At 40.9% G+C, this 144,179-nt stretch overlaps 2 protein-coding genes across 2 annotated transcripts in view; both read right to left on the bottom strand.

The window, feature by feature from the left end:
- Positions 1-48,135: 48,135 nt before the first annotated feature.
- On the bottom strand, positions 48,136-104,145 carry TEKT5 (tektin 5). The gene is made up of 7 exons (XM_038419982.2): positions 103,576-104,145; positions 102,411-102,494; positions 99,182-99,252; positions 92,917-93,060; positions 86,410-86,632; positions 58,265-58,419; positions 48,136-48,803 (listed from the first exon to the last, which is right to left on the bottom strand). The coding sequence occupies exons 1-7, from the start codon at positions 104,143-104,145 to the stop codon at positions 48,590-48,592; spliced, it is 1,461 nt and encodes a 486-aa protein (XP_038275910.1). The 3' UTR covers positions 48,136-48,589.
- Positions 104,146-132,539: 28,394 nt separating this feature from the next.
- The window catches only part of TVP23A (trans-golgi network vesicle protein 23 homolog A), a 22,816-nt gene continuing 11,176 nt past the window's right edge, over positions 132,540-144,179 (bottom strand). Inside the window, exons 3-7 of the mRNA XM_038419209.2 lie at positions 143,705-143,794; positions 137,644-137,772; positions 135,066-135,194; positions 133,804-133,866; positions 132,540-132,796 (exon numbers count right to left, since the gene is read on the bottom strand). Of these exons, the coding sequence (XP_038275137.1) occupies positions 133,804-133,866; positions 135,066-135,194; positions 137,644-137,772; positions 143,705-143,794 (411 nt within the window). The 3' untranslated portion in view covers positions 132,540-132,796. The remainder of the gene's footprint in view (positions 132,797-133,803; positions 133,867-135,065; positions 135,195-137,643; positions 137,773-143,704; positions 143,795-144,179) is intronic.

The following is a 144,179-nucleotide window of genomic DNA, read 5'->3' as shown; positions in this document are numbered from 1 at the left end:
AAAGGACTGTGGCATTGGATGGGTTGTGGAAAGAAACCATATGTAGTTTTAGAGTAGGTGAGGGGAAGACACACAAATCCCCCAAAAGCCTTGGACTAAGGAGCCCAGGTAAAAGATTTGTTTTGTGCATAAGCTGATGCCTCTTGTACAGCATTATCTAATTTTCTTACTTTGGAGTAAGCTGTTTCCTTCCCTATGTGTGAAGGAGTGACTTAAAGAAGGATTAATAATTTCTATTAAAGCTAAAAAAAATGCTGAGGTTTCAAAGAGTTTGGAGTCCCTCAGAGTCCTTTGAGCCTCCCTGGTATTGTGTACAGTCCACTTCTGGAAGTCTCAAGTGGTTTCCACTCTATCTTAGGGCTTGTCTACACTGGGAAGTTAGTGCGTGGCAAGCTAGGGTGTGAATTTACAGGTCACTACCAGTGTTCCCTCTAATTTTCCCCACCCATGTGCAGAATGAATTTTATGTGCACCAATATGGAGGTGATGTGTGACAGGGCTGGGGCAGAGGATTGGGGTGCAAGGGTGTGAGGGCTCCGGCTGGGGATGAATGGTTCAGGGCTGAGGCAGAGGGTTAGGGTGAGGGCTCCAGCTGGGGCTGTGGGCTCTTGGGTGGGGCCAGGGATGAGGGGTTTGGGGTGCAGTGGGGCTCCCGGGGGTTATGGTGGGGAGAGAGAGGACCCCCCCCCATGAGCCCTCTCTCGCTGCAGCAGCACCTGGGCTGGTAGGGAGAGGCACCTCTCCCCTGGCCATGGCAGGTCCAGGCCAGGCTGGGTCGGGGCCAGGTCTGAGGCCGGGCTGGGTCAGGGCTGGAGGCCAGACACCTGACCCCTGGCGGCAGCAGGTTTGGGGCTGGGAGAGGGGTGCTGTGGCAGATTTGGAGCTTGGGGGGGGGCATCTCTCCCTGCCACAGCCATGAGCACCTGCATGGCGCTTAATAGGTAGCTGTGCGGCCGTGCAGCTTAGAGGGAATTTCGGTCACTACCTCTCCCAGGGTAACTCCCCATTTGGACACTCTCACTGTGCATTAAAAGTGCCATCTGGCCATTTAGGTTTCTATGCTAAACTGTCTGATGGCACTTGCAGTGCCCAGTAAAAGCGTCTGTGTGGGGAGTTGGTGTGAGGGTAGGTAGTGACCTGTAAGTTCACATCCTAGCTTGGTGCATGCTAACTTCATCGGATGCATCTGATAAAGTGAGCTGTAGCTCACGAAAGCTTATGCTCAAATAAATTTGTTAGTCTCTAAGGTGCCACAAGTACTCCTTTTCTTTTTGAGCACATTCTGTATCTCAAATTCATTTTCCCTACAACTTTAGTTACACATGAGTAGCATCTATTCTTACGTGGCTACTCTGTGTATGCTATGCAGTCCCTGAAATCTACTTATATATGTTATCCATGGTGAATATAGGAACCATGCTACAGATACCTTACACAATGTGCCTGCTTCAAGAGATACTGGATAAGGTGGTAGGAGTTTGCTCTGTTTGCTCAATTTGTATCTCAGCAATAACATGTTGATTAAAGGTTACCACAGGGAGACAGAATGAAAGGTACATGGGCTTCTTTATTTTTGCCAGTGTGACCTTCGAGCGCTCAGCTGTGCAATCTTAACATTCTCTTTGTGTTTTGAGATTTCCTAGTTTCTTTTAAAAGAGAAATGGCAGTCTGCCAGTGTTTGCCTGTCCTATGTATGAAAAACACTTAATGAAGCAGGGCTCCCTGGGGGCTTTGTCTTTTTCTACGTGCAACTTTGACAGTAGCATCAAATGAGTCAGGATTTGGCTCCCGGCTTCCTTTTTGCTGTTATCTCTCACAATGGCAGCCTGTTATAGAGGGTAAGAGTTTTCCTTGGTGTTTGAGGCTTTGTGATGTGGATGGAACCCTTCACTGCTGGGCAAATGGGATTAAAATTCCCCATTTTAGACAACTGAAAAGTCCTATAGTAGTTCACCGTAATTAGGCCTGTCCCAGGATTAGATCTTGATTTTAGGATAGTCTTGATGTCTTATAAATTTGTAAGACTAATGGGCAGCACACAGCTAATTCCCTGAAGGGCAGGATTTGAAACAGAAGGAGTGTGAGTGTGTGGGGGTGAGCATTTTGGGAACAGGAGGAGGCCAGATGGGTGTGAACCTTTAAATTGCTCCAATAGCTGTTGGAAGTTCTCACTTTATTTGAATTCTGTTTTTTGCAAGCTCCTCCCCACTCGCTCACCTGCCGGCCGGTGGACCACAGCCTTGACTTTAGGATTAAGCCTGTTTTGCAGATTCCTTTTGTGACTAGCTGCTGCAGAAAGGGGCTTGGGTCAGGCTCACTCCTCTGCCTTTTGTTTAGTAGGAATTAATGACACTGGAATTATAGTTCTGCCCAACCAGCAGTACAAGGTGTATGCTGTGGATGAAGGAACTGGTTTACACTGAGAAATTATTTAATTGTGCAGTTCCCTCCCTGGATTGAAAACACATGTTCGGTAGACATGCTATTATTACCTGGACTGATTGATTTTGTTTCAGGGGCAGTGCTCTAAAGTCACTTTTCCCCTCCCTAAACCTGTTTGGCAGGTGAGAAACAGGTTTTTCTTTTGGTAGTGTCTGCAGCTCTACCAGGTGCAAGGTGTGGCAGCATGGGAGCTGAACTGCTCTGTGCTCAGTTCTTAATCTTTGCTTGGAAACTTGGATGTACTTGGTTGTGGTTGGGAGAGGAGGCATTGCAGATTAGATTACAAAGCAAGTTGAGACACCCTATAGATGCGGAAGCTCTATCAATTTCCATAGAGTTGCACCTGTTTCTACCAGTAATTTGATCCATTATTTAAGAATCTGAGTTTGTCCTTTTGGAATGCTCTTTTTGTTTCTCTAGTGGTAAATAGCAGAAATCATATGCACCAGAACTATCACCCTTTCAGTAGCAGTACCATCATTTCATGTATTTCCTATATACTAACTGTACCTCTTGGCTGAATATTCAGACTTAATTTAGTGTTTGAGATGTATTGTGTGAGGAGTGCTGCTTGAAGACCGCTCTTCATACATGCAAGAGCAACAGCATAGCATAACACAATGAAGTCAGGATATATAAATCCTACGGTCATGTAAAATCTTACAATAGCACTAATATTGTGTCAGGAATTTGCATGTGCCAATAGTTACTTGTATGCAAACATTCTCTTTCATGCACTACCAGTGTGTGAGTGAGTCTCCAATTTTAGAAAATGTCATGTTATGCTAATGGGGTCCAGAGAACAAACACACCTAAACTTTGCCATTTCTTGTAATTTTTATAACGAGCCTCAGGGCTTCTGGTGTGTTCAGTTCCTGGAGACAAGAGATTACATGAGAATCTCAGTTTTCTTTTCTTTTCTTTTCTTTTCTTTTCTTTTCTTTTCTTTTTTAAGTTTCGGGTTCTTTTGGTCCTGGAGAAAAAAATAGCACTGATGTCTTTCCAAGTCAATCTCATGATCATTAGGGACCTGACTAGTTACTTTTGAATGCTTGGGGGTGGCAATTCTGACTTTCAGGTCCTGATCTTGCAACAGGATCCAGAAGCATGGACCTTTGCACCCAGATGGTGTTGCTGAAGTCAATAGCATGGATCCCATATAGTATCTTCTTATGTTATTTTCCCAGTTAATTAAGGTTATAGCTATGTACATTTTTCTCTTAATCCCCCTAATTGAAATCATGTGGTAGAGGATGTTCAAGATTTAAGTGCTGCCTGATACTTTCTGTGTTCCAAGAGAGATGCAATCTGCTGGAATCATTTTAGACTTGCTAGCAGGAGGACCTGCCAAGTTGCTCCTCTATGGATTTCATCATTTCCATTTTGCAGTTTTCCATAAGAAGTTGGAAAAGCCTGCTTGGATAAAAATAAGTCACACACTTGAGTGGAAACCAAAGTTGAGGAGTATTAAAAGCTGACTGGAGCAGGAATGTCTGCTTTCACTTTGGGTCAAGTTACATGATCTGAACAAGAAGAAACAAACTCAGTCTGCAGATAATAGTAATCCCACAAGATGAGTATTGTACTTTAGCCATGTCTGCTAATAATGCTTTGGAGAAAGTTCTGCCAGTTTGTTTGTGTTTCAGGGCTGTGTAACTTAATTTGGGGGTGAAATATGGCCCCCAAGATCATAGTTTTTGTGTTAAAATGTTCTTCTACTTTTTGCTTGATACAGACACACACAATTCACAGGTATTAGAAGCTTTGTCTGCACTGACACTCCAAAGTGGCTTTTTTTAAAAACTGTCATCAGTCTGAAAACATGTTTTTATCCAACTCTTTAAATATGTGCATTTATATTAATATTTTGGTTAGAACTGAGTGAATAACTTTCTGCACATAACTTAATAAATCTAAAAAAGAAAAGGAGTACTTGTGGCACCTTAGAGACTAACAAATTTATTAGAGCATAAGCTTTCGTGAGCTACAGCTCACTTCATCGGATGCATCCGATGAAGTGAGCTGTAGCTCACGAAAGCTTATGCTCTAATAAATTTGTTAGTCTCTAAGGTGCCACAAGTACTCCTTTTCTTTTTGCGAATACAGACTAACACGGCTGCTACTCTGAAACCTTAATAAATCTAGTTTTTCTTGCTCATACAATCCATCAACAGAACACAGTATCTTCAGATTGCAAAAATATCTGGATTTATTCAAAACACGTTAGGCATTTTTTATACTTTGTGCATTAACCATATGAACAGTTTTCTTATAAGTATTTGATGCTCAATATTCCAAATTTAATCTGTGCTGACAGTGTCACTGTTATAAACATACAGCTAAGAGTAACATAATTTTTTTTCTTTACAGGTAAAGGAGGGATTTTTTGCTACCCTTAGCTGTATGTTTATGACATGCCTCCCAAATTATAAACAGTGCTGGACAGCCTGCTGCACACTGGCTGTGATTTTTTTCTTGAGCTTTAGGAAAAATCAGAATTAATAAGACACATGCACCTTTAGATATACTACTGATTATATAAAAACTAACAATATTTTTTACATTTTAAGGACAATTTTAACCAGTTGATTTTGGGAAACTTTTATGGGAGAGGGCATTAGCTACTTTGTTAGAAACTTTTGAAATGTGCTGTATTTTAAAATTAAAATTTTGGAGAGCTAAACTTCACCAAAGAAGTTTTTTGTTATTGTCCTTGACAGTATGAAGCCACTGTAGCGCAGCATGGTCGGTTTGTAGATGGAAACGCCATCCCTAAATGTATAGGTGTAGCTTTTTGAGTGTATACAATGGCATAACATTTTTTTTGGCTGATTGACCAGTGGCTTTTTCTTTTAGACAGTTTTTTGCTGAGAAACACTTCTGGATGGAATTTTTTATTTGGGTGTTTTTTGGGGGTTTTTTGTTTTTGTTTTTGTTTTGGTTTTTGCATTAAAACTGCCCCCACACCACACTTGGACGCTAATAAATGTTTGTTAAAGTTTGGGGCCATTAGCACAGGGTCAAACATGAGTGCTGCTTTAAGCTAGTTAAAGGCCTTTTGACACATGCTGACAGTGTCACAAATACCATGTTGCTATTTCTGTTCCTTGATTGGATGAGCACACCCCTTATAATCAGGAGGGAGAGCTGAAGAAATCTCTATGGCATGGAAAAGAGGAAAGCAAGATCTGGAAACGCTAGAAAATTTCAGACCTCTTATTTTTCAATCCACACAAACCTTGCCTGAAGGTTCATTCCTAGGAAACGTGGGCTGCTGTTAAATTCACCGAAAGCGTGGAAAGTTAAGTGTAACTTTCTATATTCGCCAAATGCAAATTCATTCAACCGTAATTATATGCTGATAACTTTGTTTGGTTCACTGTAACTTTTTCTGTGCCAGACTTTGGCAAGCGATTCAGGGAACCCCAGAATTTAGAGTGGCAGGTGAGCCTGTCCTTAACTTACTCTATTGCACCTTCACTGAGGGCTAGTCTACGCTAAAAGCACTACAGTGGTGCAGCCACACTGATGAAGATGCTCTGTGCTAACGGGGGAGAGCTCTCCCACTCGCATAATAAAACCACCTCTGCAAGAGGAGGTAGCTCTCCCGCTAACATAGTGCTGTCCACACCGGCGCTTAGGTCGGTGTAACTTATGTTGCTCGTGGGGGGTGGGGTGGCTTATTCACACCCCTGAGTGACATAAATTTTACCAATATAGCTTGTAGTATAGACAAGCCCAAAGTTTTTCAAAATGGTGTGACTTACCAAGATAAACTCACTTTTCAATAAGAAATCAAAGCCTGCTTTAGACCATACATTTAGATAAACCCAAGTTCCCATATTGCTGTAGGACAGGGAGAATGTTACATGTATGCTACTTTTACTTTTAATCCATGAATTTGGTCAGCTACTGGACACACTCATCTGTCATGCATATCATCTACATTGGTCTCATTAACATTTTAAAATATGTTAAAGCCAAATCCTATTCAGCTGCTCACCTCATGGAGCATCTGCCCAGGGGGTCATGATTGGCTGGTTAGTTTGTTTGCTCCAACGTACATATGCTATTTGGTATCATGTATTATGGGGCAGAGGGGCAAGGTGATGGTCTGCTTCCAAGCTCTAACCACAGAAAATGTTTCAGAGTAGCAGCCGTGTTAGTCTGTATTCGCAAAAAGAAAAGGCTGTAGACAATGGATCGAGTGGTATGATCTGGATGAAAGCTAGAGGCATTCAAAAACCAGTTGGAGAACACTTCAATCTCTCTGGTCACTCGATCACAGACCTAAGAGTGGCTATCCTTCAACAAAAAAGCTTCAAAAACAGACTCCAACGAGAGACTGCTGAATTGGAATTAATTTGCAAACTGGATACAATTAACTTAGGCTTGAATAGAGACTGGGAATGGATGAGTCATTACACAAAGTAAAACTATTTCCCCATGGTATTTCTCCCCCCCCACCCCACCCCCCACTGTTCCTCTGATATTCTTGTTAACTGCTGGAATTAGCCTACCTTGCTTGTCACCATGAAAGGTTTTCCTCCTTCCCCCCCCCCCCCCGCTGCTGGTGATGGCTTATCTTAAGTGATCACTCTCCTTACAGTGTGAATGATAAACCCATTGTTTCATGTTCTCTGTGTGTGTGTGTGTGTGTATATAAATCTCTCCTCTGTTTTTTCCACCAAATGCATCAGATGAAGTGAGCTGTAGCTCACGAAAGCTTATGCTCTAATAAATTTGTTAGTCTCTAAGGTGCCACAAGTACTCCTTTTCTTTTCACAGAAAATGTGTCACCCAGGTGAGCTGCAAGAATCAGATACTGCTCACAGCGGATTATGCAGAGGTTCAAAATATGATTATGCACATTTCTGAGCTCCCAAGAGCTCCTTCAGCTTGGCCCCCACCTCAGTGGTGCTCAAATGTGCCCATGGGTTCTGCTGTTCTCCTTGGGTTTGGCTTGTTGATTGTGCGTGTGTGTAGGGGTTGTGTGCGGGGGAGGAAATAAATAGCATCTCTAAATGTCACCTTCTTGTGGCACCAAAATAAGATGTCATGGTACATTATGTAAATCTGTGACTGTCCCTCTCCCTTGAAATCTCTCAGAGTTATTGTTCAAGGCTCTCTGCTGACTCTGACATCTCTGCATCAGTTACACTTGGTTTATATTTTTGAAGTTTTTTGGAACCATCACAGCTAGAAACTGACTTTTTAAAACTGAAAGCTGAGGTTTTGGAGAACATGATGGGAGCATGAGAGGTGGTGGTTCACCATATCATCATATACGAGTGCCCTGTATATTAGAGATGGTTCATGCTGTGTCTTTTCAAAGCAGCAGTAAATTCTACTCCAGAATACCTCCTGTTGGCCTCTAAAGCATCCTGCAGGAATAAGTCAGTGATCCTCCATACAGTTTAGATTAGTCTCTGCTATTCAACTCACTTGTCGGGTCAGAGTGCTCCCCTTAACTTGCACTACAGTTTAGAGTAGGTCCAGCATTCTTAATGGTATTGTACAAGAACAGTAATCTGTGGTCTTACTGGAGGTCCATCTGCTGCAGTATTGTAACACCAATCAATTGAGTGTATTACCAAGGCACATCACTAATACAATTGAGTGTATTACCAAGGCACATCACCTCTGTGAGCTTCCACTGTAACAGCTTTTGAATTGCACACTTTTCTTTTCCTTAATGGTAGTGAGTGGGCGAAGAAAAGGAGACAGTCAAAATGAATATCCATGGTGCCAGGAGTTGTATGTCACTGTCTGTGAGGCAGATGGCTCAGGTAAATTGCAGTGGTTTGGGGTTGTCGATTTTTTTTTCCCATTCCAAAACCAAAATGTTTTCAGAATTGTTGTCTGCAGTTAGCTACTCTAAGGAAGAAAATATAAGTGAAAGTCAAGTCTGCACAGCTCATTGGGTCAGTTTCATATGGCTCTAATTCAGAGAGGATTTCAGTGAATCAGGAATGTCCAGCAAGAAATTAGATTGGAAAAGACAAGTGAAAGAATATGCGTTTAGCTATAAGTATAAACACTTACATTGCATGGTTTGATATTAATTCATAGCCCTTAATAACACCTACAAACCTGGAAGCTGTCTTTTTTGCCAGATATTGTCCTGTTATTCTTTTATTGAAAAGCAGTGTGAATAATCAAAAGACAGACATAGGTATTGTTGGATAGAACTGTAGAATACAAATAAGCTAAATAATAAGAGCCTCTTACTCAGTTAATAGCTGTTTTTCTTGAGTGAGGTTGAGTGAAGATCTCTGAACTGGCCCATTGTTCAGAATACTACAATTTAGAAAGCATCTCTGTCCTTTTCTTTGATTATTGGTAAGCTGGGTATTGTTGCCCCTCTGCTGAATGGTATCAGATGTTGGGGGGAATCTTGCAGGTCAGTTTCCTGTTTGGAGGGGAAATCAATGATGTGGATTCTGGGTATATTCTTGTTTGTTTTTCCACTTTGTGACCAGCTGTGTTCAAGGACAGCTCTAAACAATGTGCATTCAATGCCAACTTTCAGAAATCTCTGTCAAAGCCCCAACCCCCAGTTCTCAGGGAGCAACTCAGCCCCAAGAATTGTCTCGAGGTGGAATGATTAAAGCAAAGAATGAGCTCCCTTGCTGCTTGCCACAGCTCTAAGACAACATATTCACAATGTTAACATAGGCCTTTGTTCAAAAAACTGCACGGTGGTTGTGCCCTAAGAAAAGGAACATAAGACCTGTAACAGCACCATCTGGTGACCCCCACCATAACAGTATTGTGAAATCCTAGGTGGTTGGAAGTATTCACAGATTCCAAGGCCAGAAGGGACCATTGTGATCATCTAGTCTGACATCCTCCGTAACACAGGCCATGGAACATCCCCAAATAATTCCTACAGCAGATCTTTTAGAAAAACATCCAAATGTGATTTTAAAATTGTAGGTGATGGAGAATCCACCATGACTCTTGGTAACTTGTGATTGCCTCATCTGACCTCCTGAATGAAGACATAGCAGGACAGTATTTATTAGTTAAAAAGTAATATATCATTGTTTCTGGAATAGTTTTAGAAGCTTTGAAGTGTGGCCTAACATGCTGTGGGGGAGGGGAGGTTGTGTTTTTGGTTTTTTTTCTCTCCTAGATTTTCTTTTGTGCATGGCTCATTTGAAAATAAATGTTCAGTATCCTTACATCACCAGTGGTTTCCCTTCTGTCTGGCTTTTAAAATACAGATGAGCATACTAAAATGGAACCAGATTCTGACACCCCTTACTTAAGTTGAGTATCACCTATTGAAATCAATAGGACTATTCATGAAATAAAGTACTACTCATTCTGGCTCTCAAAATCTGGCTCGCAGTATTAAGTAAAACTAGACTTTTGGGGTGCGGAGAAGTGTTTGAAGTTGTCCGAAAGGTGAGTGTGTGAGAGGGGGCCAATCTATCATTTTCTGCAGAAATGACATCACATCTCCCTGTCCTTCTGCCCCTTCAACACCACATCCGTTCTGCTCCCACAACCTTACCTCTGCTCCTCCAGCAGCTCCTGGGGTTTTCTGTACCCCTCTCCCAGGCCAAAGTGTGGGCTGCAGCAGGGGCCCCTCTTCCCAGGCCCAGGATTGCAGTGAGGGGAAAGAACAGAAGATGGTCCCACTGTTGACAAGAGGCTGGGGAGGATGGAGGGGTGTCACTGGGCTCTTTCTATTGTGGGCCCCTGGGTGCTTACACTGCAAGAGATGGGGAGTCAGGGAAAGAAGCCAATTTGAGGGGGTTTTCCTCAGACAGGGATGAAAGCATGCCCCTCAGCAACCCAGCTCTAGGTTTAGAAATTTTATTTGCCAGATCTGTGACCTTCTTCGACCAGGCACTCTGTAAAAACTGGTTCCAGGTTTGAGACAATAAATGTTACCATGTCAGCAAGGAAAATCCTGCAAAGATGTTGAGGTTTAATTTATCTGCTATGCCAAAAAAAGAAAAAGTTTAAGGTTACAAATTGCAACAATCTGTTAAGATTAATAAAATAACCTGAGAAAAAACAAAATCACGGTGTGCTTTCCTGCTGAGAGATGGTGGCTTCTAATTGGTTACGAATAGTTACTACAAGATTTGGACTTTGCTATTAAATAAACAAACAAAAACCCACAAGGCAGATGCTGCTCTCAGTAACAGTGGTGTAAACCAGGAGTAGCAGTAGAGAAAATCAGAGGAATTCCTCTGGATTTACACTAGCTTCATAGGCCACTTGAATCTGGCTCCATACCTCTTTATCAAGCAGGAAGTTCACCTCTGCAACTGGAGCCTCTGGGAACTGCATGTTTTTTCTAGATTCTCAAAGGAAACAATGTCAACCAAAGTTAGAAATGGCAGAAGGACAAAGAAAGCAAAACTGCACACTCACTGGGTTTGGCTTTACAGAGAACTCTGTGCTGCACTGTAATTTTAGAGATGCTTATGAAATGTAAGATATGAAAAGACTCTCCTCCAGATGAGACTAGCTTACATGGCTCCAGCGGGTTCCCTCAGGTAGAGGCTCCTTTAGGCCCACGCAGTTAGAGCTGCTGTCTATAATGTGCCAGGGTCTGCATTTGAGTCTTGGATGCAGTGATGTACAGACTATTCACATGTTGAGTCCAGCTACCACTTAGGGAGCTCTACTGATTGCATTTGTGGGATAAACTGATTGACTGTTGTAAATCTGTCATGAGTTGAAATCTTCGCTCAATAGGGGTTTAAGCCATTAAAGTCACAGCTCCATACCAGACTGAGTCTCATTGGCAAATGCTTAAAGATACTTTCAAGATAACACTTGTCTCTGAATCTGTTAAGGGCAAATTAGGTAGCAACTGCTTCAGTGCAGTAATTAAATTCCATCATGGCATAAGCACAGCTTGGAAGTAGAATTAGAGCTGCTTATACCAGAGTTGCACCAGTTTATATGAATTTTACCCATCAACTCCTATGGGAACAGACCATTTTGTTTACCAAGAAAACCCAAATTCCCCAGACATATGTCCATCCTGGATGCTCAATAATCTCGTGACATGCAGAGTGCACAGACTCCACATAAGAACTGAGGGGAAACTAGCATGTTTTCTTTTTACAGAGTGAACCGATACCTCCAGTCTGAATAACACTTGTTTTAGACTTTTAAAAAACCCAATGAGTGAAGAGTCATGGGAGAGCCTAGTAGTTCTACATCTGTCTGTGCTGAACACAAATTGGCTGTCCGCTTTGGCAGAGAGCATAGACCTTGCGGGTGAAAGGGAGAGTAAGCACATTCATTAGTGATATAGCGGTTTATTATACACTGCCCTTTAGTATGTTGTGGGAGGAGCTAAAGCAATTTTGTCCAAAAAAATGCCGTAGAGCAGTTGGAGCAGGGAACACAGCGAAAGCTGTGTGAGAGATCTGTTGAGATTGAAGTGATAGGTTGAGGAGTGCTCCAGGGAACACCTTCTTAAAATTCTGCCACCCAATTGCAGAGAAGGCTGGGATGACTCCACTACTGCTGATGGAGTCACCCCTACTCTCTGAAAATTGCTAAATCATCCATGCCAGCAATTCTTGGGAATATACCAAACAATTAAACTTTTAAAAGGCCCCTGTGGGTACATCTACACAGAGATAAAAGACCCATGGCACGGCTGCGACTGGCCCAGGTCAGCTGACTTGAGCTCATGTGCTTAGGTGCCAAGCTAAAAATTGCTGGGTTTTTGGCAATTTTTCATCCCAGAATCCTACAAGTCCCAGTCAGCTGTCCCAGGCCAGCCATAGGTTCTTTATCACTATGTAGATGTACCCTATTAGCTCTCCACTCCCCATTCATGATATCGCTTTGTCTGAAAGTTTTCTATGAGAATCCATCACCATAGTATCTAAGCACTTCCCATGTAAATTACAACTTCATGTTGAACATTCCATGGAGTCTCCTCTTCTCCCTTTTCTGGCATAGGAGACTGTGCTTGAAATAATACCTGTAATTCCCTACCACCACCTCTGTCAATCTACTTAGGGCAGGAATGTTTTTTCAGAGAGGAGAGTCTATCAGAATGCTCCCAATGTGACCAGTTCCTTTGGGAGTTCGTTTTATAGCCAGACCTCCATGACAAAAAAATGCTTTATCACCAGCTGTGCCACAGTTTCTGCTTATAAGCTGTACCCTCCCAGTGAAGAGCAGCTCTTTTGGAAGGTCAAAGAGAGGTTTGCAGTTTCTGATACCACTGGATTCCGACTGTTCGGCGCTGTCTATGCTAAGGAAACTTTCAGAAAATGTTTGTGTTGCTAACGCTGGAGCTCCACCAGTATAGGCAGCTTTGGAAGACCTATTGTACATGCGCTGCTTGTTTCCACCAGCATTTTTAGCCTATCTCATATCACCACTGTGTTAAAACATTGGAGGGCCACCTACTCTAGGGCTGTCAATATTCCTAAAGCTGGTGAAGCTGAACCAGTTTTAGCAACACTGGGAATTTTTTTAAGATGGTTTCATTCATGCTGATGGGCATTTGGCCTAGAAGATCAGGGCCTTCAACTTGAAACAGAACTGCACTGGGGGGGCCTGTGGAGGAATGGGAGTTCTTCCAATTCTGCAAATTAAGAGTCATTATGGTATGAATATATTTGAGTGTATTTTGTTAGAAACAAAAGTATAACACTTACAGGAAGTGTCCTTAACATAAGCCAGATTGTTCAGTGGTGCTGCCTCCCTCCTTGGTTATAAGAGCAGTGGTCTTAATGAGAAAATAAATTAATAGATTTTCTAACTCCTTACCCTCCTTTTTTCAAACACACACTCTTATGGTACGTGATTTTTATGACAGGCTTAGGGGAAAAATATTTTTGGGAGCTCTTTGTTAAAGTATTGGCACCATATAACAGACTTATTTCCAGGGTTAAATGAAAATTTAAAAAAAGTATTTTTTCTTAAGTTTAAATGTACAGTGTAGGCAGAGATCCAGAGAACTGGATCCTAGTAGGAGGTATCTTTCCAACATTATAGTAACCATCAGAACTGGTTTGTTTTAATGTCGCAATAGCCGGTACTAATGGACACTAGACACCTCACTATATGAAAGGCAGCCAAGGCTAACTGGACTCACTGACTCAGTGGAATTTGGTCACTTTGCTTTTATTCTCAAGAGGCAACCACATCAAACAGTAATTGCATGTACATGTTTCATTTAGACCTAGAGTTACGCAACTACCCCAGCTAGGATTCCTGGATGTCCACTGGAAAACATAGTAAACAAGAAATATGTGCTTTGAATGGCTCGAGGAGATCCAGAAGTACTAAAACAACAAACGCAACTTTGCCAACCTCCCGAAAGAAGACTGTTCCTGCACAGAGTCTGAAATCATGATTTATCGTTATGGTGCCTGTTCCATGCTTTGGTAGACAGCAGTCTTTGTCTCGGCATTGCCACTATGTCGTTGGCTGGGAATTGTAAGATTTGAGTGCAGTTTCTTGAGGCTTTGTTGCCAGTTGGACTACAGGTTCCTCACATAGAGAACTTTAAGTGTATTTTGGAAAAGTCTACAGTTCCACACAAACTGCGGAAGTTAGAGAGTATTTTAACACTTTTAGCTTCTAATGCTAAATTTTCCTCTTAAATTTTTGCTTTGGTATCCTCTTTGACATCATTGTGGACATGCCAGGGCAGAATTTGGCCATAATGCATATATGATATGAAATGATAGATGGCTAGGTCTTCCATGATTCCCCAACTCCCATTGTGATGATGGAGATAAATGTTTAAAACAGGCCTTAGAATAAATAAATTGCAGGCTGACATTATGAAGGGGAAAAGGGCCAATATAGGTAGCATGTTTACCACAGTGCTTTCAAGCAGCAAGTGACAGTCTATTTTTTACCTTCAGTGACAATGCTGTGGTATTGTATTAAAAGGTGGCAGGGAGTCCTCTACTTCCATTAGAGGTAGCAATTATAATACGTTACTCTCCCAAGCACTTGTCTCATCCTGTCTCAGTTGAGCTGTGATGGGGCCTTAAAATCCTCTGGCTTTTCTCCGACTTTAGTTGGAAGATCCTACTGTCTTTTTACTATTCATTTCCCCTCATTTGTGTTTGACACGTAAGGTTTTAGTTAATGTCAGTAACCCCAGAGGTTTAAAAGATTGGAGTTGGTTTTGAATTAAGAATTTTGATGCGAGACAGGCTGTATTTTCCCAGGCTTCCAGCTGATGTTACAAAATGGTGCACTTTAAGTGTGTTTACACTTAAAATTGGGAAATGCCCTACTGATGGCGTTATACAATTTAGTAGCTGAGTCTGTGAGGAGCAGTTTCATCATTAGTCAGCCATTTAACTGGAACCATTTGAACTTCTGGCTGCAAGTCCAAAATAGTAGTTCCCAAGAACCCAACAGCCTTGAAAAGTTTTAACTTTAAAGCCCCACTCTTCCCATCTACACTAGAAAAAGGTATAACTGTATTTAACAGGTATATGCCTCAGATACAGCTGTAATGTTATCTTTTTTTTCAACTCTAGTGTAGGCAGGGTGCATCCTTTTAATACCACATCAGCTAATCAATGTAACACTATCATAGCTGCACTTCTGTTTAGCAAGTATCTAGCACAGTTATGAATTTAAGTGTGGAGGGCCTCAAGCTTTACACTCTAAACATGCTTAGTCTTGTAATCTGTGCAAAGGGATTTAGAAACCCAATCCACTGCTTGTTAAAGCAGCCTACCCTAATTTCTTCTATTGAAGGCAAGTGTCCTAGGCAAACTGTCTTGATGATTCTGGGCTGTTTGCGGCAGTCATGAATTGGGGAAGCGGAGGAAAAGATGCAGGAGATACATGCACAGAGTTATATAATACCATGTTATTGGAGGATCATTACTTTATTTGTATTACCACAGTACCTAAGAGTCTCAGTCATGGACCAGGACCTATTGTGCTAGGTTTCTTTCTTTTTCTGATTTCTTTTTCCATTACCAGATTCAAGGAGCAATGTTGATCAGTTTAGAACCAAAACTATTTTACAGCAGAAAGGAAGGTTTATAACATTTAGTAGGAAGTGTGTTTTTGCTTTGTCTTTTAATTTAAAAAAACTAAAATTTTAACCTTCTCCTGCAGGGCTAGAAACTACTACTACATGAGAACCAGCTTAGCCATGCTGAGCGAAGTGCAAAAACTATTGTGACCAAATGCCCCCAGTATTCACACCCTATACACTATTGTAATAATCTTTGTACAAAATATATCTTGTGAGGTATCATTTGACAACTAATAACATTGAAGACCCAAGCTATAACAGCGTTCAAAAATAATTAACTAAGTTCATGGAGAATAAGTCCATCAATGGCTATTAGCCAAGATGGTCAGGGATGCAACCCCATGCTCTGAGTATCCCTAGCCTCTGACTACCAGAAGCTGGGAGTGGACAACTGGGGATGATGGATCACTCAGTGGTTGCCTGTTCTGTTCATTCCCTCTGAAGCATCTGGCATTGGCCACAGTCAGAAGACAAGATACTGGGCTAGATGGATCATTGGTCTGGCCCAGAATGGCCATTCTTATGTTCTTAGGTAACACACTAATCATGAATATTCTTGTGTTATGTATGTATGAAATGCCCATTAAGAGTTATGAACATAAGCTGAAACTATGACTGAGGTGTGTTTACCAGACAAGTCTAGGGAGGGGGTAAACCTGTTTCTGAAAGACCATGGACAAGCTGATGGCTCTTACCAGGTGTCATCAAATCTGATCACCAGTCAAGTGGCTATTCTTTGGCAACAAAATGGGGCAGGAACAGATCAATCTGCATTTTAGTAAACAACAGCATGGAACCTCTTTCATTGTCAGACTCCTTGTCTCTGTCCTCACAGTAGGAAGGTACTTTATCTAGGGGTACCCTCAGGAAAATGCATTTCAAAATGGGACTGGACTATAAAAGTGAGGGGCAAACCCCCCCTACATAGCCTTTCTTTCTTTCTTTCTTTCTTTCTTTCTTTCTTTCTTTCTTTCTTTCACCTGAGAAGACAAAGGAACCAGCGCTTGGACTTTTGGGGGTAGATCCTGTCTGGAGAATTTGATCAGCTGTGTTGCTGGGAACATGTGGTAAGGATTTTATCTTTAACCCATAGGGGCTGGAACTAGGGATGCTGGGGGTGCTGCAGCACCCGCGGGCTTGAAGTGGTTTCCATCCTGTACAGGGTTTACAGTTTGATTCAATGGCTCTCGGCACCCCCACTATAAAGATTGTTCCAGCACCCCTGCTTGAACCAACTCTAGTTTATTAAGTTTTCGCTACTAGAAAGCATTCTATCTTTATTTCTTTTGTAACCATTTCTGACTTTAATGGCTTATACTTGTACTCACTTAAAATCTCTCTCTTTAGTTAAATAAACTTTTTTTATTTTTTAATCAAAAACTAATCCAGTGTAGTTTAAACTGAACTGTTTCGTAATTCCAATCAAAGGAGCAAACTGTTGGACATTGACTTCTTATAGGGGCAACGAACCTCTATCTGAACTGCCCAGGAGAGGGCTGGACCATGCAGAACACATGTTTTGAGAAAAATTCAGGACTGGGAGTGTGTTGAAGGTCACCCTGCAGGTAGTAACCAAGGCTGGTGAAAGCCAGAGTGTGACTGGAGTGTTGCTGACAGGCTGCTGGGGTCTGAGTTGCTGTATACAGACCCTTAGGGTGTGAGTATCCCAGGTTGGGAGCAACAACAGCAAAGCATTGTCAGGCACCCAAGGTTGCAGGACAGGTGGTCAGACAACCCCTCACTGGTCTGGATTGTACCCCAGAATATGCTATTTGTGCACATCATAAATGGTGAAAACTAAATTAGATTTTTAAAATCTTTCAGCTTTGATCATGTGAAGTGTTAGTTACCAATAAAACTCTTCGAGATTCCCAAATCATTAACAAAATACGTGTATATATTAAAATTGCAAATCAGTTTTAAAAGTCAACATTGGAGTGCATGATCAAGTACTGTGGATTCTGGGCTTCTCAGTAGCAGTTGACGTTCCAAATTGGTTTTTTTATCTACCTTTGGAAAAGGGGGAGAAATCTCCATGTATTTTTGTTATGTTTAGGGAGAGAACAGAAAAATAAGGGTGGTTTTTAAAAAGTTGGTTTGCATCCTGTTTTTGTGCGGAAGCGTTCTGACCAATGTGATGAGATAAGTTTGGGATTTTTGATTGATTGTTTGGTGTGGACTTAATTTAGTAGTCTGAGTTTCTATTAACAGTTTGCTTGTTATCTCAAAGCACTGAAATTGTGAATGGTACAATTTTAAACATGTCTTAAGACAACAGGTAAGAGAGAGATGATGCCTTGATTAGGAATACAATAGTAAAATTACCTTCAATGTTTTGAACTTATAATCATGTTTCAGCTTGTTGCTGTAAGATGATCCACACAATGAATAGCTATGCTTCATTGAGCAGATGCATGTTGGATGTATGCCGTGTGTTCAGAAACTGGATGGTATTCTTATAATGAAGCATGAGCGTTTGGCAAGGGCTGAAATGATCTGACAGTGGGTCATCTTGTGAGAAATTATATAAAAATCACTGCTACTGTCTACTCAAAGTGAACGTACTTTAGCTCCTAAAATTCTGATGTATGTCAAAACTTGATCCAAGTTCTTATTGATAGAGGGGAATGCCCCATTTAGAGCCAATAAGTTTAGAGAGAGCGAAGTCTAGGCCCATCAGTAATGGTTAAGGCTACGATTCTGGCCCGGGTATTTTTATTGAAAGTCATGGACAGGATGCGGGAAATAAACAATGAATCACGAAATGAACACAAAGCCAGTGTAGGGGATAGCAAGCAGGGCAATTACCAGGGGCCCTGTGAAGCTAAGATATGGGTGGTAGGGTTTTGGCTTCAGCCCCGGGCAGCTGGGGGTGGCAGGGATTGGGCTGAGAAAGATGGGTCCTTCAACCAAGGGGGGATTGAAGTCTCTGGGAACTGAATATAGGTGAGAAAAACCATCTTCAGCAAAGCCTGTAGCTTGCTAGATTGTTTTAAACTTTTAGATATCTTTTCACTTTTATTTCCTTGTAACCTTTTCTAACTTTATTGCTTTTACTTGGCTTCACTTAACCTCTGCTCTGTTGTTAATACATTTGTTTTATTTTTACTATAAACCAACTCAATGCGGTGTTTAAATAGAAGAGTGTATTTATCCCAGTGAAGTTAGTAAGCTGTGATGTGCTTGTGGGTCTTTAGGGGAATAAACAAACCTTATTATTTCTCTGGACTGTCCAGGAGGGGGCTCGATATTACAAAGCACCTGGTTTTGGGAAAATTCAAGACTGGGAGGGTGTTGGAGTCACCTTGCAAGCAGTAACCAAAGCTGGTAGAGACCCAGGAGCATGACTAGTATGTTGCTGGCAGGCTGCTGGGGTTGCAGTTGTTGGTGCAGCACTGTAATTATACACAGACCCTCAGGGTGTGACCTGCATGCTTGTTGCTGACTCTAAACATTCCAGGCAGGGAGTTGCAGTAGCAAAGCATTTGAGGCAGTGGCAGGACAGGCTGTGACTCAACCTCTCGCTGGTCTGGGTTGCACTCCAAATCCTGTAATGGCTAACCACCAGTCTTGTCTGGGGTGGGTCTCTCCTTCTCATTTGTCATGGAAAACATTTGATAGATCTCCATTTTGTCCCAATGTGGAATAAGACTTCTTAGAATCTTGAAAGATTTCATGGAATGGGAAATGGGACAGTTTTCTGTCGTGCTCTGGTATTCACATTCCAATGCCTAAGCAATCCATAAGGCTAAGGAGAGAAATATAGGATAAAATCATAATAATTAAACTGTTGTGCCAGACTGTGAGTCTGGTATCATGCACTCTGCAAGGAAAGCTTTGCATCTTGATGACCAATAATATAAAAATGCAGTTCAGTGTCACTGAAGGAAATAGATTCCTGGCATCTTAATGTTAAGTGACTCCTTCTGTATATTTTGCAATAAGGATTATATCTGGTGATCTGACTCTGGAGTTATGTTCACATGTGCTGGGAAACACCAAGTGATGACATCGTAGCACAAACCTAGAAACCAGGAATGCATGTTCCAAAGGTATCTTTTACAAACTTGCCTGACAGGACTGAGAATTAGGTCTCCAGTTAAGAAGTCACATTCCAATTCGTGGGCGGGACTGCCTAAAAATGTCTCTAGGAAAGTGGGTGTGGACTATCATATTGTGCACACCTTTCTGGGATAAAATTAGAAGAGAAAATATGTAACCAGCCTCTCTGAGTGGTATTGGCTGGAGTATCCAGACATACAGTGTAGACCGAGTGGAGGAGGATAGCAGAACTTTAGGATGAAATAAGAGACTATTCATAACACTATCCGTAGCTTAATTTCAAATAAGGACCATAAAACCACTGGAGACACCATTTATCACTTTTACAGGAAGGCTTTTATTCTTTTGTGATAAACCTCAAAGGGAAAACATAAATGGATATTCTGAGGTGAACTGCTTATGTTTCTGATGCTTTTGAACAGAGAAGCAGGGTATGTGATCCAGAAGCTGAAGATGTGAGCGTATGTTGTGCGGGCACCGCACTGCACTTCTTTCTATTCCTTGTTTTTATTTTCTTCTGTGGAATCCTACACCACTTCAATTTGTCGCTTTAGAAACCTCCTTTAGAAAGTGCCTCCCCCCCATTGCTTAAATGTCTTAAACTCTCTTCCACCTTTGGTGGCATTGTGTATTTAACCCTGTCAACCCTGTGAAGTTCTACAGGTATGTGCAGGGAATGCCGAGCCAATAGTCAACACAACTCACAGTTTGCACATTTAAAGCAGTCTGTCTGGAGGCTTCCATGGAATGCAAACCAAGTCTCAGGCTGATCTGGTGAATGTAGTGCAGTGGCTACATATTTCAAGGCTCATTTGTCCCTTGTAGGGCAAGAATAGTGGGTCAAACTGTTGACAATTGGAGATTATCCTTAATCCAGCCAAAGACACATAAGGGGCGAGAGGAAATCTAGTTTGTTTTCAGTTAGGGATGTGGTAATACTTAAAACCCAACATAATTTTGGTTGATTTTATTCAGTAGAGCTGACTGGGAATTTTCAATCAGTGATTTTTGAGGGAAAATGAAGTTTCCACAAAATAACATATTGAATGGGAAGTTTGATTTTTTTCCCCACAAATTTTTTGATTATCTGTCAGGGACAGCTAAACAAAATATTGACAAAGTATTTATTTTCAAGTCATTAACATTAAACTACATCAGCCTGACATGCCTTTGTGACTCATGGGAGTTGTAGTGTATCATCCCCCTGTCCCCCATTCTCTCCTATGAGCCAGGCTCCTTTGCTGGACTACATCTCCCATGAGGTACTGCAGTCTCATCTCTGAACTCTGACATTCTGAATTGAAACTCCCTGAACTTCTTATACTGATAGTTGAACATGGCTGACTCTGAAGCATACTCAGTATTGTAAGATGCATCAAAGGAGATGGTCCTTAGCTCTGGATAATTAACCACTTAAAGGATATTTTTGAGGCAGCAAAATCCTTACTTATTTCACCCTCCTTTGAAAAGACACACCAAATTACAACAAGACACTGGCTAGCATGTTGTGATAGAAGTCACCACAAGTGTAGTACTTCACTGAAGCATCTAAGGATATAATCCTTATAAAAGACAAGACAGGAAATAAAACGGTACTGTCTGCCTTAATATTTGTATTGCCTTCTTTCCACTGAAGGGAAACTATGATGGAATTAAAAATTTTAGCATCATATTATTAAACTAATCATTTTGATCACTAGTCATTACCCCAATGCTAAATTTAGTCTATGCTAGGTTACACCAGTGTAAAACTGCAGTAATAGTGCTGAATCAGGCTCAGTAAATTAAACTTTGACAGGTATGTAAGCATATGCGGGGTTTTGTGTATACTTGGTTTTGTTTTTGGTTTTTTTTATTCACAAATTATCTAAATTATTAGGTATAAATCCCTTGGCAGACATGATACACCACCAAGAGCACAAAAAAGTCTTCTATACCAATCAGTTCAAGAAAATGTGTTTGGGAGTGAAGTTGTCACCACCAGCAGTTTCTCCTTGGCTCTGAAGAGGAAGAACATTCCATTTAGCTTCTAAGAAACATACTTATTCTTAAGAAAGATCAATTTCTTGTCAGCATTCAACAAACTACTCTATTAAAAATACCTGCACAATTACATCTCCTATAATCCAGTACCTTGCATTTATCTATTAAAACCTGGATTGTTTGATGTCGTGTTTTTTATCACTGCATGCTGATTTTTGCTCATGATTCCACTATCTATCTTCTTATGCCAATGTTTTCTAACTTAGGTGCCTGCAATTAGACACCTCAGTCCCTGTATAAATCACTTAAATAAAGGTAGCCTGACTGCCAAAGGTGCTGCATGGCCACAAACAATTTGGCTAAAATTTGTCCACTTAAGGTGCTCAAAAGGGCACACACTGGAAAATAGTCTTTAGACATTTTGTTATGTAAGACTAACAAAAAAGACATTTTGTTATGTAAGACTAAAGACTGTTAGACTTTTTCCTCTTAATGTTTTTCCTGTTTTACTAGTAGTCTAGTAAGGGAGTGTGTGTGTGGAAGCGTGAACAAATAGCAGAGTTAAGATGACAGGGTATGGGGCTGTAGTGTACAGTATCTGGAGCAATGGTAATGCATGTGCTCGTGGGTGGAGGAGTAAAGGGTATCTACTAAAAGGATTAACTTTTCATTTCCTTATTATTGTGGATTTCAAGTATGTGGCAAATATAACTATTTCACGGTGCAGTTTTTTGTATGTAAATATATAGGAGTGGCTTTCAGCACCATTATAATGCCACCACATTCCCAGTGCAACTTGGGAGCTTTTAAAAGCACAAAGCACGATAATTGTGATTTAGGATAGGGAAGTGAAGAATATCCTATCAAGCTGAAACTACAGAGGATATTGATAAGCAGAATATCACCCCTAAACTTGAGTTTGATCATGGTGCTGCCATAAACTCTCAGGCACTTTATGAAAACACAATATATTAAATAATGTGCTATTAGACTGCCCACTGGTAACCTCGTACAACATTTGGGAACCTTTGGATAAGGTATTATTAAATAAAGATGCAGATATGTAGTATGTATATTGTTATGTACATAATGTTTCTATAACTATCTACTCGGTTGAAATAAAACATGAACATATAAGAGACTGCATTCTGTTGCGTATTAGTGATGCTTCAGGACAAGGTAAAGCATAGGTTCAGCCTGGGAGGCAAAGCGGGAAATTGAAAACTATGAAAAATAAATTGAACGTGCTTTTTCTTATAGGTCAGTTCAGTGTTAGTCACCCTTGTAACTAAGCTGTTTGGTATGTCTAGTGGATAAAATCTCTGGTGTGGGAAGTAAACAAACAATATGCTTACTGTGCACTGCCCACAATCATGCACTAAACAATGTTTTTCATATTTATCTAGGCACACAATTTTGTCTCCCCTTATTCAAGTGCACAGTGCCTAAACAACTATTTGCGGTCAGTCTGCTGGAATGAAAATCTTCACTATGTGTTGTGACGGTGGGTTTGATGTATCTCTGTGATGGAGACCAGTGTAGACGTGATGCAACCTGGCAGCTTTTTAAAAGCACAAAGCATCATGATCTAATTTAGGACAGGGAAGTGCAGTAGGTTTTGAGGACACATGGGAAAAAAATGAGAGTTTGAGTTGCAGCTAGCCACTATGAAGACTGATCATGTTTTTTTTTCCCTTGAGGTCCAGGTTAACCTAAGGGGAGTTGGGTGGGAGGAGGGGAACTTATTTGTAAATCTAGGAGCACTTTTCTAAATATCTGGATAAGAAATAATTACTGCTCAGTAGAAAGCAGTTTGACTTTTAAACTATACAAAGGTTCTCAATGTATAGTGAAACAAATTACTCACATACAGGTTTCAGAGTAGCAGCCGTGTTAGTCTGTATTCGCAAAAAGAAAAGGAGTACTTGTGGCATCTTAGAGACTAACAAATTTATTTGAGCGTAAGCTTTCGTGAGCTACAGCTCACTTCATCGGATGCATTCCTTATTTGAGTAATTCTTGTCAGGCAAGGGCTGTGTACTCATGAGATCCAGTGCACCGACACTCCAGTCACATTCTTCCAAGCTTTAAAGATATATCTCCTAAAATCTCCTCTATGCACTTGTTGTTCCATATATAAATAGGTTTCACTTCTAATAACACTGGGGTTCCTTAAGTCATGAACCTGGCAGGGGGGTTCTTGTGTACAATCCTTAACTTGTCTTTTTCCCCCTTGGTTTATCAGAGCCCAAGTTGCTTCCTGGCATGCTGCAAAGATGACACTTCCTTGAGGGAAGTTGGGGGAGGAGAGGAGAGGGGTCATGTGACTGGGGTGATGAGCTAAGTGTACAGGATAGATTTGGCTGTTCGGTTAATGTCTGGTTAGAATTTACACTGGGTATTGTGACCTTCAATTCAGTTAAGTGCCAATGGTGCGCTGATGCTGTAAAATCAAGAGAAATATAAATTAAATACAACTGTTTTTGTTACCATATACTGCAAGTAACATGTCCACAGGCCAATTTTTAATCTCTCCTCTCCGTCTTGAGTTAGCACTCAGTGTTAAGTGTGCTTGCCTTGTGTGGGTAGAATTTGCTTATGATTTCAAAGATATAGTAGGCAGCTTGGAATCAGACCTCATACTGTAATAAAGCTGCTGCTGGGTCCCCTACTGATGTGTACGGAGATCCTGATTAAATTCATACGTCTATTTGTTTTTGTTAGAAATAGTTATTCAGTCTACTTACTGTGCCAACTGCAAAAGTCCTTACGTACAGGAATTAGCAACCACCAGTCTGGTAATTCCAAAGAGGGATGTTAATATCGCTGCAGACCTAGCATAGAGTACTATTGAGTGGGTGGGGAGTACTCAAAATAAAGAGGAGAGAGATGCCAACATCTTCATGATGAGTTCCTGTAAAGGAAAGGCTTAATTAAGTTAGCTGTTACTTTAAAAAAAAAACACACGCACACAGTGCCTTGGAAGTCTACAGTGCAGTCAGAAAAATCTTAACTGAGGTACTTCCAGTGGGAAACAGAAAGCTTAGTATCTTGTTTCTCATTTGTCATTTAACCATAACAAAGGCTGCTACTTTTATGGTTTGCACATGGGCTCTGTGATAGTTTCAGAGCTGTATTTCCCTCTCCAGTTCTCAGTCTTCAGCTGTCACCAGTCTCAGGACAGGGACTCTTGTCCCACTGTCTTCTGACCAGGAGGTGTTAAGGTCACACAGCTCCCTGCCATACACTGTAATAAGCCCAGCAAGCCAGTCTGCTTAATGACCCTTGCCTCTACGTTGCTCTCCCCCCGAGGGCTATGAATAGTGTATTGCCAGCAAGTTACCATATGGCTCTCTCTAAGCATGCGCTTATATCCTTAAGGTAAAAATATCTCAGAGAAAACATAATAAAAACAATAAATAGGTTTAGCGTGTGTTTAAATCTAACAGGAGTCACTCATTAGTCTTATGGGGCCCTAACAAGCTAAAATCCTTCCAACCCTTCAGCAGGATTGAGCCCTGTCAGACAAAAGTCCATGGCTGATCAGAATGAAGGCCCTTAAGCTACATCAGAGAGGCCTCCCTTGGGCTCTGACTGGAAGAACACCAAGACCTCTGGTTGGTCAGGATTTCCTATTTAAATACAAAGCGAGGCACAGGAAGTTGTCTGCACAACTGGGCTCTACCTGGCTGCTGCTCAGACCCCCTTCATCCTACACTAGAGACTCTTGCCTACCTAACTCCCAGGCTCCTGATCTTAGCCTGACTCCTGGTGACCAAAATAGTGCCTGATCCTGCCTGGATTAGTTTGACTAGCTCCTCCCTGATAACCTGAACACGGCTTCCCTGAACCAGGTCGCTAACCACTAGACCAGGCTGCCTACGACCTGGCTGTGAGAGATACCATGAGGCTGCAATATCTCTCAGTCTCCATACAGAAATGTTAGTATACTGGTGGAGAAAGAGATTCCACTGGCTGAAAACTCCCCACCATTGTCGTCTGATCCTCTCCCTACTGTCAGAATCACTACAAGATCCCTATACAGACACTTTCTATGTCACCTGCCTAATTGCTGTTTCCACACTTCCTGTCAGATGCTGGTAAGCTTGAGAGTGTATTTCTATATGAGTCAAAAGCAGAACATAGCTGAGGGGGTGATGGGCAAGCAGCAGGTATAAAATGGATGAAGGAGTACTTGAGGAAAGGTTCATTTCAGGCACTATAGAGGGTGGGGGAGTTACAAAAAGATTTGAGAGACAGACTGGGATGTGTATTTTATGAGGGAATAAGTGGGTCAGATTAGCAACTGTAGTGGAGGAATGGGGAGCTGAGAATAATATTACTTGTATGTCATTCCTCAGCACCGTTTAGAGCCTATTTATAGTATAGTTTATAACTATTGTGGCAGCGATGCTATTAGTCTTCCAAGTTCTTGTTCTTAGTGTGCGAACAAATGTTCCGTCTTGGGAAGACATACAGCGATATCTTTGTTATGCAAGGCTATGAGCAGATGGAGCTGACTTAGCAGCAGGAGACCTTACAAAGTGGGAGACAGCAGCAGGAAACAAGAGGGCAAACTGTGTCAGAGTGAAGCTGCAGAAACTTAGAAGGCTCCTGCAGGCTGTAGAGAGCAGAAGACTGCAGGACAGAGTCTCAACCCAGAGCGGGAAGGAGAGAAGACTTGAGAACCTGTGGGAATGCCAGACCTGAAGCAGAGAAGAGACTAAGGGAGAAGACCATTCTAGCCAAGTAGGGCTGGGAAGGACGAAATTTGGTCTCAGAGGAATTTATCCATTTATGATGAGTTATACCAGTTTGATTGGTATGTCAATCTCATGCAAAAGATCGGTCTAAAGAGAGTTAAAGAAGCAATTGCCACCAGTTTCTTTCCTTCTATCAAGTTTTCTTGTGCTAATTTTTATCATATATTTCCCCTTCTCCTCCTCATTTCTTCCTCATATCATAGATTATTTCATTACAATAGCTGATAATTAGCATATTATATTTTCAGCAGGCAACTTGATCACAAATGAAAAGAACAAAAGAGTCTTTTGTATGGTAGGTAAATCTCTTTAAGTTCCCATGATTTACTGGTACATTTTGTCTGGTTGAGAGCACAGTCCAGTATAGCAAAGGGTATAAAAATAGAGGCAATACTTCATTTCAACATTTTAGTGATTATATTATGCTGTATCACAAGACTTTTTATCAGCTTGAAGTTATTTCCTTAGCTATTTCATAGAGATTCATGTTTGAGAAAAAATAGATACTGTACACAGTGCACAAGCTATAAATTTGAGTTTGAGATGAAGATTCCACTTTAATAATACAGGTCAAAATATATGTGAATGCTGCATGATTTTGCTGCCTTTAATATTTGAAGTCTGTGTATTAAGATGAATGGAAGAAAAATGTTCAGGACCTGGAAAGTCACTGAGCATATGGGATAAATGAACTCTGGCTTTGGAGTGTGTAAACCAGATGCAGAGGAGAAGAGCCGCAAATTGTTTTTGAAACTCTGAATTGTATTAATAGCTGCAGTTTACAGGATTGCCTATTAATTTATATGCTAGTAATCCACATTAATATTACTTTTAGTCACCTTTCTATTCAACTCCCACAGAGACAACACAAAAATGGCAAATCAAATAGAAATGGATTTTGCTTTTTTTTCCCTTAAGATGTGTAAAAATATTTTTAAAAACACCTTTTAACTATTTTAAACATTACAAATGAGGCATTAATTTTCCTCTTTGCTGGAATCCCTTAGCAAGATATGTGTAAAAAGAAAAGGAGTACTTGTGGCACCTTAGAGACTAAATTTGTTAGTCTCTAAGATGCCACAAGTACTCCTTTTCTTTTTGCGAATACAGACTAACACGGCTGCTACTCTGAAACAAGATATGTGTAGGACCTGAATAGTAGTTTTTCATGAAGCTGTAATCTAACCTGCTGTTTTTAATCTTGCTTCTATTTTTTATATCTTATTATATATTTGTTATATTTTAAGATATGTTATTTTATATATTATATTTTATACTGTGTAGAATCTTTCTGCCCAAATATTCTAAACCATTTTATGATATATCATTGAAACGCAGCCATTTCTGGGGTGGGTAAAGGAGATCAAAGGTGCACAGTGTGCTGCATAAATATATGCATGGAAGTGTACATTTTAAATTGACTTTGCTGAGATTTGAACCTGTTGTTCTAGGGAGTTTGGTATCTTAAAAACAGAGACTTACGCAACTAAGACATCCATTCTTTTATATTGAAAACAATGAAGTAAATAGTTGCATGAAAATTAGTCATCAGCAGAACTGGGGACTACAAATCACTTTTATGGTCATGCTTTTTACCTATTGAGAACATACATGTTCATATTCCACTTGACTTCACGTCTCTATGTATGATGCAACTTTAACTATGGTCTTGCTGCTGCTCCACCATCATAATGCTAAGGCTCTGATCCAGCAAATCACTTAAACATCTGTTTAACTCATAAGCTCATGAGTAATCACCTTCACTTCCAATCCCATGAACTTCCTAGTGGAATTTTTCATACTTAAAGTTAAGCACATATGTATTCTTTTAATTACCTTTATATGCCTTGACTACAATATAAGTGTTCTTTAGTTGAGGAAGGAAAGTCAGACTATTCTAGGGTCTCATAGATATTTACTGTACATATGTATTTGATGTGGGAGAAGTGTATTTTTGAATTTTCTTTCAAAGTTAACTTTGTAAGAATTGGATGAAAATGAGTTTCTAAATTTGGGTCAGTCTTACAGTTCATAATGTAAAAGCTTATGAAAACAGACTAGCCAGTAAATGAGATGACATTGTTTTACTGGAAGATATAATAGGGCTCCCTCAATCTGTGACTATTTAAATGAGAGCAATCCAAAAATATGGAGTGAGATTTTAAGCTTCTCACAGTAAAATCCTTCATCAGAAGAGTGAGATACTTTAAAATTCTCTCAAAATTAATCCACAATGAATGAGATGTGGCAGATCTGATATAATCTGTGATACATGTTATCTTAATGTAAATCTGTAGAATTTTATTTTTACTGGAGTAAAAGGAAAAGAAGAAAGGCTTTTCTATAATTAGTTTTTGTGTCTCACTCTCTGTAGCCAACAGAATATAACCAATGTTTGGGACTTTGTCTAGACTGTACTATAAACTTTTCTACCAAATCAGTGCTTTGTCTGGTTAAATTAACTGGAACAGAGGGCTGATCACACTCTTCTGGATGTAATATAGTAACATGGCTGTTGCCCATTTGAAGTCCCTTAGAACTTGGTATTACTAATCAGACACAAAAGACAGAAGGAATAAAAAGGTCGGGGTAAAAGGAATTTCTGCAAAGAAGACTTTATTTACAAGGCAGAGAATCTGTTATGAATTGGTTATACCTTTGCCTTTAATGGCAAACACATTCTGTGCAACAGGTATATTCCCTTCCTTATAATCTTCTTAACTGGTGTCAATCAATTTAAAAATTCAGTACATGATAGTGAACTATTTGTGATGATAGAAAAGCAAACCAGGTCAATCTTCAATAAAAGCTACCTCTAGGAAAAATAAGGATGAGTAGGAGATGCAAGGTGAAAACTTGGTGTGAACTGCTATTAAAATATTTTTTTAAACTGACAGTCATGTATAAGGAGAGAGATTTAATGGCTAAAATGGAATTTCCGTTGGCATGTGGCAGGATAGTCAGAAATGCCAAACCCCATGTAGTATCATTAATGGACAGCTGCCACAAACTATTGTGGGGCTCAGTTCTGGTAAATCTCACATTAACTTCAGTGGGACCAGTCTGGACATTTACAAAACAAAATGTCCTTTTTATGAGTCAAAAGTAAAAATCTGGGCAAGATTTTCTTTTGCATCCCAGCTGACACTATCTTTATTGGGAGCTTTCTGGTTCCTATACTTAAGCTGCTCACCAGTTGGGAGAGTTCTTAATGCTTTTTCCTTACACGGCACTCCTTGAATTTTGGTGATAAATACCATATAAGCTATCTACTGGCTGAGCCGTACAGAAGGTCCTCAGGGGACGTGCATGAATGCACAGACAGAGTAGTGGCCCTCAAGCTTTACCTATGAAACATGTACAGCCACCTGCAAGTAATACTGGCTGATTTTTGTGCCAGTTATGAATCATAAGATAGCCAAGAAAACATTCCAAAAACCTCTCCTCAATGTCTGACTCACTCACAACACTGTCTTAACTTTTATAATGCATTTAAACTAACTCTCAAGATGTTATCTGCCAAAGAATATTTCAATTATTTGCTTTCATTTAAAGCAGAAACAGTTTTCCAATCAATCTGTTTTTGTAACTTGCACATAGATCCTACACATCTGGGGTGAAGAAGGAGGAGGGGAAAGATTTACTATGGTTGTATTATATGGGAAATGTCATTTGGGGTAATGACATTGTCCTTGCAACAAAGCAGATCTATGCCAATCGCTGAAGCCAAATATTCAGAGAACTAAATTTGGGTGGGTGTTTTGTTATGCACAGAGTGGTAATTAAGCATTTCAGCCAGGGTAGCACAATCACTTTTACAATGAAAGGGGTTCTCAAAAGAGCCTAAGGGAGTTAGGTGCTCATATCCTATTTAATTTCAAGTTTCCAAATAAATTATAGTTATTTTTCCTGCAATGTTTAACTCATGTTAATGGGAAATTTCTACAAAATGTCAACATTCAGATATCTTGTAGGTGGCATAGAGAAATACTGCTGAAACTAGGATATAAGAAAATCACTTTATATCCTTTTCCTAGTTGAGCAACATCTTGGAGGTTTAAAAATGGACAAGCTTTGAGCATTGTAAATATTTGCATTTCTTTCCAATTTAACCTTCTCTTGAATAACCTTGTTCAATTTGTACTGAGGTTATTTATTTATTTTTATTTTTTTGGTAATCTAATCTTGAAGTCAACATAAATGTACATGAGAGATAACACAGCTCATAATTTCCTCCTTGTCAGCCTGTCTTGAGTGAGCTTTAAATTCATGCTCAGAAAGATAAATTTGTACTTTGTTGTTCTTCCAGTGGCAGAGGGAGAACTGCCAGGCTCATCGGACTCATGACGTTAAAGTCCTGCTATTTCTTTGGAGGCTGTCGCCAGGACTCTTTCTGGCTGCCTATACTCAGGTTATTCTGAGTTAACCAGGACATGAGCTACAATATCTGGATGCGGCTACAGGTTCAGCTTTGAGACTGTCCAGATCTGCTGTTTGTTGTTGCCAATCTTGAACTGTAACCTGATCAGGAAAATTGGAAGGTTGCCAAAACTCTTAGTTTGTGACTTAATCCCACTTTAAATATATTTTACAGTAAATTGAGGGGGAAGGAGAGGAGGGACACAATCTTGAGACTATTTGGGTGAGGTTATGTCAGGAGAAAACTGTATGTCCTGGAATTATTACTAAGATTGAGTTCTACAGGATGGGGGAAATGTATATTATTGATAGCACTATTTAATTAAATGGAATTATATCCTTAGGATAAATTGGCCAAAACATGTATGAAAGTTACAAGTATCCAGACTGGGACTTCGCATATGCTCAAAGTTCATTAAGTTGAATGAAATTTACTTTGTGATATTAACTGTATCTGTGATCTATTAATGGCAGGGATGGGCCCAATTTAAACCTCCGATTTTAGCAATTCAAACTTTGGGTAGGTTTTGGATCCAGATCTGAATTTAAAGCTTGGGCTATTCTCTCATTGGCAGCAACAAGAGAAAACCCATCTTAGGACAGGAACTGTCTTATGTGTTTGTACAGTGGCAGAATAGGGCCCTGGTCCATGACTGAGACTCCAACATGCTACTACAATATAGAGTTGTTCTAACAATGCAAACTGCTAATGGATTATGGTAGGAGAAGGGGACAAGCAAGGGCTAGCCAAGAATCTTGGGCAGGGTGAGTAGGTCCTAGCAGAAATTCTGTGAAATGAAGAAAACATACAGAACAGCTACTTCTAAAAATAGCACTGCATAGTCTGGGAGAATAGTAAGTCTTCGTCTTTCTGTAGCACCTTTCGTCCAAGAATCTCAAACAATTTTACAAATGTTAATTTCTAGCTTCTCTGTTATTTTTGGTCATAAGAAATATCACAACTGAGCACTGAACTAGTTAAACTGAATCAGAAATTAAAGGTGACCCTCATGGAAAAAGAGGGATGAATCTGTTCCTTTTTAGGTTGATTTGTGAAGCATGCTAGACTTATGAATGAGGCTAGAAAATGTGTGGTGGGTTGGTTTGGGGAGAGGGAGGTGTTGGTTTTCTCTGCCTGTTCTTTTACTCAAGAAATTCAGATATTGTTTGTCCTTTCTGTTTCTGGGAGACTGTGGACAAATGAAAAATTAGTATATACCTCTTACTGAACTTGCCTCCGCTTCTGGTAGTTCAGGAAGAGAATGAAGGAAAACTATGGAGGAGAGGACTTGTATGGGGAACTGTCTCACTGGTGTTAGAGTAAGCAGTCCACAAATCTGCAGAGCTACAATATTTGTGTAACCAGGGTCTGCCTGCCAACTTTTGTCTAAACAACAGTCACAATCCTATACTTTTTCCATTTATCATTTTGTACCACAGCTACAAAAGGATCTTCACAGGACACAGCATAAAGCCCAGCTTCATTCTTGGATCCAGTCACATTTGCAGTTGACCTGCTCATATCAGATCAAAAACCTGCAAAGTGTGCAAATGCGGAACAGAATAAATCTCCTTTCTCCCATCCCTCACCCCACAAAGCAAAAACTTCAACATTACCAGGCATGTCCTTTTCTACAGACAAAGTATAAGGATTGTTGGGGGTGGGGGAGGTTGGTTTGGGTTTTTTTTGTTTTTTTTTTAAAGAAACTAACAATAATGAATATTAATCTTATGGCCTCATTGTACATAGTAAATACTTTCCTTAAGTCAAAAGGGCAGATAAAAAGCTTTTTAAAATTATCAATAGATATGTCTACCAGATGCTTTCCAGATGGTACAGTGAGGGTAGAGAAACCAGGACCTTTGGCTCAGCACAATCCCTTTAATTTTTTCATATTTCTTTCAAAACAGGTTTTTATTTTTAGGAATAGAAAAAAAGAACTTGGAAAGTAAGAGGGAAATATACAAACTAAATATAAATTATGCAATGAGTAGACTTGACTTTACAAGTGAAATAAGTAGTATTTCAGTATTAATTTCAGTAGTATTGTATAGAAACACAAGGCAGTTGAGCATAGGAAAGCCAAAAACGTCTTAAAGCTTGTTCAAAACCTCAGATGGATTTTTTTAAAACAGATGGGTGTTTGCTTTGCGAATGTTAAAGAATGTTCTGTATGTGAGAGATCTGAAAATAGTAAAATCGGCATTTTAATTACTTGATTTGTGTCTTTTTTTTCCTCCATGTCCAGTTTGTAAAAGGCTCCTTGTTCAGTGAACTCTGGAAATAGAGATGGGAACAAGCTACTACTTTGTTTTCTGTTTACACCCTGACATTTCTAAACAAGAGAAAAATGCAGCCCACTTATGGAATAGACAATATTCTCTTACTTGGCAAGAAATAACTCAGGTAAGTTTGAGTATGACCCAGCTTTGCTTTGGTAATTATATAGTTCACATAAATCATTTGGAACAATTAAGAATGCTCTGAGAGTTAGACATTTTAAACCTCTCTACCAGGAACAAATAAATCCCAGATCTGTTTTTCCCAGGTCATGAATATCATTAAGGAGGTTCTTTTTTATGTGCTGGACAAACAGTTGCATCAGTGCATGGATTAATAGTGAATCATGATGTCACATAAATCATAAGCATTAAACTGATTAAAAGAGGACCAATGCATAAGAGGGCAACCAGAGAGACAATTCACTGACACTTTACTCCCCTGGAAAGGCATTATTGCATTCATAGTTTGTAAAGCTTGTTTCCATTCAGCAATATTCGCAGGAATGGTCTCTGCAACCTTCACTAATGATATAATATGACAAGAGCCTATCTTCCCTGGAATGATTGTACCATATCTCATTTCCAAAGTCAAAATTAAGTCTAAACACTCGGTTTCTCACAGCATTATTTCCCCATCGTCCCAGTATGAGGGAGAGAGCACCATTGTCATGTCAACTAGTTGTGATTATATATCTGGCCTTGATACTGTAGGTATGCAGGAAGGCTGACTTCTATAAATACAGGCTGAAGTTTGATACAAAGCCTTATCAAAACCTGCTTGTGAGTGAGTCTCTCCTTGCACAATTACTCATCAAGGTCATGCCTGTCAATTTCTGTCCACAAGAGAAAAGGGGTGTGTTTCTTCTTTTGCAGACTGAACTACAGGCCTTCCGTATCTCCCTGGGATACATGATAGGGAATATCTGTATATGTTTGTTCAGTACCTCTGACATCCATTGGAATTCTTGCAGTTCATCATGAAGACATGGTAAGAACATGAGTCAAATTTCACTCAGAGTGCCCTGAATGTTATACACCTGCAGCAGGATCTACCCTATTGACTTCAATAGGATCCACATGTCAGCAGAAGTGGCTGAAAAGGGATGGGATTTTGATGGTAACCATAATTCAAACTATTGAATTTCCCAATTTATCCTGATCTATAGTATTAAAATCATTCTCCTGCCTCTCCAATTACTCTCTCCAAGCTCTCCGCTTTGCCTCTTTTATGCAGACCCTGAGCCTATGCCTCATTCCCCACTCTTCTGTTTCAGACCCTGAGCTTCTCCCCAACTTTCTGCTGCAACCCTGTGAGCCTCTGTCTCTTGGTACACTGATAGCTTCAAGCCTCTCCATTTTCACTGAGTCTTCTCTACACTTCCTTCCCAGCCTCCAGGTTGCAGCCACTGCTAGCTAGCTGATCATATATTCTGTTTTTAATCCATGTGCAAGACTAACATGAGGCTCTTTTTTCATCATCTCTAGAAAGTAAGGCCAGGAGAGTGTGAAACAAGGAAACAGTCGCTTTCTTTGGAAAGGGAGAACTTTTTTTTTAATGGCTAGATTTGTGATTTTTAACTCGTAACTCCAGCTCTTCTTTTAAATATCTAATATATATAGGTAGCTGTGTGGATACTAAAATGAAAGGCCTTTCCCCGTTCCTTGTGAATTTTTTCCTGTTCTGTAGAAGTAAATTTGTTGTTGAATGAGCATGATGCTGCTTTGGTTGTAGATAATGTAGCCAGCTCAGGCTATTTTTTCCACCAAGTATAGAGACATGTTGATGTCAGTGGCATGTATGATGAAGCAGGAAAGTTGTTCAATAAAACCAGGAACTGTCTAAGATTAAAATTCAGTTTGTATTCTAATATGTAACATGCCTGTGTTGCTATTTTAAGATTGGCACTCAGATGCTCCTAGTGAAACTACAGCAGGAAAAAAAAACTTCTAGGCTTCAGGCAAGGGCTAAGGCACCAAAGCTTACTCAGCAAATGAAGAAGCCTTAAAAATATTTTAATCAACCTCTGGTGACGTTGCCTTGGCCCGTGGGTTCCAAGCTATTTCAGGAAATCTCAGTTTCACCTATTTTTGGACTGTTTTGAAATCCAGCCATGGTTTGTCCCTCCTCTCTGCTGGTACTAGAAGCTGGTCAGAAAGTCAGACCTGTCAGTCACAACTTGTACCCGACCTCCTCCCCTCTTTACTATTTGCCAGAGTTTTTTTCTACTTCCCCCAAGAAAATAAAACGTCGCTCCTGATCTCCTATTTCCAGAAATTGAGAGAACTAGAACTGTGCATATTTGTGTCCAGCTAAACGGAGAATTTTACTAATGTGTAGTAATTTAAAAATCAATTGTGCTGGTGAATGTACTGAATGGTGGGGTTTCTAAACAAGAGGTATTTCAGATTCCACTTCCGCACTCTCACTCAGCCTGTATCTTAAAATTCTGTCAAGGGCACTTGTACAAAACAGGAAGCCGTACTGCCTGCATTATCCCCTCATCTAGGCACATCATGAGGGGGTTGCTCTGTTCTTTGCCTGCCTTCAACACACTATAGTCTCATGTTTGCCCAGATCTGTTTTGACAGAAGCAGGAGAGGAGAGGAAGGTCCCCAGTGCACAGAGGTAGACAAAGCCATTGCTTACCTCAGCTAGTAAGATGGTCAGGTCCTGGCTTGGCAGCCTGGAAAGCAACACTGGCTGCTGTAAGGGCCCCAGAGACTCAGCTCAGCTGCTGTTTGGGATGCACCTAATTGGCTTCAGGAGCTTTATTTCAGGATCCTGACAAGAGCAGTCAGGACCAAGGACCAGAGCAGGGTGAAACCTGAGGCTGAGAATAGCAGAGGAGTTTGCAGCCAAGTTCTAGGCCAGGGTCAATACTAAGGATTAGAGTCCCAGTCAGGTTTCAGGGTCTGGGTGAGTGGCCAAGGTCCAAATCAAGCCAAGGTCAAAGCTAGGAGTTTAAGAGCAGGAATGGTCATGGCACAGGGCCAGCCCACAACATTTTGGCACCTGAGGCAGGGAGCTCAAATGACACTCCCATGCCCCCTCGCTTGGGCCAAAACTTTGAAACTCTGGGTCCTAGTGGCACCTCCTCCCCACACACACACAGTTTGGCACCTGAGGCAACCGCCTCAGTTCGCCTCATAGTAAGGCCAGCCCTGTCATGGCAGCTACAGAAGATCCACACCATTGCCTGGACACTTCCTGGAATGCCCATTGGGTTTGTATAGGGTAGGGCGCCAATCAGGAGCCATGAGGTTGTACCCTGTTAGATATTCTGTGGTCTGTGTATGCAGTGGGTCATGGTTACAGTATCCTCTCTGACAATGGCCAGCAATAAATGTTTCAGAGGAAAGGGCAAGAAATCTTGCAGATGTGGAATAATCACATTGTCTCCTCCTAATCTCTAATAACAGCTGGTTTAAGCACTGAAGCATAAGGTTTAATCTCTTCCAAAATCTGTTAGCAAGATTTGAAAATAGATTGGACATGTATATGGATAATAAGAATATACTGCAATATGTTAATGCTACACTTTTGGCTTTAATGACATCCTGTGGCAATGAATTGCACCCAGTACTAGTACTTTATCCATTACTTTGACATGCTAAAGAATACTAATAAGATAGTGAAGGACAATTTTCCTTTGCCGCATCTTTTAGGTAGCCCCTGCTAGTACTCTGTCTCAGGGTTCTTTGTCATGGTCTTGAGGTCCAGCCTCTCAGTCACACATCATATTAACCCTTCTACTTTGTGTGTGCAGAAAAAAACATCACAAGTGACAAAACCAGCTTCGTTTCTTAACTGGTGGGAAATTTCCCAGTTAAACAGATTTTCTTGTTTACAATCGACTTAGCATTTTCCATTGAAATGTTCTGCAGCAACATTTCGATTCCATCAAAACTTTCAATGGAAACTGAGAAGGCCGAGCTGGCCAATCAGCCTTCCTGCCTGGTTTCCTGTCAGCCTGCCTTGGCTGCCCACGAAAAATGTTGAGTGTTTGTCCTCTCATCCTGAATCGGGATGAAATTTTTAGCGGGAAGGAAATTCCATTTCCCAGCCAGCTCTATTCTTAACCATTGTCCTGAATGATGGAAGTGCAAATGTTACGACCAAAAAGTTCTGTTCTTGCTTACAAAGTTGTGAGTTCTGTAAAGTAAGTTTCCTGCAACACAGAAGGTTTGCGAATAGCTGCTCTTTCGGTCTGTGATAGAATCATAAAAATGGAGGACTGGAAGGGACCTTGATAGGTCATCTAATCCAGTCCCCTGCACTGAGGCAGGGTTAAGTATTATCTAGACCATCCCTGACAGGTATTTGTCTAACCTGTTCTTAAAAACCTCTGGTGATGGAAATTCTACAACCTCCCTAGGTAATTTGTTCCAGTGCTTAAGTATTTTGGTTAGACATTAAGAAAAACTTCCTAAATCTCCCTTGCTACAATTTAAGCCCATTATTTCTTGCTCTGTCCTCTGAGATTAAGGAGAACAATTTATCACCCTTGTCTTTATAACAACCTCTTACGCACTCAAAGACTGTTGTGATCCTCAATCTTCTCTTCTTCAGACTAAACAAACCCCGCCCCGTTTTTCAAACTTTCCTCTTAGATCATGTTTCCCAAAGTGTAGGGCCCAGAACTAGACACAGAACTCCAGTTGAGGACTTAGTGGTGAGTAGAGTGGAAGAATTACTTTTCATGTCTTGATTGCGGACAGAGACAGATAGACACAGTACAACCGTGAGAAGGGGCATTAACCTGGTGTGAGCTATTCCCCAGAGTGACCGGGAGGCGATGCCCTCCTAGCCGTGAGTAGAGCACCCCCATGGCACAGAGTTATGAATTTAAGTCCCAAATCTTGTCTTTTGAAGGTGATGTGCAGTTTTTCTTTGATGAAAAGGACTGATAGGCTCAAATATAGAGTGGTTGCCTTGTGAAAAGTGTTCACCCAAACAGTAAGATGTTTAGGCGTAGGCTCTCCCTGTTGTTATTCCTCACTTGTGACCTGGAGGGGATCACCTGTAGGACTGAGAAGACAAATCCATCTCTCATTCAGTTTTTTGGCTTTCTGAAGAAAGGTGTCTTAGATCTGTGTACTGCACAGTGTGCTAAGAATGTACAACTCATTTCATAGGGACTTTCTGGGTAGTTGTGGTATCTTAAAGGTAATCAGATGATGACTTCTGGTATCCACTTGCCTGAACTGGATTTGAATTAGTAACCTAAAGTTAGAATCCATATTTAATTACTATTCTCATTCCCCACCTACTATCTCAATGGATTATCTTTAAGAAAAGACAATAACACATCACTCTGCTTCTAAGGTAATTCGAGACTCCTGAAATGCTCTTCTTGTCTGTTCCCTTGACTGAAACTTGTGGGGCTTGATGGCTTCTCATTCTCATTGGAGGGACCTCTTCTCTGGAGCTAGCCCTTATTTAAACAAGCCCAAGTTATACTGACTTTCAGGTATAGGACAATATGGCTTTTCATTAGCAGGAGTTTTATTTCAATAGAGGGTGTGCCTGGGAGGATAGTGAGGAGCTGTTTGATATGCAGGGCAACATTGGCCATTTGTAATTAAAAAAAAAAGTTTGTTCTCAGGGCTAGTTATATTTTGATTAGGTATGTTTTAAGTGTTCATATGGGTATAAATTAATAAAGAGAGCCCCAGAAATAAACGTTCAGGTTTATTGTTTTTCTGCTAATATGTTTTCAGTTACATCCTTAATTTTATAGCATAATAGCAGTTTGGCTTATCTATATTTTTCTTTAGAATGTTATTACCCTTTTTTCCCCTTCCCTCCCCTCCCCAACTCTGGGTCCCTGTTGTGGTACTCAGCCTTTTAATAGCTTCATAAGCCAAAATGTCTGTAGCTCTTCATAGATTAGTCAGCAGAAGAGCTGTAAGCTCAGCCATATTTCACAGAATAGAACTTGGACCTTTTTTTTTTTTTGCTCCAATAGTACAAGCCACTATTGCCTAAGGAAAGGAGACTTCCCTTTAGGTGTTAGTATTATCAGATATATAACATGCAATCAAGCAGCTCTGATTCCCACCAGCAAAGATTAGTGGTATGTTAAATGCACTAGCCAGTTCATTACAATTAAATGATCAGTTCATTCTTTTGGGGCAGATAATATATTGGTGGTGACAGAACTTACATTGGCATCATGAGAAACTGTTAATCTATCTACCACTGGCATCATTTCAAGAGAAAATGAAACCGTGAACTTGTCTAATGGTCATGCTTTAATGTAAAGCTTAAAAACCAGAGAAGTTAAATATGACAAGAGATCAAGCACAGAGGGACCTCCAAGATCTCTCACTATGACAGTTACAGGCCATCAGGGGATTGCTGTTTCACTTTTACTTCAGGCCTGTCCTTGTCCTTGACTGGATTGTGAAGAAAAAATTATACCACAGAATGTGAATGTTATCTTTATCATTTCCTCATATTAACTCTGAAAATTTCCCTTGCCTTTACAGAGTTACTGATATTTGCAGTTATATGGCAGCCAAAATATTCCATGGCAAAGAACAAAGGCATAAACGTGTAATATCTTCAGTGTATGACTTCAGTGCTTTTTGCTAGATAATAAAAATAGGCTGTTAAATATCTTAGAACTCTTGTTACTACAGATAGCCCAAATGTTCTCTATTAGAGTGATGTCAGCCCTACATTGTTGATATCAGTGCCAAGACTCTTGAGTTAACTTTAATTTAATTTAAAAAAATTAAACTTAAGATTTTTTTAAAAGCAGTCACAGGTTATTCACTTAAATTCCATCTCCATGCTACATGGCTTTTAAGAATGGGGTGTTTTTTACTGTGACATAAACTCAAATTCCAGATAACCTGTTTCTCACCATCTGTAAGAGTTGCAAACTCAGTTAGAAGGGTTAAAGGCACTATGGCAGAGTTGGGAGATCAGGGAGATCTTTCCACCCCTTAGTCACCTTCTCTCTGTTAAAAAAATCTCTGGAGTGAAATATTACCAAGAAGCATGCTGTTCTGAAAAGATTCTGATAAGACCACCTGGTCCCAGAGCACAAAATCAATCAACTACCTCACCATTTTATTATTAAAAATAAATTCATTGCTTTTAGGCAATGTAAATCTTGTAAATTTATAAATCTTGTAAATCTTTCTTTGCAGTTTTTATTCCCTCCCAATAACTTCTTGGAATGTAAACTGCTTTTCACAGCATCCTGCAAGTGTTGCAATTGCTTTGATTTAAAGAATGAGTTTCCCTCTTATAGCAAAGGTTTAGGATGCAGCATTTGCCATTTGAAAAAAAGAACAGTCATTTTATCAGATTCCTTCTGTTTTTATCATCGATCTGTCAGCCTTCTTTGCTAGCCACTTACCTTCCCAGCCACTGATAGGGGACCAAAGTATCTAATCAACTTCCCACACAAGTTGATAACTCACCTAAGTGCATCTTTATTATCATTGAAAGGTAAAATATGCACAAAGTCAGCAACCGTTGTTCCAGAGAATGAATTCAGGCACTATTAAATCTCACCGTACCTAGCATGGGAGGACTTGATTGTTATGCCAGCTCGGATCATAGGAATTGCCATTCTGGATCAGACAAGTAGTTCATCTAATCTGTATCTAGTCCCTCATCCTGACAAAGTACTTCAGGGGAACCTACAGGATAGCCAGCTGGCGAATAACCTCACCAGAGGTGAGCTTCTTCCCAATGCTCACTAGTTACAGGTTGGTTTATGCTCTGAAGCATGAGGATTTATACTTTCTAAAACTCTTGGTTATATTTTGACCCTTGCTATCATTCATACAGTGAGTGCCTTGGTAACATGCTACTGGTGGGCCAACATATTTTCAATGTAATAGCACGCATCAATGCTATACTGCAGGAAGCAATGATACGAAGTCAACATATCCTGTAGCCGTGGATTCATAACAGAAAAAAGAACGAGGAGTACTTGTGGCACCTTAGAGACTAACAAATTTATTTGAGCATAAGCTTTCGTGGGCTAAAACCCACTTCATCGGATGCATGCAGTGGAAAATACAGTAGGAATATATATATATACACAGAGAGAACATGAAAAAATGGGTGTTGCCATACCCACTATAAGAAGAGTGATCACAGACCTAAAAGTGGCAATACTACAACAAAAAAACTTCAAAAACAGACTCCAACGGGAAACTGCTGAATTGGACTTAATTTGCAAACTGGACACCATTAAATTAGGCTTGAATAAAGACTGGGAGTGGATGGGTCATTACACAAAGTAGAACTATTTTCCCTTGTTTATTTTTCCCCCTACTGTTACTCTCACCTTCTTGTCAACTGTTGGAAATGGACCATCCTGATTATCACTACAAAAGGTTTTTTTTCTCCTGCTGATAATAGCTCACCTTAACTGATCACTCTTGTTGTAGTGTGTATGGCAACACCCATTTTTTCATGTTCTCTGTGTGTGTATATATATATATATATCTTCCTTCTGTATTTTCCACTGCATGCATCCGATGAAGTGGGTTTTAGCCCACAAAAGCTTATGCTCAAATAAATTTGTTCATCTCTAAGGTGCCACAAGTACTCCTTTTCTTTTTGCTGATACAGACTAACACAGCTACCACTCTGAAATTCTCATACAGTCAAATCAGTACAAATCACACTGACAGATTTAAATGTTTCTGTTATCCAATGTAAAGTTAAAGGAACGGATTGTAAAAATAGTTGGCTGTAGGACAGTGCTTAGATAAAAATGTACTTACATGAGTGTATTTGCCAAAATCAGGCACAACTTAAATCCTACATTGCTGTGGACTTCAGAGACCCTGCTAGTGAAAACTTGTGCAAGTGTTACAATTCTAGGCAGATCCATGAAGGCGGTAAGCTCCACATCTTTATGAATATTTTAGCTTAATGTACCAAGGCAAAACTAACTGACTTTATTTTAAATTCACTGAAATTAATCTCTGCTTTCCCAACATATAGTAGGGAAAAGGGAGAAAATTGACCCATCAAAAGGCAGTGTCACCTAGAGGTTAGAGATCAGCACCCATGCCTGTTTCCAGCTTTGCTATGGACTCAGTTTACAAATTCCTTTAATAAAAAAGAAAAGACCTGCACTGCCCTCTGTCATTCTGATGTTGAGTTTTACTTGATATTTGTGAAGCACTTAGAAAGCCTTAGATGAAGGGTAAGAATGATGATTTGGGAAATATCTGATAATTTATTAATTCCTGTGTGCTTCATGAATAGCATTTATGATTGGAGTCAGTCGTGAATTAGATCACCACTTGATGGCCAGCACCTGGCTCAATGAAGAGGTATGTCTGCAAAGGGGTGACAGGGCCATCCAAGAAGCATTAATAATGGAATAGCTCTACCCTGGTAGAACTGTGGGGTTGCAACTGGCAGAATCATTGACATTTAACAACGCTTAACCCAGCAATCCCAGAGGGGGATTGGAGCATGGAAAACCCCCAGAAGAAGAAGAGAGACAGAAAATGGTGCAAGATGTCTGCTTAAAAACTCTGCTTTTAAGAGTGACAAGTGCTCTAAGCAAGGAAGCTAGTCCCTGGGGAGCAACAGCAAACATGGCTGAAGAAGTGAAAGCAAGGAAAAGTTCTGAGGCCCCAGGGGAGGGGAGGGGAGGCAATCACAAATTTATTTTGCATAGATCTGTAAATCTTTCATGTGCTTTCTAAAGACTTGTCTATATGGTGGGGTAATGCACACTGGGCTGTCATTTCTAAAGCAGATTAACGTATTATGGATTAAATGGTCAGTGTAGCCCCTGCTGTGTGCACTAAAGGTTCCCCAGTGCATTTTAGCATGGTAAAGCACTATGTTAAAGTGCACTAGAGTGCACACCAGCAGGGTCTACATGGACGAATGAATGAGCAGCGTGTTAGTGTGCTTTAGAAATCACATGCCCCTAGTGTGTGTAGATGCAGTGTGTAGACAAACCCTAAAAAGGGTGTGTGGATGGGAGGAGGATTGTTTAAGAAGTTGCTGGGAAAACCTCCGTTCCTTACTTTACTTGCCAGGTGTCCCTGAAAACACCAGAGTGCTCACAGGAGTGGAGCTGTGGAGGAACTTGTGTAAGCAACAGGGCAGGCTTGGGGGCATCAGCACTGGTTTTGAAGCTGAGGGCAGTTGGGTTGTAGTGTCTTGCATCCCAAGGAAGGGTTGCAGATAGGGAGTGTGCACATAGGTGTGTGCCCTGCAGAACCAGAGACTATATGATGCCCATATCCAGCTGTCTTGGGTTACCCATACATACATTATCCATATGTACATCTCACAATGATTGCATCAGATGATACCTCAGATGATATCCCTTATGGATAAATAACCTGCAAGCTATGTGTTTGGTGTAATGAGTTTGATAGGTCTGAGGTGAGAGCTATATACAAAGAACAGGGGACTGTTTGTCAAGGGGTCATTGTGTCACAACTCCCCTGTGACACTGACATAGTAGGGCTATCCCTGGCTATTCCACGGGGATCAGTTCTGGACTCTCTTTTCTGGACAGTGATTTTGTTACTATGTTTTCTTTCCCTTTGATAAGCACAATCTTCATTTCATATTCCAGTAGCACTGTGCGCCACCGCAACAGCCTATAACTGGTACTTTTGGTTCTGTGTAACCACATCAGTGGAGAGTGATCTGTTAACACCCTAAAGTTCCCGTTGCATCTGAGGTTGTGTGTTGGGCCCAACTCTAATGGATGTACCAGTTATTTGTTGAAGTTTGCTAAATACAGTATCTTATTGTATATTCCTATTGCAGGAGACCAAAACAAGGCATAGTCCGCAAACAGTACCGTTGTCGTCCGTTGGTTACAGGCTGGCGGTGATTGCTACTGAGGTTTAGCGGGTGGGGGATGGCTGTAATCATGAAGTTCATAATCATGAAGCACTTTTCAGTCAAATTGGCCTATAGAGCTTCCTGCTTCTACTACAGACTGCACTAGCTCAATTTAGGTACAAAGCAAACAACTCAATCTGTTCTTAAACCAGAACTCTGGAGAACTAGTCAAAGAAACCATTGCCTCTGATAATACTCCACAATCTTTATATCGCCTACCCTGACCACACTTGGCTCATAGGGATAAATTCCCATTGATTTAGATCGACTGTTTTCACTGCTGCTTATACTCATTTAAAAATTGGTTTTCACATGCTGAATTTTGTTATGAATACTTGTTTCATAATTAAGAGTTCCCATTAGAAATCCCCCTTGTTTGTTGTCTAAACATATTCTCTTGCTGACTTTCATCTTGATATTCCATTCAGTTTAGAAACTGCCTGGATAGTAATACTACAGAGAACGCCTCTTTTCACCACTACAAGCCTTATTTGTTATGTAATATTTGTCTGCTTTGTATTAAGTGCTCCAGTATAGAATGGGCATTGGAAATCTTAGGTGTGAGGCTGTATCACTATCGGCACTGATCTCCTTGCCCACAACCAGCAAGTAAAAGGCTGCAGGAGTGCTCATAAGTCCTAATTGACATCAGAAGTTCAAACCAGTGCTTCAAACCAGTTCACCTGGTTATCTGTCTCTGAGGAATGCAGGAATTGTATTTGGTCTTTTTTAACAAATAAGAACATAGGTGATTAAAGGAGATCATGTATGGGATGGATAAACATTATGGATCCAACACTCATCTGAGCTGAGGATTCCAAATAACTTTAAGGGAATCCCTATTCACCAAATTTTTTTTTTCTGTGCTCTGACTTGTACATTATTCTCCTAACTAAATTCAAAGTGACAACTTAAGAGCAGAAAGCAATGCACGTATTAGGGTTTTCAGTAGGCCTCAGGCCAGAGAACAGATCTGAACTGGCAATACACATAATCAGGAGGCAGCAGTTATTGTTATGGCTCTAAAAAAAAACAGGATGTGTGTTCCTACATGCTGCGGGAACATAATTCAGCAGCAGGGAAACCGCTACCGTTTCTTAGCACTTTGTCTCCTGTGGTTCTCATTTCAACGTTAGGTTCAGGGCTATCAGCACATGCCTACTTTACTCTAATGGGACAGCTCATCATGTAAGTAACCTTAGTCACATGCCTAGGGGTTTGCAGGATTGGGGCTTCAGGTGTCAGCTCTTTTGGGCAAGGAAGTCATCTTTATCATGATTGTCAGATGCGCTGATATAACAGGACCCTAATTATATCATTTAGTATCAACAGCTAGCTTGGTGCTCGTCAAGACAGTGTCTACTGTAAGACTTTACAATCTAATAACTACCCACGGTGGCCACATAGGTAATGTAGGCTTATAGCCTCATTGCTGGGAGGATGCGTACTCTGTCTTTAAATTATGTAGTCAGAAGCTAGACCGGTGAAGGGTGTGGAGAAAGTCTGAGGCAGAAGTTCTCTAATGAACCAGTAGCTTTTTCCTTATTTTGACAAAGTCCTTTGTTTAAAGAAACCAGCTCTTCCTGTGTTTCTTTACCATTGTCACATGGCTTGAAAACTTGCTCACTGTCCAAGTCTATCTCAATGTAGCCCAGATAGTGGAATATAAATACTGGGCTATACCTGGGTCTCAGGCAGGAAAGGAAAATGACTATTTTTTGGCATTCCTCCTATACTTATATGGAAGCCATTACGGGAACTGTCAAATTATGCCTTATTCTGATTGGTCTTAAAAGTGTTGTGCTTTCCTAGAGGATAGAGTACTCGACTGGAGATCACAGACTGCCTGTACAGTACTTAGCACAATGGGCTCTCCAGGCACCACAGTAACATATATTAAAATGCACCACAATGGAAACAGCATTTGAGCCTCAGAAAAAGTTTTAGACATGAGACAACTGTCTTTGAAGCTTCACTCTGACAGCCACCAACAGCTTAGCTATTGCTGTTTGTTTGTAAGATCTGGATTCAAGACTTGAATTGAGGATCATCACCATAGCAGTGGCCCAAAACATCACCAGATGCTACCAGAGGAGAATTGTTCCCTACAGGCATTCATGATTTGTGGATTCCACCATTTCCCTTGGTGAACTATCCCATAGTTCAATGCCTCATAATTGTTTTCCTTTTAGTCTAAATGTTTTCTTAAATTCAACCATTATTAGTAGTTAGAACCATTTGTGTAAGCTTGATTCCTTTCACACCATGGCATTTACACTCTTTTGATACCAGTGGATGGTTATATCCCTGCTAGTAATACTTTAGACAAGCTTAATATCCCATTAACTGTGCATAAACTTGATAACTACGGGAGTAAGATGCCTTGCTTTCTGCAGCAGGAAATTCTTCGGTATCTTTAGCTGAATTTAAAAAATGTAAGGCTGTTATTGAATTAGATAGAAAATAATTCCATAAACATAAAACCAAACAAATCGCTAAGCAGCAATGGCAGTGTCTGCCCCCAAAGAGCTTACAATCTTACAAATTCATGTTATGCTGCCCCTAAATTTTCAGCATGCTGCAGAATTCTGTATTGAGAACACAAACTGCAATAGCGAAGTTGGCAAAGGGACGCTGAAGCACGGGCAGCTTGGCAGAGGACAGCTGGGGCTTTTGGCCCTTGGGAGGCATAGGCAATAGTAGGATAAGCACACTCAGGGCTTGTCAATATGAATGTTTAGTTCACAACAAACTGGGTTATTAATCTGCACTGCACTATCCTGCTGCACGCTAAATGTCCATGTGGACCCTCCTGCTGCATGCTAAAATGCCTGTTTCAAAATTGGGTAAATGAAAGTGCACAGGAACTTTTAGTGCGTGGAGAGGGCCCACACAGGCACACAGTGCGTGGCAACCTAGTATGGAGTAGATTCATACCCCAGCTTGCCGCGAATTAAATGTTTGGTATAGACAAACCCTTAGATTATGTCTACACTGCACAGTTAATCCTAGCCTGGTTGTGAGCATTCCCCTGGCAGTGTGCTACCCATGTTACTGTGTCCTCACTGTTTCTGCACTCCCCTTGTGTGTCTGCAGGTGTATCTGATTGTTCTTTGTGCTGAGATGCTCTAGGGCTCTCTCTGGAGAATATGTCTGTCCTTTAGGGGTGGGGGGGGGAACTGTGGGAAGGCACAGAAGGACTATCAATACTTGGGTGATTTTGCCTACGTTCTCACTGCAAGTGGGCAGGTTCCAGCCCAAGTTAAAGCAGAGCTTGGGTTCCAACCCATATCACCAGCTTTGTAAACTAGCCTGGTCTTAAAGTGCTTCCAAACCCAGGTCAGAGGTTTTTCTTTGTGGATGATAGGAGGATTAGGACTAAAACCTAGCTAAGAGCCTGGGTTACCCGGCTATTTGTTCCCAAAAGGATCAGCAGTAGAGAGTCAATGTTGACATTTAATGTGTTTTGTTTTGGAGTTAATGTTCTGCGCTGAATATATCCAGTTCCTATAAAAGGCAGATTTTAAGTGGTTAAAGAGATAGCAACAGAACAAAGCAGATTACTAAACAAATAAAACAAAATATGCAAACTAAGCTTGATTCACTAAAGTAATTGGCTACAAATAGTAATTTCTAACCCTAAATATTGTCACAGGCAGATTACAGAGAGAGTAATCTTCAGTCTGAGACTTCAGGTATTATTACTCACAAGCTAGATGCCCTTCCAGCCTGGGTTCAACTGTTCTTCCCCCAGTTCAGTTCTTACTTCCAGGTGTTTTTCAAAGTCTCTTTGGGTGGGGAGGCAGAGGAGAGCCACGATGATGTCACTCCCCAGCCTTATATAACTTTTGTGTATGGGGGGAACCTTTTGTCTTTCAGTGGAAAAACACTGGCATTCTAAGAGAGGAGGGGGTCCAGTACCAGGTGACTCAAACCCATGTCTCTGCAGGGTTGTAGCAGCCATTACTCGGAGGCAGTCTGGTGCATCCACAGGAAGCCTAAGCTCTTTTTTACAATACATTGTCTTTGCTAATGGGCCATCAGCCCTGTCTGGCTTTGTCATTGTTGTACCTGAAGGGCTAGTTCTGGGTGACACCCGAAGTAACACATTTGAAATACAGATACCTGGTTAATATTCCTAACTTCAGATACAGAAATGATACAGGCATACAAATTGGAAAATCACATTCAGTAAATCATAACCTTTCCATGATATCTTACACGAGCCATCTTGCATAAAGTATATATGTTATGCCATATCAATATCATAAGCATATTTCCATAAAGAATATGGAGTGTAACGTCATACCCAGGCCATAAAAATTCCCCAAAATAAACTTCAATCCAGCCTAGGTGAGCAGTGACGTAGAGTTGTTGCCTTCTAGCTGTTCTGCAACCTGTATGAATCAAGCTTGGTTCACCTGACTCTAGTTCCCAATTGACAGATGTTCACATCACTATAATACTAGATTTGGCAACCATCAGTACCTTTCACCACCAATACATTTACACACAGATTTTTTGGACTGTTTTCAAGTTGATCTGCTTCTTCCCAAAAAGGTTTGTCATCCTACTACACAGACTAGCTGCAGCTGCTGAGAACAAGTAGCTGTAAGGAACGTGCTATGACAGTTTTGGTTTTTGGTATGTTTATTTCTATAGGGTTGTGTTTAAAAAAAAAACCTAAAAGAAAAGTATTTCCTTCATAATTTGCAAACTTTATGTCACATACTGAAAGGACGTGGGAAAACTCGGACCTTTTCAAGTGTAGCCAATGAGCCGTGGGGTGCTGGGGAAGGTTTTGCGCATGTCCATGCACTTCTTGTCAATGAAGAGGGAATTGGCCTTCACGGAAAGGTCGTGCTCCAGTCTTGCTTTGTTAAGGACCAACAGCTGAAGAGTATCCTGGGCCTCTCGCAGGCGCAGCTTCAGGGTCTGTAATGTGTCATTTATAGTAAACACTTCATTGATGAGTCTGAAAAGGGAAGAGGAGACCAGTTACCCAAATACCTAACAAACCCTTTCTATGGTCTGTTCTTCAGGGTGGTGGATGGCTAGGATTTGTCTGCAGGACTTATGGGATTTAAGTGTTAAAAAAAAGCTTCGAGTTGGACTAAGAAAGTGTGAAAACACCTCTGCTCCCTGGTAGGAAGGGAAGCCCCTTCAACAGTAACTTCCCAGTTGATGCAGTAAAATGCACAGCAAAGTTAACTTTCCTTTATTAATTAGTAGTTTATCTAATTCCTTCAGCTGTACTGTTGGCAGCACACCAAGTTAGAGAACCGGAAATAGACAGTAAATGGTTTTACATTAGCTAGATGGGAGTTCACGAGCTGGATTATATCATTTTTAGCCCAGTAAAACTCTGTTTAACTCGGAGTTTTGCCTGAGTAAAGACTTCATGACTTGGATTCAGGTGTTTGTATGAACAAAGGCTGGGGGAACAAGACTGGGTAAAATGACTTACAAACCTGCAATTATACTTCAAACTGACAACCTGTTACTGATCCTTTCATGGAGGTTCAGGAATATTTTCCCTGTGTGTTCATACTGCTACTGAGTCAGATTGAGGCCAAAAGCTGAAGTGATGAAATACCATAAGAATTTCTTCCTTAGCAATAGTTTGAGCCTGTTCAAGTGTGGGGGAAAACATTGGAAATTTCTTGCAGACCCAGATGATGTGGATAGCTCAGATATACTTTGGGAAAACATCTAAATATTTGGGTATTTATCTGAAAATATCCTGAGTTTGGGAGGTTTGGAACCTCTTCCATCTAAACTAGACTTGGACAAGAAAACAGACTCAGGAACTATCCAGTGCTTCCTGATTTCTCTCAGTTTATAAAGCCTATGACAATTGAACATAAGAACAGTCACATAGGGTCAGACTAAAGGTCCATCTAGCGCAGTATCCTGTCTTCCAATGTCAGGTGCCCCAGAGGGAATGACCAGAATGTGTAATCATCAAATGATCCATCCCGTCACCCATTCCCAGCTTCTGACAGAGGCTAGGGACACCAACCCTGCCCATCCTGGCTAACAGCCATTGATGGACCTATTCTCCATGAACTTACCTAGTTCTTTTTTGAACCTGTTATATATTACAGGTTCACAACATCTCTGGCAAGGAGTTCCACAGGTTGACCGTGCATTGTGTGAAAAAATACTTCCTTTTGTTTGTTTTAAACCTACTGCCTATTAATTTTCGTTGGTGGCCCCTAGTTCTTGTGTTATGAGAAGGAGTAAACAGCACTTCCTGATTTACTTTCCCCACACCAGTCATGATTTTATAGAGCTCTATCATATCCCCCATTAGTCATCTCTTTTCCAAGCTGAAAAGTCCCTGACTTATTAATCTCCCCTCATATGGCAGCCATTCCATACCTTAATCTCTTTTGTTGCCCTTTCTGAACTTTTTCCAATTCTAATATATCTTTTTTGAGATGGGGCGACCACATCTGCATGCAGTATTCAAGATGTTGATGTACCATGGATTTATATAGAGGCAATATGATGTTTTCTGTCATCTTATCTATCCCTTTCTTGATGATTCCCAACATTCTGTTAGCTTTTTTGACTGACACTGCACATTGAGAGGATGTTTTCAGAGAAATATCTACAATGACTCCAAGATCTCTTTCTTGAGTGGTAACAGCTAATTTAGACCCCATCATTTCATATGTATAGTTGTGATTATGTTTTCCAATGTGCATTACTTTGCATTTATCAACATTGAATTTCATCTGCCATTTTGTTGCCCAGTCACCAAGTTTTGAGAGATCCTTTAGGAGCTCTTCGCAGTCAGCCTGGGACTTAACTATCTTGAGTCATTTTGTATCATCTGCAAATTTTGCCACCTCATTTTTACCCCTTTTTCCAGATCATTTATGAATATGTTGAATAGGACTGGTCCCAGTACAGACCCCTGGGGGACACCTCTCTCCATTTTGAAAACTGACATGTATTCCTTACCTTTTGTTTCCTGTCTTTTAACTAGTTACGGATCCATGGGAGGACCTTCCCTTTTATCCCATGACAGCTTACTTTGCTTAAGAGCCTTTGGCAAGGGACCTTGTCAAAGGCTTTCTGAAAATCTAAGTACACTATATTCACTATATTCCCCCTTGTCTGCATGCCTGTTGACCCCTTAAAAAATTCTAGTAGATTGGTGAGGCATGATATCCCTTTACAAAAACCATGTTGACTTTTCCCCAACAAATTATGTTCATTTATGTGTCTGACAATTTTATTCTTTACTATAGTTACAACCAGTTTGCCTAGTACTGAAGTCAGGCTTATTGGCCTGTAATTGCTGGGATCAGTTCTGGAGCCCTTTTTAAAAATTGGTATCACATTAGCTATCCTCCAGTCATTTGGTACAGAAGCTGTTTTAAATGATCGGTTACAAACTATAGTTAGAAGTTCTGCAATTTCACATTTGAGTTCCTTCAGAACTCTTGGATGAATACCATCTGGTCCTGGTGACTTATTACTGTTTAGTTGATCAATTTGTTCCAAAACCACCTCTAATGATACCTCAATCAGGGACAGTTCCTCAGATTTGTCACCTAAAAAGAATGGCTCAGGTTTGGGAATCTCCCTCACATGCTCAGCCTTGAAGACTGATGCAAAGAATTAATTTAGTTTCTCCTCAATGGCCTTATCGTCCTTGAGTGCTCCTTTAGCATCTCCATCGTCCAGTGGCCCCACGGGTTGTTTAACAGGCTTCCTGCTTCTGATGTACTTAAAAAAAGTTGCTATTACTTTTTGAGTTTTTGGCTAGTTGTTCTTCATTTTCTTTTTTGGCCTTCCTAATTATATTTTTACACTTAATTTGCCAGAGTTTATGCTCCTTTCTATTTTCCTCACTAAGATTTAACTTCTTTTTAAAGGATGCCTTTTTGTCTCTGACAGCTTCTTTTACTTTGTTGTTTAGCCACAGTGGCACTTTTTTAGTTCTCTGGTTTTTTTTAATTTGGGGTATACATTTAAGTTGAGCCTCTATTATGGTGTCTTTAAAAAGTGTCCAAGCAACTTGCAGGGATTTCACTTTTGGCACTGTACCTTTTAATTTCAGTTTCACTAACTTCCTCATTTTTCCATAATCCCCCTTTCTGAAAATAAATGCTACAGTGTTGGGCTGCAGTGGTGTTTTACTCAACACAAGGATGTTAAATTTAATTATATTATGTTCACTATTACCAAGTGGTCCAGCTAAATTCACCACTTGGACCAGATCCTGTGCTCCACTTAGGACTAAATCAAGAATTGTCTTTCCTCTTTTGGGTTCCAGGACTAGCTGCTCCAAGAAGTAGTCATTTAAAGTGTCAAGAGACTTTTTCTCTGCATCCCGTCCTGTGGTGACATGTACCCAGTCAATATGGGGATAGTTGAAATCCCCCATTTTAACTGAGTTTTTTATTTGTATATCCTCTCTAAACTCCCTGTGCATTTCACAGTCACTATCATCATCCTGGTCAGGTGGTTGGTAATATCTCTACTGATATATTCTTATTATTAGAGCATGGAATTACTATCCAGGAAGATTCTATAGTACAGAATCTTGGCTTTCTGAGGTGGCCTGATATAGTAGCAAAAAAGTGTGTGTGTGGGGGGGGGAGATGCATGCAAGAAGGGATATGTCCAAGAATATAAATGGATGATCTATATCAAATCCCTGGCCAACAAAGTCAAGGACTGCCTAAAGTACATCAGTCTGCATCCTGCCTACAGAGCCATCAAGCACCTGGCTGGCAGCCATGAACAGCCTTCTAACATCCCCATCATGAAACCAGATGGCTCTCCCTGCTCATCGATGGACGAGGTCCGGCATAGATGGAAAACACATTCTGAAAGCATGCTGAATCCGGACCTGCTGACAGCTCTCCGGAGCTACGTGACCTGGCAACCCACAGAGCTGTGGACCCAAGGATGAATGTTAATCCTCTGTGTGAAAAGTCATACAAAAGGGACTAAATGGATATGCTGCTGGAGCCCAGGGTGTTCCAGTCGAGTCACTTAAAGATGCCTCCGAACGAATGAGCATTGGCCTGCCTCAACTGTTCTTAAAAGCATGGGCATCAGGCAAAGTACCAGCAGAATAGAGAGGCGCCCTCATAATGTCCCTGTACCAGGGCAACAGATCTCACATTGAGTGTGACAGTTACAGACTGATCTCATTGCTGTTGTGCTCTGGAAAGGTCTTTGCTGAGCAGGATGCAGCCTCTCCTTAAGAGACATAGTCAGCCACAGCAATCAGGTTTCATAGCTGGGCTGTTGACAATTGGCACTGTTTTTATCCTTCAGCTCCTGACTGAGCTGCACTGAGAATTTAACCCCCCGCTTCACATGGCATGTATAGAAATCAAAACAGCTTTTGATTCAGCTGACCGATCAGCACGTTGGCTTGCAGCAAAAGCAGCTGGCATTCTAAATCTGCTCATCTTCACACAGGTGCCACTATGAGAGTGTACGTTGGTTCCCAGCTACATTTCTGCATGACCTCAGGTGTGCCACAGGGATGCATTCGCACCCTGGTACTATTCTGTAGAGTATCAGCTGGATATTAGAACTTGCTGCTACTCCTGTTGGAAACTCCTCCAGGTTGATCAAAAAGTGTTCACTGACCAAGACATTGACAACTCTGCTTTACTTGTGGAGAAGTCAGAGAATTTCAGCCCCATCCTCCAAGGTCTCAAGACACTGTCCCCATGTTGGGGCTGAATGTTTCATGGCAGGAAATCAAAGTTCAGAACCTCGGTGCAGGCAGGGTCAAGTACCATGGAGAACCCTGACAAGTTCATCACGAAGTCCATGTCCTGCTGTGAGATAGGGCATCAGTACAACAGCACTCCACTCTGGCCAAGCAAAGCACTGCCCCTGAACTCTCAGCCCAGCCAGGCTGTCAGTCTATTCCTGGTACCCAGGAGTCTGAAAACCCTCTCTTCACACCCAAGTCTGTCAGGGGCTGGTAGGGGACCCTGGGTTCCGGTTCAGGATGCTCGAGGTAGGAATAAGCAGGATAGGGCTGCTTGACTCTGACTTTGTGTCACAGCCTACCTAGGGTGGACACTGTTGTATCATTATATAAGTGTTTATACTTGTTCAGCTTATACTGTGGAAATGAAATCCTTCGGCTATCCCTCGATGCAAGGATGACATCTGCCAAGGGGGTTCACCGGTGGGTTTTTAAGTGGCTGAGGAGTCCAATTCATGCCCTGCAGATTTTCTCACAGAAGTGATAGGTGTAATCTTGGAGGAGACAGTTGTTGGCTGGCGTGTTGTGCCCTTTCTTTCCTCCTTTGTTGTTTCTCTGTCTCATGAGCACATCTGTTCCCCTCAGAGTAAGCTGTGGCTTGGTGTATGGTGTGGCACCTCTATGTTCTGTTCTGCGCCAAGTCTTCCCAGTTTGTTGGGTGGATGCCTCCCGTTTTCATATGTATTTTCAGTATTTCTTTGAAGTGCTTCCACTGCCCTCCGCGAGCCCTTCTTCCTTGACTTAATTGAGAGAAGAGTACTTGCTTCGGGAGGCGAGTGTCAGGCATATGTACACAGTGGCTAGCCCAGCGGAGATGGTGTTTCATGACCTGCACTTCTATACTGGTGAAGTTGGCTGCAGAGAGAACGTTGATGTTAGTGCGTCGGTCTTCCCAGATGATCCTGACAATCCTCCTGAGGCAGCGCTGCTGGAACCACTCCAGCCACTTAAGTTGTCATCTGTAGGTTATCCAGGTTCCACACCCATAGAAAAAGGTGGGGATGACAACTGCCTTGTAAACCAAGCTCTCGGTGCCTGTTTGCAGATCCCTATCATTGAAGACTCATTTAAGTAGTCTTTCAAAAAATGTGCTGGCACAGCAGATCCTGTATTCAATTTCCGTGTCAGTGATGGCTGTTTGGGAGAGGTGGCTGCCAAGATATGGAAAATGATCTACATTTACTCCAGGGGCTCTCTGCTGATGGTGATTTGTGGAGTACGAAGAATAGTATATCTAGGTGGGGGCTGGTAGAGTACCTTGGTTTTCCCAATGTTGAGAGAGAGACCCAGGCTGTGACAGCCATCTGCAAAAAGGGTTTAGAACTGCAATCTGTAACTCGTAAAATGATTCCTCTAACCAATGAAAATGTGAGACTTATCACGACTTATCAAGCCAAAGTCCAAAGGAGGCTATGTGACATCAAAAATAAGTGGTAGCAAAAGAAGGCCTCTGAGATCCAGGGTTTCAGAGATCAGGATGACTTGAGAACCTTCTTTCAAGCTCCAAAGGCCCAACCCCCTTACATTCCCAGGATGGCTCTACCCTCCTCAATGACAATGTAGCCATTAAACAACGCTGGAAGGAACACTTTGAGAGCCTACTAAATCGCGAATCCACGGTCTCTGAAGACACCATCAAGTCTATTCCATGCTGCGCAGCAATGGAACACTTTGCTGATCCCCCATATTCTGAGGAAGTCCAGCGTGCCATCACCAGACAAAAAAATTACAAGACACCCCAGGCCCAGACAGCATCCCAGAGGTTTTTAAAGCTGGTGGAACAATGCTCCAGCACAAACTTTGCCAGCTCCTCAACAAAATCTGGACCTGCAAAGAAAATCCACCTGACTTTGTTACAATATTCAGGAAAGGGGACAAATCTTTGTGCGGGAACTACAAAGGTATTGCCCTCCTCTCCATTGCAAGGAAGATCTTTGCCCGGATCCTACTAAACCGTCTTCTCCCCCTTGCCAAGGAACTCCTCCCCGAATCACAGTCTGGCTTCAGGCCATCCAAAGGCATAACTTCATGGAATGACAGATTCAGGAGAAGTGTAAAGAGCAACACCAGGAACTGTTCATGACATTCATCGATCTAACCAAGGCCTTTGATTCTATCAATCATGATGCCCTATGGAAGGTGCTGTGTAGGTTTGGCTGTCCACAGAAATTCATTTCCATCATCAGACTAATCCATGATGGGATGACTGCCACCATTCTGTGCAATGGCTCAGAGACTGAACTATTTATCATTCGCCCTGGTGTCAAGCAGGGCTGTGTCATTGCTCCAACATTCTTCTCCATTGACCGTGCCACGGTCCTGATTCTCATCCATGACCACCTTCCTGATGAAATCCGGATTGAGTATCATATGGATGGTCAACTCCTCGATCTCTGATGTCTCCAAACACAATCTAAGAGCATGAGAATTGGCATCAATATGCACATGACTGCATCATTCGGAAGTGGAATAAAGCTATGCTGTAATAAGGCACCTTCATACCATAATTGCATCCACTAGGCATAGTATTGGTATGAGTATTTTTTTTAAAAATCCACACTCTTAGCTAAAATAATTGTACTGATACTAAATCTGTGTATAGACCAGGCCTAAATTGCTTTTGCTGGGTCTGGAAAACCAAATATTGTGAAGCTCTTAATCTATGACCCAGTTGATGGGGCTTTGAAACAATCTGGCTTCGACTCTTATCGGAATTTTGTCCTCTGAAGTTTGCACATTTGTCACAGTCTGGCCCCGATTTAGACCTTACGTTCAAATTCAGGCAACCCATGAAGTTCAGATACACAAAGCCCAGTTGGAGGTCAGTCTCAGTGATGCAGGGTTTTGGGGGGCAGAGGGAGGGTTGATAAATATTTTTCTCTAGTGGACTTTGATCAGCAAACTTTGAAGGTGTGTGTTTAAGGAATCATTTAAAGGAGAAAGTGGTGGTTCAATGCTACAGAAGATCAAAAGGTTTCATGTACAAGGAAGCAGCAAAGAAAAAAGGCACAATAAGTTGAAAAGAGATGAAAGGGACCTTCAGGAGACTAGCCTGGGGAAGAGCAAGCACAGGCAGTGAGATCCTATCATCTAGGTACGGGTAAATGGCAGATCGGTATCATAGCTGTGGGCTATCTTGGCAATCGCCCAAGGCCTCAGAGTAAAGGCACAATTTGAGCTAGAGGTGAATATTTATGCTCACCTGCTTTTCTTATAGGGGGAAATACAAAACAGTGGCAGATCCAATGAGACTGCAGCTTATCTGTACATGTAGTAAAAGTGCAATTTGTTTTATATGACAGAAGCTGCAGAAAGGAAAATGTTGCTGAGGTAATAGCCAATTCTAGAGCCAAAGCAGTTCCCCCAGCCCCATCTCAGATTTGTGAATTTCATAAAGATTAAGCCGCCTAATATGTGGACATGCCCAGAAGAATTTCAAAGCCATCCATACAAATGTCTGAAGAGGCATGTACAGTTGGAAAAATATAGTATATTCCACAATTTATGGGTCAGTAACTTGGAGGGAAAAGTGTGAAGGTGAGAGTGTAATGAACGATTCAGTACTACATCCCAGTTTGAAAAAAAGGCTATGTGATCTGACACAATACAGTTTTTAAAAAATAACTAAATACCTATGCCCAACTACTACACATATTATTAATCAGCTTATCCTACATGAAGCTGCTGCATACATCATGTGTTTTTTCCTTCGGACTAAAATCAAATGGGCATTGTTGCACAGCTTTTAATAAAAATCTGCAAAATTCTTCCTGCTGGAGTCTGGAGCACTCTCTATCTACTGGAGAAATACTGAGTGTTGGTATCACACCATTACTTGAGAAAACCAGGACTGCATGTTCTGATGGTAACATTTAAAGGTTTTACATACTGGATGAAGTTCAGCAGGAAACTTTTAACATATATATGGTATGCTCCAAATGAGCAGGAGAAGAGGAGAAAACTTGGATTGCCTCACGAGCCTCTACAAAAGGTGTGGAAATATCCTAGGTTGCACAAATCTGTTACCACAGAAAACACTGTGCACAAAAGTAACTGCATATGCAGAGCATCTGTTTAAAAGGTGATCATTAAAGTGACTAGATAATATATAAAAGCAGTGGAGAATTACTTCAGAGTGCAGAGAGCTGATCTCATGCTATTATGTACAGCTAAGTTTTAGATGGGGACCAATCATTTCTAATAAGTCTTTTAGTATGGTACAGAGATACAGGCTTACCAGAGATAAATGTTATTTAAAACTTAACATTTTTAAATTAAGCAATCGTTGAAGAGAAAACCTACTATTACCTATTGAATAGGTTTGCAAAACAGTTCAGTAATCAGAAATCAAATATAGGACTGAATCCCAAGAGATGCCAGCCACCTGAAACACATTGAAGGTAGGAGAATTTCAGTGGGAATTGCACATGCTCAGAATCTCAAGTTTGGGCTTGTCGTTTGAATTTGGACATACTTTGTCTGGATTTATACCTCTTTCTTCCAGGTCTTACAATTTTAATTAATTATTATCATGTAACCAGCATCATTCTAATCTTGAAGTATTGTGTGACTTCTCTCTTTGTGGGCTCTGCATTCATTGAAATAACTCAGAGTTAATCCATCTGAAATTCATCCCTAGAACTACTACCTGAGAGATGTGAACCAGGGCATGTACTTACTTAAATTGAGGTATGTCACGGCAAAGTTCTACATTGGGTCGTCTTGTTCTTCCCTCCAGGCGGGTCTGAGCTACTTTCAGTGGGCACTCCTTTGCCATTATAGCTCTCTCCAGCAACAGGATTGTATTTTCTGTCTGGAAGATTTCTTGAAGTGTCTGAATAAAACAGAGCATTTTTATAGGCCTCGCCATATACTTCATTGGAATTCTACACTATTACCCTTCCCTACTTCAGTTTATATGTACGCATTTGTGTTGAGCTATATATGAGCAGCAAATTAGCCCAACATATGGACAGCAGCTTCCATGAGCTAAGGAGAATATTTTCCACTGTTCTCAAAGGGATAATGAACAGAGATAGGAATCCCTATGCAAATAAGTTTTTCCCTTTTCTGTGTAAAGATCACCATTTAATGGGAGCTCTGAGCCCAGAACAGAGGAGAATGTGCTCATAGGAACCTAGAAACATGCTGTCTGAGAACATTGTTCCAATGTTTAAATATCCTCGCCAATAAAAAAAGGTATGCTTGATTTCTGGTCTGAATTTGTCTCACTTCAACTTCCAGCCCTTCCATCATGGCATGCCTTTCTCTGCTAGATTGAAAAGCCCATTATCATCTTCCGCCCATGTAGGTACCTATAGACTGTAATCAAGTCATCCCTTAACCATTCATACTTCATTATAAGGCATGTTTTCTAATCCTTTAAACATTCTCATGGCTCTTCTCTGAACCCTCTCCAATTGTCAACATCCTTCGTGAACTGTTGACACCAAAACTTGATACCATATTCCAGCAGCATATGCACCAGTGCCAAATACAAAGGTAAAATAACCTCTCTGCTACTCAAAATTCCCCTTCTTATGTGTCTGAAGGATTGCACTAGCCCTTTTGGTCACAACACTGCACCAGGAGCTCAAGTGAAGCTGATTATCCACTATGACACCCCCCAGCCCAAATCTTTTCCAGAGTCACTGCTTCCCAAGATAGAGTCCCCCATCCTGTAAGTATACCCTACATTCTTTGTTCCTAGATGTATACATTTGCATTCAGCCATATTAAAATGCATATTGCTTGCTTGTGCCCGGCTTGCATATCAGAGAACTGACCTCTTCATTATTTACCTCTCTGGTGGTAAATTTTTATGTCATCTGCAAATTTCACCAGTGATTATTTTGTTTTCTTCCAGGTCACTGATAAAAATGTTCAATAGCTGTTAAATAGAACGTTGGGTTCTATTTTGTCCTTGTTTATCCTAGCTCTGACGTCACATTGCCTCACTGATTACAGGATCAACTATAAACCTTTTAAAAGTCAGTATGATCATGGAATGTGCACTGTCTTAACCCCAGGCCATCAGCAGGAAAGAAGCCCCTCAGCAACATGAGGCCTATAGGCCTGGGAGTTGGAATCCACAGATTCCTCTTTGAAGCTGATCTCCTCTACCGCAGCAGAAGTTGCTGCTGGAAATGACAAGGCTAGTGAACTGTTCAGGGTTCTCAGACTCTTTATTTTTAAAATGTGTAACTTCTCATTAAAACTGGCTAGTTTCTGACATCACTTTGTTGTTAATCCATAATAAATCTCCTAAATTAAGGCAACCAAGTATCTTTGTTCCATATTGTGTTGGTTTAGTACTGAAGATAGTGTCTGTCCTTCCTCTGAGGGACACATGAGAACAAACACCCACAGAATAGTCAAGCGGAGGCCCCTATAATTGCATCTCAGAAAGCTATATCGTTTATTTGCAGTTATTTCCTGCAACTCCAGAACACTCTGGTAAGTCTACTTGAAAACAAGCCATGTCTTTCCAATTGCAGACTGTGAGTTTTGTAAACAAAATGGGGTGTAAGTTCCTTTGACTAGATCCTGACCCCTCTCCTGAATGTTTAGAAGTAAAACACAGAGCTTTTCTGGGAAACAATTTCTATCAATGTCATACTGTCTAAAGCCAGTTTCAAAGAGGACTTTGTTAGACTAATGGGGTTATAAATTTACAGGAATTTATCTCCCTTTTGCTCCATTCTCCAATTTGCTCCTACACCAAAAAGATGCAGCTTGAGCAGTGGAAGTGTTGCACAGGTGCTCATAGACATGGATAAGCTGCCATTTTCATTCCAAACTTACACTGATTTCCTTATTTCTACCCGTGTCATGGTGTCAAAAATCTTAGCACAGTGACCCAGTTTGGCCCCTTGAAAACCACTGCATACTCCAAATGTTTCAGCAATGCCTTGTGCAAGAACATATGAATCACATTCAATCTTTCACACTGGAGCTGAATTCAGAAGTTTCCCTCTGAGCAGAGCAAAAATAAAAGCAGCTTGTGTGTAAAGCCAACCTTTTTAAAATGGAAGTAGCCCCAAAGGGCAGATGCCAGTGCAGTTAGAGCAGCATAATTTTAAACTGTAAAGTAGCATGATCGCCTGCAATAACAGTATCCTTCATGCCCTAGAGCCTGTAGGCTCTCTGATTTAAACTATAATAAAAATAGGAAAAACAGCAGGGAAAAGTCAAAGTTTTGTCTCGCCTGTACAGTGGCAGATTCAATATAGATAAGGTAACACGTTCCATCCATTGCATTATGGTGCATTAATTTCACTGATACTAACTCTTCATAGCCAGTGTGATCAATCCATTACTTGACACTTTTATAATCTCTATTGAGGCATCAATGTGACTAGTAATTGAAGTCCTTTTTATTCACAAAACCGGTACAGCACATGCATTGACAGTACAATCTTCTTCAGGTTGCCTCACCTTGGATCTGGAGGTGACCGTCTTTAGGGGTGGGAGGATATGTAAACTTGGGTGCCCATTTAGACTCCTTGCCTCTCCTTGGCTGAGACTGCCAAGTGTGAGTGATTTTTGCAACCCTTAGCCCAATTTTACACTCTAAATTAATCCACATGGCCATAGGTACCACTTATCTGATCTTGTTCTCTTTAGATTACATTAGATGAGGAACTGGTACAAAGCCAATTATTATTCATCCAATCTTTAAATGAGGACACTTACCTGAGAAGAATCCCCATTATAAAAATCACTAACCTATAACTGCACTGATATTCTGTCACTTTACATTTTCTCAGTTTGAAACTGTTAGCTTCAAGAAATGTCAGACTTGCTTGGGTGGTCATGGTTGATACACTGGGGACTACACAGAGAGAATCATATGATTCCATCCCACGACTGGTGACGGCCTGAGACCTAGAGGGGGTGTGTGCTTGGAGAGATCAGATGTGGCCAGAGGGGCACTCTGCCTGGTATCCGACAGTTGCCACTCCATGCTATCCATTATCTGATAGCATGAGATGAACAAAATAAGGCTGGTAGTTTTAGCACATTCATAACCTTTGGAAATGGCGATGCTGATAAGGACTTGGATAACCCTGAAAAAAATGCCTGGATTTCTCCTGAGGTAGTAGGCATGTTTTGGGGATGTAAAAGACATTTTCAATGCAGATAGAGCTCCCTAAGTTTCTGAGAACTCCTACCTTTTCTCAGGCTTGTCTTCACACAACAGTTCCACCAGTTTAACTTGAAGTCTGTTTAAAAACTAGTTCAGTTAAACATGTGCAAACCCCTGCCTGGATGTCAATATCTCTTTTACAGCTGGCTTATGCAGGTTGGGTACAGACCAAAATAAGTTATATAAACTGCTGTGGCCACTCAGAGATTTGCATGAGTTTAATCAAATGGGTTTTAAACACCCTTCAGTTAAACTGTACTTTTTTAGACTTTTATATTTAGAGCAGACAAATCCAGGTCAAACTAAACTAAAATAAGCCACATAGGCCTTACCTACACATGAGTTGTATTGATTAGTTGTACAGTTTAGAAACTGACGTCATTACATCAGTGCAACCCCATGTGTGGCTACTTATTTCAGTTTGAGTGATTTACATGAGTTAGCTTAAGAGTCATTATCACTGAAGGTTTGTTCTTTAAACTGATTTAGTTTAAACTGGTACAAGTTTGGGAACTGACAAGAACTGATCTATGTGGACGGATAGCTGTTGTCAGGATGGCAGGAGGCTGCCCAGAGACTTTGATCTCTAGGGAGGCTTTGTCTGTTTGCAAAGTATTGCAGGATTTTCCCTATAGCAAAACAGTCTGATTCTATGACTAGAATGCAAATTGTATTGAAAAGAAGTGAAGCTAAGAGTAGCACCTCTCTCCTGCTCATTTTAGCATTTCCTTTTGTAATTCAGTAATCACCATATAAGTAACCTTGTATATACTTACACCACTATCAGTATGAGTTTTGTAGCCACCTATTCCACAAAAGAAAAACGTAGTGATAAGATTGTATTGTTATATATACAGATATATATAACCCTGACCCCTCTCCTGAATGTGCAGAAGTAAAACACAGAGCTTTTCTGGTTTCTGCTTAAAATGCTACCAGCTACATATAGCTTATTTTACCCCCTCAGGATAGAAATCCGAGCAAAAGACCTAATGAAGCTGAGTGGATGGTGATTCATTCTGTACAAAATCCACATCCGTATTCTTCCCATGTAGCAAATGAAGTAGGTCCAAAAGTTTTTTTTTCTGATCTATTGTTGTTGTTCTAAAGGTAGAACTTGCATAGTTTCCAATGTCAGCAAAATCTCCTTAGCCATTTGTAGCTGTGCTCAATGCTGCTAGGGTTGTTTTTAATATTACAAGGAGCTCTCCCTCCTTCTGACAAAAGATCCGGTTTCTAGCTATGTTGCCAGTGGTTTAGCAGATGTTTGTGAGTGAGATCTTACAGAGCCTCTTAGTACTATACCTCGCTCAGGCTACTAAAATCACTATTCACCTTTAACACAAACGAAAATATTACTTCAGCCTGCATGGGTGTAACAGGAATCTGAGGGAAAGAAACACACACTACTTCTAGAGGTCAGCCATTGCTTATCAGGGTCCTCCTTTCCTATGTTTGTATTGCGGCTTCTGTCTCTACAGTAGCTCTTTGCATGCTATGCCTGGTTGTGTGCCAGTGGGCCAAATTCACTAGGGTGTAATTCCTTTGCCTCCAGCAGTGCTACGTTTGGGGTGATGTTGGTCCAGCATATTAATCTCACTTTCGTGCATACTACAATTCATTCAAAATATTTTTGAATTAAAAAAGTGTGTAATGCAAATAAAAAATCTGGTCCAAGTCTCCTCAGCACATAAAATATCAGGCAAAAATGTCTTCATAATTCTAATTCATAATTCTTTATCCCTGGGTGGGTCCTGGGTTTCTGCTTAAAATGGAATCTAGACTTGTGCATTCTCAGCTTGACTCTGAGCGAGGCATGCCACAATAGCGCCTTTCCAGCCAGACCCGACTACCAGCCCTTTCCTTGTTTGTCTCACGAGCAGGTGGATGGGATGGTTCAGGCTAGCTCAGCAAGTGGTTCCTGCCTGCTTTACTAAGCAATTGAAGCAGCCCAGAGTAGACTAGGCACCACACCCTGATAACGTAAAAACAGCTCCCCGGAGGGGAAAGGTAGTTTGAAATGTATTTGTGAGGGAAAGGAAGCAGGGGGACTCAGCAGCCCCTTGTCCACTGTGGTGACTTAGTCTGAGTGAGCACATGGGAGGTTATGGAAGGAGCAGGGAAGTGGTGGGGATATGCCCAAATGTGAACAGTGCAATTCCACTGGCCACAGTCCCAGATAACAAAGCATTGCCACTACTGTAACCTATAGGCTGTAATAGTGACTTGTCCTGCCCCCTCTCCTCCAGCTCGAGTGAAATATTCTATTAAAAGCACAGAGCTTTTTGTGATGTGGAAGGGACAGAGCAGAGCCCACTATTATCTACTATGGGCAATGCTACTATGAGCAGATCCAATATATGGCAGTGCGTGTTTTACAAATGTCTAAGCTTGACAGACTCCATCCCACAACTGTGTTCTTAGTCTCCTGTGAAAAGCCCATTGTCTTCAATTTCACCTGCAATGAGCAAAGAGAACATTAGGGCCAGATGCTGACTCTGGCCCCATTTCCTACCCTACCTCCATGTGTGTGCAGGAGCAGTTGCATGTTCACGTGTGCTCACAATGCATATACAAACACACCAGCAGACGTTGAACTCTGACACCTTAGTGTACAAGTGCTAACATTTTCAGTCCTGAGTGTGTGATGGTATGGTTCAAACCTGTGACTCTTGAAAAGCTGCTTTTATTTGTATTAGTATTCTTACACTCCACTTCTCACCCTAAATGTCCTGGTGGTGGTGGAAGGAGGCAGGAGGTTTCCTACACACCAGTGGTTCTCAGCCTGTGGTCCACAGACCCCTGGAGGTCCACAGATTGTCTAACATATCCAAAGGGGTCCACACCTCCAAATGTTGTAGCGGTAGGCAAATGAAAAAAGGTTGAGAAGCACTGTGATACCCAGAGCCCAAGGTCCCATCAAGACAGGAGGGGCCATATCACTTGGATCACTGCCATATTTCCTATTGGCTTCTAACATCAGCTGGAAGCCATGGAAGGCGATGTAATTCTGAAGTTTGATGGTATTATCTTATGGGTAGGGCCCTACCAAATTCATGTTGCATTTTGGTCAATTTCACGGTCATAGGATTTTAAAAATCCTAAATTTCATGATTTAAGATATTTAAATCTGACATTTCACGGTGTTGTAACTGTAAGGGTCCTGACCCAAAAGAGGGTAATGGGGGCAGAGGGAGTTGCAAGGTTATTGTAGGGGGTTTGGGGTATTGCCATCCTTACTTCTGCACTGCTGCTGTTGGTGCTACTGCCTTCACAGTTGGGCAGCCAGACAGTGGCAGCTACTGGCTGGGAGTCCAGGCTGGAAGGCAGCACTGCCCCAGGAGCAGTGCAGAAATAAGGATGGCATGGTATAGTATTGCAATCCTTATTTCTGGGCTGTTGCCTTCAGAGCTGGGCTCTTGTTCAGCAGCCTCCCTCTCCAGCCACCCAGCTTTGAAGGCAGTGCAGAAGTAAGGGTGGTAATACCCCGGCCCCCCCTACCATAATGTTGTAACACCCTGGCCCCACAACCTCCATTTAGGTCCTGTCATAAAAATAAAGGGAAGGGTAAACACCTTTAAAATCCCTCCTGGCCAGAGGAAAAACCCTTTCACCTGTAAAGGGTTAAGAAGCTAGCATAACCTCGCTGGCACCTGACCACAATGACCAATGAGGAGACAAGATACTTTCAAAGCTGGAGGGGGGAGAAACAAAGGGTTTCTGTCTATCTGTGTGATGCTTTTGCGGGGACAGAACAGGAATGGAGTCTTAGAACTTAGTAAGTAATCTAACTAGATATGCGTTAGATTCTAATTTCTTTAAATGGCTGAGAAAATTAAGCTGTGCTGAATAGAATGGATATTCCTGTCTTTGTGTCTTTTTGTAACTTAAAGTTTTGCCTAGAGGGATTCTCTGTGTTTTGAATCAAATGACCCTGTAAGGTATTTACCATCCTGATTTTACAGAGGTGATTCTTTTTACCTTTTCTTATATTAAAATTATTCTTGTAAGAAATTGAATGCTTTTTTCATTGTTCTTAAGATCCAAGAGTTTGGGTCTGTGATCACCTATGCAAATTGGTGAGGATTTTTATCAAGCCTTCCCCAGGCAGGGGGATGCAAGGTTTTGGGGAGGATTTTGGGGGGGAAAGATGTTTCCAAACAACGCTTTCTCAAAAATAAACCCATATGTTTGGTGGTGGCAGTGGAAGTCCAAGGACAAAAGGTAAAATAGTTTGTACCTTGGGAAGTTTTAACCTAAGCTGATAAAAGTAAGCTTAGGAGGTTTTCATGCAGGTCCCCACATCTGTACCCTAGAGTTCAGAGTGGGGAAGGAACCTTGACAGGTCGGGATCCCCAGTTTGAGAAATGCTGGTCTTCCCTGTGTCATCTGTATAGTATAGGGTAAAAGTATACAAAAGACCAGATTTCATGGTGGAGACCAAACTTCATGGTCCATGACGCAGTTTTCACAGCGTACATTTGGTAGGGCCCTACTTATGGGTAGTATCTAGGTTAGTTATTGTGGTTTTTGTTTTATGTACCATGTTCTGGGTAATAACAGGAGATGATTCCATGTGTAAGGGGACTGTTGCACCCTTACTAATATTCAGTGGGGGTGTTTTAGTTGCTAGCTCCCAGTATTAAAAAGGGGGAAGGGTCGATGGGGAATCAGGATCCTGAGACTGATAGTCCCCAGGAACAATGCGGAGAGGCCAATGCTCCAGGTCAGCCTGAATGACAGGGTGGGCAGGCTAACCAGAGAATCAAGAGGCCAGGGAAGTCCCGTCCTCCGTGTGAGCTGGATTTGCCTGGGTCAGACACAGTGGGGCCGAGCTAAGGAGAAAGCAGGGGCCCAAGCTAAGCTGGGGAGCAGAGGGACCAGAAAAGCAGCCCAGAGAGAGCAGACCCTGTCCTGGGAGCAGAGCTGCAGCAACCAGAGCCAGAGGGGCCATAAAAACAGCCCAGGAAGCAGGTCAGTGCTGGGAGCAGAGTCACAGAAGCAGCCTGCAGAACAGACCTGTCCTGGGAGCAGAGCTGCAGCAACTAGAGGCAGAGGGGCCAAAGAAGCAGCCCAGGGAGCTGGAGGCAGAGCAGCAGCAGCAGTGCAGAGACAGAGTGGTGAAGCTGGGGCTGGAGCAGTCCGGAGCTGAGTCCGGTGAGCAACTGGGGGGACCAAGGGGGACCCTGGACAGCGGGCCCAGCACAGGGAGACGCCTCAGCCAAGAGGCTCTGCAGGCCAGACTTGGATCGTAACCCCGACAGGGTGGGGGCGACACTGGGAAGAAGGGTCCTACCACTTAGAGCCTGAGAGCGTGTGGCCACCACCAGAGCAAGTGTCCAACCCACAGCATCCCTGCAGCACAGCCAGGGCCTGAGAAGAAGGCCTGGGACTTACAAGGAACAGACTGTGAACTGCCCGGACATTCCAGAGACACTGTTTGTGATGTTCCCTGCCACTGAGCGGGTTGATGTGTTTCCTTTAACCTTTCCCATTTTTCCTTATTTTTTTTAAAATTAATTGATTAAATAACTTGCATTTGCTTTAACTTGTATGTAATCGTCAGTGGGTCAGAGAAGTGCCCAGTTCAGAGAGAGTACCCCGGAGTGGGGAAACCCTAGCCCCTGTCCTAGGTGACCACAGCAGGGTTGGGGGTCGAGCCCCCCCAGAAATCCTGAGTCCAGCCTTGTTAGGGTTACGAGGACTCTGCCAGACAGGAGAGTGGAAGGGGAGTCCTCAAGGGCAGGGAGGCCACTGGGTAAAGGAATTGGGAGCGAGGACTCGGATCCTTTCACTAGCCTATTTCACCAGGGTAGTGCAGAAGCCAGGAAAGTTCCCCACAATAGAGGGTTCTTTACTAAAAAAGCTACAGAGATGCTGCAACTGCAGCTAACATTCTAGCCATGTGCACAGAGACTGACTTCCTGGGACCTCCTGCAAACTGTGCTCCTCCCTCCAAGTTCCGTACAGCTTTTGATAGAAGCACACGGCTGCTGCTGCTGTTCTTCCATCTCTCTGGCTGGCAGCAAGGACCCCATAATTGATACTTTTCTCTAGAGTCACATTGTTGGACTGGAGGTGCTGTGAGTGACAGCTATAGAGCAAATGAAACATACTGCATAATCACATCTGCACAGGCCACATAGCATCCTGTATAGGTAATGAACATGCATTTGCTCCCTTCATAACATGGAATGCATGGGATTATCTTGTTCTCTTACAGGAAATTGAATGGATGCATGTTTGTTTTTCCCCTCAAGTAATATAAATTAACAAGTACAGGAAAATCATTTTTCATGTTTAGACTACACTCAAGCTACATGGGGCTTGTGCAATCTGCATTCTTTTAGTAAGCAAACTTTTAAAATTTGAGAAGGGTAAGATGTGACTCTACTTGGGAAGCATTTCTTTTTATTGTGGCTGCCTTTATAGAGCAGTCAAAACTCCTTGAGCGTTTCTAGTGATGAGAGTTTTATTATACAAGTAAATCGCTTACATTTTTTCACAGTTTTATGTGTTCAACTATAATTCCCCTTTGAATTAGCACTAAAAGCAATAACTACAAAGCACTCCTTATACCATACGGCTTCAGTAAATGCTCAGATGTATTGCTCACACAGGTGAGAATATTTTGAAAGCATATTATGCCAGTCAAGGTAACTGATTACTGCCACTGGGCAAAGAACTCCCTCCCTGTTCAGTCACTGAAAAAATATTCTTTGAACCTGCCTGTGAACTCACAGTACAAACTTAAGACATGCAGCCGTCTTTAAACTTTGACTGCTTATTTTTCTAATAGATATGGTTTAGGCTTATTCCGTGTTCCTGGCTAAGGCCTCTATTTTTTTTAACACCGTCATCTAGAACACACACAAAAAAAATGCCCTAGAGTAATCACCTCCAACGCATGGCAGAAGCTCTATACAAATAGCCTTTGATTACACATGCTGGCTACACATTGGATTAAATCATTCAAATAATCTAAAATGCATAACCGGATTGGTGGGGAGAATCACCAGATAGTGTTGCACCAGTCCACGTCATTTCTGGAGGACCTCCAAAGGCAGGAGGAAAAAAACAATAAATCCTGAATTGTGTGTTCCAGAAAGAGTCTAACCAGAGATTGGCTTCAACAGCCGCCCATCATACACTCTTCACTTACAGAAAATAAGCAGAATTTTGTGCTGTGGCATTCCTGAGGGTTTATATAAACTGCTGTTCACTTCCACCTCACTAAGGCTGTGGCTGTGACTGGCTGGATCAATATTACTGGGAACGAGAGCTGCTGAAATCTCACTCATGCTTCATGGTGTGATCAAAATAACCTTACACACAACATATTCTTAAAATATTTTACTCGGTCCCCAGCTGTGAATGTCCTTGCTTCTCTGGTTTTTGCTAAGTGCCTAGGAGCTGAATACACTAAGGTACAGTCAGGTGATAACAGCATTGTGCCGCAGTGTTTTGTAATTTCCTCTGTTTGTTTCATGGTCTGATCTAATGTTTTGGTTGTACATATTTCATGTGTAAGTAATTTCTTGCTAGTTATTTCATTTCCCTGAGTGATTAGTGTAATTACGGTTGACTTCACTATAAGTGTTATGACACGGGAGCACAGTAGTTCAAGGTTTAATGATTATATGTAATAATCTTTGACTAAATTTATCCCTGATATAACTCAGAATTTAAATTGATCCAGTCAAAGCTGGATGAATTTGGCCCAATATCTTTTCAACTGTATCTATCCTAAGGTTTTATGCTGCTGCTAAGATCTGAATGCTGTCCTCTATGTAAAATCAATTAGCAATAGAAAAGTTCCTAGGAGACTTAATGGTGTCTCTGGCTCCTCTCTTTTCAGGGTCAAAATAACTGCTTGGAGGCAGTGTTTTGGTTTGGTTGGTTGATCTGTTTTTAGTTCCAGGTCACTTTTTGTCTTCTGTTTTTTTAAGATTTGTTTTGATTTGGGGAGGAAGGGGGACAGAATCCAGAGGTCCATAAAGAAAGTAAAAGGCAGGTATATTTAAAACAAATAATTATAATACTCCTCTACAAAGTGTATCATCAGCCTATAGAATTCTTTGTCAGGCAGATCATGCAATCAAATATTTTAGCTGGATTGAAAAGAGGCTTGAATAAGGATGAATAGTAACATTTGTACAATAGTTGTACATGCTAAGACAGGGGTAATCAATTTCATACTTAGAGCATCAGCTGATCAACATGGGACTGCCTGGAAGAATTTTTCCCTTCCATGTACAGCATTACTCAAGTGATTAGGCACGCTATGTGTGTGGAGGGTGGTACTGTGGACTTGACAGACCATTGCAAACCTTTCTTTACAAAGCTTCACAGTAAAACTAAATGGGCTGAAGTAAACACAGTAAACAATCTTCAGAGTTCAATACCAGAGCAATCTTTGAGCTGTAGGAATGCCAAAAAGCACCTGCAAAATCCTAATAGTTTTATTTATAGATCAGTTATGGAAACTGATTTTTTGCATAGACTAGAAAAGACTGTCAGGTTATAAATAATATATTTAAAAAACAAAATAAGACTCATCTGTATCTTAACATGAGGCTGAGAAATTCTGTGTCTTTACAGGGGAAAAATATTTGTCAACAGGGAAGTTAACTGGGAGAAATATTTATACAGACCACATAATAACTCTTTACATTTTCAAGACTATGACCCCCAGCTCAAACTAATGTTAAATTTTGAAAACATTATTCTAGCTATATTGAATGAGGTACAAAACCCATATCTCAGTACTTTAACCAAGGAAAACAAACTACTTGAAACAAAACTGTAAGAAAGGTAGTCCTCCAAAAGCATTGTTAATGTGGAAAGAAAGTAAGAAATTTAGTTGATTTAAAACTGTACTACTCTTACTTCATTTTTCAGTTGTTCGCTAAACACACACATTAAGAACATAAGAATGGCTATACTGGGTCAGACCAAAGGTCCATCCAGCCCAGTATCCTGTCTACCGACAGTGGCCAGTACCAGGTGCCCCAGAGGGAGTGAACCTATCAGGTAATGATCAAGTGATCTCTCTCCTGCCATCCATCTCCACCCTCTGACAGAGCCTAGGGACACATCCCTCATCCATTCTGGCTAATAGCCATTAATGGACTTAACCTCCATTAATTTATCCAGTTCTCTTTTAAACCCTGTTATAGTCCTAGCCTTCACAACTTACTCAGGCAAGGAGTTCCACAGATTGACAGTGCGCTCAGTGAAGAAGAACTTCCTTTTATTTGTTTTAAACCTGCTACCTATTAATTTCATTTGGTGGCCCCTAGTTCTTATATTATGGGAACAAGTAAATAACTTTTCCTTATTCACTTTCTCTACACCACTAATGATTTTATATACCTCTATCATATCCCCTCTTAGTTTCCTCTTTTCCAAGCTGAAAAGTCCTAGCCTCTTTAATCTCTCCTCATATGGGACCTGTTCCAAACCCCTAATCATTTTAGTTGCCCTTCTCTGAACCTTTTCTAATGCCAGTATATCTTTTTTGAGATGAGGGGACCACATCTGTGTGCAGTATTCAAGATGTGGGCGTACCATGGATTTATATAAGGGCAATAAGGTGCAATAAGGCAATATATAAGGGCAATAAGGTACTGTCTTATTCTCTATCCCTTTTTTAATGATTCCTAACATCCTATTTGCTTTTTTGACTGCTGCTGCATACTGCATGGACGTCTTCAGAGAACTATCCACAATGACTCCAAGATCTTTCTCCTGATTAGTTGTAGCTAAATTAGCCCCCATCATATTGTATGTATAGTTGGGGTTATTTTTTCCAATGTGCATTACTTTACATTTATCCACATTAAATTTCATTTGCCATTTTATTGCCCAATCACTTAGTTTTGTGAGATCTTTTGGAAGTTCTTCACAGTCTGCTTTGGTCTTAACTATCTTGAGCAGTTTCGTATCATCTGTCATTAAAATCATTCATGCTTGGAAATCAGACATTCTTTTCATGAAGTTTGGAATTTTTGCTCTTGCTAATTTTGAAAAAAATATTTCTCAAGCAATCAAACTGGACTGTTAAGAACCAGACTTTAATCTGTGTTACACAAGTACTGTTAATACAATTAGAGAAAAGGTTGCTACTTAACAACTCATTCATAAAATTAGTTAGCCAGTCCTCTGTCATCAGTAACCTTAGGCAGAGTTTTGATGATTGTTTCCTTCATATTCTGTTGAATCTGAGCTATAAGTAGTAAGATTACCGTGGTTTCTCAGGTGAGGCAATCAATTTGAGATAAGCTTAGGTAGAGAGCTGAAGAAATTTACTTTGATCTTCTAATTTAAGACAGATTATAAAAGGTTGGACCATTAGGAAAGATATGTGTTAAGTATACTGTCTTCAGTCTCAGGAAAAAGGTTCTTCACAATCATTAGCAAAGTTTTAATTTTGAATCTCTTACCTTCAGCACCTCTAGTTCACTCTGGTTCTAAACTGATGAAGAAGACCATTTCCCCTGTCTGAAAATACTACGTCCCTAAACGCTTCCCTTCTATGTAACTTACTAAATATGTCCATCACTGTATTTCCTACCCTATAGCCCTTGCTAAGAGAAAGGGAAGGTTTTACTACTGCATATACAGAAGATTGATATTCCCTTGGGCCAAATCCTGGTCCCTGTACCAAGCCTGTGTAAACTGGTTTGGCACAGATGGGCTCTGCAGTGGTTGCAGGAGGGAGGGATTTTCCCTCCAGCCGCTGAGCTGTAGCAGAGCATCAGTAATGCCAGTCACAGATTTCTTGCATAATAATGCCACAGCCATGTGTGTGAGAGAGATGGTCGATCCAATCTGTCTTCACACATTGGCTTAGCAGAGTCCCTCAATGAGTATGTCTACATGGCAGCTGGGAGTGACCCTCGCAGCCTAAGCAGACAGACTCACACTAGCAAGGCTCAAGCCCACCCAACCCTCTATGCTTGAGCTGGGGTAGCTAACCCGAATCTCCGCCAGAGCCACGATGCCCACACAACTATTTTTAGCCTGTAAGCCCTAAGGCTCTGTCTATACTGGAATCCAAGAGGTTATTGCAGCTCAGCTGGATGTACCTGCACTAGCATGGCTAAAAATAGCAGGGTAGATACAGGGGCTCCGTCTTCAGCAGTGCAGGTCACTATGCGGGGTCCCTGGTATGCTTGTACAGTCTACGCTGCTGCATTTACACTATTTTTAGCTGTGCTAGCACTGGTATGTCTGCCTGGGCTGCATTCACACCTCAGAGTGCAGTGCACATATACCCTGAGTGTGAGGAGAGTTCATGTTACATTGCAAATCAAATCACTTAGATTCATACCAAACTGAACAGACCCTTGTAGGCATGGCAATGTCACTCAGTTTGGTCCCTCTGGCCATGCTCCCAACTTCCCTTTTCCCCCATGCTCTGTTATGAAGTGGTTTACTATGGAGTACCGCCCCATGGCTTGCTGGGAGGGTAGGGTTCTCCTCCATGGCCTGTGTCTGAACTACTCCCTTCCTTCTTCCCCACACACAGGACCACAGTGGTTCTGCTCACACCAGTGAGGGCAAGAGTGGTTCCTCTGATATCATGAGATTAATCATTCATTCCAGCGAGAGAACCCTGCTCTTCCCTACAGGGTAGCGTTCAGGAGAAATGCATGAAGTGACTTACTTTTCACTGCTACATGTTTGTCAGCATAGGCCTAATATGTATCTATTTCTGGACAAAAATATATATTTCCCCTTTAAACAGATTTTGCTTGGTAAGTTTGAGCTGATCATACCAGCTCACACCTATGCAGTCTCTTCTTAGTCAAAGTTCACTAATCATCTGAGACTTTTACTCTTAAACAGGTTCCAATATTAAAGAATACAATTAACTGTTTGTTCAACCATCAGGAATGGGTGTGGAAAGCTGTAAGAGCCTGAGATATGAAGGCTGAAAATACCCCATGTGTGCAACCCAGGGTCAGCGGTGTAACCTGTTGTGGGGAAATAGTCCCACACCTGCCCCCTCCACCCCAACTTTTTACTACCCACTGTATGTGCTTTTCATTGTGACTGCAGGTCCAACACATTTTCACAACCACTTCTTTCCTCCCCCATCAAGTTTTAATATGTCTTTATCTAAGCCTATTGTAAGCTAAGTGCTTAGATGTCAGACCCTGCCCTTATTACTAAACTCATGAGCACTCAGATCAGACTCAATGGACAGATCTATGGAAGCTGACCTCTGAAAATATTTCAAAGGAGGTATCCAGATTCTGATTTTTACTGCCACCTTACAACTATCATAAAATCTAGAACCAGGAGGGGGCATAAGAATGTAAAATGTAGTTGTTTTTTCTTTCTAGCCACCATGTAAGCGTGTTCTATTGTTGCTAAGAAAGGAAAAAAGCCCTTCAGCTTTGTCTAAAATTATTCAAACTTGCAGGGTGAGTGATGGAAAATCTTATTTAAATAAGTTGGAGGGGAAATGGCTAGATACAGAGAATCTGAAGTTATGATTTATTAAGCTTGCTTATGTGGCTGACTTTGTGTTTTTGTGTTGTGATAGTTTTTGTTTCACATAAAGGGCCCAGGTGAAACAGTAATGGACACAATTAAATAAATAGGCTGGAGCCTTTTGACTTCTTCCAAAATACAATCTGTTTACTCTTTTTGAAATTGCCTTTTATTTCTGCTCTCTATTGTTCTCCAAAATGTTGTCCTGACAAACCAGCACTTGTTTGTTTTTAAATCAAGCCAATTTGGCAGCCGGGAGAAATAAACTAGCTCTTCTAGTTGTAAACTTTTCTGTACTCATAAAAAGTAAAAATGTCCAAATCAAAAAAGCAGTTTACTCTCCAGTATCAAGTTCTGTAGTGTCACTGGTGCACTATGCTATGTTTTACAGTCAGAAAAGGTAGAGGACCGTGACCTTTAGTCTCAAAAAGATCTCAAAGGGTCTACTCACATGAGTTACAATTTGTTGTGAGCAGACCAATGAATGGGTGTGGCTGACACATCATATCTAGCTTGAATTGGTAGCTTAGGCATGTGGTTTACCAGCTGCAGTTACTTATTTATTTTTTCATAGTTTTACTATGTGTCTGATTTTATGATATATTTTATATCCAGGTACAGATTAAAGGGCACTGTTGCAGGAAGAGTGGGGCTGGGTATTACCTTTGGAAATACATACACTCCTGAAAACATTAAAAGCATTGCTGACTGAAATAATCAACTGTTTAGGTATGGTATAAAACTGGACTGTGTAAACATGTCACTTGTGATCTGATATGACTGCTTCCCACAATGACTATAGGAACCTCCCATATGCAAACATCCTGACCAGTTGTTGTTTTCTGGGAGAGTGAAGCCAAGGTAATTATTCATGTTAATGTAAATCTTAGAGAAAAGAGATGCGAGCATTTTAAGGAAGAACTGGCACTATGATAAGACTTTCCTTTTCTTTCCTTGTGCAAAAGGGTAGATGTATTTTTTCCCCTTAATTCTAAAATGGGCCTCTCTCCGAATCTGGCACAGTGTCCTTAAGGCTATAACTGGACAGTCTCTGTTCTAATGAGGAATTATGATAATTACATCCCAAGGGTTCTGTACTATATTCCATGGGCTATATTTTCAGTTCACTAGCTTCCAATTCTGGTCCTGGGGCAGTACAGAACCCAGCTTGAGCTGTATGTTCTAAGTGGGCTAAGGGACATAATCTTATTTTTTCTTGGGGGATATCTATGTTGAAAACCCAAAAAAGGCCATTTAGACCCCATCTACAGACCTGATTCCTGCAACAGTTGCTAGAGAACCACAGAGGTACTTCAGACTTTAAGGCCAGAAGGGATCATTGTGATCATCTAGTCTGACATCCTGTCTAACCCAGGCCATTGGACTTCCCTTAATTAATTCCTGCTTCCAGTCCAAAAGCTGTAGTTGAATTAGAACACACAGTTTAGAAAAAGATCCAGTCTTGATTTAAAAAGTTCCAGGGATGGAGAATCCACCATGAGTTGATCCATTAGTTAACTACTCCCATGGATAAAAATTTGCACCTTATTTCTAGTCTGAATTTGTCTAGCTTCAACTTCCAGCCATTGGATCTTCTTATACCTTTGTCTGCTAGGCTGAAGAGCCTTCTATTATCTCATTTCTGTTCCCCCTGTAGGTGCTTATAGACTGCTCAAGTTACCCCTTAGCATCTTTGAAAAGTGGCCTGTGCCTCTCCCCATTCCCCCACGTGCAAGGAAGGAGCCAGGCTCCTTACCACTGTATCATTTGTAAAATGTCTTAGAACTGTAACAGAAAACCAGGCTCAAGGGGATCAGGGGACTCTTCTATACAGAAGCTCCACAATGAACCAGAAGGAGACTGACTGGCTGTCAAGGAACCATTTTTCTTTTCCTAACAGTTTCCTGTTCCATGCTGTAAAAAAGCAACTTAGTGAGTCTGTACTATTTCCCCATGCAAATCAGCTCCTGAAAGACTCCTGTTGGACTATGGATGTGTAAGGCTCACCTGGCAGCTTCCCCAGAAGAAGTACTGGAAAAGAGCAGCTAGTTAGCACCCACTGAAAATCCCATGGATGGGAACCTATGGCCCACTTCCAGAATAAGTCAATGATGTGGGAGAGTCCCAGGTGAAGTAAGGGTAACAGGAAACAGCAGCTGGACAGAAAATGTAAGAATGAAAGCGGACTTACTGACCTACAAGTGTTCTTATGAGACTTCCTTCCCACTGGCTTGGATGTTTGCTCTGAATTTGGATCCTGACCATTTTTAGGGTTCAGACAAATAACCAAGTCTCCAACAGCATAAAGGGTAAGTACAAAGCTGATCTTTGCTAAGACAAGATGTCTGCAACTTCCTCTCTTGTTCCCCTGACTGAATACAAATTAGTTCAGTTTTTACAGTCAAAAATGTGGTGGAACAATTGATCTATCCTGTAAAATGAAACAGCATGGATTATTTTAATCCTGTGTGGTGTCTGGTGACTAGAAATTGAAAGCACTTGATCCTGCAGAACTAAAGTAATGCAGCAAAGAGGAAAGGGCTGTGCCAGTAGATTTGGTGGGGTTTTTTCCCTCTGTGCTCTTTATATAACCTTATCAAATCCACAAAATCTGTTTTCCAAAACATACAATAATAAGTTCTTAGATGAGTTCCTTGATGTTACAACCTTAAGGATTTTGAAGTTGATTTAAGGTAAACTTTGTGGAGTCTGTTGGGAACAGCAGAGTTTAACTGAGCTACATCTGAATGGAGAGGGCTAGTAGCTACGCTCCCGTGATGTGATCCTACCTTGGTTGATGTCGGTGACAAAACTCCCATTGACTGCCATAGGACAAGGAGTGCAGTTTTATTTGCCATCTTTTAATTGTACTACATAATCATTTTCTCATGATCATTTTTATCATTTCTCTAAGAGGGAACATATTGTATAGAACACTCATCTTTGATAAGAGACTGGTATGCCTGGTAACGCACCAGCAGTGCTGGTAGGAGACCAAATACTTTCAAATACAGATGAGTTACTGAGTAGTCATTACCCTGAGCCTTGTATAGTTCGTTACCTTATGGATGCCAGAGTTGGAGAAGTTGTCACTGTTGGGCAAGTTCCTGGCAAAACTTTTGGTGTAGTGCTTGACGTAAGAAAAACTGGAGGAAAAAGTCTTTATTGCATAGATACATTAAATGTACCTTTAGAGTGTAAGGAGCTAGAGTAAATGAGATCTCATTTGCATTAGTGTGTGCAGGATTGGTCTTCGTAAAAAAGTATATTCTAGAACAGGGAAGCTAAACAGAATACTAGAGGAGCCCAGTTTGTCTCCACACTATTTTAAAAACACAAACTCAGTATTCTTTTGGAAGGAAACAGAAGGTTCAGTGTGCAGCTGCTGAGTTCAGTAGCAGAACTTCTATTAACTTTGACAAATCTGCATTACTGTCCCACATTGATGTGTCAGTAGAAGAGGCTTTAGAACAAATTCATGAATTAAACAGTAATAAGTCACCAGGACCAGATAGTATTCACCCATACTGCAGAACTCCTAACTGTAGTATGTAACCAATCATTGAAACAAGCCTCTGTACCAGATGACTGAAAGGTAGCTAATGTAATGCCAGTTTTTTAAAGGGGCTCCAGAGGTGATCATGGCAATTACAGGCTGGTAAGCCTAACTTCAGTACCAGGAAAATTGGTAAAAACTATAGTAAAAAACAGAATTATCAGACACATAGATGAACACAATTTGTTGGGGAAGAGTCAACATGGCCTTTGTAATGGGAAGTCATACCTTACCAATCTATTAGAATTCTTTGAGGAATCAACAAGCATGTGGACAAGGATGATCCAGGTGATATAATGTAATTCGATTTTTGGAAAGCCTTTGACAAGATCCCTCACCAAAGGCTCTTAAGAAAATTAAGTAGCCATGTGGTAACAGGGAAGGTCCTCTCATTTATCAGTAACTGGTTAATAGTTAGGAAACAAAGAGCAGGAATAAATGGTCAGTTTTCACAATGGAGAGAGGTAAACATTGCGGTCTCCCAAGGATCTGTACTGGGACCTGTGCTATTTAACAAATCTATTAATGATCTGGAAAAGGGAAGGAATAGTGAAGTGGCATAGTTTTCACATGACACAAAATTATTCAAGATAGTTAAGTCCAAAGCTGACTGCAAAGAATTACTGGGGGAATCTCACAAAGCTGAGTGACTGACTGGGCAACAAAATCCCCTAACCCCAGCCCTGGCTTTTGTATGCAGAAAAGCAATTGTTGTGGCACTGGTGGGCTATGTAGTTTTTATTGCATGTTTTGGGGGACCTAAGGTTGAGGGGAAAAAAGGGGGGAAAAAGGTTGAGAACCCCTGGTCTAGATAATACTTAATCCTGCCATGAGTGTAGGGGACTGGCCTTGATGACCTCTTGAGGTCCCTTCCAGTCCTAAGATTCTATGAAAACGGCAGATGAAATTCAACATTGATAAGGACAAAGTAATGCACATTGGAAAAAAAAATAACACCAACTACACACACATAACAATAGGGTCTAAATTAGCTGTTACCGCTCAAGAAAGAGATCTTAGCATATTGTGAATAATTCTCTGAAAACTTCAGCTCAATGTACAGCTGTGGTCAAAGAGGCTAGGAGAATGTTAGGACCTATTAGGAAAGTGATAGATATATACCGTATATACTCATTCATTAGCCCGTTCGTTTATAAGCCGACCCCCCCCCCAAGATGTATAGGTAAAAATAGTAAAAACTGTATCACCCTTTAATAAGCTGACCCTATATTTCAGGGGCTGGCAAACTTTGGCTCCCGGCCCATCAGGGTAAGCTGCTGGTGGGTCAGGACGTTTTGTTTACCTGGAGCATTCACAAACATGGAACCCCTCAGGTCCCAGGGCCACAGTTTGCCGTTCCCAGCCAAGGGGAGCTGCGGGAAGTGGTGCCACTTCCCGCAGCTTTCATTGGCTGGGAACACCAAACCATGGCCACAGGGAACTGAGGGGCTCCATGCCTGCAGACGCTCCAGGTAAACAAAATGACAATGTATTAGATATTCAATTCAATTATTTCATAAGGTTTTAAATCATCAAATTTTGGTGTAGACCTGTTTATAAGCTGACCCCCGTTCTTTGATGCATCACTTTCTTACCAAAAATATTTGGCTTATGAACAAGTATATACGGTACTCCTATATAAATCTGTGGTGCACCCACACCTTGAATACTGTGTCCAGTTCTGGTTGCCCTATCTCAAAAAGGATATAATGGAACTAGAAAAGATTCAGAGAAGGGCAACAAAGATAATCAAGGGTATGGAATGACTTCCATCCGAGGGGAGACTAAAAAAGATTAGGGCTGTTCAGCTTAGAAAAGAGATGATTAAGGGAGAATATGATTGAGATCTATAAAATCATGAATGGTGTGGGGGGGAGAAAGTGAATAGAGAATATTATTTACCCTTTCCCACAATACAAAAACCAGGTGCCACCCACCTAAATTCATAGCCAGCAGTTTAATACAAACAAGGGAAAGAACTTTTTCACATAACGCACATTTGACATGTGGAACTCCAGTGCTGTGAGATGCTGTGATGGCCAAAAGTATAGCAGGGTTCAAAAAACTAGATAAATTCATGGAGGATAGATCCTTCAGTGGCTATTAGTCAAGATGGTAGACAGTGTAACCCCATGAGCAACCCTAAAATCTCTGACTGCCAGAATCTGGGAAAGGAAGAAGGAGTGAAACTCTCTCTAAAATTGCTTTGTTCTGTACACTTCCCTTGAAGCTCTGTTACTAGACCGTGTCCGAGACAGGATACTGTGCTAGATGGATCATTGGTCTGACCCAGCATGGCTGTTTTTATGTTCAATGAGAACAGGAGTAGGCACTCTGGGCCTGAAATGCTGAGCACTGTCAACTTCTAAACGGTGGTGCTTAGGACCTCTTGGGACTGGCTCCTGTGAAAGGATCTCCACTGAAGTACACAAAGGTTATGAAGGCTATATATGTTATGAGACAGATTGTATCCAGTAAATCAGGGTGCAAACTTTAGCCCTGAAGGGTTAGGAGACACAGAATTCAGGTGGTGCCAAATCCTGTGTGGTATTTAGTTCTTATTCCAGCAAAAATCTGATGATTTCAATGAGTTTTGGCTAAGGAAGGACTTCAGACTTTGTGCTGAATAGAAGAAAGTAGCAAAGTCAGAAATACGAGAGAATAGCAAACACAGTTTTCAAAGAGAATCTCACACAATGCTGCCCTTGGTCTCATGCACCCTTCAGCAGCTATGGCTGGGAGAAGAAGAGCACCAAAACCTAGATAGATGCTGTCTGGGTGTTCGCACACACACGGCCACTGGTTTTGATCTACTTGGCATTTTACATTTCAAGTTCCAAGCACCAGAGTTTCTCCATGGCTTCTCCTCAAAACACCAAGAGACCTGGGTTCACTCATGTAGGGTGGAGCATTAAAAAGGGGGTGGCTCAGGCAAATAGAAAACCATTGAATGAAAGAAAAAAAAGCAAGGAATAAAGAAGCTTTGCAGTTACAACTGTCAACTTAAGAGTACAGAACAAACCTACTGATCTTTCTGGCCACTTTACATCTTAAAATAACCTGTTAAGAGATTTACCAGCCTACTTGCATTGTAGACAAATTGGCCCACTCATTCTCCTCTCCAAGTCCTCCTGTCAGGGAGCCTCTGCACCTGGCCAAGTGGGGTGTGAGGCTTTGACTCAGTCTTGTGACCTTAAGCATACCTGCCATGCTCATCACTTGCATTGCAGGGAGCTCAGGATAAGACAGGAACTAAACATCACACAGAATCATAGACACTGGAAATGAAGATGTCTTAGAATATCAGTCCATCTCCTGACTAGTGCAGGTTTGTTCCCCTTTGTAATTTTCCTGTGTTTTTGACATTCCGGTATGAAAAACACCTAAAATGCCAGCCTACGCCAAACCACTTAAATGCTTTGGGCCAGATTCCTCCCCCAATCTATCACTAAGTAAATAGTGCCATACTTGGGAAAGAGTCCTAATACCTCCTCCCTTGTAGAGCACGGTGCTGTCCAGCATAAGTAAGGGTGGCAGAACACAGCCTGTGCACATCTGAAAAGCAGTGCTGTAATGCACCATAGCAATGTCTGTGTGCTTTTTTGTAGTTGAGTTCTCTAAGCAGTGGGTTGGGGCAATGACATTCTTCTTGTACGCAAATGCCAGGGATGTACACTGGTGGTTACAAAGCCAGCCTTACTATGGAACAGGCAGGAGCTGAACAGGTTTTCCACACAGCTCTGCTAATGTACCTCAGTCCCATTTACTTCAGTATCCCTTGGTATTATCCCCAGTTTTATGGTCCAAAAGAAAAGAATCATGCCCACTGCAATGTTCTCTTTACTAGAACGCAGAGAGCTTGTATTTAACATTATGTTTATCTAAATGTTACACAATTCTAATAATAGCAACAAAAAGCTGGTGTTGGCTACAACCTGCAGCACAGAGCTCAACCTTCCAAATGGAGGACGATCTTCTGTCACTGCAGTTATTCTCCAGCTAACAATGGCAACCATGCTGCATGCTCACTGAATTGTGAAACAGTGCACAATGCTCTTGTGATAAGGTCATGGGCCAGTTCCACAGATCTAGGAGCAGAAATGGTAACATCTGCATATGGAAGATGAAGGGTAGTATTTTGCCTTCTCAGTGAAGAGACAAGATATAGAGGCAGGTAGAAAGCGACATGTTGTGGCCATGCAATTTAAATGGAGAAGTGTAATAAGGAAGTGAGACTTTGTACAGGGCAAAAGAAAAATAGGCAGAATTTCCTTGTGGGATTTACTTATTTAGATTAAGTTGGGGGAAAAGGTCCAATGGGTGCAATTTCTACAAGTTTTTGTTTTTACCAGTTCAGCGGGTATTCCCCATTATATTAGGAATATCAAACAAGTAAAAACTTTCAGACCAGTAGAAACATTCTGAAGGCAGAAACTGTATGTACTAACCACAGCACATAACACAGTCACCACTACAGTATCAATTACAGACAGCCCTATGCCAGTGTAATGCATTGATCCAAGATTTTATACGTCTAATTAGATCAGTTTTTACAAGAAGCCTAATTCAAAAGGAAACCAAGTAAGTTTTCAGAGGCATTACATGAAATTCACAGAGTAAGATATAAGCTATTCATCCAGGACTCAGAGTAGCAGCCATGTTAGTCTGTATTCGCAAAAAGAAAAGGAGTACTTGTGGCACCTTAGAGACTAACAAATTTATTAGCGCATAAGCTTTTGTGAGCTACAAATGCATCCGATGAAGTGAGCTGTAGCTCACGAAAGCTTATGCTCTAATAAATTTGTTAGTCTCTAAGGTGCCACAAGTACTCCTTTTCTTCATCCAGGACTGTGTGTTTAAAACACACCCAATGGACCAGGGGTTGAGAGATTAAAGATCTTTAGGGGTCTGAATTTTCACTGACTTTTTTTTTTACACAAGTGATACAAAACAACACAAATGCAACAATGCTTCAGAGGGTCAGTTGCATCCCCACACCCATGGTATTGGCCTTTTTAGATATTTTTTGGTCCTATCTTCTGTCAAGGTAGTGGTTTTAGAAGAAACACTGAGAGACTGGCTGTGTTTGTCTGGAAGAGATTCTGCCATTTTGCAAAGATGAAAAATATCTGGGATTCAGAAATGGGTTCCAGACCTCATTAAATAAATAACTCTTACTGGTTCCAAGATAGCAAACCTTTTCAAAGAACACTCGCTTCCCCATTTCATAAAGCTAGCCTGCTGAGTTGGGGAAAGAATTTGGCACACAAGCAAAAGGCTTTACTGGTTGTATTCATTTCTTGAGAAATGAATGCAAAAACAAACTGAAAGGAGAAGGATTTTTAACATCTTCAGACCCCTAAAAATCTTTAATGAAGGGTCTCTGCAACTCATTGTCTAATGACTAGTAGGTTTAAACAGAATCATGAATAACTGCTTTTCAGAAGAATCATAGACCAAAGGCAGAACAAAAGCAATGAGGAAGCTTGGCCATAGGTTTTGGCAGCTGTTGCTCAGTGCCCCTTCCCCTTTGTTAGCTTGTGTAATGACTGGCACCTCCTAGGTCCAGTTCTTACGTCTTTGTTATCTTTTATGACACATTCTCAGGGTTCAGGAAAAAGGGCATGTCTTCTAGCCTTAGCTACAGCTAAAATATACCAAACTGTTCAGCAGGTAGTTCTTTTTCATCCATGATCTCACTTTCCCTCCTCCTTACATCTACATCCGCACTCTTGAGATAGTGTCATAGCCACCATCCTCAAGGACAAAGAGCATGGACAGAATCCCCATCAAATCCGATCAACCATCTTTAACAAAGGATTTGTTGAGTGACCCCAGACACTTTCCCTGTCCTTAAGTGCTGTCTTTGGAACAATGAACTAGGGTCAGGTATCAAAGCTAGAGTTCTTATATGGCAGGCAGTGCAGTGAATTACCACTAGACTAGAGATTCTCTGAAGCTCTGGTTTGTTTTCCTGAAATATGTGATGACAAATTGGAAAGATACATTGAAACTGTGAGCGGCTTAACAAAATAAGCATATGAAAATGTCAAGCTAAAGAAAAACAGAAACATAACCTTGAACCCAAACCTGGCACCAACTACCAGTTTTCAAACATATCCCAAGCACATGTTGTACTTTTCTCTTGTATTCTGTTGTAATTACCTTCAACCAACCTGGGAGATTGTGGGATGACTAATCTATTGGTGCTATGTAAACATTAATTATTAGCACTATATCTCACCAACTCTTGGTAACGCACTACTTACACCAGAGGGATTCTTTAAAAAGAGAGAAAATAATGCAGTTTTCTAAAGAACTCTGCAGACTTTCCTTTACAACATGTAACATACAAAACAATAACTTCCTTATGTAAACTGAATGTTACTTTCTTCAGATTTCATATAGCAAGTTACTAAAAAGACCAGTAGTGTTACAGGGACACAAATCACAGTTTTCTAAACATGATTTTAAAAAATATTCCAATTTTAAGTTTTTCATCTAGACTGTAGTGAATGTTTCAGGTATATTTCAAATGTAGGAGATTGTTTGATAATATCTGTATCACCATGTGACAGGTTGCTGATATACAAGGCACTTTATATTCCTATTTATACTCTTTACTCTACTTTAATACTAATATTTCTACAACTTCAGGCAAACAGGATGGCAGGAAAAGTCCTATTGTTTCCAAATGCATGTTGAAGCAAACAAGAAAACTTGTCATTTTTGCAAGAGAAAGAGGATTTTCATGGAGAACCTAGCTAGTGTCTAACTGAAGTCAGATGAAAGGATCCCAGTGAGGGACAATTTAACAAGATTCCAGTCAACATATATCTATCAGTACAGAGACAATATCTCTTGTTGACTTTGTTCCACATGTTTTAGCTAATCAACTAATACTGGTGGGTCTCTTCTTAAACTTCAGTGAAAGAATTACTGCAAAGCTAACAAAGATGGAATTTAATACAAAACTGGCTATTTAAATACCATCCAGGGTTTGTATAAGTGTGAAGGAGAGAGGTAAGTCATGTTTGAAAAGTCAGATTGTCTGATCCACCAAAGAACAGTAGACTATTTTTCAGAGCACACCGAAGCTGTAACTTAGGTTAAGGATGTGGGAGATATTTATATCAAAGGGGATGGAACAACTTTGAGCATGAATTGCTGAAGACTGTAGTAGCATTTTATAATCCTAATAAATCAGAGTGTAGTCTTCAAACAAGAGAAATGTAATATTTTTATTCTCCAAAACCTAGAAAGGCCTCAAGCCAGCTTCTGATTTGGGTGAGAAAATTGAGGAAAGTCTCTACCCAGTTTGTTTGGCATACGTGCTGCAAGTTTGTGTTTTTGCAGCTACGATTTACAAACCACTTCAGGCCCCTGGAAAGCTTCACCCTAAACAATAATGCAGATTTTGTTATTGTTGCCAATAAAACAACCAAAAAAGATTCCTGCACAGAAAAATGAAACTTCTCTGCTAGTTATTACACAATCTGTTTTTCTTTTGCAAAAATTCAAGAAGAAGTCTCTTTTAATGAGGATTTATTGCTCACTTAAATTAACAACTTTGGGTGCTAAATTATTAATGAAAGAGTGAAGGATTAAATAATTCAGGTCAATGTAAGAGCTCTGAGAGTCTGGAGCAAAATGAGATAGCACGAAGGCCTTGGGGGAGCTTCTGTAAGCCAAGGGTGACTTGACTTGCAGAAGAAAATAAAAATGGGTTGATCTCACAATCATTGCACCTGGCAATTGGAATTATGGGTGCAGAAAGGTCTTCTGGATAAGGAAAGTATGTAGCTAGTGGGCTAACCTTGGTCTCTCATCTATAATCTTCTTCCGCCTGTTTTACTAGTCCCAGTTATAAAATGAAAGAAATCTACAAAGTTAAAAAGCCCACAAGGGCACAGGTTTTGCCTGTCCAGAATTCTCAGTTTTCCCTGAACTAGATTAATGAAAATTCATAATTAAAATTTAAAGTACTTAAGTTAAAATAAATGTTATGTGTGGGCTCTCCCCTTCTTGCTTTAAAACAAATATGCAATATTAAAATCTTCCCCTTCTTCCAAAATTGAGGCATGCTGCTGCTTGTAGGATTTTTGGTACTTTCTATTTGATTTGTCTCCAAGGTTAATATACCATTAACAAAAAACAAAGCAAAATATTAATCAAACAAAAGCTGTTCAAAAATATGTACTCTGTCAGGGGCCTTGAAATCCTTATGGTCCGAAAATACCTTGCATTTGCTTGCATTTTTTAATTAATGTCAATGAGCAAAAAGAGGCCGTGCTTAAGTCACCTTCTTACTCCTCCTTCCTCTGACATTCCAGCTTCAAGCAGCATCATAGTGTATCTCCTGAGGCACGTTTTGCATTATGGCTTTGTGGTGCAGTAAAATCTTATTTTGCTGCTATGCTAATAGCTCTTCTTATGGCTTTAAATGCAACTTGTGATCCCATTTGGAGAACATTAATAAAGCTATTTGATAATGTGCCAACAAAGGTGCTTTTAGTTGAATATTTGCCTCACCAGTGAAAACTCTGGTTCTTTCTGTCCTGAATCATATACCTTGTAGCTTCCAACCCCTATTACTTCTGCAGTCATTTTCTTACCTTAGCCAGGTGTGTTTGTAGTTTGTTCTTTGTGTCAGCTGTTTCAGCAATGCGATTGGTAAAGACCAAGTTGGTATCAGTAAATTGCTTCCACATTTCCTCAGATACATTTTCCAGTGTGTTTTCTGTTTCTTCACGGAGCCTGATGGAGTTGGCCCGTGCATTCTGAGAGTGCCTAATATTGTCATCACTGAATTTTGCCCATGTCTCAGGAACTGAAACTCTGGAAGAAAACAATTTGAACTGAGAGGAAAAGAATGAAGTCCTCAGCCGAAATGAGGCTTGCATTCAATTACCACAACTGCAAAGCACTAATGAATTAAACACTTAAATGCATGAGCTAACTTGGGGGGCTCATTCCATTATCTTATTGTTCCACACTGGAACCAGTTTGTGCAGGAGGAACAGAAAAATGTTTTCAATTTTGAACAAACTTTCAGAAGAGCTACTGCTTTTACAGTGTTCCTATAGCTTTCTTCAGTTTTGTAGTAGATATCAGTTAAAAAAAATGCACAGCCATTTTGTAAGATTCTCAAGCCAATGACAATTATCCATAGCCTGATGTATCTTGGTGCTAAAGAACAATCTTTAGAGATTAATTGTTTTATAAAAGTATAAATGTGTATGAAAGCGGCTGACATACAAAGGATTTATATTCATTGAGTGAACCACCAGAGATGTACAAGTTTGAAACAGGTCAGAATAAAGGGAAAGAAGGATGTAAAGCTAGTTCAGGCAGTAGGAGGAGGAGGAATGGAAAATTTATCCAACTTTCAGGAAATTAAGTGATTTGCATTAATCCCACAGACAAATCTTCCTTTTTCCAGTTAACACTTGTAAGACAGGAAATCTAAGGTCTCATTGCATCTGGCTTCATTACCAAGCTAAATTTGTTTTTGTTTTGCTTTTTAAAGAATGACCTGTTCTTACATAATTTCCTCCATATACGTAAGCACAAAATTACAATTTTTCAACATCGGGCACATATGTCAACATTATATGCCTATCCTGCTCTTTAACAAGTGTATAGAGCGATCTGAGTTCATGCCCAGTGTATCTGAGTTGGCACTTGGCACATTTTGTCCAGCACAAAGAATCTGTCTTTGTTTCCCCCACCCAACATGCCATTAAAGTATCTCCAGAATAGTGACAAAGTATAGGGTCTTTTTCTCTCCTGGTAATTATTTTAGGAGGGACAGATTTGAAGACTACATTTTAGTGAAACAACTGGTTCTGTGACCTTTTGTATTTCAGTCTTTTTTGGATGCGTATAGGAAGAGTTGGTGGTGTGCATAGGTGAAGTAGCCCCTCCCCTCCCCAAAGCACCACATCTAAGGGTATGTCTACACTACCTGCCGGATCGGCAGGCAGTGATCAATCCAGTGGGGTCAATTTATTGCGTCTAGTCTAGACACGATAAATCGATCCCCAAGCGCTCTTCCGTCAACTCCTGTACTCCACCGCCGTGAGAGGTGCAGGCAGAGTCGACGGGGGAGCGGCAGCAGTCGACTCACCACAGTGAAGACACCACGGTAAGTCGATCTAAGTATGTTGACTTCAGCTATGTTATTCATGTAGTCGAAGTTGAGTAACTTAGATCGATCCCCCTCCCCCGCCCAATGTAGACCAGAGCTAAGAGACTTTGCTCCTGGAATAGCACTAGTTATGCAGCAATAGGGTAGCCTCCAACTTCTTCTCCAGTCATGAAGTTTCTGCTGACTTATCCCCCTCTTTAACAGTGTTTCTGATCTCTCACCTCAGGTCCCTGAGTCCTTGTGCTCACTAGTGCAGCACCACCCTTGAAGCACTGCTGCAACTAGTGCAAAGGGTTATAGGTCACATTTGGATGCAGGAGCCAGGCACTACCTGACTCAGCCTGACATATGATTCAGGGGACTCAATGAGTTGTTGTGAAGGAGAGAGAAGTGAATGATTGTGTGGTTGTTTTCCTGTAGGGCATCCTACATGCTTCCAATGCCTGCGCTCGTCTGCAATTGCTATACATAGACTGGAGTTGGAAGAGGAACAAGAGTATTGTGCTTAAGACCCTGAACTGGGATTCAGAAGAACTGGGTCCAATTCCCACCTCTGCCCCAGTCTTTCTGTGTGGTCTTGGGCAACTCACTTAATTCCTTCTGTGCCTCAATTCCCCATATGTAAAATGGAGATAAAACCTTGGCAACCGTCATTCCAAACTGCATCATGGTATATGTACACGCAAGACTTCTGCTCAGGTGCCTGCAGAATCCACTTCTGGCTGACAAACCCAATTCGAGAGCACCACTTGCCTAACTCACAAGGATACTACGGAGAAATTTGGTAGTATTGGCGAGGCACTTGGATAATACAGTGACTGTCAGAGAAAAGCCAATAAATAGGTTGAGTGGAAGTGTAGATGGGGCTGCTTAGAGCCAACATTCAGGCACCCATTAACATTCCTTTTGCAGTGTACTGTACATGCCCAAAGTTTAGGGAGGTTTGGTTTCATGTCAAAACTTCACAGGTAGTTTGTATCTTCAGAACAGTATGAACCATAATTCCAGATTAAGACATTACCAAACTCTGGCTTTGTGTGGATCTGGATCTAAATTGTGCAGTCTCAGCCCTTCCCAAGCTCTGTGTGCTGCAAATAGAGCTGTATGGAGGACAGAAATTCTCTCTCAGAAAGGATATGAGATTTTGAAATTTGATGTCATTCCAAATAGACACAAAACCTGAAATTTCAAAATTCTCCATGAAGAAAAATTCCCCACAAAAATTAGTTTCAGATTGATCAAAACCTCATTTCAAAACTATTAGAATGTTTCATTCATTTTTATTTTGTACTAATTATAATATAATACAAAATTTTAAAATGTGAAGTGAAATATTTTAAAATGAAAGACTGAAATGTTTCATTCTGAGACTGTCAATAGAGGACATTTCAACACTGCTGGAATTCTTTTTCCCCAGGTTTTCTTCAAAAATTAAATTATGACTAAATTGACCGGCATTCACAGAATGTCTGTATATCATCAGAACTGCATAATCCAACAGAATACAGTTCCAGCTGAGTTTTTCTGACCAGATGTAGCTGCAAACATGTGTATTTAGAATTCATGGGAGGTTGTGTCCAGATGATGAGTATAGATACTGGCATGGCTTCACGCCAAAAATCATAGGTGTGTGAGGGATAAGTCAAAACAAGATTGTAAATTGACTTTCAGTATCCAAACCTCCTATACCCTGCAGCTGTGGATTTTCAACAGGCTCATCCCTTCATTTGCATCGTGACCTCCCTCTACCCCCATTGTAAATGTGTGTTAGGAGCCATGTCAACCAGTTCTCTCTCCCACACCATTACTTTTCTGATCTCATTTGTTTTCAGCATTAGCTTCTCAGCAAGGGGGTTAGTTGCACCTCCTTCCTCTGACTTCTCCCGAAATATGACGATGATTCATTCCCCTTGTCAAATGAAAATTGATAAGAATCCCTTGCAGTTACAGGGTGATTGGAATGATGCAGCTAGATCCTTTTGTGGAAAACCACAGTTAGCTTAATTAAAGAAAATCCAATAAGAAAAATAAGGCATCAACAAGGCATAAAAGCTGCAAAGGTACAGAGCTAACACTGCTGCACAGACAGTTACAACTCATCCTGCTAACTACTCATTAAGAGTACAACTGCAAATGTTAAAGGCTGTTATGGAAAGGTAAACACAGAAAGCTAGCCTGGATGTGGCAGCATTACAAAGGACACATCCTACAAAGTGGAACTGTACCACTGCCTTCCTTTGAGTTAATTAAATTCATTTATTTAATGCTCTCTGGAGCCTACTTGATCTTGTCTCCGTCTAAACAAAAATGTTCAAATTTTACAAAAATGAACAAAGATCTTCATGACTAAACTGCAATGCCAAGTTAAGCTTCTGTTTGAGTTTGAATCTACCTTCCTCTACCCCAAGCTTCCCTCTAAAGACATCTTTGAATCTAACCACTTAAAGAACTGCTCACTATTGCTAGAGTTCCAGTCTTATTTTTTTCTTTAATATTTTACCTGAAAACTAGGGCTAAATGTTAACAGCTGAAGGGGGAAAAAAGACAATCCTGTCAATTTTTGTTTTATCAATAGATATTTTATGGTTTTCCGTGGGGTTTCTCTCTTTCAGATCTGAAATAATAAATTTACAAAGCCAGGAGACCTGGCAGCTCTTGTCACTGAAAACTAAACCACCCAAATGCCACACTTTTATTTAGGCAGTTGTCCTGAAAAGCTTCTGTCACACAGTATGACATCACAGTATCATGCATAAATCACCATGCTAGATGCATGAGTTTATAGGTTAAAAACCATGCTTGTTTGAGCCAACCCTGCCTGCAGCTACCGATCTGGATCATCTCTGTGCACTTTGTCTTCTTTTGTGCTCTGATGGAATTATAATAAAAACAATTTTCCTAGAAGGTCTTATTCTTGATTGAATATCTTAATTGGTTCATTACACTATTTCCCCAGCCTATAATTTATCTGGTGGACTGTGCTGAATGGTTCAGGTAGAACACACCTGCTATGCTCCTGAATGGAACAAGTATGCTTGAACGTAATGTAATTTCAATCACATGTTAATGGAAAATGGCATTGCTGTGGATAACATGGGGGCATACGAGGAAAATGGCTATACGGTAACAGGAGTATAAAAAAAAAACTTACCCATTGGATGTTTTTACCTCAGTTAGCTAGAATATTCTTATTCACCTCCAATTCCCAGCATGTGTCATGTTGCTAGAGCCAGTGGAATGATTGCCAAGTTACACCCCAGAGACGCCTGCATTTCAGTAGTAAGTGTGATCCCTAATGAAAAGCACTATTTAAATAGACTCTCTCACCAACATAAGTTGGTCCAGTGCAAGATATTATCTCACCAGTCTTACTTCTTACCCCATGAGCAGACATCTGCAGGTAGTGCTACCTCTCATTTGTAAGTATGAAGTAGACTCAGCATCACAAGTAATGCTGCATTGCAAAGTAATCTCTACCAGGCAGCTAATATGCCTTTAGCTCAACAAACACTGCCCTCTGTTGCATGAAGTTATTGTATTCCTGTAGTTTTTAAACCAGATATAGGTCTCTCCATTACATCTAAGGCTACCCTCAGAACAGATTCTCTTCAGTCATCAGTAGTTTTCTCATTAACTGACTAGTGCCAGGGTTGGTTTTTTTTAATTAGCTTTTGAAAATCTAAATCCAGACAGTAAAGGTAGAGCTATGCAGAACTTTCTCAATGCTACCAATTTAATGGAAAGGTTTAAAAAAAATTGACAAGCCCAGAGACCTAATTCTCAAGTAACCCTGGGCTATTTTATGGAAACTTGTAGTACAAAGTTTGGTGTGTATTTGCATGGTTTTGACCCAAATCACATCACACTTTGCAGTTAGAGAGGAATTTTACATTGATTTGTTTGTTTTTTTAATTGAAGGGTGCAAATATTTATGAATCAAACAATAGGGGAAAATCTGCATGAATCCCTGCGGAGATTCCCACGGCTTTAAAGGACCATTCTAGCTGGAAGATAAAACTCACTACAGCCTAAGTTATGTACTGGCACCAGAGATGACCAACTTCCCACACGTCTCGAAGAATAATGTTGACCGGGCTTTCATGACAATTACTTGTTCAAATAATGTTCTTTAAAAAGAAACAAAGAGTTTCAAATATGTGGAGACAGGGTTGAAGGTAAAAGGGATTCAGCTCCTCATTGGGCCACCTCTGCTTTCAAAGGGGCCTTGCCAGCAAAACCTGGTAGCGTGGCCAATTATTGGTAAATATTTAATCTTCCCTCTGCCAGATGAATAAAAGTTGTTGATAAACTCCAGAGGGAGCTAGATCCAGTTGTAGGTGAGGTCAACACTACAAAGTTAGGTCAACTCAGCAACGTCACTCAGGGGTGTAAAAACTCCACACCCCTAAGTGGTGTGGTTAAAATGACCTAAATCCCAGTGTAGACATCACTAGGTCAACAGAAGAATTCTTCCATTGACCTAGCTACTGTTTCTCAGGGAGGTGGATTAACTATACCAACAGGAAAACCCTCCCATTGGTATAGGTAGCATCTATGCTGAAGTGCTACAGTGTAGCCCCTCCCCCCTTGCGGAGTCCAAGAGCCCGGGAACCAGTCCGAGTCCAAATGTCTACACTGTAATTTAATTGTACTGCAGCCTGAGTCCCATGAGCCTGAGTCAGCTGACACAGGCCAGCTGACTGTATTTTGTTGTAGCGTAGATATACCCTGAAGCTTCTGAAGGAATAAATAAAAAGCAGATAATAACTGAGGTTAATGGAAGGTCTCCAAGGCAAAATGTGCAATCTTAAGGAAAAGGCCATTTCGTTTTCTTTCTATATCACTTCTTAAAGAAGAGGAGAGACCTTGATGTACATTAAGGCATGCACAGGAATCTGCCCCAGAGATATGGTGTGGTGGCATATAAGGTACAATAAGAGTACAGTAGAGTACAATAACTATTCATATTTACGTTCCATCTATTTTTTCCACTCCATGATAGAAGCTGATGCTGTCCGATGTGTTCCTCAGGTTATAACACTTCTCATCAATAAAATGTGCTGAATTTTTGTCAGAAAGATCTCTCTCTAGTGCATGCTGTGCATCTCTGTTGATACTGCAAAGAGCAAGTTCTTACATTAAAATATAATTCATCTTTAATCAGCACATTTACTTTGGCATTGCTTACAGATTAACTGGTTCCTTTCATTTCAGTCCTGTAGAGCCTGACTTCTGCCCACCTGATCCTACAGTCCATTGGCCTCTGCATAGTGGCATGGACAGCATGAGTTTATTGCACTGACAATTGAGTTAGAGAGCATGTTTAGGGAAGTGGTAGTTATGGCATATTCTCTCCCCCATAAGAATGGCCATAGTGGATCAGACCAATGGTCAATCTAGCCTAGTATACTGTCTTCCGACAGTGGCCAATGCCAGGTGCTTCAGAGGGAATGAACAGAACAGGGCAATTATCAAGTGATCCATCCCCTGTCATTGAGTCTAAGTTCCTGGAAGTCAGAGGCTTAGTGACACCCAGGAAGAACACAGGGTTGTGTCCCTGACCATCTTTGCTAATAGCCACTGATGGACCTTTCCTCCATGAACTTAATTCTTTGAACCCAGTTATACCTTTGACCTTCACAACATCCCCTAGCAATGAGTGCAAGCTTGACTATGCATTGTGTGAAGTACTTCCTTATGTTTGTTTTAAATCAGCTGCCTATTAATTTCACTGGGTGATCCTTGGTTGTTGTGTTATGTGAAGGGGTAAATAACACTTCCTTTTTCACTTTCTCCACACCATTCATGATTTTATAGACCTCTATCATATCCTCCCTTATTCATGTCTTTTCTAAGATGAACAGACCCTGTCTTTTTAATCTTTCCTTGTTTGGAAGCTGTACCATATACCCAATCACTTTTGTTGCCCTTCTCCATACCTTTTCCAATTCTAATATATTGTGACAGACCCAGACCGGTTGGGTGCAGGAGTCTGGTAGAAGGAAAACACACTGGACACTGGATAAATAGCAGTCAGGAAGGTGCTAGAAGCAAGTAACTCAGGCAGACTCCATAAGACACCTGGAACCAGTTAAAATCTGATTAGAAACAATCAAAGGAAACAGGCTAATCAGATCACCTGAAGCCCATTTAGAACCATCTGGGACTAGTTTAAAAGGAATCCCCTTCAGAGAGGCTGGCTGGTAGCAGCTGGGAGTAGGAAGGTGTGTTGTGGGAAGACTGGGAGAAAGAAGATGTGCAGTAAAAGACCCGGGAAAACAAGTGTACTCAGGTACCAAGGAGGGTGTTAGGATGGGCCGTTTGGGAGAGTAGCCCAGGGAAGGGCTAAAGTTCCGGTAGTATAGGAAAACTACTGGTTTCTGCTGCCAATTAGGGTCCCTGGGCTGGAACTGCCCAAGCTTTCCCCCCCATCCCCTGCACAAATGCCCCCTGAGAAGGAAGACAGGGACTAAAGAGGGTTCTTACACCAAACCCATTGATTGACTGATGAGGAAGGTGACTCAGTAAGCTGTAACCCTTGCCTCTAGGAGGAGAGAGAGGCTACACTGAGGGTCAAAGCAAACCTCTGAGGCAAACCCTAACTGCCTAGAAGCACAGGACCCTCCGAGGCAAAGCTGGTGCCATAAATGTAATTCTTGGTTGCAGCGTGGTGGGGGGGAGGAAAGGAAGGAAAAGAAAAGTGGGGGGAAGGTGGACCGGAGAGTTGGTTTTGGGGACGGGGGGTTAGGGTCAGTGTGCCCTCACCACAATGGAGGAATTGGTGAAAGCTCTGGTACAAGCCACGGGAGCCCAGCAGAAGGCTACCTGGATACAGGGGATGGCAATGCAGGAATCTACCTGATTACAACAAGAAACCAACCAGTTGCTAGTGAACCAAGCTGCCCAATATTGAGCTCTTCTTCAAGAGGTAGTGGAACAACTAAAGACCCTCTCCAACTGAATCCAAGGGCCTGGAGGGACACAAATCCTAAGGGCAGCAGGCTGTCTACCAAAAATGACAGCCGGGATGACACAGAGGCATATCTCCTGTCTTTTGAAAGAATTGCTCAGCATGAGGCATGGCCACAGCACCAGTGGGCCAGCATTCTCACCCCTTTTCTGTGTGGAGAAGTCCAGAAGGCCTATTTTGATCTGCCTTCCAAGGACACAGCTAACTACCCCCGGCTGAGGATGGAGAATCTGGCCCTTTCAGGGGTGACGGCAGCCGTACGGGCCCAGAAGTTCCATGATTGGAAGCATCAGGAGAGCAAGCCACCGAGGTCTCAGTTGTTTGATCTGATGCACCTTGCTCAGAAGTGGCTATGGCCTGAGGCATTCAGCTCGGAGAAAATTTTGGAGACATTGGTCATAGACCAATTTATGCGGAGACTCCCACCAGACCTTTGTGTGTGGGGTAGGCCAGCGCAACCCATCCACTACAGCAAAACAATCATGCTGGTAGAGAGATGATTGATGGCCAGGAAATTGACCCACCTACCTAGGGAAGGCCCTGTACGAGGCAGGCGACCAACGCGAACTCCAGGGGTTCAGGTGACCAGACACCCAGGGACCCCTAGGTGAAAGAAAAGGGAAGCCGAAGACCAGATGGGAATCTGGGAGGATGGGAATGGATTGGGTGGGGAAACTCCGAGGCTAAACCTCCTAACCCATGGGACAGGAGAAGTAATTATAGGTGTTATGGGAGTGGGGAGCTAGGTCACATAGTGGCCCTGTGCCCCAACCTCGAAGAGCTCACGCAGTGTAATCTCAGGTTTCAGAGTAGCAGCTGTGTTAGTCTGTATTCGCAAAAAGAAAAGGCACCTTTTTTGTGGCACCTTAGAGACTAACAAATTTAATTGAGCATAAGCTTTCATGAGCTACAGCTCACTTCATCAGATGCATTTGGTGGAAAATACAGAGGGGAGATTGATATACACACACAGAGAACATGAAACAATGGGTTTTATCATACACGCTGTAAGGAGAGTGATCACTTAAGATGAGCCATCACCAGTAGCGGGGCGGTGGGGGGGGAAGAAATGCAACCACACACCACACAACAGAACCACTAACCCAGGAACCTATTCTTGCAACAAAGCCCGTTGCCAACTCTGTCCACATATCTATTCAGGGGACACCATCATAGGGCCTGATCACATCAGCCACACTATCAGAGGCTCGTTCACCTGCGCATCTACCAATGTGATATATGACATCATGTGCCAGCAATGGCCCTCTGCCATGTACATTGGTCAAACTGGACAGTCTGTACGTAAAAGAATAAATGGACACAAATCAGACGTCAAGAAATATAACATTCAAAAACCAGTCGGAGAACACTTCAGTCTCTCCGGTCACTCGATTACAGACCTGAGGGTGGCTATCCTTCAACAAAAAAACTTCAAAAGCAGACTCCAACGAGAGACTGCTGAATTGGAATTAATTTGCAAACTGGATACAATTAACTTAGGCTTGAATAGAGACTGGGAATGGATGAGTCATTACACAAAGTAAACTTTCCCCATGTTATGTCTCCCCCCCCCCACCCCACACTGTTCCTCAATTGTTCTTGTTAACTGCTGGAAATAGCCTACCTTGCTTGTCACCATGAAAGGTTTTCCTCCTTTCACCCCCCCCCCCCCCGCTGCTAGTGATGGCTCATCTTAAGTGATCACTCTCCTTACAGTGTGTATGATAAAATCCATTGTTTCATGTTCTCTGTGTGTGTATATAAATCTCCCCTCTGTATTTTCCACCAAATGCATCCGATGAAGTGAGCTGTAGCTCACAAAAGCTTATGCTCAAATAAATTTGTTAGTCTCTAAGGTGCCACAAGTACTCCTTTTCTTAGTGTAATCTCAGGGACTGGAGTGGCCCATGGTCCCTCCTCAACCGTCAGTCACCCCACACAAATATACAAGGCTGATAAAAGTGGATGGGGTAGAAACTGTGGCGCTCACAGATTCCAGGAGTGCTATCATTCTGATCTCAGGTAAACTAGTAAAGCGCAGCCAGTTAACACAGGCTAAATGTACAGGGGTAACGTGTCCATGGGATTGTTAGCTACTACCCCATCATACCAGTAAAGCTAGAAATTCAGGAAAATGTCACTCGGGTGAAAGTAGGGGTGGTCCCACACCTCCCCTATCCCATGCTCATAGGAAAAGATTTTCCTGGGTTTGGAAACTGGGTTTGCTCCCACTCGAGGGGTTTGAGGAAGAGGAACTCCCCGAATTGAAGGAGGCCTACACAGCAGAATGTTCTCTCCCAGTGTTCACGGAAGTATCGCAGGAATTATTCCCTGCCCCCTGAGGAGGCCAGAAGACCAAAAGGGAAAGAAGGGTTACCAAGGCGTTGGGTACCCGAATCCTGCTACAAGGACAAAAGGGCCACCTGTGTAGACGGGCAGACATGGGCTACTAAAAGGAAGGACCCTGAGATGCAGGAAGGTTCAGAAACTGGTTCCAACACTTCCCTCCCCCCCCGCCCCCTCCCACACACAGAGCCAGCCAAGAGGGTAGAAGAAGATCCCTCAGAGTTCCAGCTGATAAGTCCTGGGAGGGTGACTTTCAGATGGGACCAGGTGGAGGACTAAAGGTATGAGAGCGCCAGGAAGGAGGTGGTCAAGATAGATGGGGTACCAGTAGCGGGAAAAACTCGAGGGCTAAACTGCCCCTTTCAGTTGAATAGTATAGTAAAAAAAGTACTTCAGTCCTTCAGAATTTTATTTCAGTGTAGCACATAAGCCACGTTTGCATCATTTAGTCATAAGAATTATGATTTTCCTTTTAATTAACAAGGGATTTCAGGTTCAACATGGCATGTGAAAACTGAGTTACATTCTTCTTCAGAAGCTTCAGCTCACAGCACATGTACCATCCACATCCTCCAGGACTGAAGCTATTTGTGCTGTATGAGGAACTCCCAATATACAAATGGCTTGCACTCATGCATTCATAACAGTTTCAGGACCAGGTCCTCAGTTAGCCTTACTAGTGGGATATCTGTTTTTTTTCCCCACACTTGTTATTAAATAACTGAACAGTTAGTACTTGGCTGTTGTACATTCATCTTCACATAGATGCAAGCAAGGAAATAAAGATCAGTCCTTTACCAGCATTTCTGCGTGTTTCACTCTTATTAGATTTAGTTTTTCCTTTAAATTCCTATTACATTAAGACTAGATTTCCAGAGTTCTAGCTCCTAATAAGAATTGGATGCCTAACTCCCTTTCATGCCTTTGAAAATCCCAGCATAAAATTGCATATTATATACAAGGTCTGACAGTGAAACTTGCTATATTCTCAAATGTCTGTTTGTCCTTCTTTTATCCTATTACTACTATAGTGAGCACCATATATTGACTCACTGATATAGGTGGTGACGCTCTGACAGGCCAAAAACTCTCTAGCTTGATTCTCCTTTACTGTACAATTAACTACCAGTCATCCAGCAAATACTTCCTTATCTCATACAGGAAACATATTTTAACATTTATGATTTATAATTCAAAATTCACTTCTCCCTGCATGCAGCTATTGTACATGATACAGTAGTTGGAATTATACTGGTTTTCAGAATTCTGTGAAAACTATTGCACACAGCACCAAACTGATGGTAAATCCTCTTATATCAAAGGACTCATCAGATTGTAGGGCTTGATCATGCAAGGTGCTGTGCACTTGACTCTGATTAACAGTGGGAATTGGAAGTTGAGGGTACTTAACTGATTTTTCCATTTGATGGCCAAACCAAAAACTCAAAAAATGTGTTTCAAATCAACCAACAATTTTGTTTATTGTTTCAGAAAGAAAAACAAAAACATTATTGAACAAAATGTATTGTCTGAACCAAAATGCAATGTTTTATTTTTTCTTTTGGGGTGGGTCCCCCCTCCTTTTTTTTTGTTTTAGTTAAATCTAGCTAGAAACATCTAGAAATAAAAAGTTGAAACATTTCAATATTATTGAAATGAAATGTTTCAACACTTTGGGAAAATTGTTTTACCTTTTTTCCCTCTAGCCAAAACTATTTACCTACTTCTACCTAAATTCACAAACAGTTGTGGTTGACCCCAAAGTGTAATTTTCAGCAAATAAACTATTAGCCATAAAAATTTCACCCAGTTCTATTCAGCACATTATGTTTTTGTACTTGTCACTCTGCCTTAAAAATATCTTCCAGTACTGGATTCAGTTCCTCTTTCATTTAAATGGGGTTTAAAAGCAAACACTTACCCCAACTGTTGATCAATTCTTTCTGCAAGTTTTCTCATTCTTTCTTGACAAGACTTGAACAAGTCAACCTCCTATAATGAAAAATGTCCAACTGTCAATACTGTTATTACATTAATTTGCTTCAGTGTATATAAAATAAACTTAACTATTTTGCAGAATACATACATACATACACATCATGTATCTAACTGCATTTAGGGAAGTCGAGAATGTTCTTTGTCAGTACTGAGAGATGATATACTGTGCACCAGTCAAAACAGGGAGCATTTGATTTCCTATTATCTCTTCTTCTGGGCAATAAAGCTGTACCTTAACACTGACACAACTAGTGTTTATGGCTTATGTGATATCAAGCACATTAGTAGATAGGACCACCCTAACAAATATAGGATCAAATTCTGTTTGACTTAGGCATGCTAGAGACATTTCAGACCTGAGGCTTAGACCATTAACCCACACTCCTTAATTTTTCACTCACGTTCCCGGAGGGAAAAAATTGTGTTATCTTGGAGTTTAGTTTGAGAAAAATCTCTCTTCAGGGGAAAACTCCTTATGAATACTGTTGTAGTTTTCTTCAGAAGGACTAATATTAGCCAAGAGCTTCAAAGCTGAAGTTCACCTGGCTTCCGAAAATCAAAGTCAAACAAACCGTATTGGAAACCGTGTAAAGACCATAATCATGGTCTCCCAAACAAACTTAATTTTGCCTTTGTACTGCCCCACTGCTTCTCTTCTTCAATCCATTGTATCCTTCATACCTAGGTTGTAAGATATAGTTTTATATACATGAGTTTACAAAACTCTGAGTATATTTCCTTAAGTGGTTTAAGAAGTCTTTAAGACACCTTAAATTTAAAAAAAAAAGTATTTGTTCAGTGTGGTTTTGGAAGATAGCAACTTCTAGACATGAGCTTCTCTGATATTAAGTAATGAGCCTTTACTACCATATTGCCTTTGCTGCTACCACGCAAGTCCCATAATTAAGTGTTCTGGATTTGGTCTTTAATGATGTGGCCCCTTTAAATCTCTTCTGTGGTTAACTGTAAGTTGTTTAGGAAGAAACCTTCCCTTTATGTTGGGTAGACACTACATCTGATCGTCTAAACCTGGACATAAGGGTGTAAAAATCATAAATATTGCAAAGCTGGAAATTCAAAATCAAGATCCCCAGTTTAAAAAAAATATAAAAAATGATGGAAAATAAGAAAATGCACAGTCAGTCACCTGAACAACTTTAACTCTGCCCCAAACCTCTGCCATGACAATGCTTAGAAACTTAGAGGCAATGTGAGCCTTTAAGAACACACATGTTCATGTTCACACACGCTAAAATAGCAAGAGCGCCTCTTAGTAGACCTTCTTCTGTCTTACTGTGATCGCGCACTGGCATAGACTTGGAACAAAATGATAGTTGTATTCACACTACAAATGCCTAAGACTGGTTTCTTTAGGTCCAAAGGTTACCAAGAGGTAAATAGATATGGGGCCAGTTTGAATTTAAAAGAGCACATGACTGTATTAGTAGTAGTATTACTGAAGCACTTAGGAATCCTGGGCATAGACCAGGACCCTATTGTGGTAGGCACTGTACAAACAGGACAAAAAGACTGTCCCTGCTCCAAAGAGCTTAATCATGTATTTCACTCTCTCAGATTTAAACATGCCACCAAATGCTCTTAAAACAATTCCAATACTTTCTTAAGAACCTTTCCCAATAACAGCCGGGACTTCAGCATGGCCAAGCCACCTGAGTAATTACCCAGCACTCCAAGAAGGTTCATATGCCAAACTGAAGCTCACGCTGCTGTGACTTCACCACTATCAATGCCTAAGCTTATCTAGACTGAAGTTAGCTCACATAGATCTACACATGCTGCAATCATACACTCCATGGTTTATGTAGATATACCCTCAGAAGCAGCTAGTTTTTTTTCCAGATGAGTCAGTCAGCCAAGCAAGGAGTGTAAGGAGGCCTGATGGGACTAAGAGCCAAGTAGAACACCTGTGATTGATTGATTGATTGGAGGGCCAGGAAGGGGGACAGAGCTAGAATAGGATCATTAGACTCCTGGACCTTACAGTCAGAGGGGTAGCTACAAGGGAGACCACAATCTTCTGTAGAGAGAAATCCACAGTGTGTGAGTCAGCCCCTAAAGGACAGGAAAAAGGTTAGTTGAGCAGAGAAAAGAAAAGCTGTAAGGACCAAGGGAGAAGCTAGAGGCCTGAGAACCAAAGGGAGGCTGTGTTAAGCACAAGGTGCAGGGAAGCAGCAGAAGGGAGGTTGGAGGTAGGAAGTGGCCCAGGAAAACAGCAGCATGTATGAAGTAGCAGACCTAGCTGCTTAATATAGGATCCCTGAGTTGGAACGCAGAGTAGAGAGTGAGCCTGGGCTCTCCTGCTGCTCCTGAGGAAGAGGCATGCAAGCTGAGTAGAAGAAATGTTGAATCCAGGTTGGGACTGAAGCCTGACCCTGAAGAACGGTCTGAGGAATAGTCCTAGAGGGGGCTGAAGGCTTTTTTGTATTGGGATGTTTTGTGAACCCTGGATGATAACAGAACTTTTTATGACTTGGCTGGAGGGCCAAGCTATGAAGCTGGTGAGAGGCAGATGGCCTATAGGAGGTGCTGGAGACAAGGGCTGCTTGCAACATTGCACCCTGACACAAGAGGACATGATGGGTGGTGAGTACACTACCTTAAATGGCTACACAGATGAAGCCCAAAAATAGCTTCCCAGATGACTGCTGCAGATTGGTGGATTGGAGGAACCACCATAATGAAGCTTTCTTTCCTGGCTATTGGGGTGAGGAAGGAGGAGTATTCTTTCATCCTTCTACCCAGCTTCCCGTCTTCGATGACCCCTGCTGCATTCACATAAGCTCACTTACATTAGCTCCCTCCCCACTTCTCCCTGTCAACTAACTTCCCACAGGATAGATTGACCTGGGTATTCAATTATATGACGAGACACTAGAAGAGAATTTATGTGGTGTAGTGTCTAAAGCTTTCTGACACATTACCCATCATGACCAAAAAGTAACAATCATGTTCATGATTAATTTCTCAAAATTACTAGGGGTTCCTTAACTTGATGTGTTTTCCCCCTCCTCTTCAGTCTTGCAACTGAATTCCATAGAAAGCTTTTGTTTTTTGTCCAAATAAAAACTACCCGCTTTGATTTTTAGCTATTTTCTACAGATTAATTCATAAAGTAACAAGTCTCATCATACCTGTATGAGGTTCTTTTCAACGTCATCATGTACTAGGTCAATCCCCATCCGCTTCTCACGGTTATATAAGCATTCCAAGGCTACCTGCAAGCAAACCAGAGAAAAATTTGCATCAAATTCAGTATTGCACTATATAAAGGAACTTCAATTTACTTGTCAAGGGACCATTGAACAGATTGGTAAGAGGTGGCCTTCTAATAAAGGTGGAACAGAATTTTACTTGATACTTCGGGGTGGTTTCATTGTATATAATGGATGGATGTCTGTGATTCATGCTTATCTCTGTTGGCATTTGCTTTCTAAGGACAAGCTGCAATTATAATTTTGTCTAGTAATCAACTGCATAATAATTAGATGGACCCAGAACCAGCCACTATACCTCAACATATCTGAGCTTTGGAGTAACTTGGATCTGAATCCAAGCTTTGTGTCTACAACCTTCTTCTACACTGGGTCATACCATACCTGAGTCAAACCTACATACTACAGAGAGCGATCTGTACGTATGTAGGATATTTAAATAGGAAAATGAGATTAGGATCTAAACCTTTTCCAGGTCCATCTCTACTATACATGTTGCATTCATGTGTCTTGAACAACAGTAACAAATGAAATCATACTAAACTTCTGTTCATGGGAAGACTTCTGTTAAGAGATATTGTAGAGTTATCTGCAGACAGCCTTTCTGAATCTAGTGGGCCTAACTGAATGTGGGTGATTAAAACCCAGATTTTCAAAGGTATTTAGGCTCCTAACTTCCATTGAAATCAAGGAAGCTTAAAGACCTTAGATCTGGACCTGAGGCCATGATCCTGAATTTTGATTTTTGTACTTGTACTTGCATACAAGTTTCTTTGATAGAAATAATTTCATAGATAATATTCTACAAGCTTTTATAAACTCTAACTTTAGACTTCCTATGTTTTTAGTGTTTGCTGACATCCATTCCTATACAGCAAAACTTAAATCCATGTTAATGCAGTTTTTCTGTTGGAATTAACTTGCATCTCAGATCTTCAAAATGCAATCTCTAGGGCTCTGTTTTGATAAAAATAAGAGCTAAGCTTAGACATACTAATACATATGGTATTAAGCTAGAACTCCATCCATTTGCTTTGCCTGTGCCCCAAAGCGGTTTAGAGAACAGTAGCTACCTCTGACCCACCTTCAGTGGCCTTTGTGCCTCATCAGCAGCACACTCCAGCCGCCTCTTGGCTGTTTCCAGGGCACGAATCTCCGTCAGCAGACGGTCTAGCTCATAGGTCAGCTCTGACCTCCAAAAATCGATGTCAGAGAGTCTCTGTCCTAGGCTTCTTCCAGTGTTGTCCTGTGTCTGATGGGTCAGCTGGTCTTTGTCTTGCATCAGTCTCAAGGAATCATTCAGCCGGCCAGCCCAGTGCCGGCAGGACTCTGATCCTTTGTATTGAACCATGTTTGCCTGATACCAGTCGCGGGGGGAGTAGCGAGCATATAAGGCAGACCGCACTGAGGGCAGTATAGTGGGTGGCCGCAAAGGGGCACAGATTCGCATACTCCCCTGCTCATTGGAGTTGGTGGGGACTGCAGATACTCTGTAAAACAGGCTGGGTCTCCATGAGTTGAGGTAGCGGTAACCTGGCAGGTAGTAAGACTGGTAACTGTCCTGAGTAATGCTGGTGGAGACTGGCTCAGGGAATAAGTAGCTCTTTTTGGGGCCACAGTAGCTGGCTGTCTGAGTGGTTCCAAGGAACTCCATCCTGCTCCTTACCTCATGCACCCACCCTTACTTTGTAGCTCAAACGCTGCAGCCTGTGTAGGTTCAAAGTACAGACAGGAATGGTTGTATCTCCTGGCTAGTGCTGCTTTTATTGCAGGTACTGCTTTATCCTCTGTGATTCGGTGATGTTGTCATAAAGCCTGCTGAGGACATCATTATCCACAAAGGACCCTTAAGCATGCTCAGGTTGGCTTTATTAAACAAACAAACCAACTGCACTCAGGAAGCAGGTTGCTTTGAAAGACTGCAGAGGATTGTTATTAACTGCATAAGCTCCTAGTGCAGACGTGCTCAGGTTCCTGGGAACATCTGGCTCACACCAGCTGTGCTTAGAGGCTTAACACAGGCTTTGGCATAGTCACCCCCAAACAAGTAACTGTTTAGTTATCTGTACAATTGACTTAGAGAACTGGCCAAGTGTGTACAAAGTAAAACTGAGTAAAAACCTCAGGATTTGCCTCTGTTTGTGCTTTTACATGAGGTTTCTTTTTGTAAGGTGGAGAGCCCTCTCTCATGTCTCCTTTTAACTACCTTCTTCCCTCCCATTTACAAATATTTACTAACATCCCATACTGGAAATGCATTTCTCCTCTCTATATTTTGTCCTCTGTCCTACATCTTAGTCTTTCTTAAATCCACTGCTTTGAGACATCTATGTGGCTCATCCCCATACAAGGAATTTTGCAAAAAAAATCAATTGTTTCAATAGAAATAATATTTCACTTTCTTAAACAGTACTTCTTAAATTGCTGCAGGTTGGTTTCAAAACTGTAGGTGTTCAATTCTGCACAATGACCATCTTAGCTTTTTATCTACAGCATATGAAAGTGTATAATTTTCAATTTGGGGAAATACATTGTATATGAGCATTAGTTACACTGTGGCACATTCCTGTCTGGGAAAACTAGAGAGACACTGTCAGTTAATTTGGGCTCAAAATTAGGAGGGATGGAGGTTGGGGTTTTGTTTTTTTGTTTTTAAAGATGACTTCTCAATGTAATTTCCCTGCAGTATTAGAAACACATTCAGCAGCATTGTGTTAGCATGCTAAACCCAGGGAATGAAGCTACATCAACTTCACTGGATGTTGGATTGGGCTTTTTAAGCAGAGAGGGCCTGATTCTGCAAAAGTTTGTGCATATAAGTAACTTCACTCCTATGAGTACCCCAATGAACTAACACACTGCAGCTACTCATCAGTGTAAAATTATTCATGTGCATCATTGATTGTAAGATTGCTGTCAGAATTCATCACTTACTTCAATCCCAGCCAAACATTGCAAAACTTATTCCCAGCCAAGATGCACCTGTGAAGTAGCTCCTAATGTCCCAAGAGAGGGATTGTTCTGTGGCACACTCCTTCCCTGGTGTTCCCCAGGGGAGAGCCTCTAAATAATCTCCCAGAAGCAGAGAAGATAACCTGGGCCTGCTGGTTACTTTTTGAACTGGGCTAAGGCCCTAGTTCAGAAATGTATTTGAGCACACACCTAACTTGTAAAAAGTCCCATTGAAATCAATGGAATTAATCACATGTTTGAAGCTAGGCATGTATTTACATATCTTGCTGAACTGGAGTCTAACATGAAGCCACGTGTTTCATATGGAAGGTAATGCATAAATTCCCAGATATTTAATTCTCCTTTCACTTTATTTCCATCCCACTCTAGACCTTTAAACTTGCCTGAACATTAGATTCACCTTCTTTTCTTTGGTTTTCCATATAAGCAGAACAACCAGCCAGATAATTACATAGCAATAAATGCAGAACACATGTAATTATCATATGGCAATAAGCATACCCCTGATGTAGGTATATTTGAATGGAAAAAATATAGAAGGGAAGAATGTCTATTGATGATAGTGTAGACACCAAACTCTATTGAAGAAGTCTAATGTTGCTATTTTAAGAGGTTTCCTTCTAGTTTGCCTCTTTTTAGCAAATGAAGAGTTATTTAGAAAGCCTGTTTATTTTGATTGAATTGTTTTGGTGGGTTTTTTTTTGTTTGTTTGTTATTTAATCAGCAAATGTTAAGTGGAAAATGTTTGTGTTTGGTAGGAGATAATTTGCAATGTTGTGTTTAATTTTTTTTTTCCTGTAAAGACCAATTTGACTCTGAGCTGGGAGACCTAAGCTGTAAACATTGCCAGATACATACTCTTCTTTATATATAGGTTTGGCAGAATTAGATGTTTATTTTTTATCATTTTGATGGGTATTGAGATTTATTTTCAAGCATTTTACTGATTTTTACTGATATTAAACTTTCACAGTTACAGAAAATTATGGGGAAACCAGACAATAATTGACAGATGCTAAAGCTTTAAAACTGTTAAAACACAAATTGTCAACCTCACCTGTCAAAGTATATAAAGCAAATATCCTTAAATCAAACTCTTAATTTCTCAAGCAACATTTTTCTTACTTTCCTATATGTAAATTTTGACTATTAATGGAACTATTTTTCATTGGTTGGAGTGCATATGGTGAAATAGACATTTACTGATAAAAATATCTAATCCTTCCAAACTTATCTGTATAACACTTTGCCAGGATCAGACCAGCTGGAAATGTTTCCTCTATCCCAAGTGTTAACTAAAATATTCCTAAAGTAAAATGAACATATGGAATTGGCCTTTCAGTCTAGCAGCAGTGCAACTGCTCCAGAGTAGGGTATCTGAGGGCTTGTCTACGCTTACCGGGGGATCGACAAGCGGCAACCGATGCATCAGCAGTCAATTTAGCGGGGCTAGTGAAGACCTGCTAAATTGAATGCAGATCGCTCCCACGTTGACTCCTGTACTCCACCGGATCGACACGAGTAAGGGGAGTCAACGGGAGACATCACAGAGTGGGGACCCCATGGTAAGTAGATCTAAGCGATGTCAATTTGAGTTATGCTATTTTAAGACATATAATGCCTTTGAGGAAAAAGAGTATAAAAATCAAGCAAATTAAATTACTGTTGAGGGATTCCTTAATTAATGCTTGAAGAAGCAACACTATTAGACAGAGTAGCCAAAACTTTGCTCCGTGGCCAATGCCTTGTCTTGAGGGAATCTGACACAGGCCAGAGGGCTGAGGAGACAAGTTCGGGAGAGCACAAGTTGTTGTCCACAGAATGGGTAACCACCTTCTCTGTTTCTCCAAGCAGGAACTGTGTGAGGCTAGCACAGGGCCTGTTTGTGTATGTTTGTGAAAGAGAGGCTCGCTAAGAGGAACGTATAACTCTTAATGTATAGTTCTTTAATGTCTAATGTAGAAGTTATGTGCTTAATGTAACCCTTTACCGTTTGTGTGATTCCTTCTCGAATAAACTGCAGTGTATGCAAGTTAATTACTGTGGACCTTTTTCACTGGTATGACAGTAATCTGCTCCACTGGGAGCCATTAAAGATCCATTCCGGGGGAGTAGCCCCCTGGTGCTAACACTCAAGTGAAGGAGGAATAATATTGAAAATGGGACTTGCCTAATGAAATTCATTGGAAGGCAACTATTATCTGCTAGTCAGAGAGGAGAAAAATGTGTTCAGAACTTCTGTGAACAATAGCAATGACATTTTATTATCTAGACTGAGTAATACATGATCTCTCATGTATCAAATTTTCTTTTTCAAAGCCAAAAGGTAATAAAAGCTATTTAGTGGGCCAGTATAACAGGACAGATAACCTACATATGTACCCCACCCCTTTATTGGGTAGACTGGCTCAACTATTTGAGTATGTCACCCTCTAATGACTGGCCTACAGAGTTTAAAAGTTGCACTATTTTTAGCTCCTGGGTTCTCTGATTTTTATGCAGACACAATGATGGGGTGAAGTGTGTGAGGACTGTGGTAGCACTCACAGTTTCTCATTTCACTGATTACTTTAGTAAGACTCTTTTTAAACAATTTTTTACAGCTAAAAACAAACGCTAGTGACAACTAGTGATGATTCCTATTTAGTTCATATGCTACAGACCTATGCTTCCATGTCCTGTACTGCATGTGAGTAATTCAACTGACAATAGTAGTGCCTATTGATTTCACTAGGATTATCTGTATGGATAGTTGCCCTTGAATGGTCAGAATGCATCAGTAGGCTAACAAGCAATTCCAATATTCAAAGGCTTTACCTTTCTTCCTTGGAGAGAATTTCACTCAAAGTAACTTTGGAAAAGCATTGTTTTATTTGTAAGTAAGTCCATGCATAGATGTCACAAAGACGGCATAGGAAGTTTCACAGTAAACAAAATAATCTCTCAAAGGTAACATGTTACAATACAATTCAGAAATAAATCAAAGTATAAAAGTGATAATGACAGATTAGTAGCAGAATCTCTCACTACAGATGTGCATTCGTGGTTGATCCAGTCTCATCTGGACTAAATGAAGAACCTTTTCCTTGAAATTCCAACACCATCTTCTTAGAACTGACATTTCATTTGTTTACAGGATTGCCAAAGACAACCAAATAGAATGCAAGGCATGGCCTCCTCAAATTTCTATTCCCCATTACCAATAATTGTCACAGATATGTCTTGTGCTCTGAAAATCCATTATTGTATCCTACAGTTATTAACTAACTAAACTAAAGCTGAAAATCTTTGAACATCCATCGTGAGGAAATGACTTTTTTAGCATTATACAGTAGTGCTATCCAGACTGGTGAAGTAGGAAGTTTGATCACATGACACATTACAAACACTAGTTGCCAAAAGTCAAAGGATGAGGCAGGTAAAGGAATTTGGAAATAAGTCTTAGATCATTTTAAGTTTCTTACAGTGATCTAAGATCTTAAAATGACTTAACTGGTAACTTTTAAAACAAAAATTGGGGACAAAAATAGATGGGAAGGGCACGTATAGTGGCTAGTTCTTTCTCCAACTGGGCACTTTATAAAAGGGGACACAGGCTTAAGTATTGAAATACCTATTTGACTTGATGTGAAGAACACTGCACCATTTCACTTGGATGCAGAAGAAAGTTAGGCAAAACGGCCCAAAGTAACCTTCCGAAGGGGGGACAGGGAGAGAGAGGAAAAATCAAGATGGCTCTTGAGGGGTTTTTTTCTGCATCCTCTTTTGCAGGGGCACTTGCAGCACAGCAGAAAAGGGAGGCAGTGTAGCATGCAGATCAGTGGGGTAAATAGAGCATAACTGGATGCCACTGAATGGCCAATTCATATATGCTGATATAAGGGTCCTCCTTTGTAAAGTAGCATGTTTCTCATCCCCCAGCTGGTTGTGCATTATGGTCTCAAAAGAGGGGCAACCTAAATATATAGCACCTCCAGCAACGTGTAATTTCAAATGTTTTTCAGGTCAGATCGCTCCAGCTGGCAGTGAAATTCACAGAAGGGGGTAAAAGGGAAAAAACTTCTATGAGGATCCACTTGCAGAGTTCCTCCTTGATCATTCTATTGGGGAGTAGGGTTTGCTCCCCAGGGGATCAGAGGCAAGGACCACCCAGAAATCTGGAGGATCCCTGGGAGGTCATGGTCATCTGTGTGGTGGTCCTGTGCCCCTGTACTCCAGGGCTGGAGCACTCATAAGAAAAATTAGTGGGTGCTCAGCACCCACTGGCAGCCAGTTCCCCTTCCCCCCCCAGGGCCTCCCATCCACCGGCAGCCCTGACAATCAACTCCTCCCCTTCCCTCCCTCCCAGTGCCTCCCGCCCGCTGCAATCAGCTGTTCTGCGGCTTGCAGGAGGCGCTGGGGGGAGGGGGAGGAGCAGGGATGGGTGTGTTCAAGGGAGGGGGTGGAAGTGGGTGGTAAGAAGCGGAGCGGGGGTGGGAGCTTGGGGAAGGGATCGGGTGGGCAGGGCCTGGGGCTGAGTGTGGGGTTGAGCACACGTGGGGCCCAGAGGAAGCCGGCGCTTGTGCCCAGCAGCCTCCTTGCTTATTAGTAGCATGGCTACATCTACCTTTTCGGGATTCTTTGTGGAGCTGGTGGGAGAATGGCATTCTCCTTTGAACTCACCTATGTCTAATGTGGGACCACCTACTTCCTACATGCAGCTCGCAGAGTCCCTCCCCATTCCCTTCTTGCAGTTCTTAAACTCTTGGAATTCCCTGCAAAGATCATGAAGCGCGATGGTGCTGCAGAGCTGCCTCACCCCACTGGCAGGTGCAACTGGGAAGTGTTAGTAAATATTAATCTTTTTAATCTTCTTTTTCTTGTATATTAAATTCACTTGCTTATTAACTATTCTCTCACAATCTTTATGATATTAGCAAAGAGTGTTTGAATTTTAAGGCCCAGAGTGTTGGTTCTTAACCTGCAAGTGACTTGTATTCAGGAATTTCATGTGACTTAAATAGTGGGCTGTATCTCATTATTGCTGATGCCTCCAACACTGTGGGAACTGAGGAGTCCATCGAAAAGGCCTCAAACTAATAAGTGTCTATAGCAGTGGTGGGCAACCTGTGGCCCACCAGGGTAATCCGCTGGCGGGCTGCCAGACAGTTGGTTTACATTTGCATAGCCGCCCACAGCTCCCATTGGTTGTGGTTTGCTGTTCCTGACCAATGGGAGATGTGGGAAGTGGCGGCCAGCAGATCTCTGCAGCCTGCGGCTTTTTCCGCAGCTTCCATTGGCTAGGAACAGTGAATCGTGGCTACTGGGTGCTGTGGGCGACAGTGCAAATGTAAACAAACTGTCTGGTGGCCCGCCAACGGATTACCCTGATAGGCTGCAGGTTGCCCACTCCTGGTCTACAGTGTAAACAAAACTTGGTAATTGATAAGGGGTACTTGTTATTACAGATGAGTTCTGTAATGGATGAAATAATGACCCACTAAAAGATGTTTCTAATTCATTTGTCATTTGACTGGATTGATGAATAACAAGGAATCTCTAATCAGATTAGCTGAGGACCATAAAAGAAATTCCATTAGTAATTAGGAAAAGAGAACACATGGTAAAATTAATCATGGGAAAGTATTTTTCCTTCCTAAAAGGAGTTTTTGTCTCACCCCCTGTAAAAGAGAGATGGTTCAGGAGTTACTGTGGGGAATACAGACTGCCACCATCCTACCAGAGACACAGGAGGAAGAAACAGAGGCTGGCTCTTTACTTTATGCTAAGGGTGGAAATGTATCTATTCTTTCTGTATAATGCTGTACTAATCTGATTCGTAATCTTTGATTAAATAATTATATCTGAGCCTGTTATTTGACAATTGTTAATTTCAAACACAGAACAGAAGATATGTATGCAAAAGGCACCCCCTATGTGTGAATTTTGGAAGCACAATCTGGCCCTTCCTATGTAAGACCCTTCAAGATGTTGGACATTATTTATTATTTCTAACTATTTAAAAACTGTTGTCAAGACTTCTGTGGTTGAGATCAGCAATTTCTCTTCTCCCTTTGGGTGTACTTTGGCTAGATATGCTGGCAAGAGCTCTCACACTGTGAATTTTCATTTCTCATTTAATCTGCCTTCCTCTGTAAAAATATGAGTGAGCAAGTTTTATGTGGCTCAGTATGCACAAGAGGGTATAATTTCTCCAACTCCTATGATCTTAGGGGTTGGTTTTGGTTTTAAATGAGGTTACTGAAAAGCTATTGATTGATTTGGATAAGGTACAACATAACATTGTCAAAGTGTAGTCACTGCTGCAGCCTGTCTCTTTCACATGCAGCAATTTGGAGGGCAGGGGGTTTTAATGTTTCAGTTTGTATTATAAGAACTGTCTCCAGGTATAGTTGGAATTGCATTTCCAGATCTCAGTATAAAAAAAAAGGGGGATTTGAAAGGAAATCGGTTAAGGGAAACTGAACACCACACATTTTTCCAGCTCATTCGCTAGATTAAAAATCTGTCTATACAGTAAGATTCCAGGATTGTCACTCTGAAGCCTATAATATCTGCTGAGGCAGTGTGAAGCAATGGAAACAGCTATAAAAATGTTTGAGAGCTGGTTTTGTTCAGAATATCACCACATTTAATCATCAATGGGATTTGTGGTCAGTTACCAGCCAATTTTTAGGTTTTCAGCCATTTATGAATTACACCTGTGTGACAGTAAGGCTTGCATTTATGCCATGCCAAGCGTTCTAGACCATTGTGATCTCAGAGGTAACTTAGCCAATCACCATTCTTCCACTACAGATAACTTTCATGCAACAATTGCATTGGGTATATGAGGGAGACTGCACAGATGGTGGACTATTTAGATCAGCTGCCGCAGTTCTTACAGCACAGCTACTAGTTGTCCATAAAGTGTGGCGCCAAAGCAAATAAACCAGCCAACACATTAAAGATAGAAGAAAGAAATGCCTGAGAGAAAACAGAGAATGTTGTTCACCATATGTTTGCTGAATTCATAACCCCATGGGGCCCATACTTGGCCAAAGCTTCTTCTACATACTAATGTAATATAAAGTAGTCAAAAGTGGAGGAATGATAATGTATATGCATAGCAGGACTAGCTCTTGCCAAACCGGTACTTTTAAGCAAAGAACGGTGTGCTGTTTCCCTTACCCATCACAGCCAGTTTAGAAGAGCTCCTGCACTGGAGTCTAAATTCATAGGTGACAAATGTATACATCACGGCTTTATTAGTCCCTTGAGCATATGACAGCTGGTAGGTAAGACTTTCCTCTGAATTTGGGCTTAGATCCCTAACCCAATCATGAGCTTGAAAAAGGGAGGCTGTGCCTTCTGTCAACAATGTCACCTTCAATTTGGCCCCTTTGCCTGTATGAGCCTCAAGCGAGCCCTGGCCCCAGAAACAAACTGACCAGGAAGGAGAGGAAAACCATGTTAGTAAGGTTTCCATCAACGTCCTATCTTTGACTTTCTGATCTCTTAGAACAGGGGTGGGCAGACTATGGCCCGCAGGCCACATCTGGCCCGTCAGACCATTTAATCTGGCCCTCAGCTCCTGCTGGGGAGTGGGGTCGGGGGCTTGTCCTGCTCCGCACGGCTCCCAGGAAGCAGCCAGCATGTCCCTCTCCAGCTCCAAGGTGTAGCCAGACAGCTCTGTGTGCTGCCCCATCCAGAGGTGCCACCCCCACAGCTCCCATTAGTAGCAATTCCAGGCCAATGGGAGCTGCAGGGGTGGCACCTGTGGACAGGGCAGCACGCAGAGCCGCCTGGCTGCACGCCGGAGTGGGGACATACTTCCGGGAGCTGCTTGCGGTAATCGTTGCCTGGAGCCTGCATCCCTGAGCCTGCCCCATGCCCCAATCCCCTGCCACAGCCCTGATCTCCCTCCTGCCCTCTGAACCCCTTGATCCCAGCCCAGAGCCCCCTCTTGTACCCCAAGCTCTTCATCCACAGCCTTGCCCCAGAGCCCTCACCCCCCCCCCCGCACTCCAACCCGAAGCTCCCTCCTGCACCGTGAACCCCTCATCCTGGCCTTATCCCAGAGCCCACACAGCCAGAGCCCTCACAACCCTCCCCCATACCCCAACCCCCTGCCCCAGCCTTGATTCCTCCTCCCGCCCTCCGAACTCCTCGGACCCAGCCTGGAGCTCCCTCCTACACCCCAAACCTCTCATCCCCAGCCTTACCCCAGAGCCCTCACCCCCTAACCCAGAGCTCCCTCCCACACCCTAAACTCCTCATTTCTGGCCCCACTCCAGAGCCCGCACCCCCAATTTCGTGAGCATTCATGGCCTGCCATACAATTTCCATACCCAGATGTGGCCCTCAGGCCAAAAAGTTTGCCCACCCCTGTCTTAAAGAGTCTTAACAAGAATGAAGGTTTCATCCTGCCCCCTCAAAGAGATATTGGTGCTCAGGGGAATCTCCACTAATTTGGAGATCAACTGGATAACAAATAGTTGTGTTTTAGGTTGGTGATGACCACATGTCCTGTTTTGGCCAAGACGGTCCTCTTTTTAAGCTAAGTCAAAACTGGCCATTTCAGAAATGCCAGTGGGGGAGGTAGGAAGGGGCTATAGAGTAGTGCCAGTGTGGGGGTTAGTGAGGTTATGTAGCTCCCTGCTCCCTGAAAGACGTACTGTCGTTATGCCAGAAGATGTAAAAACTGTCCCTCACCTTTTTAATGCCTAATTCTGAAGAAGGAAAATGACTTCCCTTTTTGTATGAGGAATTCCTGTTTATCATTACTACTGGTATAAGAGGGATTTCTGGTGTGTTTAAAATTCTTTTGTAAATAAGATATTTGTCATTCCCTCAAAAACTGCAAGCATTTCAACTGTAGGAACGGGTGTTAGGTTGAAGGAAAACACCCCTGAAATCCCCAAAATATCAAATGACTGCCCCCTCAGGAGGCTCCTACAGATTCAGTATTTTTGTGCGTAGGCACACACTATTGGGAAGACAGCACAGTCCGTATTTAGGTATCTTGTTGAAATAACTACAAATAACTATAGTCCATCTGCTAACTCTCTCTGTTCTGTCTTTGGGGTCCCATCCTCTTCGCCCCTCCCACAGACACACATATCACTGACTAGGGATCTTGGAGGTGAAAAGGAAGCTGCTTACATCTCTGAAAGGGCACAGTCTAGCCAGACTTGCCACTGGGCAGGAGGATATGTAGGTGGTGAGAAAACGCATGGTGCGTTTGGTGCACACACCTGGTCACTGTGGGGAGCAGGTAAAAGTAGCTCAGGCATGTGGGTGTCTTCCCATGTGCCAGTCCGTCTTTTCTAAGAAGTTCTGTGAGTCAGACGGGGTCTTCATTCCCACCCCAGAAAAGCAAAAGCTACTAAAATGCATCTTTAAAAAAAATCTGCCATACACAGTAAAAAACCTTAATATCTTTAGTTATTTCAAGTACAGTTAAAGATTACCAAAATAACTATAAAAATGACATGTGCCATTCTTCCCCAGTAGCTTCCTTTATCAAATCTGTTAAGAGTCTTGTGCTGACTTGTAAGCTTAACTGACAAGAGACTCAATGTGAAGCCTGGTTTCAAGTTATGTGGTGTACAGTTCTTCTTGGCTTCCTACTTCCTCAGTTACCATAAACAATATTTTCTTAAATATTAGCTTAGCCATTCGTGTTGCTCGTATGTGAGGTAGTCTAGAATGTAGCTGACTCTTCTAATGTTGTCTGGATTCTCCAATACTGATAACAGTAAAAAGTTGTCTTTGTCAGTATGCACAAAGAAAGAAAATTTGGGCAACACATAGAGCAAATAGGTTCATTAACAATACCTTGAACATGTGTGCTATGTGCCTAGTATTGATAGAATTTTATTTTTATGAACTTTTTTTCTAAAATCTTCTAAAAATTGCAGTAGGCTTGCAATTAATGCTATGAAACCAGCTTCTGTTTTTCAGGAAAGAACTTTCCTTTAATTAATAGTTTTTAAATCCTTTCCCATGCTTGTGAGTTTCCACATGCAGTATTACCTCATTCAGAAAGACAAATATTTCACAAACACTTCATATTGGATCAATTCTCATTTCCCTTTACCTTGATGGGCACAACTGATACCTATATGGAACAGGTTTCTACAGAATATTGTTAGACATATTCAATAATCAGTGCTTCAGGCACGTTAAAGAAATTTAAAAAAACTAGAAATAAGTGAATTTATTTTGCGACACATTTGGTGATTTGTCTAATGTATAATATGTAACTACTAAGTGAAATATTTTCTTATGCTGTTTGCCTGTTGGCAAGTGAAATCTGTGAGTAAGTGGACACACTGGCCTTCATACTACTGCATAAATTAGTTCAGTCTGCACTTTCCCCATGTAAATTAAATTATCTGTGTATGACATTGCCTCCATGCAAGTAGAACTAGGGTTGCTGAGGCCTGACAAGGTGAATCTTCATAAGCAACAGTATAAATTTGGAATATTGGTCATTTCCCCCCTAAGAAAATACCCTAAAAGTGATTAGATCTTCATTTCCACCATACAATGCAGTTGCTTAACATTTTATTTGATTCATATGCTTTCACTATCAGCCATTGACAGTTGCATTCTAATTACATCAGTTTGAAGGTAGTCTGTGCAGTTTGTAGTATTATCCAGGTTTCAGAGTAGCAGCCATGTTAGTCTGTATTTGCAAAAAGAAAAGGAGTACTTGTGGCACCTTAGAAACTAACAAATTTATTAGAGCATAAGCTTTCGTGAGCTACAGCTCCCTTCATCGGATGCATCCGATGAAGGGAGCTGTAGCTCACGAAAGCTTATGCTCTAATAAATTTGTTAGTCTCTAAGGTGCCACAAGTAGTATTATCCAGTAATTTCTGATACTCAAGATTACATGCTTAGGCCTTCTAGGTTCTAAATCTTTTTCTAAATCCATCACTCTGTTACTGAGACATTAAATACATACACAAATATAAAAACTGTTTCTATATAATTTATATACCAGTCACCAGAGGGAGCATGAGTTACACCCAGGTCCCGGAGCTGTGTTACCATACATAAAGATGATCAACAGGATTGCATGAAGATCATGTTACACTTGTGCCTCTTAAGAGATATGGGTGAAGAGAAGGTGGAACTGGGCGCGGGGCGGGGGGGAATTTGTTAGATGTAATCGATTAAAACAGACAAAGACAGGGTTTCAAACTTCTGGGAGGATACTACAAATAATTTTGTTAATCAGTGCCTCTTTTAAGGTGGATATATAGCCCCATTGGCTTAACAATATAGTCTTTGTAGGCAAACAAAGAATAAAACTGAAGGATTCATGCTCAGTGTAGAAAGAGGCTCTTAGTGAAATTCTTGGATGGTGAAAGTTAAACATAATTGCATATGCAACCTGTTTTGGCTCACAAGCTGGCCAACCTGTTATAGAACATTTGTTATCAGCTATTCTACAGCTTTACATTCATCTGGGCTATGGAGTTTGTAACTTCCATCACTTGGTTAGAAGGCAGGTATAATGGTGGGATTTGGCGCAAGAACTGAGTGTGCTCAACAGCTAAAAAGCTCTGAGAGCTGGTGGATGCTAGCTCCGTGCCCAAATGCAACTTCATGTCCATTTAAAGAAAGGAGTTTAAAGAATCAAAATACATGTGCTTAGAATGTCTTTCTGGTTGGTTTGTGAATTTTTCACTGGGTTGCAGGCAGCGTGTCTTTTTGGAGGGAACTATGGCAATATACTAAACAGTGAGAATGGCTGTTGTCAAAAGTTCCCACTTTATAGGCAGTTAGAGTTGACTATAATATTGAAAAAAAATCTGAATTTGATCAGTGTGGTCTCTGTACTGTAAAAGATAACAAAAAATTATCTGAAGTTACACAACTGCCACAATTTGTCTCCCTGACTTCATTTCCTGGAGCTCCCTTTGATCCCTTATTGTGTTGAAATAGCAGAGTCTGAGATTCTGTGACTAGGAGAGAGATTAGTGGTCATATGAAATTGCAAAATATGTGTGTGAAACAGGGTTATGCCAAATGGAGATTTCACACTTGTGAATGCATAGTGCAGTGTTGCAATAGTCTAACAACCTGGAGATTGCCTTTCCACTGGATAGGATTTATAATTAAGGCTACGTTTTAGTCACAGGTATTTTTAGTAAAAGTCATGGACAAGTCATGGGCAGTAAACAAAAATTCACGGTCGTGACTGCAGGCAGAGGCAGCATGTGGAGCTAGGAGCGGGGGGAGGGGAGTTCCTGTCGCCCTTCCGGGGACACCCCCCAGTAAGCCCCGCCCCAGTCCTGAGCGCCCCCCCCAGCCAAACTCCTGGTGAGAGGAGGGGGGCAGACTGCCCCCACAGCAGCCGGTGCGACTGGCCATGGGGCTGCCGGAACTGCTCAGGCAGCTCCCAGGCCAGGCACACCAGCCTCTGCAGAAGTCACGGAGATCACAGAAAGTCACTGAATCAGTGATCTCCATGACAAACACAGAGCCTTATTTATAATTCGCGTAAATCCATGAGGCCATACTAAAGTACTTAATTGTGTACAAAATCAGTTTGTGTTTATACTGTGTAGCACCTTTGTTAGAAAGGATCTCAGTACTCGGTAGAGTACGTATAAAACAGGGTATTTAGTTTGTGCGATGAAACCACTAGAACTTTCAGGTAGTTGGGAGCCCCCGAAGCTCTGCTCTTGCAGTATTCGTAAGATCATGCTTCCCACTTGGTACTGCCAAATGTGTTTTCCAAATTCTGTAATAAATAATCCACAAGGCCAGAAAGTTGCATTAACTCTTTGTGAAAGAGACAAGCTTTTGAGCTACACAGAGCACTTTCTTCAGGTCTTAACTTGTTTAATCCAAATCCTCCTGAGAGTTTTATTCTTTTTCTTATGTGTATGGAACAGTTCCAAATAAGCCAGCATACAGCTGTTTTGGGGGCAGGGAAGTGGTTAGAAAGTCATGATATTGGCATACTGACCTGTAAATTGGGAATCATTGCACACTCATCTTCTGGCAGAGGGTATTATTTGAGTGCTTCCAGAATCAATGCTGAATAAATCAGTCAAGAGGAAATCTGGGGGATTGCCTGATATGCCGAGTGGGGGGCTGCATGTCACCAAGTGGAGTTGCAGTAGTTATTTCTAAAACACAAGACAACGCATGCTATGTTTCTGAGACTAGAATCAATTCTTAACTATGTAGAAATGTTATCTTCGATGTAAAGGTGGGTTGATGGCATTTATATTGAAAGAAAAACTACAATAGTGGGGGAAGATGGGAGACAAGATTGACTTGTCAGGCAGTGGTGAGAAGAAAGCAAGAAATATAGTATGATTGCTAGTAGTACTTGCAGTTAACTAATTAGCTTAATAGCTCAGCAATTAGCTTAATAGCTCAGCAATTTAAAATTATGTGACTTAGAATGGTTCAGTTGAGGTAACAGTAACAAGGTAACAGTTGAGAACATTTTTTAAAACCTAGAAAATACCCCTGGTGGAATTCTGCACCACTGTGCATGTGCAGAAGTCATTCCCCCTCCCCCCCCCCGGCAAGAAATAGATTCTGTGGGAGGTGCTGCAATTACACCTTTACAAGTGGCTGCTGCGGTGCCAGTAGAGAGGGCAGCTGGCTCCAGGTGGGAGCAACCAGCTGCCGAGAGGGAAGGAGCAGTGGCTGCCTTTTCACAGCGCTCTACCTGCAAGGCCAGGTGATGAGGGACAGAGTGGGGCACATGAGGCTGCTGGGGTGGGGGTCACCTAGACTAGGGTTCAGAAGGGCTGGGGGTGGACAGACTGGTAGGGACACAGGCTAGTGAGCTGACAACACTGAGCCGGGTTGAATGGGAGTGAGAGAGCAGGGGAGAGTTGGGGGGCAGAGGGAAGTGTAGGGGCAGGGGCAGATGTGCCTGAATGAATGGGAGAAGCTAGGGGTCAGCCAGGGTCTGCTTGGGGGTGGCTCCCTAACAATTCCTCCTCCCCATTATAAAATGATTTTTAAAAAATATTTAAGACAATAATTAGGACTGTTTCACAACTGACATGTTTTCTGCAATCAACAGTTCCTTAAAAAAAAAAAAGTGTTTATTCAAAATCAAGTTTTAATCTTATTGCCACTAGTAACAGAACATACTTAGAATCTTTATTTTAAAGGTGACTAATCAAATGGAAATACAAACAATGAGTGGCACAGGGAAGGTAGATCAAACTTATATTTCAACCTGTCTCATATTACAGGAATAACCTTGCATTCAGTGAAACTGAAAGGTGAAAAATGCCAAGATGGTAAAAGGAAATACTTTCCCATGCAACACTCATTTAGGAACTCATTGCCACAAGACATTCAGGCCAAGAGCTCAAAAGGGTTAAAAAAAGAGCAGGACATTTACATGGGAAAACAAGAATATTCATAGTTGTTATATCCCATCCAAAATAAAGTGCATCTGTCTGGGAAGGGATATAAACCCTTCAGGCAAAAACAAACCTTTAATTACTGGAGGTTAGGAGGAAACTTTCCCTGGAGTCAGGTTACCCTGCAGTAGGCAATTATGGGATTTCTTGTGCCTTTCTCTAAAGCAGCTGGTACTTACTGGCCAATAGTGGAGGTGAAATACTGGAAGAGATTGACTGCTGATCTGGTCCAGTGTGCCAGTTTTTATATTCCTGTTAAAAGAGGGACAAAAATCTACTAGAAGGGTAATTCCTATTTAAATGAATAGAAGACTTAAATGTGATTTAGGGATTTTATATGAAACAACATTTAGCAGCTGACAAATAATAGATTTCATTATGCTAATTCCCATCCAGGAAACTACCACAATATTCATTTATTGGGCTTTTTTTGCATTACTAACCTAGTAACTGATTTTTCTTGTAAAATCAAATCTTAGTTTTTGTAAGGATATCTTAAAAACTACATTAAGATAGTGTCAAAACTAGAAGCAAGTACATGGTTAAAGCTGTCATGGTGTCTTAAAGTTAGCAAAGAGACGCTCTCGTGTTTTATTTTTCACTTCCAGCAGCATAGCAAAGATCCGGAGTAGGTTTGTGTTTCAGAGCTAACATTCATCTCATTGGGATGATGATTTATCAGTAAAAGGAAGGTACTGAGCTGGCTGCTCTGTGCAAATAAACCATCTATGCTCCATCTATAGAAATAGGATTATTTCCCTCCTGCATGGAATTAAAGCAGATCACTTGCAAATGAGAGATATGTGACTACTTAAAGTTAACAAGAAGTTGAGCTCTCTATGCATGTTGCAAGCAGCGAGAAGACAGCAGAACAAATTAAGGTCCAGATCTGAAAGCTTTGAGTGAGACATTGTTTTAATTCTTAGTCAAAAGCTTACTTTTCAGCAATGTGTTGCATGTGGACCAATTATCTTTCAATTTACAATTAGTTTAAACAGTTGATTTTGAGGTGGTGTTGAGATATCTGCTATCCCTGGCAGGAATGGACAAAGCTAATCTTCAGTAGTTCTTTTCCTTTCTTTCAGAAAAATTGTTATGGTGAGTAATTAGTCTTCTGATGTGAGGGCTCTTTCATCTATGCTTCTTTGCTGTTGTCCCTCATTAAATATGAATGAGGTTGCTGGGGTAGTTAGTGAGGGAATATGGGATGAAGTGTAACATCGGCATTCTATAAATTCTACTTCATTGCAGAGAGTTCAGTTTAAAATGTGCCCACTTTAGAAGTTTAGGTGCTCAATGTTACTTAAAAGGAATGGCCCCTAATTCTAAACAAACTAGTAACTGGAACAGTAAACAGCACAGGTTCAAAATACTTGTATTGTTCACATTTCCATCATGCATCTGCCAGCTTGAATTGTCAGTAATTAGCTTCCTGAGCTTTCTCAAGTCCGTATCTTAAAATTCAACAAGTTTATTACTTTTAGGGCAGTGTTTTATTACAATAGTTTAAAGTGCCATTACATATTTTGTAAGGACATATAGTGATGAAAACAAGCTTTTTTTGAACAGCAAAATGCAGAGTATCCTCCACAAAAAGTCAAAGGGCGCTTGAGTGAAACTGTAAAAAACCTTATGATTATATTAAAAAAAAAAAAGGGGGGGGGAGGGGAAAAAGCCAGCAGACAGTTGATATTGCTGCACTGGGGAGACACAAGTCTGATTGCAGCCACTGAAAAAAATCTTATCACTAAACTTTAGGAACCAGGTCTGAATGTCTAACCATGAACATCTGAAAGTTAGGCTTATTTTCTTTCATTTCTTTCTTTCTTTTATCATAAGATTTATATTTTTCTCTGCTGCATAAGTGGAATTTCCTTCCTAGTTGGAAATATTAATCTATGTATTCTACAAAAAAGAAAAGGAGTACTTGTGGCACCTAGAGACTAACAAATTTATTTGAGCATAAGCTTTCGTGAGCTACAGCACGATGTGTCCAATGAAGTGAGCTGTAGCTCATGAAAGCTTATGCTCAAATAAATTTGTTAGTCTCTAAGGTGCCCTAAGTACTCCTTTTCTTTTTTGCGAATACAGACTAACACAGCTGCTACTCTGAAACCTATATATTCTACAGATCTCTTTCTCTTGTGTTGGTGTATGTGGCTGGTTCAAAATCACCAGATAAGAGGGGAATTTGAACTTAATCTAAAGATAATTTAGCCCTTGCCTTGTGTCCTCTTAAAGGGACATGTGATTATCTAACAGTAGAAAGATTAATGCGGCATTCCCCTTAGAACTATTTTTAAAATCAAAGAATTTTTTTTTATTCACTCTGGAAAAAGACGCTAGAAATGTACTGAAGAGAACTTTCTTGATTGGAATGATGCAATCCATCTCTGATTCTTTTTTCGCTCCTGTTGGTTATCATGTAAAGTTCACCTAGTCTTTGGCTGGACTTTTTTTTTTCTTTCCCAGACCTGTTGGCAAAAATAGCATCCACATTTTCAGAGACGTTCAAATGGGGGAAACCTTTGTATATCTGACGATTGTGAAAGAGTTTCAGCAATTCTTGTGGTTATTTAATTAAAATCTGTTTTCTTCCCCCAATGCAAATAAAGGGTCAAATGTTGGACTTGATCACTGATGCAGTTCTTCCTCAGTATCATTCAGCAGACAAACTATATTTTCCAAGTATTTTTTAATTCTATCTTTAATTCAGTTGGCTTCTTCACATTGTACAACGATGCTCTGTAAATCTGACAGACCACTATATTTAGATGAAAGTTAAAAGTGAGAAAGGATACCTAGTCTCCCAGGGACTGCAGATTCAAAGCCTTGAGCAGTCAGCTCAGGTCTTCCTCCTTCTGATGTCACAAGGATACAAAGCAGTTTGCTATGCCAGGACTTTGGGAGGAGACCTTGACATTTTGCAAGTGTTGGAGTTTGCTCTGGGTCCTTGGCTGGTATTGCTCCTGTCTTTTTGTACCAGTGTGTTTTTCTTTTTTGGTTGGCAGAGGGCTGTACGTCCTGGTGATTTTGCCTATGTAGTTTGCCCTAAGGCTGATGAAAGGTACCATATAATATTTGAGAGAGAGATCATTATGCCTCTGCAGCTTGTGGCTTTTTCTCCTAACACTTAAGACATATGGAAGAATAATGCTTGGAAACTAAGTGGCATTAGAGGGTTTTTTTTAAAGACCTGGACATTTTACCTGCTAGTATCATGTGTTGCTATTACAGAGATGTGTATTTCCGGTATCTCTAATGGAAGGAATTGTTTCACACTCCTTTTTAATACAGTTGCTAAGCTTCTAAATATCCCCAAATAAGATAAATCTGCACTCCTTTCACTGTTGCACTCAAGTTATATTAATATCATAGAAATGTAGGGCTGGAAGGGACCTTTAGAAGTCCTATAATACAGTCCCCTGTGCTGAGGTAAGACCAAGAATATCTAGATCATCCCTGACCGGTAAAGATTGCTACTTAAACTGGATGCTTGGAGTCAGGCTTTCCTGGTGCAAAATTCAAAGCTTAGTATTCAGCATGCTGACCACTGTTAGAGGTTTTTGTGTCGTGGTTTACTGATACAGTGTTAGAGGTCAAAGTAACAAAAAATCAGATACCTAAGTAATGTCTATCAAAAGGGCTCTCCGCCCTCGGTGTACATGCTTTATTTTAGACTCTAATAGAATAACCTTTTTTGCTCTGAATGTGGTGAAGAATGTAGCACAAATGAGTTCAAATTGCATTCGAGAGGCTTTGCTACATGTTAAATTCACAGAAAGGACTCCTACAAAAACAATTTATTTTCAAGCAATCCTCCCTGCTGCTCAGAATGGTACACAAACGCCTAATTGCTGAGAGTTGCACATATACTTAAGACTGTTTTTGTGTTTTGTTTTAGACTGTTTAAAATGTTGTACTTCACAATGGATTGTAAATACTGAGGTGTTTAAGATCTGATTCAAATACTGCTGGTTGAAGAATAATTAACTCCTAATCTCTTAAGTAACTTTAAGTGAATTTAGCCTATGTTAAAAATGTCTGAACCTGAAGTATTTTTTCACAGATCCGTGGATAAGCAGCAGTAGCACAAAGTTCCCCATCATAGCGCTGGCTGGTTTGAGGAGATCCTGACCTGCAAAGACCATCCTAAGGGGTCTGTCTACGGCACACAGTTAGGCACATCTATATTCCTACAATGTGTTTTATTGCCAATGTAGTGGATATGAAAACTTGTTTCTTTACACACTTTCTAACCATGCTAGCAATAAAACTGTTAGAATGGGATGCCCTCTAACCATGGAAAATATGCAGCCTTGTTCTTGTAGCATGGATGTGCCTGAGGATGAGGGGATAATTCAGTTCCCATGCTTGGACAATTCCTGCTGCAACTACCAAGGAAGATACAAATTAACTCCCATTGAGATGGTGAATGACTGCCCATTAGAACTGGGCCTGTTACCAAAAATGTATTTAGTAAAGGCAGTCATGTCTTCAAGCCGATGATCTAATGTCAGAATGCTTCATTTCCCATTAGTAATCTAAACTAAACTCCAAATTTAAACTCATTTTAGTGTTTGCTTTTAATTTATATCATGTGAACAACTCTGTGCAAAATTATTTCCAACTTTTTTTCTTAGATTGCTCTGCTGGACATTTTGGGTCCACAAATATCTATCCCTAAAATACTGGGTATAGAGGGAGAACAGATATGATTGTTTTTGTTTTAAAAACAGTAAGAGCAACTTGTCTCAAGTGGCCTAATAGGTTATTTATTGGGAGCTCTGCTTGACTCAGTTTGCTGCTTTTTTTTTTGTGTGTGTATTTAGGGCTTGTTTAAGAATAACTTCTTGGGGAATATGCGAGGAAATGCTTATATAATAAAAAGCAAGGTGAGCCCCTCCGAATTCACAAAAAGAAAAGGAGTACTTGTGGCACCTTAGAGACTAACAAATTTATTAGAGCATAAGCTTTCGTGAGCTACAGCTCACTTCATCGAATGCATTCGATGAAGTGAGCTGTAGCTCACGAAAGCTTATGCTCTAATAAATTTGTTAGTCTCTAAGGTGCCACAAGTACTCCTTTTCTTTTTGCGAATACAGACTAACACGGCTGCTACTCTGAAACCTCCGAATTCAGTTCAGCTTGGCTAGCTGGTACAAATGAGTTGAATGCTTCAAGTAAACAGTTAATGCCAGGATAACAGAACATAAAATGAACTTTATTGCTTTTGAAGACTATAATACTGCAGAATCATCACTTTATACAAAATTCTGAAGTTTTAGTGATATGCAACCTTATTATAGCTCTGTTTTTTAATTTTTGAGAAGTAGGGGCACACCATGTTTTGGTATAATCACGTACACCATTAGTGTTAGCAAGGTTCGCCTTTGTTTCCTTAAAGACTAGCTAATTGGCACAGGAGAAAGACACTTAACATTCTGAACAAGGAATTTACTTTTACATACGGAGTATAGGTCATGGTACTGTTTATATTAGAAGGATATTTAAATCATCTTTGCCATGCGATTAGCAGCCTCTAAGACATTTATCTATGATCAGGATGACACATTGTTAGGAAAGTATGCCATTGGCATAAGGAAGTATTGTCTTTGAGAGAAATTTGTATATTCTTGTGTTTCTCTGAAGTTGGTTGCCAGTCCCTTTTCTGGTTTTGTTGTATTTTATGACAAAACCTTCTCTACGTAGCAAATGTTTAGCAGGTATCCCTATACTTGCAGGCAGTGGCTAGCAGTGTTTCTGACTCTTTCTTTCCTTCAAATATTTCTGTCCTTCAGGGTTAACTTTTCTGCAGCAAGGGTTTGAGGGCTATATTGCAATTGTTAGGCAGCATGTTTGCTGCAACCGCCATTTGATCAACATAGACAGAATTCATTGTTTACTGACTAATTCAGGAACTCTTCCTTTTTGCAGTTTCTTATACGGCCGTTTGACTCTTTCAATACAGTTAGCATATTTCTTGACATCTGATTTGAAATGTAGCATTACAGTATAGCTTATATTTTACATGCTTTGTGTATATACTGCATATATGGGCTTTTAAAACTCCTCAGGTTCACCTGAGTGGTTCTGGATGGTTTCCGGTGGTAAGTTAGTGAGGGGTTTCTTTTTTTTTTGTTTTGTTTTTTTTTAAAGAATACAGTTTAGGGAGCCCTATCCCAGAGAGAAACTAGAAGTATTTTCTCTCCCGTCCCCCGTTCCCCCCCGCCAGTCTTTTCCATATAGAGAAGTCCTGCTTCTTAAAGAGACCCTACAGGTTAAAAATCATAGCTTTAAAAAATTCTTTCTGTTATGAACATCACAGTGGGTTATTATAACTGAATATTTTAAAACAAAGTGAAGTTTTGCTTTTTCAATTGTTTCCTTTTGCACTTATTTTGGTTTGGGCAGCGAAAACAGACTAGTTGGTTTCATTATTTCTGGTTCTCATGCACTTGCACAGTACCTCACTTTCAATTATAACAACGCTGCAGATAATTAAATCCCAAGGAATAACAGAAGTGATGTTCTTAACAAAATGCATGGAACTATTTCAAATGTTGTTCAAACTTTGTACATGCCACCACACAACTATTTTTCTGATGCTGAGAGAGAACGGAAAGTCATTTTAGCCACATGCCTTCTCGATAGTGATTCCATGAAGATTATTGCAGTAATTGGCATTATAAATTTGTAAAAGGCTCTTTAAAATGTAAATATAGAGCAGATTACTGACTGTTATACAGAAATCATGCTGCCTTTGACTGAATGAAAAAATGAAGTGTCCTTACTTTTCCTCCAACATCCATTTTCTTAAACTATGTTTTGCGCCATTAAAATCTTTTAAGAACTGGCAAGGATGTTATTTTGTCAAGTACATTTCTTTCTGGGATATTTTAATAGTATGCTTCTTCTTTTCTAGTATGTTGAAGAAAACTTAAATGTCATGTCAGTGGGGTTCTTGCTAAGTGGTCCTGATGATGCTGTTAGTTGGAGAGCCCCCTCTCCCCCCCCCCCCCCGCCAATGGTCTGTATCTCAAGTATTTTTGTTGTTGTTGATTGTTGCATCAGGGAGCATAAACTATTGCAAGTTAGACAGTGCTTCCTTTTTTCCATATAAAACTTGGTTTGTTGGAAAAGCAGTTATTCTTAGCATTCCCTTTCACTATAGGATGTTTATCTTGTATTGAACTGAGATCTTTAATATAATCAGAATAATTTAGTGAAGATTGGCTAGATGGAAACTAAACAGTCTCTATTTGATAAAATATCATTGCATGCATACCACTGATTAAAATGTATATCTTATACATTTTTCACACTTGGGCATATATCTATCGTTTATTGCTCCATGTTAACATGGGTCTAATGAACTTTCTAAATAGGCAAGGATATTAATCACATTTTTAAAAAGATTCCTAAATTGACTGCATATCTGAAAGAAATCTCAGTATTCAACAACATAATTTCCAAGTTACCTGATGTTCAGTGGGTTTTTTTAATGAACGTAGGTAGCAAAACTGTCTTATTTGGTTAATAATTCAACCTTTTAAATGTATACTGTTTGTTTTAATATCCTTTTGTGCATAAAAGAAAACTGGAAGGAAGTAGACCATTTGATTATGGCAATAGACAATATTCTTTTGAGCAAGTTTTGCTGATGAATTTATGTAATAAAACTGCTTATCCTTTTTTCAGAACTTAGTGTGATTTCCATGTTAGTGTAGATTTAAAATTACTTTGTTTTAGCCCTTTTGGTCTTGCATCCCATTACTTTCTGCATACATTTTCTGCTACACTTTCTGAAATAGAAAGTACCTAACTTTTTATTGATAAAACTCAATTCTAGTTTGACAGGGCATAAGTTAAAATATAGAGAAATTTGAGTAGAATGCTATGTTGGAAGTATAACTTAAGGTGCAGATCTTTCTGAACAGTGATTCTGTACTGATATTGTGAGGGTCCAGGATTGTTGTATCCAAAACCTTCTACATTTAAAATGATCAACTGAAAAGATGATGATTTCTAAGTACCTTTTTGTTTGAAGTCAGGTGCCAGAGCTGAGATTAGTGGTAGAAATCTAGCTAAATCAAAGGTACATTCTTAGTGGGCAATTTGAAGGAGGGGGAGAAGAGGCCAATTGTGCAGGAAGAGGCACAGTTTTTCAGGAGTAACAAGAAAATATCCAGAGGCACAAGTGGTAGGAAACAAATAGAATACTAAGTAGGGAATAGTGAGCAGAATGCAAGGTACATGGTAGGAGGAAATAAGGTCAGGCATGTGTATGAGAAGGGTAAGGATTAGGGAGTGGTGTTAGAATTGACTTTGGAAAGAGTGAGTAAACCTATTCCTGCACATCTTCCTCAACACCTTCACCAGATTAGTTTCTTGATGTCTTTCTGTAAACTAACAGTAGATGCAAAAGTAATATTTGCATAATCCATTCTATTTAAAGAATACTTTTCACTGATCCCATGCCAGAATTGTTGGACAGATTTAAAGATGCTGGAAGCTAAGTTGGTTGAATAAAGATCTAAATAGCTTGATAATCTTTGGTCAGTCTCAAGACAGAAGATACCTTAATTGAGTAAACCAGACAATAGATTACATATTTAATCTGATGGTAGAAAACATGCTCAGAATGTGAAGAGAAGTCGGAAAGAATTCAGTAAGACCTCTTGTAACAGTTGCTTGAAAGTGCTAGGAAAGTTTGCTTTGCAGGAAAACCCATAGATGGAAAAAGTCCAGTACAGGTGGACTGACAAAATAACACTTGCCTTTGCTAGGTAATATCACTTCAGGATGTTTGAAAGGAGATCAATTTCTGTCATAAGGTGAAACTGCCAATCATAGGTGTTGTTAAAAATATGAATGGCTTTGTATACCCAAAATGTAAGGTAAGTATCTAAAACTTATTGCTAATATTTTCACTCGTCTTAATATACACACTCCAAATGTATGTATGTTTTGTGGTGACCATGACAGAAGTGAAAGGATTTACTTATCAGGGCACAAACTTGCTTGATCTCCTGAATAAAGCCATTCATTAAAAAAATCCTTTTTGGAGTAGTACAGGAAAAAATCCTGTTTCTGTTGGTGGAAACAGTATCAAGCTCCTTTATACAGGTACTGTTGTCCTTAGATAGTTATGAAAGGTGCTTTCTTGAGGCCAAAGACTAGTTTTGTAGGTTCTTTTAGGAGTCAGGACATTATATAAAAAGAGCAGTTTTGAAATGGTGGCTTCAGCTACACAGTGGGATATTACAAGTTAGACATCTATATTTGAATAACAGACCTACTTTAAAAAGAATGAGGAGTACTTGTGGCACCCTAGAGACTAACAAATTTATTTGGGCATAAGCTTTCATGGGCTAAAACCCACTTTACTAAAGCTTATGCCCAAATAAATTTGTTCAATCGCTAAGGAGCCACAAGTACTCCTCAGTTTTTTTGCTGATACAGATTAACATGACTACCACTCTGAGACCTACTTTAAGATCTGTTTTTAACAACTCTATGTCTTAAATGCTCCTATTAAGAGGAACCACTGGCTGGCATCTCTGAATCGCTGATGTGGGATGTTGCAGCTTCTGTGACGTAGGAAACTTCTGAAGTGCTGTGTGTTCAAGCACTATTGCATCCTCCCTTCTTGTTTAGTTTTGCTTCTAAAAGCTTATGCAACCATTTAGATGTTTCTGCATTACTAACCATTTCCTTTAGATGCTGAACTCCTGATAACATAAGTGAGCTACACGTTCTGCTTTTGCTTCAGAACTTTTTTGGCATTTTCAACACATGAAAGTATGAACTGGGAGCATTATGGCATGGGGTTTAGCTACCCTGTGTACGGTAATCATTTTCTAAAAACATTCCCATGCCTGATGTATGTGCCAATCATGATAAACATGGAGTCTGAAGGTTGGGCTAGGAAGGGAACAAGATGACAAAAGACATATTATTGACCCAGTTAGAGAAGAACTGAAGGATGGTAATGACCATTCAAACATGCAGACTAATGCACTATCAGTTGGTCTTGGGAATGTGGGTCCATGGGTTTCAGGTGAGTTCCTTGGCATCAATCTATTACCCATTTGAACACATCCTCAAAGCAATATGAGTGCTTGAAAAATCAGACATCATCTGCAGTCTCTGCTCAGGAGTCCCAGGTCTTGGAAAGAATTAAAGCATATTGACAGCTTTTGACTGGCCACACTGTCTACTTTCACATCCCTCACTCTCATAAAATTTAAATTCTAACCCACAATTTTAAAATTAGGATTCTGTATATATCACAATAAATGTCTTGGAGGAACAGTAACCTAAACTAGACGAATAAAGGAAAAAAGATATTAGAAATGGTACTTTTGATTTATATATGCACCTAAAATGCTCTTAATGGGCAGAAATGATTTGTGTGAAAGTTTACGTCAAAAGTTTTAATTGTGTAGACATCCACTCTATTTAGTGATAGTATGCCAGGAAACTACCGTACACAGCCTTCAGAAGCCCACAATGTATGGTCCTGTTTTAATTGGGATTTCAATAAGTGATGTTTGGAAAATGCCACTAAACAAAACTGAAGAAATGTCATTTTCAAAATGATCTTTTCTGGAGTTGTCTTTATAACTTGTCTCTTTGTCTGTAATCTTAAAAATAATCTCAAATCTTTCCTCAAACAACTGGAGGAGCAGAGATGATGTGCCAAAATTTAAATATCTCTCTCCTGGGTAAAGTGCCCTAGATCCTCAAATAGGTTATCTTGGCAAATTACAAAATAAAAAGCAACAATATGCTTGCTATTACTTTAGAGTTATTTTTGGTAGATCAACTATGTGTTAGACTTATTCACTGTGATAAAGTGTCCAATAGCTGACTTTTTTAGAATGAAAATTCCTGTAAATATAGTTTATGGAACTGTGATAATATGGTTTGGTTTGAAATGAGTAAAATGATGAGAGAACTTCCTGCTTCGGTTTAAACAGTAATCATGTCAGCCTTTCACCTTTATTAACATGACTAATTTAGAGTGTGCAATTTTTTTAAAAAAAACTGCTCATTTACAATTGCAGACTGGATTAAACCATATCACAAGGAAGAACAAAATTTTGTAACATCAAGTTTTGATATGGTTAAAACTAGAGCTTCTATAACTGAAAAAATGCTAGTTGTATGAATTTAGTTGGATTTTTTCAGTGGATAATTAGATATACTAAAAGAAAAGACCTAGTATGTAAAGAATTAAGTTACTAGTAGATAATATATGCCAATCTATACTGTATCAAGTGTAAAGCAAGATCATTTTGGTGCTACTCTTCCATGGAATTAAGGAACAGCATCCCATGTAGATGGAAGGATGGTATAGACAGGGGATGTACATAGACTTCTAAATCTAGAACCGCAATCTGAAAAACTACATTGTTTTGCTACTTAGTACTAATAGCTGTCTATAAGAAAATAGCTACCATGCTTTATTTATGTATTACTGACACAGGAAGAACATAAGCCTTTGGTTCACTGGACTGGTATGGCAATTTTGGGGTGGTAAATTTCAGGCAATTTTTTGTTTTGTTTTTTCCTGCCTCCCAAGGGTTTTAGCTTTTAAAAAAAAAAAAAAGGGAAAAGTTGTGATAAAGGCCAATCTTTCTTGTCTGAAATACCTGAGACCCCACTTACTTCATCTTACAGGAATATCATCCAAAGTAAGTATGTCATGTTAAAAGGCTGATGTGTGAATTACTTGTCTGAGCAATTAATTTCTAAAATATGTTATGAAGGCATCAACAGCATAATTTTGGCAGAATGTACAGTATAAGAATCATGAAATTGCACCACTTGTTCTCTTTGTCTCAGAATTGCTTCAACCACTTATATTTTAAACAATTAAATTCTGTTAAAATGATAGCTATCAACTCCAGGTAACTAAAATAAGTGTCTCCTTGGTTTATTTTGACCTTCATTGAGTTCCAGCAAATACATCATGTACTCTTGCTGACAAAATAAAATAGTTTTGCTAACTTTCTACGAGCAGGCATTTCTTAAATAGAATTTGGTAGCTTACCAGTGAACGAAGTTTTGAGTATGTCACGCTTACACTTCTGGAAGAGCAAATGTATAAAATGCAGAAAGTATTCAAATAGCAGAAGAAAAATGGGTCTAAAAGACATGTTTACAAATTCTTTAAATCATTTCAAATACAAGTTAGGGTAATATGATAGACAAAATTTTGTGATTTATGCCCACAGCAGGTAATAGATCCATACAGTGATCAACAATACATAAAATAAGTTCACTACTATTTTGTTTTTGCCTCTTTGCAGGGATTCAAGAATATTGTGGCCTAAAGCACTCACAAGAAAAATTATCTAACCAAGGAATGGAATAAATGTGCAGTTAATTATAGGAAAGCATTTTATAGGAAGAATGTAAAGACTTGTACTCCTTTTCTGTATTGCAAATAAATAATTTAAGTTAATGTCCTTGCTTTAATTTCCTGTTCTTCTTGTATGCAATCACCATAATATTTGAACACCAGCTAGTCCACCTGATGTCTCAAAACTTTATTCAAGTTTATAGAAATAAGTCACTTAGTGCATCAGAAGTTAAATCTAAATGCAGTATTTTGTGATACCTAAAATCTTGCATATGTCGTTAGTGAAATTAATCTCCAAAGATGTTCACATATAGAATTTATTCAGAAACTCTTATACATTAAATACATATTTTCACTGGAACATTTACCTGAGTCTCTTTTTTTAAATATTGGTACTTTCAAGCCTCCTTCATTTGAGGATTAATTGTAGTGTGCATTTCCATGCTGAGTTTCACTGGATAAGATCACTTTGACATTTTTTTTCTTTGATTAGTACAGTTCCATATTTAGAGTGCAGTCACTTTTAAATTTAGGATTGTCTCCTCTTTAGTGATCAGTGTCTGGGAAAAGAAAAATAAGTTTCAGCCTACTGGGAATAAATTACTAACCTTTTTTTTTTACTTAGACAAATTAATATTAATTTCTTGTATTACAAACAAGGAAACTAGAGGGCAAGTGTCAAAGGAAAATTAACTGCATGTGCTTTCAAATTTAAATCAATATAAACTTGACTGTGTAGCTGCATAACAGAATGAGTTGACTTGAAGGAGCTTGCTGCCTACTTGATTTATATCAATGAAATAAGTCAGTGTTCAGGTTTAATTTATTTGTAGGAATTTAATTCACCAAGTAATAAAGTGCTGTGTTGCCAGAAATCCCTCTCAAATGTGCCTTTCCTCTGCTCTTCTCATCCCAATCTCTGATTCCAGACCCCACTCCTTCATGCCAGAAATTAGCCAGAGGAAAGAAAGAAAAAAGGGATGGCTAATTACTCTGCTCTGCACTCACTCAAGAAGGGTATTCTCATCCTGAGTGTTAAGTCTTCTGACTTGTACAATGGTTACACATCCCAAACTCTGAGAAATGAGAAGCACGTATTGTAGGAAAATTGCAGTTGTCTTTTTTATTACACTTCTGAAATTATGCTGCCTGATCTATATAGTATGAATATCACAGAACTGAGTATTAGAAACACCCAGAGAGCAGGAATCCTCCAGAGGCTTTTGTCTTAATGATTAAAATGACCCCAATCATTAACAAACTCTATATTAACTTCTCAAACAGAAGCAAGAAATTTGCATGGTAGGATATAAAGCTAGTCTTTGGCCTGTTTAGGAAGGAAAATTTCAATTTTTTTACTTAACACATTGCCTTTTTATCTTAAGGTGTTAGCTTATAACTGCAACAAAGGAACTCTGTCACTAAAAATCTGAGTTTGACATGTTTTGATCAAGCAATTATTTTTACTCTTGTTCAGACAGGGTTGATGCTCTAGAATAGTGTTACTTAATAAATGTCTTATTGCTTATCCATTTTTCTAATATCAGTCCTCAACTTACAGTCTCACCTAGTGGTTATGTATTTCCATATCCTTCAGGACATCCATACCCTGAATTTCTTCTTGTCTCTCCTGTAGAATGAACACATGAAAGCTAAAGATGATTTTCTTCTAACCTAATGCTGCTCCAGCATTAGTATCTAGAGCAGGGGTCTCAAAAACACAGCCATGGGGTTATTTCCTGCAGCCCACCAAGCTCCCTGCACCCCTGGAGTTATTTCCTGCGGCTCCTCCCCCCCCCAGCGCACCACATCCCCACTCCTCTGCCTACCTGTAGGTGCTTCCCGCCTCCAAGGGAGGAGGTGGAGAAGAGGTGGTGGCTCACGGAAGGGGTAGAGTGGGGGCGGGGCCGATGGCAGCGTGGGTAGGGGCGGTCAGTGATGTGGCCCTCGGGCCAATGTACTATTCCTCATGTGGCCCTCGTGGCGATTCGAGTTTGAGATCCCTGATCTAGAACATCTACTGCAATCATTCCTCAATCATTTTTGCTGACGTCTCTAAAGTACTTTACAAAATCTTAAACTATTCCAAGGAGGTAATACAAGAGCACGGAATGGGTTTGTTATAAAACACATTGTCTAATTCTTTTATACCTCATACATGCAAACAAGACAATTTAGAAAAGTTACATGGTCACTTTTTCCACAATGCATGAGAAAAAAATGGTGCTTATTTTCTTAAGTTACTCAATTCTGCACCTTTTGAGAAAGTAGAAATTGATTTGTTGGTCTTTGCCATCCACATCCATAAAAGAAAAGGATGTAGTAGCAGCAGCAAGATATTTTCTTGTACCATACCCCAAACCATGAACAGAACTCAAACAAATACCAGGACAATTTTATAGGCCCTAATTACAGGCCACTTTTCAACAAACTTCTTCATTTATTGCAAAGCAGTCCTTGTCAATGGGTCCTTTTGGCTTCTCTGCTCAGGTCACACTTACTCTTTTGCAGTGCAGCAGTTAGACCGTACAATTCCCAAACTGGTTTTTCAGATTAAACATTAATTTTGCATTTCAGAAAGAGGGACCACTAGTCTGAGACTTAAAGTGTTGACAGACTTGTGCGCTGATATTATTCGTGCACAGGAAATCTGTAGGTCCACTTAGATGTATACGTGATGAACACAACTCACTATAAAGCACAACCTGGCATTCCTCAATCACGTTTATCAAAGTGTAAATCAGCATAATGCCCAATTCCTTAAAAGCTGCCGTGGAAAACACATACATAATGCAACTATTGAGAATAACAACGAACCTTAATACTTACCCTCTGAAACATCTGCTGTGACAAAAACCTTGAAGTTACTTTGCTGATGCTTTTTTTCCCTCCTAATTTACAGTGGATGTATCCATATAAGTTAGCAGCTTGAAGGGAGATTCCAGCTATGACAAGAGCCTGCAGAAGTTGGCCCAATAAAAGGTATTACCTCACCCAACTTGTCTCTTTATGAGGCTATAGACAATCAACAGCTTAGTGTGGAAAAATTGATAATGCTGATTAATGTAAGAAATATCAAAAGGAATTTACCTTCAAATAATAATTAAAACTGCATTTTAGGAAGTGTAAATAATCAGTAACACTCCTCCCTACCACCGACAGAAGAGCCTTTTTTGGGAAGTCTCACTTTACATTTCAAGGGTGGAAATCATTTTTTTTCCCCCAGCTCTGGTCTCACTCCTTCCAGCTTCACCCATTTTGTCAGTGCTTTGTGCCTAAAGTCTGACTCAAAAGAATAACTCTTTAAATCTACATAAAGTCATGTTCCCTTCATTTTAAGACATTCCTAGCCAAATTCTCACTACCCGCTATTTACAAGACCTTTATTTTAATTTAACCTGGAATGCCACAAATTTTACCTACAAAGGAGGTTCTATAATAATTTGCAAATTTATGAAAGACTTAAGAGTACAGTTTAGAAGATGTGCCAACATTTGCAGAAAGAATAATTTTAGTACCACAAAACAATTTGGTAAACATTTTCTAATAGAGCAGCTTTCAGAATCATAGAAATGTAGGACTGCTGGAGGTACCTCCAGAGTTTATCAAGTCCAGCCCCCTGCACTGAGAAAGAACCAACTATATCTAGACCATCCCTGACAGATGCTTGTCTAACTTGTTCTTAAAAACCTTCAATGATGGGGATTCCCAACCTCTTGGAAGCCTTGTTCAGACCTTAACTATCCCTATAATCAAAGTTTTTTTCCTAATATTTAATCTAAATCTCCCTTGCTGCAGATTAAGCCCACTATTTCTTGTCCTACCTTCAGTGGACATGGAGAACAATTGATCACTGTCCTCTTTATAACAGCCCTTAACAAATCTGAAGACATAACAGGTTCCCCCCCCCCCCCGTTGTCTTCTCTCAAGACTAAATGTGCCCATTTTTTTTAACCATTCCTCAGGGATCAGGTTTTTCTAAACAATTTAGAAAAGTTACATGGTTACTTTTTCCACAATGCATGGAAAAAATGGTGCTTATTTGGTGATTAAATGGTGACAGCCAAAAAACGATAAAACCTCTCCTCTGGACTCTCTCCAGTTTGTCCAAGCCTTTCCTAAAGTGTGGTGCCAAGTACTGGACTCAGTACTCCAACTGAGGCCTTACCAGTGCCAAACAGAGTGGGGCAATTGCCTCCTGTGTTTTATATATGACACTCCTGTTAATGCATCTCAGAATATTAATCTTTTTCTCAATTGCATCGCACTGTCAATTCATATTCAACATGTGATCCACTATAACACCCAGTTCCTTCTCACCAGTACTACTACCTTACTGGTTATTCCCCATTTTGTAGCTGTGAATTTGATTTTTCCTTCCTAAGTATAGTACTTTGCACTTATCCATCTAATTGTTTAATGAACTTAATAAAATTAATATTATTGGTAGTACTCTCTTCCAAAGAAAGAATCAAACATTTTCTAGAAAACAGTATCTTATTTTGGAACAAGTTTAAAAGGCCTCATTTCAAGCATATGCTATACACCAGTGGTCGGCAACCTGTGGCAACCCGCATGCGGCTCATCAGGATAATCTGAATGGTGAACCGCGGCCACTGGGAGCTGTGAAGGGCCATGCCTGCAGACGGTCAACGTCAGCAAAATGTCTCACGGCCCACAGTCAGATTACCCTGATGGGCTACATGCAGGCTGCAAGTTGCCCACCACCAATGCAAGCGATTTCAATATCTTTAAAATGTTCATCTTTACACGTACGAGTCCTGCTATAGGACTTGTTACATTACAGCCCTAGAAAAGCCAGTATGGTGGTACTGACAAGAAGCAGCAATTGCTTATTTCCAGTAAGGCCTGCCAAAATATTAAACGATGCAGTGTGACAGAGTGGTCTGTTGCAAGTCATGGAGACCAGGAGGCTGGGTGGTGCAAGGATTAGAGGATGTTAGTACAAATATTATCCAAGTCCCAAGAAGACATGCAAAAGTAAAACCCAACTGCAGAGTGGTTTCTCCTTTTCTGTTTCTCTGGAACTAATAGTTTTTTAGTTTGGGATATTGTATAGGTGGAGTTTTCTGAACTGAAGCTGCAGTGGTGGCTGCCAGCAGAAACATTTGACTCAGGAGAAGAGGGTTGATTGACCAGAACCTAGTGAGGGGTGGAGAGTAAGGAATTATAAAGTCTGTGCCAGGCCTAAGGAATTAACTTCAGTTTGGGAATAGAAACCTGCTCTACAAACTTCTTGAAGCTGTCATTGTAATCTTATAACTTAAATTCTTACTTCCTACAGAATCTAACTTAAAACTGTATTTTCAATAGACTTGTTTTTCCACTCCTTTCCCCTTCACTGCACTTATCACCTACAGCTCATATGGCGTTACCCCATGCTTACCAGCCATTTCAACTTCAAGGAAAACAAAGTGCTAAAAAAGAACACTGTCCAAATAACTGGACAGATAATCAGTCCAAGCCAAAAGATTCGAGCTTCAACTTCAGTTGAGGCAGCTATGCTTGTAGATACCTAGAAAGAAAAACATTTAGTTTTAGTTACCAAAATATCCTAACAGTAGTTAAGGATTGAGACATTCCTTTCACAGGTAATTTGTATGCATTTATATGTTCCTGTTTCTGTTGTGTTTTATATAATATCAGCTGTAGCTTAGCTACTTGAAATAAATTATTTCCTATTGCCTGGCTCTATGCTTCCTTAGACTGGCATTCCCTTAACTGAAATCATTGCAGCATTGGAAAACAATATACAGCTTCTAAATACAGTATGAATTTTATTTACACAGACAGTCATGCCCTGAACTCTACTTAGTACCATAGGTATGCTGGGTAACTAGTTGAACCACCAAGCATTTTAGACATTTATATTCTGCATGAAACCGCCATTAAAATCCAAGTTTATCTTCAACAATATGAAAGGAAACATACTAATTGATAGAACTCAGTTGATTTTATTTAAATGATACAGAATTATGAAGTACCCTAGAATGAGTACCCTAGAACACTGTTTAACAGGCAGGTGTGATGGGGCAAGGCCAGTTGGCTATGGAAGAGTAGTCCTACTGGGATCCGGGAAGTGGGCGGGCGAAGCCCGTCCACTGCTAAAGGATCCCCCGCAGCCTAAAAGGGGGATCCACAGGACCTAGATACCAAATAATTCTGGGGGACAACTAATGAAACAACAGGGACAGGAGTGTGGTCAAAGGGTCAAACGAAGGGAACTGGACGGGGACACCGAGCAGAGAACCCCGGACAGTGCCCACTGCTCCTCAAAGGCGTCAAGGGAGTCAGAGGATGCCGCCCAGAGGAACTCTGCCTGGATACGTGAACGGACCGAGGATCGGAAATAGGCCCTACAGTCACAGGAGACTCCATCGGACAACCTCCTCACTCTGGTTTTATAGATGGCCATTTTAGCTAGGGCCAGGAGGAGGTTGACTAGGAGATCCCGTGACTTTGTGGGGCCACAGATAGGGAGTGCATAAATAAGAAGGTGAGGGGAAAAGTGCAACCAAAAACGTAATAAAATATTGGTGAGGAGCCGGAATAGGGGCTGCAGCCTGGCACACTCCAGGTATGTGTGCGCGCCAGGATTTCCCTCACACCACAAAAGGGGCAGGTGTCTGGGATTGAGGCTATGGAAGAGTAGTGGGAGATAGATATATTAGCTCCAGGCTAATCAAATCCCTGGTACCAGGTTAAGTGAAATGGAAGCTGCTCCAGGTCAATTAAGACACCTGGGGCCAATTAAGAACTTTCCAGAAGGCAAGGAGAATGCTAGGTTGATTGGGACACCTGAAGCCAATCAGGGGCTGGCTAAAACTAGTTAAAAGCCTCCCAGTCAGGCAGGTGGGTGTGCATGACAGGAGCTGTGGGAAGAAGTTGTGCGGTTGGAGATGCTGAGTAGTACACACCATATCAGGCACAAGGAAGGAGGCCCTGAGATAAGGGTGAAGTGGAGCTTGAGGAAGAGAGGGCTGCTGTGGGGGAAGTAGCCCAGGGAATTGTACATGTCATGTTTCTAAAAGATCAGCTAACACAGCTGATACTATTAGGGTCCCTGGGCTGGAGCCCGGAGTAGAGGGTGGGCCTGGGCACCCCCCACACCTTTGCCCCTGATCAATCACTGAGACTGGGAGACAACAGAGACTGTGCAAGGAAGGAAAACTTCTCCTTACCTCCCTCACTGGCTTATGATGAAAATGGCTCAGTAGACTGTGACCCTTGTCTCTAGAGAAAGAAGGGTTATGTGGAGGGTCACAGTGAGCCTCTGAGGCTAGCGAAATCCGCCAGGAAATGCAGGACCCACGGAGGCGAGGACAGAGCTTTGTCACACAGGATAATAATATTTTAGGAGCAAATTGTGAACTGAACTGCCTCTTAATTCTCAAAAATCAAAGTGTCATTTTGGCTCATATTTAACTTCACCTTGGATTTTGGAAAAACTAGGAGCACAGATCAGTCTACTCCAGTGGTCACCGACTAGTCGATGCTAGAGACTCTCCCAGTCAATCGCGATCTCTGTGGGTGGCAGTGGGGCGGCCGCTAAGGCAGGCAGGCTGCCTGCCCCAGCTCCCGGAAGCGGCCAGTACTGCCCCATGGGGGGCAGGGGTCTCTGCGCGCTGCTCCTGCCTGCAAGCACTGCCCCCCCAGCTCCCATTGGCCACAGTTTTCTGTTCCTGGCCATTGGGAGCTGCAGGGGTGGTGCCTGAAGAGGGGCAGTGTGCAGAGCCGCATGCCCCCACACCTGCTCCTCCCAGGCACGCGTTGGGGTTGGGACAGGCAGGGAGCCTGCCTTAGCCTCACTGCGCTGCCGACCAGGACCCGCCTGAGGTAAACGCTGTCCAGCGGGTGGCCGCACCTTAGCCCTGAGCCCCCTCCCCGAGCAGCACCCCATACACCCTCCTGCACCCCGACCCCTCTGTCCCAGTCCTAACCCCCCCCGCCTCCCAGAGCCAGCACCCCATAACCCCTCCTGCACCCAACACTCTGCCCCAGCCTGGAGCCCCCTCCTGTACTCAAACTCTCTCCCAGAACTTGCACCCCTCACCCCAACCCCCTGTTCCAGGTTCAGCTCGGAGCCCCTCCCACACTATGAACTCCTTGGCCCCAGACCAGAGCCCACACCCCCTCCCAACCCCCTGCCCCAGCCCGGTGCAAGTGAGTGAGGGTGGGGGAGAGTGAGCAACGGAGGGAGGTGGGGAGGCTTTGGGGAAGAGGCGGGATAGATCCTGGGTTGCCCTTAAATTCAAAAAGTGATCTTTTGCGTAAAAAGGTTGGAGACCACTGGTCTACTCTAGACATACCTTATGCTGTGTAAAATGCTCCATTGCAAATGAGCAATGACATAACTATCTGGAAAGCCACCTAGAATAAATTGGCATCCTATATGTTTCAAGCTTGCAACATTCTACAATTTAGAAATCATGAAATGCAAGCCAGCTCTTCTATTATTGTGTATAATAATGACAGATTTCACTTTATTTGCACAAATTACTATTAAATGTTTGATATATTTTACGGTGAAGGTCCTGCCTAGCACCACGCAGACTTCATTCTTTGTTAAATATGAAGGGAATCCTTCAAGATTACTGTTTAACTTGGTAACTGCAGAGCCATGTCTGAGCTGACTCCTGCAGAGGTAACTCAGACACTACTGCTAGTTAAAGTACTAATTTGACTTTAACATATTCTTGTATGCACAAACAGAATTGTTTTCAATCTACAAAAATGCTGAGTTGTCTTGAGTGAAAGTGGAACGTATGAAGAGCTAGAGTGAAGCACAAAAAGGGAGGCAATGGTTTAACTAGAGCAAGCCTTCCACTCTTTGCAAAGTAAAGATCAGTGCATAGGTCTTGTAAACAAAGAGTGTGGCTTTTTTATAGAACATAAATCCAATATGGTCAGAAAAGTTATAGCATCCAAGTTGGAAACACTGATGAATCTTTACCCCAACAGCTTGCTAGGAAAATTTATAGCATGTCCTCAGCATATTCCCACTCCGGGGATACACCAGTGGGTGCAGCAGACTGGAACCTTCTCATAGCAGTTTCTGTTAGAGCACTCATGCAGTCCTTGGCATTCCAGAATGTTTGAAGGCGAGCCCAATATAAAGGGGGCAAGGTGCCCTCTACCACTTCAGTTTCTTCCAACAGGGCAGTAGCCTGACATGAATCTCTCTGGATCCATCACACCCAAATCATTCTCTTAAAAAAAAATGCAGTACCTTAGCTTAGTATAGTGTTAAACTTTAGTTTTTTATTCTTTGTTCTTAGTTGAGATTTCAATTCCAGTTCCATGGCAGATCTGAAAATTTAAGAGATCTGACTTCATAAGGTGTGCTTTTGTCCAGCAGTGTTCCTGGAATGCGATGCCTATCGCAGAGCATTATACCTGCAGAGAGGGTCACTCTCCAAAACTACACAAAGGGCACCAGAAGAGACTGCAAACCTTATTGCTTCAAGCAGCTCTGACTGCAAAACCTCCTGGATCATACTCATCCAACGGGTCCTGCATCTAAGGTGAAAAGGCCAGTGTCAGCTTCTCACACCTTGGAGAGTGAGAAGATGAAAAATACTATACATAAGGTTCTGATCTCTACCTCAGGGCAGATCACCTGATCTAAACTTTAAGTGCTCAGACAGTCAATGCTGAACTCTGAAAAATCTTGATATTGGTGTACTTTGGTTCCGAGAAACACAGTGAAAGACAAGGCAACTCCTGTTAGCAGAGCCAAATCCTATTCAGGAGACTCCTCCAATCTCTTGGATCTGGATCAAAACATCGGTTTCTAAATCAAAGACAAGATTTCAGGTCAGGGTAAATCCTTGCCTAAGAGTCATCCCCAGTTCTGAAGATCACTTCAGATCTGAAGATTATTCCAGAGCTGGCAGTTGTTCATCCGCACCGCACCAACTTTTACTATGGAAGCCCAAATGCCTCTAAGGTTGGAATAAGAGGAAGGCTCCTGTTAGTTATTCTCAGATCTGTCCACGAGAGAAGAGAAGGTTGGATGAGTTGTTGCAGATATCCCCAGATACTTCTTCCCCCCCCCCCCGCCACATCAAAACAGCAGAACACTACCACTGGCACCACTTAAGTCTGTTCTTGAATAATTGCTTCAATTAAAGCTTTCAGGTTTTTCTATATCCTCGAAAGTTCACGTAACAGCTAAAGCTACCCATCAGGCCCAGAAAGATAATTATGAAGAGACTTGCCCATATGTATCCACCAGTACCAGCATGGGATCCCCATTTAGTCTTTATGCAGCTAATGAAGCCTCCCTTTCAACCTACAGCAGCCTGTTCTCTGTTCCTTCTATTTATTAAAATGGCTTTCACAGTAGCCAGAACATCAGCTAGGCAAATGAATGAACTACAGACTCTTTCTGGCTAATCTTCCATTCACTCTCTCGCAAGAATAAGATGATGCTCTGTTCTAATCATCGATTCATTCCCAAGGTGATATCCAACTTTCACATTTGTCAAACTGAGGAAAGCATCCATTCTCTCTCTTGTTGGAGATCGGTTACACGCTACTTCCATAACATGCCCTAGCCATGTTCCAATTGCATTTCTGTAAGTATGCTACTTGGAGCTCTATACATACATTTACAAAACACTGCTATCTGGCCTTGGCTTCAGTTAGCACTCTTAAGTCCCACCTTCCCACTTATAAGAAAGTTTGGCAAGCAGTACTCCATAAATGGAATAGTAACCTTCATTTCTTTGAGTATCCTCTTACTTACTTGTCCTTTGAGATGGACACTCCCCACCCACTTTCTTGGAATCTTAATAGAATCTTAAGTCTGAGGAAGTGGTGAAAGGAACTGAAGTAGCAAAAGGTACCATATGCCTTTTTATAACCTTGCCCTAGTTCATTCAAGAATGCAAGGGAAAGAGGTAGGAGGGATACATGAGCACTCTAATGGGCACTGCTATGAAAAGATTCCACTGTCTGAGCTGCACCCAGGAATTTTAATATGCAAAGTCCATCTCAAAGAACTCTGGTTATAGATAGGTAACCTTCATTTCCAGCACAGTTCTTGAATTTCAGAACAGAACTGCCGTCAGTAACAGGAGTGGGCAAATAGCTATCACATGATGTTCTCTCTCCAGGAAATAGAAACTGTAAATCTACAAGCAATAAGATTATATAAATTATGTCATAAAACCAGGTTGTTGTCACCAAGGTCAAAGTGTTGAAACTGTAGCACAACAAAAGTTTAGTGCTATGAAAAAACCCTCAAATATGCTCTCAATTCCTTTAATATTGCTCTGTAAATTTACCCCAAGAGCTGTAAAATCTGGATAAAAATATCCTTTACACATTAAAATTCCAGAATTAACTACACTTAATAGTGTATCATCGCTACTTATCAGCTGTTTATCATTATACATTGTACCATGGATAATGTTTTACTATAGTTCTTACTTTAAAAGTACCTTTTTTGCTTCAAAAACCCAGTGGCTTTTTCCATCTTCATCAATCTGGTTCCACCAACGTAAGCCAACTAAGAGTCTTCCAGTTACATTCTAGAGACAAAGTTAATCAATTATTTCCCTAAATCAACTAGCTCAATGAACTATAGAGCCTTATAATACGGTTCTAATATAAGCATTAATACAATGCAATTTTATTTCAGTGGAAAAATGTCTCTCCCAAATCAATTACAAGAGGAGTTATTCAGCTAGTTAAGTTCATCAGGGGCACACGCAGTCACACTGTGAATGTAAGAGGGAAAATCCAAAATGATATAGAACAGACAGGAAAGAGGAACATTCATTATAAACAAGCAAGTAACAAAGATTCACAAACAAGTTAGGCACTAATTTTTACATATGAATGATTACTGTACAAATGTTTCATTATATCAACATGCATCTATAAACTAACATACCAGTCCTTGTTCCATTTCTC

This window comes from Dermochelys coriacea, chromosome 10, assembly GCF_009764565.3.
Source record: "Dermochelys coriacea isolate rDerCor1 chromosome 10, rDerCor1.pri.v4, whole genome shotgun sequence".
Taxonomy (NCBI): domain Eukaryota; kingdom Metazoa; phylum Chordata; order Testudines; family Dermochelyidae; genus Dermochelys; species Dermochelys coriacea.
This window is presented reverse-complemented; position numbering and strand designations above follow the sequence as displayed.

Excerpts from the sequence above, each read along its gene's own strand:
- TEKT5 (XM_038419982.2), bottom strand. The coding sequence starts at position 104,145 with ATGGAGTTCCTTGGAACCACTCAGACAGCCAGCTACTGTGGCCCCAAA. Across the intron at positions 99,253-102,410 it reads TTGAAAAGAACCTCATACAG|GAGGTTGACTTGTTCAAGTC; the intron begins GTATGATGAGAC and ends TTTTCATTATAG. Across the intron at positions 58,420-86,409 it reads TACAAACACACCTGGCTAAG|ACACTTCAAGAAATCTTCCA; the intron begins GTAAGAAAATGA and ends TGTTTTATTCAG.